Genomic DNA, 144,179 nt, shown 5'->3' with positions numbered 1-144,179 from the left:
AGGCCATGCTGAGGCCGCGTCCCACATACAGCAGCTAGAAGGATGTGCAGCTATGACATACAGCTATCTACTGGAGCTTTGGGGGAAAAATAAATAAATAAACAAAATTACTCCTGCTTCTCCTGAGATGGCTGATTGGATTCAAGAAAGACAGGACTAATCTGTTTCGCTTTAGATTGTCCAGCCACACTCTTGGCCTTGTTTCCAGAGTACACTCTCTGGAAAGACTGATAATTTCTCAAATCACCAAATGCTGGTTGCTTCATGCTTAATAGTTCCTTCCTCCATTTATCTCTTTTCTCTCACATTTTGCTATAAGCATCAAGGAGAAACCAGGCTGCACCTTCCACACTTTGCTTGAAATGTCCTCAGCTGAATATCCAAATGCAGTGCTTGCAAGTTCCACTTTACACACAACAAAACACAATCCAGCCAAGACTTTTCTCACTTTATAACAAGAATCACCTTCCCTCCAGTGTCCAAAAGCCTGGTATACAATTGCTGCTTCTTATTTGCTTTAATTTCATTTTTCCACCAACATTCTGTTCATGATAATATATGCATTCTCTAATACAATAGAAGCTTTCTCGACCATCTTCTTCACTTCCTTCTGAGTCATCAACAGAATTACCTTTAACACTCATATTTCTCTTCAAAGCAATATAGGCTTTTTCTATGATGTGAAACAAATTTATCCGAGCCTCTACTCATTACTCAATTCCAAAGACACATGCATAAGGTCAACTGATCGTACATGTTAATTACATCTACAAAATACCTGCACAGCAACACCTAGATTAGTGTTTGATTAAATAACTGGGTACTATATATAGTCTAGCCAAGTCAACACATAAAATTAACCACCACATTGACTGTGCCAAAAAATAAAATACATATTCTGCTATTGTGAAATCTTATCACCTAGGTAATAAAGGAATTTTTTCTAGGAAAAGAATGACATTAAATATGACTCTGCCTCCATCAATCTACTTTCATGCCTTCAACAAAAGTATCCCTCCCATCCCATCTCTACTCTACATAATGTATCCTTTGGGTTGCCAGTGTACCTCCAAAGTAACCATGATTTTGACCAGAACTGACATTTGCTATTAGCTACCTATTTATGTGAACAATAAATTAATAAATGGTGGCCACTATTTGGAACCAATTTTAATCACAAAATTAGCAATTACAAGAAATGCTTCTAACTTCAAACTAATAGAGAATAATATTCTTGAAAATACTTAAGAGAATATGTGACTTTCTTTGATAAGGTGTTTTGATAGAATATATTAAGTAGAGAGGTTAGAAAATAAAGACAAAAGGTAAATAAAGTCTATATAATCAATAAATTTAAAAGCAAAAGAAGAGAAACTAGGTAGAAGTTGAAATTCACAGTAAGTTCCAATGAGACTACTAGGGAAGTGATGTACTGGGGAGATGAGATTATTTAAGAGTAGAACCAATTGAGAGAAAAGTACCATAAACACTAGACAGTAAAGGAGCAGTTATCTAAAAGAGTAAAAGAGTGAATTAAGCATAGAGGTAGAAGGTAATTAGATAGGGTAACTGCTAAATTTGGGGGAGAGTGAATTGGCTGGGGAGGAACAATAGGAAGGTAATGGAAACTTGCAGGAGAGAAATACAAAATAAGTGAGCTGAAAGAATCAGATGAGGAAAGACCCCTCAAGTCACTATATTATTTACCTAGGAATCAACAAAAAGTGTTTTGAGCTGCAGCCCCCAAGGAGGTTCATAACAATAAACTGGCCATTTCTGTGGCCTGCCCTGTCAAAACCAGCCAGTTATAAACTTAGAGTATGAAAAATTGTTAAGTCTGCTCCCGAAAGTTTGTCTGACAGAGATTTGCTATTGGTTCAGAGCCCACAATGGTACATTAATCCATAAGCATAATTTTATATCAAAATGAAAATAAAGTGTACCTGCAATCATTCAGTTCATCATTGCAGTTGACAATTATTGAATTAAATGCCCTACGATCAACAACAAGACTTCCTAGTAATACTCAATTATTATATTCAGCCCAACCCAGTCTGTTCCTATAGTTAGAGCCTGCTTTGGATACATCCCAAACTCATAATAAATCATCATATTTATCACTCAGGAACAGTAAGGCACAACAGTAGCCTTAGTTAAGTAACTTTTTCCATCTCTGGAATTCCATATTTAAAAGAAATTGGCATTAGCATGTGTATTAGTCAGCTTGGGCTCTCGTAACAGAATACCACAGACTAGGCGGCTTAAACAACAGAAATTTCATTTCTCACAGTTCTGCAGGCTAGATATCCAAGATCAAGCTGCCAACAGGGTTGGTTTCTGGTGAGACCTCTCTTCCTGGCTTGCAGACAACCACCTTCTTGCTGTGTCCTCACATGGCCTTTCCTCTGTGCCCATACACTCACAGTGTCTCTTCCGCTTCTTATAAGGCCACCAGGCCTATTGGATTAGGGCCCCACCCTTATGACCTTATTTAACCTTAATTGCCTGCTTAAAGGCCTTATTTTCAAACATAGTCTTGTTGGGTATTAGGGCTTTAACATATTAATTTGGAGGGGGATACATTCCATATTGTTATGTCCATAACAACATGAATAGCATAAAATAAAAGACAGTGAATTTTTTATGTTAATGGCATGTCTGTTTAGTTGTGATAAAAAGCACTTAACATTAGTAGCGAAATTAGTCTCTTGCTGGCAGTTAGTATCAACAACAGATTTTTCCCCCAGCACATGGATCTTTTCTTCTAAAGTCTTCCTGTAAGTCTGTGGATTGTTAAGCAAACCTCCCTCTGATATAAGCATTAGGCAAAAAAAAATGTCATACTAAACGAAATTACACTCTAGCTGCAAGAAGTGCCATCACCAAAATTATCTGAGAAATCTAAGCATAATTTCAGCACACAAGACAATTTCAATAGGATAACATTTCTTTCTTATATTTAAGCTGATAATTCTGTTGTTTAACTTTTTGCAAAGATGTCCACCTAATTACAAAAAGGAATTATACGTCTAATATGTTGGCATAATAATTCATGAAAACAAAAATAGCAGGGTGAACTTCTTGTAATATTAGGAGTCCTTTCTCTGGCCTTAATTCTTCCTTCTATTTGTGGAATTGGGAGAAGTTTTGGCTGTGAGACATAACTATGCAAACGACATTGCATGGCTTCAGAGGGGCTTTCGAATGTTTTCCCAAGTGGAACTTGGGCCTCAGGCATCCGTTGCCTCTGAGGTACCATCCGATTTGAACGTGGATTCCTGGCAGGCAGACGTCAGGCCGTCCGGCAGGGTTCGTGGTATAATGGTTTGTGAAGCAGCAGGAGACAGAGCTGCTGAACTGCCTGAAGGCTCAATGAAGGCTGTAAGCATTTTCATTTCCAGAAGGCTGTCCTGAAACTAAAGCTATCATCAGAGTATTAAAATGATCACATTTTCCTACTTTTCTTTCCCACGTTCTTAACCTGCACCAGAGAAGCAATAATAAATAATTCTTAAAGCCATTGAGTTTATGGGGAAATCTGTTGGGAGCTTATTTTTAGAGTATCTAAGCATTGTTTTCCTTAGCATAAAATATGCAAAAATCATTCTGCCGGGCAAGCTATTAAGGATTCATATACATTACCCTACTAATGCTGGACTGTTCCCTATAATATCCTCCAAAATGTATCTATTGTGTCTAATTTAAATTCTGCAGCTTTCCTCTCAATTAGATCAGTATCACTGGATATTGAACCTGTGGATAGCGCCTGTTACAAATCATTTTTCCTTCAGACAAACTGGGATCTTGGTACATATATTTCAGGTCTCCAGTTCTCCTGAACACACCTACGTACACATCTTTCACAAAACACTTGGAGTGTCTTCTCGCACAAGGAAACAATATTTATGTTACTATTCTAAGAAGGGGAGACTCCAATTTGAGGTCCCTAAGGATGTTGTATAGAGAAAAAGTCTTTTATGACTAGCAAAAGGACACTGGGGCTAAATCTCCATTTGTATTGCAATTTTGACACCAGAACATAAGAAGTTCTGATATCAGGGTTTAGTAACCTATTCCCTTACACCATGAATTTCAGTTTTATCCCTACAGCCTTACTGTCCTGAATGAAACTTAAAGATGTCTGAGTAATTGGGAGTCCCATTACTGGGCATGTTCAGTTTAAAGAAGTTTGGGTCTTTATATGCCTTAGACACTAGTTTACAACGTGGAATCAGGGCTTTGAAGCCACCAGAAGTAGAAATATTTTATGGAAGAAATATTTAGTGACAAAATCAGGTGACAAATTCTAGTTCATTGATTGATTCATATATTTATTTATTCACAATAATTATTTAGTATCTTTACATGACAGGCAGTATTCTAGATACTAGAGATGCAGAATAAATTAAAGTCCGGCCCTCATGGAGATTAGAGTCTCATAAGAGAAGGCATACTAAATAGATACATTACATGCATTGGGGAAATATAATTAAAAAAAATCTTCTCTTAACCCCGAAAACTTCTCACAAAGGTGGAAGAGAAAGAAAACAATTTTGTTACTGAATAAATATTAAAACAGAATGGGTCGTGCATTACAAGTAATCTGGGAAAACATTGCAAATACAGACAGAAATTTCACCCATTGACAAGATAAGCAGATACAACCCATTACACACATGTTCTCAAGATAAACAATAACTAGACTTCAGATAAGAGGATCTGACAGCACTTTTCATCACTCATACATAGTTCATTCTAAATTCACTTGGTAATTGGAGTGGTGGTCATCCAAGTCTGCTCATTGGATAAACTTCTCATACCTTTACAACACGAGGTAGTTTTGCAACTTGGAGGGATGTGCTTGCCTAAGTTTGGCTCCTACCCTTCCACAAAAAATGAGAAATAGGGTCATCTTCCTTGATGACTACATACCAGGTTTCCCTCCCAAGTCCTTGAGAAAGACATTGGTCTTAAAGCTGGCAATAAGCTATTTTTCTTTTTAACAAATTTATACATATTTTAAAAAGATAAAAAGAACTTAAAATTACAAGTTTTCTAAAGGAAATGCTCTAAGAAAAGTGAGTGGAGAAAGTCTCTTATTTTCAACAGGGAGAATTAAGCTTCTTATTTTTAATTTGTATTTGCCCTTATAATCTCTTCCCTGTATTACTATAAAATAGCGGCATTACGGTTTTCTAGTTATCTCCATTGCTATTTTTACCTTTCTCTGGGAAAGGTGCAGACATCTAAATATCCAGCAAATCCAAAGAAATTAAACACTTTCTTTGAAGTTTATGATAAAACAAATCTTTTGTTATCTATTTTATTCTTTAGCTTTTTTTTTTTCCTGGAGTAAACAAGAGATTTATAACTTTCTGCTCCCCTCCTAGAGAAGACTGTGAGGTTAAGAAAAAAAGTTCTGCTCCAAAAGAAATTTTATTAATGTTTTCTATGTTGCAACGGTGCCTTAGAATTGAAAGAAAAATAGAGCCTCTTCAGATATTGAAACTCTTTCGATCTCGCTCTTTCTTTCTATGGAGAGAAAAGTGTTGGACTTCTGTTTCTCAATGGAATTTCCAGTTGTCATTTCCACTCATGCAATTAATTGGAAATACCACCTAAACAAGGTTTTGGTAAGATACGGACCTCAGCCCATCTGGTAAAACAATTTTCAATCTTAGACTTCATTTAGAGAACCAAAGTCTTCTATTATTTACCAAATGATCCATGATCCAAATGTCTGTGGTTATAAGGAAGTACATTTAGGGGAAGGAAAAGGGAAATAATCATGAGATAAAATGTGTGGTAAAAAATAGCTATCTTTCTAATCTTAATTATTTGAAAGATTATTAGCCAAATTAATCAAAACACTTTGCTACACTGGCTCAGTGTAGCACTATTGTACTACACAAATAGTACAGTTGTACTATCTGGGGTACTCTGGAAAGTCTATGGACTATTCCTTAATTTTCAGCACAACTCACCTGCTACCTCTTAGCTCATGTCTTACCACACACGCTCCATGCCTTTACTCCTCCTGCCCCAGCCACACCAACCTCCCCCCCATTCCTGTGATTCAGTAGTTATTCTCCTGACTCAGAGTTTTGTACTGCTTTTCTCTTTGCCTGGAAGATTCAACCTTCTCCCCAGCCCCAGAAATCCATTCATAGATCTCACTCTTCTAAATCCATTAGGTTTCCTCCCGTAAGTAATTTTATCATGGAGGTTTTACCTGACTACCCTATATAAGTAGCACCTTCTCTTTCATAACTAGAACTTCTCCCATCCCATTTACCCTGCGTTGTACGTCCCCTTAGCATTTGGACAACACTGACATTGTAAGGGCAAAATTGTGAAGTGCACACTGAGTCACCCCCACCTCTGTAACCTCTACTGAACCCTCTTCTACTCAGTAGTGTTATACAATTCTCTCAGTAGATCTGGACCTAAAGCCGTCTTCCCTTTTTTCTCACATTATTACGTATTTTCATTTCCTAGACTATTGCGTCCATATTTATCCCATAGCATTTGCTACCTTCGCTCTTTTACTGTAGTGAGCTATGTGCACAAGTCTCTACTACAAGAATTAAAGGCCTTTGAAGGCAAAGACTGTGTTTTGTCACTCTTTAAACCCTAAAAGTTCAGTTGCTTACAAATTGCCTGGTACATAAAATGTATCAAATAATTAGTTGATAAATATTAATATTTGTTCAAATATCATATATAAATATTATAATCAATTTTATATGAAGTTGAATTATTTAGTAATAAAGCAAATTTTTAAAAATAAATATTGCAGAATGAATTAATTAACTTTCCCAGGAGACTACTGGAATTTGGATAATGGAATTTATTGTCTTATCCCAAAAATAAGTTGGGCTTGCAAACCTATTCTTAAAGTTATTTGAGAGTGTGGAGGTGTTCAGACTCTTCTTAGGTAACACTTTATAGAGAGCCTACTCCTCTGTTTTCTAATGATAATGGACCTATTATTGTGCTTCTAAATAAGGGGCCCTTTTGAAGCAGAGCCAATTTTCTATACATTGTCCTTTCTTGTTTGAGATTATTCTGTAAACCTGCAGGATTTGTTACTGATGATACTGTTTCCTTTTCCTTTTTCTGCCTTTGGACATTGTTATAGTAACTTGGACCAACACTTTTCACTCCATGGAAAGAGAGAGATCGAAAGAGATTCAATATCTAAAGAGGCAATATCTTTCTTTAAATTTCAAGACACTGTTACAACAGAGATAACAATGATAAAATTGTTTTGGGGTATAACTTTTTTCTTAACCCCAAAGTCTTCTCTGGGAGGAGAGAAAACTATAAATCACTGATCTACCCCAGAAAAAATAAGCTAAAATAATTAAATAACAAAAGATTCATTTTATGCCAAATTCTCTATGTGGTATCTCTGGAACAACTGAATAAAATAAAAACCTGAATCATTATTTTCAATCCACTCAATATTAAGAGATTCCCCCCAAAATTGGATCCCTTTATGTAAAAAATATATTCATAAAATATTTTAAAAACTTAAAACTTCTATATCATATTTATTACATGATACCTGGACAGTTTAGTATTTTATATGGTAACACTGAAGGAAATTTTCTTTTTGTCAGCTAAAGAGGATAAATTGGGTCTCATCATATGTTCATATGATGTCAAGCATTGTGTGTAAATTTATGTATACTTAGTGATTTCAGATATTCAAATATTTTGAAAATATGTTGTGCATTGAAAACAGTTTTAGGTCTAGCAGAGGGGTCCTGTTACCTGATTATCAAACATAAATGTGGGGGCCCGCCCAGTGGCATAGTGGTTAAGTTCGCGAGCTCTGCTTTGGCAGCCCAGGGTTCACAGGTTCGGATCCTGGGCATAGACCTACACACCACTTATCAAGCCATGCTGTGGCAGGCATCCCACATATAAAATAGAGGAAGATGGGCACAGATGTTAGCTCAGGGCCAATCTTCCTCAGCAAAAAGAGGAGGACTGCAGCAGATGTTTGCTCAGGGCTAATCTTCCTCATTCACACACAAAAAATGGATCTGGTTTCTTTCACCAATGTCTTATGGGATTATATCCACTCCTGCATACAATGGAAATAGGACAGCATGGCAGAAGAGCTCCACTGTGGAAGTCCATGACTTCTATAGGGGAGGAAGAAATATTCCTCTACCCTCTAGGTTCTTCTAGTTGGTCTAAGAATTAAATTGACATAAGGCAGAATAATAGGAGAAAATCAAAATTAATAACATATATACATATGAGAAACCCAGGAAAAAGGAGTAACTCAGCAAAATGACCAAAGCCACCACCTTAAATACCATCTTCAGCTAAAGACAAAGGAGGATGTTGGGGGTAGTGGTTTGGGACTTCAAAGGGGTGGAAGGCAATTCACATGGAGACAGAAAAACACATGTTTGGTAAACAAATGTTTGCCATGCCTTGCAGAGACAATGGCACACACTGAGAACTTTGATCAAATGGGCCTTGCTAGGTTCCTCCCTGTCTACCACATCTAGTTCATATTATACTATAGTTATCTATGGTGATAGCTCCTTCCTGGAACAGGCTTTCTATCTTAAATTCTTTTAGGCAGTTAGGCAGAAGGTCAAGGTTTCTTTCTGAGTCTTTTGTTCTTAAAAATAATCAAGCCAAAGAGACACATTTTGGGGTGGCAAATTCTGATCCGCCACACTTCCCTCTGGTCAGGGTCCTAGCCAGTCACTGATAATTGATCTGTAGCCAAACAGTCATTCTTTCTGAGATTCAGAGTGTTTTTTATCAGGAATTAAACACTGTGTCAAATAAATACAGAAAGCCATGTAATGGTAAAGCACAATTAAATATAACCGTTTGTTTTCAGTCTTTCCTTAGTGACTGGTTACCCAAATCTATATACTAATGTAGAAGCTGGACAGAATTAAAATCACTCTCCAAAACCTCTTAGACTCGGTCCTTAAACCTAGTTTTACTCCAAAGCAAAAAATGATTTATCCTCAGATTCAAAAGCAATTCCTTCTCCTTAAGAGTAAAAGAGACCTGGCAGACAATCTGTTATTTAGGTTTTTTAGTAGAGAGAGAATTCCACTTTATTAGATTCTATCATGTAGAATTCATTTCTATTAGAGGTGGAATTCAGCATGTCCTCAGTACCCTAGCACATTCTACTTGACACATGTTGTTAAAATCATAGGATGCATTTCCATAAATGGGTTGTCTTTGTCTGACTGGGCTGTTATAACAAAATATCACAGACTGGGTAGCTTAGAAACAACAAAAACTTATTGCTTAGAGTTCTGAAGGCTGAAAATCTGAGATTAGAGTGCCAGCATGGTTGGGTGAGGGCCCTCTTCTGAGTGGCAGAAATCTCATTGAATCCTCATGTGATGCAAGGAACTAGGGATCTCTCTGGAGCCTCTCTGATAAGGCACTAACCCCATTCATGAGAGTTCCACACTCATGACTTAGCACCTCCCAAAAGCCCCACATCCTAATATCACTACCTTTGAGAGTTAGGATTTTAACACATGAACTTGGGGCAGACACAAACCTTCAGACCATAGGGTGAGTATAAAGCAAGACCAACAAAAGTCATAAAAGACATTCAATCAGATAGTGGCAAATGTAGGAGGAGTTCATATTCTGGTCTCTTACCTTATCACTTAAACTGCTAGTGAAATATATTCTGTTGGCAGCAGTTTTAGGAGTCTATGTATAATTCTGTCACAGAGATAACTGAATTCTTTTACTTCATTGTGAGAATGGAGAAACGCACACACACACAGGCTCACAACTTGATATGGGAACTACTTAAAAATAAAAAAAGATTCATGCATGGTACTATAATATAAGGTAACATCTGTGGCATTGAAATTAGAATGAGATAATGAAATAACATGAACAGACTAATTTGAATTAGATCGTAGGGTGTTAGATGTGAGCAAGTCTCACATTGAGCATGGCCTGTCTCATTTCTTTTCCCATAAAGCCCTACTGAAGGATTCTTTTGAACTCGTAAAAGTGAGATCAATACCAAAATCATCCCTCCACCTATCCCATTAGAAACAAAATGCTGGCTTTTTTTTTCTGATACGTACTCCAAATTTGACGTGTAATGTGATAATTTGGATTTTTCTTAAATGAGTGCTGATGTGTGAGTGCTAGGCTTACGATGCAAAACATCAGGGTTAATAAAGTCAGAATGATTCACTTCTTTAAAAGCAATGTGCTTTGTTGTTCAGCTGTAGAAAATGGAGATTGGCAGTTTCATTACTTACCTTAGGAATTCTCTTCCTCTTAAAAACCAATTAATTTTTATCGTTCTTTGGTCTAAATTATATTTACTTTTCTCCTAAAAAAGGTTAAGTGAGACCTCTTTTTAGACAGATAATTACTACAGTCCCTGGGCAAAGACTGATCTACCTTTTTGTTTTCTCTTAGAAGACACTACATTTATTTGTTTTATTTATTCTGGCCTCTGGTTGACGTTAAATAGGTAGCATAAATGTTAAATGTTAAAGACATATTTACAAAGATTTATATCCATATGATATTCTTCTCCAAAACTTTGGCAAATCTCTTAGTGAAGGTCACTTACTAATCAAGAATTGGAGGATTTTATAAATATTCCTGAAACATAGGCCACAGGCAGAGTATCAAATAGGTTTTGTATAGAAAATAAATCTGTGGGCTGTGCTACTTCATGCTCAGCCAGAATGGCACAGTTAATTACTTATTGAATCAAAAATTAAACATTTACATCCTTTACTTCAGCAAGTAATCTACTCTACTTCATTTGTTCCCAATTGAACTCTCTCCCCAACCAGGCAAAGAGCTGAGGAAGGGTCTCTTGCCCTTCCTCTTGGGGTTCTTCCTCTGTTCAGTATCGCAAATTTGAAATGAGACCAAAGTTGAGCGTTCAAAAGCACAAGATTTATTCAATGGCCAAAGAATAGAGAAGTGGGAACAAAGTTCACAAATCAACTTCTCAGCTCTTGGGGTGATCCAGCAGCTGTTATAAGGCATCAAGGCAATGAAGAGGAGGAATATTCATAGCAATACAGGGAACTGGGCAGGCTTTTCTGGGAAATGGGGTTGCTGCCCACCTTTGGTCCTTATGTGGTTTGTTTCCATCATCGTCAGCGCAGTTGTAAACTGTCATGGTGCCAGTGGATGTGTTCTGTAGTATGATAATGTATTACAGTGAGCATATAATGAGCTGTGAGGTCTATGTCAGGTCAAGTCAGACTGCCACATTTCCTTCAACTGGTTTTAACTGGTATCAACTATATATAAGTCTCAGCCATTTCTTCCTTCCTCTCTTTGTGGTTTCCTGTGAGCTAAAGAGAATGTGTTAGGCTCGTTCTGAGCAGGGTTGCGGTTAATATCTTATGGGCTCCGTGGGCCAGGTAACAGATTTACTTTACCTGACTAATGAAAGAATTCTGTTTAGATATTTATAATGCATATGTAAGTTGAAAAAATATGGTAGATTCCGGATCTCATAACTTCCCAGATAAATGGACACTTTGCACCATAAATTTAAATCACCATCAACACAAATTTTTCCTAAAATTAAGGCAACCGTTAAGTAATCATAACAAGTAAGAAAAAGAATGTAGCTGAGGAATACGGAGTAATAATGGAATTTGTAAGAGAATTCTTGATAAAATAAGTCTAAACTTTTTGTAAGCCATAAGTCATTGTAATCCAAGCGTTCTTCAATAACAAAAAATAGAATTAAGGAAAGATCTTCATGATGTTCTAATTTTTGAGACCAATAATGCATGTTTTAAAATATTTTTATTTATTTATAACTGGCACTGTTTTGGAACTGGAATATATACACAATTTGGGGGTAGTTTAAGTCATTATTTTAAAAACAATATTAAAACCCCTTCAACATTTTGAAAAGATTTACATATTCTGTTTTTTAATTGGTTGATGTATTTGTGAGAATACATAGACTATATACATGTATATACATGTAAGTTTAAATATATATATATATATACACACACACATAGCTACATAATTTTACCATAGATCTAAAATATGCTTATTTATATTGATAGTGGTAATAGATATATTGTTAAACTATTTGAGATCATTGCCTGTGGAATATGTATTATTTATTTATTTATTTTAAACATATATATCTATATCTACTTTTTGGTGAGGAAAATTGTCCCTGAGCTAATATCTGTGCCAATCTTCCTCCATTTTGTATAGGAGACGCTGCCACAGCATGGCTTAATGAGCAGTATGTAGGTCCACGCCTGGGATCTGAACCCTCAAACCCTGGGCCGCCAAAGCAGAGCATGTAAATCCAACCACTACGCCACCAGGCCGGTCCCATGGAACATGTGGAATACGTATTTCTAAGCCCCACAATGGCTATGCATTAAGTTTTGGTTCAAAGAAAATTTATTACAGTGAAATCAACTGAAACATTGATTTTGCATACAATATGTCTTTCAAAGAGTAATGCAAATAGATATTTAAATATAATGGATATTTTAGTTTAATATTAAAGGATACAAATTACTATTCTTAAGATATCTTAAACATTTTCTTACTTCTAAATAGAAAATAAAACCATAGGCAATAGAATACAGAATGACCTCACTGAAACATAATTGTTATATTTTCAAGAGTTATGTTTGCTCCCTAGTGAGAAACGTGCATGGAATAGAAAAAAATGAATGGAAACTTTACTGCAGAAACACAGTATGGAGAATATGTACTGCATAAAGAAAAAGTCAAATGGATAGATGAATAGATATGTTGCATTGTATTATATAACATCTGCTAAAAATATTAGAAAACTGAAATAAAGAAAGATTGAATGAAACACACAGGAGAAAAAATGTGATGGTACGGATTTTCCAGGGAATATGTCTAACTGGGTAGTTTCTGAGAATGTAGCTATAATTGATCAGATAAAGAAATAATACTTTAAATTCAAAAAATTCTAAAAAAATTCTGTAATGGTTTTTTATTTTATATGAAAAACCTATAGCAGAATTTAGTACATTTTCCAATTAAAATGATGCAAAAATAAAGAATCAAGGCCGCCTGAATTTAGCCTTGATCAATGATATTTTTTGATCATCTGATTTTTTTTTTGAGATTTAAAAAAAGTGAGACTCTCAATAATAAATAATCATATATAGAGTGCTATTTTACTCATTCCTATCTACATCAGAAAGATATCATACACTGTTGAGAAGTCCATTTCATAGATTCCTTATATAATTTTGTAATAGGGACGTTATTTCCTTTGGATTAGATACAGTGTGTATAAAGACACCTTATCTGTTTCCTAGAATATAGGTATCCGAGGTCCTCTACCCCATATTACATGTCCAGAGGTCCTCAAATTTAAGCGTTATTTGGGAGTTGGTGGGCTGTAGAACAAGAGGTCAGCCTTCCCTGGAAGGTCATTGTTGACCTTCAGTACAGGAATAAGCCTTCATGTCTATGCAAAATAGTTCTTCCCCTAAGTAGCAGCTTCAATGCTTCTGGGGCCACAAACATGAGAATGCAAAACCAAGTGGCCTGGAGCTGTCAGTTGATCTAAAGTATTTAAATCCCTAACTTCAAGTAACTTTTTTTTCTTCTCAATTTCTCCTTTCTGAATGATAACCCTTTCCTTTATTCCTTTCATTAATAAAGCAAAGCTTATTTTGTTTGTTTATATAAAAAAGAAATGTTTGACCAGCCAGGAAAGAGCTGTTCATATTAGAGTTTATCTAATTCACTAGTGAAGTGCTAAGAAGTCCTTGAAATTAAAAACATAAAGCCAATGTATTTTCTGGAACGCAAGGAGCAAAATATTATCAGTTCCCTCATGCTTTGAGCCAACTTTCCTCTCCTGAAATAATGGGAAGAGGGAATTTCTGGTCATGTGTAAAAACAAAAAATATTAAACATCCAAAAATTGAGTTCTGACCAAATCATCACAGTAGTTGATTTTTTTTGGTCAAGATATCCAGTTATAATTGTATATTTAAATTGATCAGTCAACTCAAAGCAAAGATAGCTGAGAAACAAGGGGTCAAGTATTTAAGGGAGTTGATAAAAGTTGAGTACCAATCCTGGGTTACTAAATCAGTCAATACATATTAAGCATTCAATAAGTTATCTGGATTTTTCCTAAATAAAAATGCATGTGGAAAAACTGGTTGTTATAAAAACATAACATAGTTTAAAATAAATCCAGAAGAAAGATATTGGATCAGCTTGAACTAAAGTCATTTGCTATGATGAAGCAAAAGAAACTAGGTTTTCTAAAAGAAAGTGCCATGGGGCAACAGAAGTTCTGATAATTGAAAAGGGAAGATAGTACATTCAGTTTAATCAGTATTGAAAGTAAAGGAGGTTATGAATTGGGCTTTTAACTCACACAGAAGTAATTTTAGTAGCTAAAGCATCTTGAAAGATAAAGAAAAATGATCTATGTGGAAGTCTAAGAGAGAACAAATATGAGAGTTATTTAAGTAGTGTCTAGTGAAAACAGGCAAACCGTGATATGGGAACCTGTAAACTAGATTTTGGTAATAGAGAAACTGCCGCAACATTCATCATGGGACTTAGAATACAACCAAAAGGGAAACCATTTCACTAAAGGTAATTCTTTCTCTATCCCTCAGTCTCATCTGGTTTCCAACTGTTTGTAAATCTCACGTGAACACAAAACTCTCTTCTCTTAATTTTCATTCTTCTCTGTTCCTGCTTTGCTTTTTAAAAATGTTTTTAGCTCAGCTTCACAACAAAAAAATATTTGATTCCATAAAGGCTTTGGGGATTGTTTTTTATACAAAAAGTTGCATTAAAGTGAATAGTCAGTAGGCTTTTATTTAAGACAATTCAAAGTCAATTAAATTCGATTAGGTAATCAAAAACAAAGAAATTAACTTTTGAATTCCACTCAGGATGTAGAAAACTGGAAAGAACATTACTTCTAGGCTTACAATAACACCAAAAATGTGGACAAACTGCAAGTTTACGACTCCTCTTGAACTCGTGCGAGAGCTGAGGTCAACAGCAACCAACTACCCAGAAATCTAATGAGGGACAAACTCCTGCAAGAAAAGAAGGGACACAAGCCCTTGCTTACCTGAGGCAGACTGAATTAGCTAAAATAGTTAACGAGTAGTGGAGTGTGGACTGGCAAGAGTCTGGAGCCCCTGGGTGGGGGTGGTCACAGAAATAGAGAGACTTTATGCTCTCTTGTAGGCTCTCCTCTACTATCCCCACTACATAAACACAAAAAGGACGAAGGAAACTAGGAAGCAGAAGAAGGGAGAGGAAGAGAGGGAGGAGGAAAGGGAGGAGAGGAAGGAAGAGGACGGGGAGAAGGGGAAGGGGGAGCAGGAGGAAAAGAAGAAGACAAAGAAGAAGAGGACTGGTGAGAGCTCTGACCAAGTCTCTCTCATGATGCCTGCCTGACGGATGGGAATAAGGATCTGTACAGAAGAGACAGGAAACTCTACTTGAACTCTTTTCCTTATCACCACTACAGAACTAAAGCCTTAATCTGTGGGAGGAAGGGCAACAAACACCTCCACCCTGAGGACACTGGGGAAAATTCATTGCAGATGGGGTAACAGAAAAGAAAAATACCCTCAGGAGAGACAGGAATATATTTTGGGTGCAGAACCAAAGGTGAAAGGGTACAGGATCACCAAGAAGATCATATCTCTGAGACATAGAGAGGCAGTGTCCGCCTAAGACTGAGGCTTCATAGGAACAATGGACAATGCTCCCCTAGTTTGCCACCACCACACTAAGCATCTTGTAACAAGTTAACAGTGGAAAAATGAGGGGAGAGTTGCAAGAGTGTGGAGACAGACTCTATCTGAGGCAAAGCACAAAGGGAAGGCCTAAGCTGAGAGTGGAGCAGACACAGATAAAACCCCCCTGTCAAACCAGTCCAGACCACAAAAATAAAGTACTATGGAAGGAATTTGAAGTCTGTGCTGCACTTAGGGTAACCATAGCAACAACAAACCCAAGCCCAGGCCAACTTCTAAGGAAATTCTTTTAAACCCCACACTAAAAGCCTAGCAGAAGAAAAGATGGGTCTATTTCTAGGCATAAACTCTATTTATTCCATTCTACAACATTCTACATAAGGTGTATGACTTACAACAACAACAACAAAAAACTATGAGGTGTATATAAAACAAGTAAAACAACACACTGCCAAAATTCAAAAGAAAAATTAACATAACCAGACTCAGATATGACATAGAGGTTCAATCTAACTCACAGGGAACTGAAAATAACTATGATTAGTATGCAAAAGGCTCTACTAGAAAAGGTACAAAACATGCAAGATCAGATGACTGATTTCAGTAGAAATATAAAAACTATGAAAAATAATCAAATGCTAGAAATGAAAAACAAAATAATAGGGATGAATGCATTTGAAAGGCTCGCCAGCAAATTTGATGCGTCAGAGGGTACAGTCAGCAAGTTTCATAGAGGTTAATATAAAATATCCAACCTGAAACATAGAGAGACAAAGAGTTAATAAAAAAGAACAGAGCATCTGGAATAATATCAGATAGTCTAACATACGTGTAATTGAAATCCCAAAGAAGAGACAAAGAATATGGTGGAAGAAATAGTTTAAGAAATAGTGTCTTGGAATCTTTTAAATTAATAGCAGACACCAAACACAGATCCAAAAAGTTCAGAGAACACAAAGAATAAATACAAATAAAATAACATTTGGGACTTGTGGTTTCAGCTCTGACATCTGGAGAGCTTAGAAGTTGTCACTTCCATTCTAACAGCAAGAAAATGCTCAAAGAACTAAAAATCAACAACTTTCCTTGGATACATCAGAGAACGAAAGATGCAAGGCAAATCGTCACCCTAACATCTAGAAAAATAGGCAAATCCAGAGAGTCACAATTGAGATTTACTTACCTGGAGAAGAAATCACTACAGCCATAAACTGGCAAAAATATTTAAATGGTAACTTTGACAAACTGTGGGAGGCTGAGTGTGTACTATTGTGTGACAGTGAGAAACTCCTGGGAGCTATATTCTTAGAAGTAACCTTAGGTAAAACTTTCATGAGTTTTACTCTGGAATCCCCATTAGGTTCTGAAGGTGAGAATTCAAGAACGATCCCCACGTGGCTCTGGCAGTGGAGGAGAAGAATGACGTTATGAACAAAGGACTACTTGCAGGGAAAAATATTTCATCAGAGTCTTATCTAACTGGAAGGACATTCACCCCACTTCAGCTCCCTCTAACATTCCTGTCTCACCTAAAGTGTGTGTGCAAATGGGAAGCTATACCATTGGGAAATATTTGTGAAGGTCACAGCTCCCTGTCACTTGCCTACTAAAAAGTTGAAATTTAATCATAACATATTATAGAATGCTTCCCTTCTGTTACGAGAGGTTTGGGGATTTGATCAGAGACGCAAAAGAAACTTTTCACTCCAAACAAATGTATTGAAGATATATTTTATTATATAGAGGAGAGTAAAGGTGATAGCTCACAAACAGATCTGAATAGGTCAAATATTAAGAGGGAAAAACATCAGCTTGACTGGAAAGGGAAAACATCCACATCAACTGAAGGGAAATGACACAAATCAACCGGAAAGAGAAAGACCAGGTTGACTGAAAAGAGAACACATAAGAACGGTTACTCACAACATCCACGCCCCACTGCCAGGGAGAGTCCCTTCAATTGACACGGCTGGGCAGGAATCTAATCATCAGAGGTCTTGGGCAGGGCATCCCCTCCACAGGTGAGACTCTCACCAGGCCTTGGTTTCCAGCAGTTTATATAGCATCGGTAGTTTCCAGAGTAAACAGTTACAGAGTTTACAGAGCAAGCATTTGATGTTTCCATGCACAAACGGTTATCAGTGGCCTACGTGCACTGAGCCTCCTGGCTATCATCCCAGCACGTGCATTGTTTTCCCTGGTTATCGTCCTAGGCCGGCACAGATGGCCAGTCTGCCCCAGGCTGCAACGCCCAAAGGACCTTGAAATTTTTACAAATTGCAACTATCTCCGTGGGAGAAGGGCCAGTTCCCACCACACAGAAAGCAGCTTTATATTTCTTTGTGTGCTGATGGCTGTAGGTTAATGGAATAGCCAAACATGGCTGTACTCATGTCAAGACACCCTCCCCCACACCTTCTTAGGGAGGCCCAAACTTAAGAGGAGACAAAAATAGAGACACTAGAGGAATTTGAAGCCTGTGATACCTATGCCTAGAGCAAAGAGTAAACACAGCCAACTTCTAGCCAGATTAACACTATCCCACACTACATATCTGGCTTTCAATTAAAAGTTACAAGGTATGCAAAAAAGAGAGTAAAAATATAGTCTAAAGATGCAAAGCAAGCATTAAAATCAGACTCAGACATAACACAGATGTTGGGAATTTAAAGTAACTTGATTAATATGTTATGGGCTACAATGGGAAAAATTAAACAATATATAAGAACAGATTGGCAAAATAAGCAGAGAGATAGAAACTCTAAAAAAGGATCAAAATAAAATGCTAGAAATAAACAACACTGAGACAAATGAAGAAAGCCTTTGATGAGTTTATCAGTAGACTAGATATGGCTAAGCAAAGAATCTATGAGCTTGAAGAAGAGTCAAGAGAAAGTCCTCAAACTGAAATGCAAAGAGAAAAACAAATTAAACACACACACACACACACACACACACACACACACCCTAGAACAGAACATCCAAGAAATATGGGACAATTTCAAAGGGTATAACATAAATGAAATTGGAATACTGGAAAAAAATAAAAGAATGGAGCAGAAGAAATTCATGAGGTAATAGTGGCCAAGATTTTCCAAAATTAATGACAGAGACATCAAACCACAGATTTGGAAAGCTCAGAGAATACTAAGAAGGATAAAAGAAAAAATCTACATTCAGGCATAACGTATCTAAACTGCAGAAAACCAAAGACAAACAGAAAATCATGAAAGAAGCCAGAGGAGGAAACAAAACAAAACATCTTACCTATAGAGGAAAAAGGATGAGATTCACAACAACAGACTTCTCATCACAATCCATACAAGCAAGAAGAGAGTGAAGTAAAATATTTAAAGTACTGAAAAAAATAACCACTAACTTAGAATTCTATGTCCAGTGAAGTTATCCTTTAAAAATGAAGGTGATATAAAGACTTTCCCAGATAAACAAAAACAGAACAAATTGATGACCAGAAGACCCGACCTGTAAAAAATGATAGAAGAAGTCCTTCAGGCAGAAGAAAAATGATGTAGATTAGAAATTCAGATCATCAGTCTACCCAAGAAGAGCCTGACATGGAGACATGACAAGTAAGTGTAACATGATTTGCTGGATGGCATCCTCTAAGAGAAAAACTAAGGAAATCTAAATAAAGTATGAACCTTAGTTAATGATAAGGTATTAACATTTGTTTACTAATTGCAACATTACCATCCTAACGTAATTTATTGATAATAGGGAAAAATAGGTGTGAGATATATCGAAACTCTATATTATCCTTATGATTTTTCTATAAACCTAAAAATGTTCTAACATAAAAGTTTTCTTTTAAACCAACAAACAATAACATCTTGGCATACAACATTCAAATTGTTGAAAACAAAATATAAAAAAGATCTTGAAAGCAGCCAGAGAAAATGACACCTTACATAGACAGGAACAAAGATATGAACTACAGATTTCTCATCAGAAACCACATGAGTCTGAAGACATAGGGCGATAACTTATAATGTTAAAACTCTAAAATACACACACACCTGTGCACACACACTTGCACACGTGTGCACATGGATGCACAACTGTCAACCTAAAATGCTATACCTAGCAAAATAACTTTTAAAATTGAAGGACAGTTTTCATGTCTAGCTAAAATGAAACAATCACTCTACTCTAGCTATAAATCTTCCACTAACTACAACTAAAAATCTTGGAAAGACATAAATAGCTGACTGTTTAGAGTGTGAAATACACATACAGGCAAGTGGACTGGAAGGGAAATCAAACCCCAAATAATGGCTGACACAGTGATGATATCTTTGTTGTTGTTGTTTCATACATTCAGGTTTAGACTCTATGATGGCTGCTATTCCAGAACTGTGCAGCAAGCACAGATGGAAAGTCTTCAAGAGAAATCTTATCTCTCTTTCTTGACAGAGGTCCAGGAAGGGAGACTGGGAGTAATTCTCTTTTTTATTTTTGTTTTTTTAACCTGCTGGTCCTAGGCAAGTTACAGTAATGAGCTTCACTCTAAGATCAGCAGAAGCCAAAAAGGTATCTAAAATTATGAGAGATATCCTCTTATGTGGCCAGAGAAACTGGGAAGTCTCTATCGTCTGACGTTGTTGGGAGAATTCCTGTTATCTTTCTCTCCTGGCTTGGCTCCAAAGCAGACCCATTTAAAGGAAATGTGTCACAACATAGGGAGGTTAAAACACCATACTCTCAGCAAGAGAATCAGGAAAAAGGAGTCCTAGGAGCCATAGAAGGTGAGGAAACCTAAGGAGAGAAGGGAAATGGAAAAAGAGAGCTCCTAAATTTGTGTACAAAGTCTTGGGCTCGCCCCTGGACTGCACGTATGTGGAACTGGTTAGTTATTGTGGTCTCACCCTAAACAGGCTGATTGCTTGCTAAAAGAAAGTAAAATAAACAAACAAGAATTAAATAATCTCCACGGGGTTTTAACAGAACCCAAATGCATGTAACATAACAGCAAAAATGTTTAGAATGCAATGTGAAATCATTTGACACAATAAGAACCAGGAAAATTTCAACAAGTACCAAGAAAAAGAAAATCAGCAGGCTTTAACACGCAGCCATCCTGAATGAGGGTGCCACTTGCCAATTCTAGAACAATTTAATCGTCAAAATAAATAACTATAATAATGGATTATAATCCATAGATTAAAATAAAAATCCTTATTTATACTGATATAAATGAGTGAATAAATAAGTAAATGGGGAGAAGGGAAACTTTCCTTATAGTTGAATGTCAACTATTAAACACGTAGAGAAATGAGGTTAACAAATGATCAATGGCTGCTAAAACAAAGGGATAAAGGTTTGATGAGGAACAGAATATTTACCTGTGTTTACATAGTCTCAAAACATAACCCCAGAAATTACTTATTCCAAAGAGAATTGTAGTAGTTTACGGTAAAGAAAATGATAGACATTATTTTATCTGATCAAAGTTAATATTATCACTTCTTGACTCGATGCTTCAGTTACTTCAGTTTAAAACTTAGTTCAATACAATTTAAAAACTCAATTTCAAATTAAAATCTCAAGCCTAGACTTGCTTGCTACAACCAGCAGCCACTTGTGATGGAGAGCCGTGCAACCGGAAGTTTAATCTGTCTACCCGCACCGCTCCTTCTCCACCTGTGCCTGCTCTGCTGATGGTGACGAGCAGTGAGGGCATGTTTGCTCACAGACTGCCTGAGCAAATGTGGCAGTGAGTTTATAATTTCATTTCTTATCGTTCTTCACTGTATATTTGTCTGCAAGTGTCCTTTAATAGTCTGGTTTCAGATTTTAACAGTTAATTAGCAGCCAGCCTTAACGTGTTTGCACATTGGGCAGGTTTCAAATTCAAAGTTGATACCATCATTTTAACCTTTCTGAAGGTGGGGGAAGGGGTTCTCCATGTGCTCCAAATACTAGTCCGTTACAACCCAGGGCAGCTATGAGTGTCTCTGTCCTTGGCCAGATGCCTTGTCAAGGAAGGAAGGAAGGAAGGAAGGGAGAGAGGGAGGAAAGGAAGATTGTCTTTCTTCGTTTCTTCTTGCCTGCCTACCTTCCTCCAGTAAGTATTTAGTAGGTACATACAATGCAAAATATTTCAAATAATCTTTTAATAATAATATTTGAATAAAAGTATTAATGATCTGTCTCAATAGTATCACTCTTACTGAATCATGCATCAATAATATTCAATAACTGAGTACCATCATTACAATCATAGTCATAAATTCCAGAAATGTACACAAAATGTGGGCCTATGATACCAATTGACTATTTCAAGATGTATTCAGGTCCATAACAAAACGTCTTCGATACATTTCTCTGCAATGCTAATAAGCTTGTCGTTGTTCCAGAAGAGCAAATTTCATCAAGCTCTCCAAGCTGAACCATGAAATCAGGTATCAATGAGAAGATGTAGCAGCATCCAACTGTGATTTCATTAAGTTCCTCATAGACCTGAGAAAGGTCCCTCGGTTTCAGTAATATAAAGATTACCAGGATTCCACAGAGAACAAAGAAAGCTTGATGATCATCCACTACAGATGATATCTGTATAACTTTAGAAGTGTCTGAGAAGGGACTAGTAGAAGAAGATTCTGCCCACAAAGCAGACCAATGTCCTCAAATCTAGTATCGTCTCAATCTGAAGTGAAGAAACCAACAATTCAGCCCACTGAACCACAGAAACCCCTTCCCATGTTCCAGAATCAAGTTGCTAGCACAGTTTACCTCCATAAATTGGGAATCTAAGAATAAAATCCTTCATTATCTACTTTTCTATAAAAATACCAAGAAAATATTTTGCCATGAATCACTTAGAAGAAATATTATAAAGAGGTTTAAAAATTGTTCAGGATCTTGGATTTACAGTTCATATATCAATTCTAGGGAAAAATATAAATATAGATATATTAGATCATGGTACAAAAGCAAAAAAAAAAAGAAATCTTGACACACAGAATTCAACAAGTGGTATTAATTGCTATATTGAGGAAAGAATTAGGAACATACCATGTTTGGGGAACAGTGAGAAGAATGCAAACAGTCATTGATGGTGTCTGGACTTCTTAGTTTAGTATCTCACAGGTACCTCATGTTCAATATATACAAAATTGAATTCAATATCTTTAACATCTGGTCTTCCTTTCCAAACATACACACACGCAAATAATTAAAAGGAAAATACATTGGGCTTTTTGTTCTTTTATTTTTTGTTTGTTTGTTTTCTAATCATGGCATGACTACCATCATCCATTTGCCCAGGCCAGAAGCCTGGGGATTCTCTTAAAGTCTTCTTGCCCCTCTGTCAATGTCCAATCTTCATCAAGATACATCAGCTCTTTCTTCTCAGTAAACATCGCCATCTCTCCTTTTACACTCACTCTTTATTTCAGATTCTCATTATGCCTTGCTCTAGGTTACCATTATAATATTGCAACTGATCTCCTTCGCCCCCTCCCTCTCTCCATTGTAGTCCCATCAATAAACTGTCACACTTCTGCCAGAATAATTTTTTTCAAATATCAAATGGATGATGTCATTCCCTCTTTAATAGTTCTTTATTGCTGTTAGGATAAAATGCAAACTCCTTATCATAACATACAATACTCCCCAAAATGTTCCCTTTCTTTGCCTCAACACCAAATGCACCTCACATTTCAAAATGCTAAATTTATTAAAGTTTCTCAAATTTATCATATTCTTGAACACCTCCATAACTTACCTCTACTTGGAATCATTTTATTCCCTTTTTTACCTGGTTGGCTTCTTGAATAGGAGGAAAAATATGGTCCATGATACTGTCTCATGACTGGAATAAGTATTCCTGCGGCACCATGTAAATTTTTTTAGTCAAACGTTATAAATGCCCCTTTAATTTCCAATGCACCTATTATATACAGAATACAAGGATTAGTAAGATACAGTTTCCAATTTCAAGGAGCCTGTATTCATTTGAGGGAATGTTAAGATATATGAACAAACAGTATATATAAGGACATATAGCACATTTTATTGCTGGTGCTTTCTGTACCAATTTTTATAAAACCTAATTTCTAAATCTCTTAAAAGCAACCTTTCCTTCAACAAGTCTGTGTCAATATCCTCTCAAGTGACCACCAAAACTTAATCTCATATCCCTCTAATGCATTATCAATACTGCTGGCAGACTGATGTTTCTAAAAGATAGATCGGATACTATAACTTGCCAGCTTAAAAGCTTTCAATGGCACCATGTCGTCTATGGGATAAAATTCAAACGTGGTGACATTGCCTTCATGGCCTATTAAAATCTGAGTCTAAATTACCTTTCATGCTTTATCTCTTAGAAATCTCACTGTGGTTCTAGTAACAATAAACCATATCGTTCTTTGAACATACCCTGACTTCTAACGCCTCTTGCCTCTGCATGTTATTAATTTTTCTTGAATACCATTTCCACTGGGAGAATCAATACTAACAAAATTACATCTTCCTCTCAAGTTTTCCTTGACTTACCTCTCCCTAATATCATTAGTTACTCATTACTCTATAACCACAAATACCTACTAAACACTCATGCAATAGGACTGTTATGTTGTATTTTAATTTTAGAACAAATACGTATCTATTAGACTGGAGAGTCCTCGAATGCACAGATTATGTTTATTCACCTTTGCACTTTCAAGGGCTGAACGCAGACTAGCTTATAAGTGATTAATATATATTTGTAAAATGAATGAATGAAAAAAATGAATGAATGAATGTACACATATACATACATATACACTTTTATCTTTCTTGATTATTTTTATATTTAAATGTAGTTTATCTATATTATGCATACAAATGAGTGTATGACATATGCACAATTAAAATAATAAGAACACTCATGTATTCACCATCAGAAAATGGCTACATTGGTTTAAAGAAATGTTATTTGGCTTGCCATGGTGGAATTTGATATTATATAAGCCCTTGGATGGTGGTATTACTGGCAAAGGCATTGGGGCAGAAAACATAAAGCCATATCCGGAATAGACACCAATTCAAATGAGGATGGACTACTGTCCCCAAACAGTCTGGACAAGATTGATGTAATCAATCTAGGACCAAGTGGTTGACTGGTCCTATAAGTTGACTTTGCTCTATTGAATGCTCCAGGTTCATCTCTGATATTGGCAGGTTGAGCATTCAGCAGTGGCAGTAGCTAGATCTGATGTAGAGAAAGGGAATCCTTGTTATTGGACTATTCTCTTCATGGGCTCATTGCTCAAGCACTGGGGTGGCTAAGAACAAATTCTGGCTAATATCCTTAATAGGAGTCCTCTTCTCTCTCCTGTTGTTAACAGGGCCTCCTCTAGGTTGGATGCTCTTAGATAGGTAATAATGCGAGACACAGATTGACATGCTTTTTGCCACACCTGTGATCCATCCATGTGCCTCTTCTGTACAGTTCTTATTGTTTATTCACTGCATCCCAAAAATCCCCTTGATTTTTGTAGGGCCCAGATCAACCAACCCAGCCATTTGTGACTGTTCAAGTGTCTGTGTATATAAAAGCAGATCACATCTACCTACATGTTGCTCAGTTAGTCACCCTGCGAGAATTTTTTCTTGCCACTGCCTTCAGAGCCATCTTTGAGTTAAGGTGTGATAAGGTAGAAGTTCAGTTTCATCTGCAGCAGTAGATCAAGTCAGTTTCCTCATTTAAGGAAACCCCCATGAAGCCATAGGTATGGCCTAATGGAGAAGCATTGCTTCCAGGGAGTAAATGAAACAATTTACACTTCTTCATGTAAATTACTGTTCTTTCTGGACCTGCTAAGGCTCAAATCCAAATGCACCATTTCAAATATACACTAAATTATATTGTACATGTTTGACCTCATTGGTGCAGACCTGCTCTTGTAGCATAGTCAACAGATGTTCCACAGGTAGACATTCAATTTCTACTGGGATCTGCACCAAATAAGGGTCTAGTTTTCAGAGAGCACATAGTCATCTGCTTCAGCTGACATGACCTTGGGATACAAGCAACAACTGTATCTAGCTTGGAAACTTCTGACACCACTGAACTTAAGAGTCTTGTGGCCTAAGCAGCAGGTCAGTTTGCACTGCACTGGAACAGTGGTTCCAAGTGGGAAAGACCCGCTAAGTCCTGTCATTCTATTGTAGTGGTAGGATATGTGAAGAACAATAAATTGTCCTGTATTTCAGAAAGTAAATCCTCATCGATGTGGCAGACTTGTAACCTTCTAGGAGTTTATTTACTCCTTCTGGGATGCATGTAACTTAGAAGGGTATCTAAAATACTTGTTGAACATCAGGTCCAATTAGCATAATGTAATCAGCATTAGCAGAATAATTAGCATAATCATCATCAATATGGTGAACCACTGTAATGCCCCATAAAATTATAAGAGATGCCCAAGGCCTCAGAAGACTATAAGGCAGTAAGAGCAAGAGAGTTACCACAGCCTTGGTACAAAACTGTGAATGAATATTGGTTCCCTTCCCTTAATAAAATGTATTACTTTGATACTTTATTGATGGAGATCGAGGAGAGTGCATCTTCCACATTAATAGTAACATCCAGGTACTAGAATTTATATTCTTCTGTTCTAGAAACACATCTAACAAAACAGTTTCAAATGTGGTGCCACTATTTAGATTTAGAGTAATCCACTATTACCTGCCATAGTTTATCTGTGTTTTGAAAGGGCCATGCAGGTGGGCTGAGTGGAGATATCATGGAAACAATCACCTCTGACTCCTCAAAGACTTTGAGGGGTCACTAACTTTGGCAGTTCTTCCTGGGATGTGGTATTCTTTCTCTCCTTTTCTTTTTTTTAAAACTTAGGATTGATATCAGGACCAGCTCCAAGAATGCTCCCCTCCCCTCACTATCAACTAGACAGTAGCTACAGGGTCACATTTCCCTGAAGAGGCTGATGAAGTTAGCCCAGCCCACTCCCAACTCTACCTGGGGACTGTTGCCCTTCATGGTTCGTGTGGGGACTTCACTTTTTTTGTGTCTGTGTGTGTGAGGAAGATTAGACCTGAGTTAACATCTGTTGCCAATCCGTCTCTTTTTGCTGAGGAAGACTGGCCCTGGGCTAACATCCGTGCCCATCTTCCTCCACTTTATATGGGACGCCGCCAGAGCATGGCTTGACAAGCAGTGCGTTGGTGCGCGCCCGGGATCAGGGCCCGCGAAGCCCAGGCCTCTGAAGCGCAGTGCACTAACTTAACCACTACGCCACCGGGCCAGCCCAGTGGTCTTCTTTCTGATTTATTATCTTGGACTTGAGGGTCAATGAGAGGATCCTGGGACATTGCTTTGGTCTTTCCTTCTGTAACGGCTTTCCCTCAACAGCTGAGGAACTAACCAGATTTTAAATATATCCATCCTAGTGTTCTATTTTTTGAAGAGTATTTTAAAATATTGATAAAATATATTTTATTATTTCTTTTAGTTTTCACATGATTCTTTTTCAAACCATTTATTTATTTCATTTTTAAACAGCTGAATTGAAGTATAATTTATGTACCATAAAATTTACCCACTTTAAATGTACAATTTAATGATTTTTTTTTAACTTACAGATATTTCTATTTAATCAGTCTTCTCATCTCCAGGCCTAGCCAAACACTAATCTACTTTCTGTCTCTCTAGATTTTCCTTTTCTGGATAATTAATAGAATTATTGATATAATTTTATCCCAGGGATTTCTTATTTTAGTGAAGATTTTCTAAATCTAGACTTACTATTTTAAACATTTATATAAGTCCCTGTAACTTTGTCTATCAAGTGTAGAACTGAGCATCAAGACTCCATAGAAACTTCAAGGATGCAGAAGTACTCTAATGGGTCTCATAAATGAATTAAACCCAGTAAGAGTTCTCACAGTGCAGTTCACGGCTTGACACCTCGGGACTGTGCTTTAAAGAGTTTACCATCTGTTTGTTTTTGTCACCAGTTATATACTATGTTGCCTTGATAATGAGTGCTAAACTCAGAAGTACTCAACTGTTATTTTCTTCATCGATTTTTTAATCTCAAGGTGACCCAGTCTAACGTATACCTATACCCATTATACAAAGTTCCCAATATATCCTAGTAGGCGATACTAAAGGTAATAAAAGTTGCAAGTCATCTATCTAGAACTACTTGGATAATGAAAGCTCATTTCAAGGAGCTGAATAGAAAAGATATTGATTCTGGTGAAAGACAATGTATGCTCAACTCATGGTCTGGTAATAGAAGGAATGGAATTAGAGAGGCTGGCTGTCACCACAAATAACTTGAATCTCCTCATGAACTAGGATGGTTTCTAAATGTGTAAGGCTTTCTACTTGGAGGAACTTAAAAAATATAACACTGCCAAGTAAAGCAGAATGAATGTAGACGAGGATTTCTTGATTTAATTACAATCCAGATACTTGATGTAGCTCTTCAATTAAGATTAGCCCAAGTTACTATTCTGCATCACATATTAACCTGACAAAACTTTTCCTTCTCCATTATTTTGTTAAAGAGAAGTTGATTTTTTGTTTTGTTTTGTTTGTCTTATTTTTAGTGCCTTATGTCCCCAGGCATTAAGTGTTAGAGACCCAGCATTGAATAATGAATGAAGTAGAAAAAGCACTTGAGCTTACAGAACTTATATTCAAATGGAAGAGACAGAAAAATAAAATAAAAAGCTAAATGTACAATATTATTTTCAGTAGTAAAAAATGCTACAGAGGAAAACTAACTGTAAGGAGAGAGTTTTAGGAAAGTAGGGATACTTTTTTGGATAGGGTTGTCAGGGAACGCCTGTATGAAGGAGATATTCGAGCAGAGAATTAAGTGAAATGAGAGAATAGCCATATGAATATCTGAGCACGAGTTTTCTAACCTGAGAGGAAAACAGGTGTAAACCTTCAAAAGAAAACATGATACGCATTTTTTTGGGAAAAAAAAGTCTAGGATATTTGAACAAGAATATGAAAAGTCAGACATGAGGTCTCAGAGTTATCCAGGGACCAGGTCAATCAGGGTCTTATGGGGACCTTGCTAAGTACTATGGCTGTTGTTCTAAATATGGTCGGAAAGTTTGCAGAGATTTTGAGTAGAAGAATGACAGGAATTTTTAAAAGAAATAAATAGTCTGGCTGTTGAGAGGAGTGGCACAGAGAGGAATCATAGAGACTAGTTGATAGAGTTTTGAACTAGTTCAAACTAGAGATGAAAATAGCTTGGATTAGAATTTTAGTGATTACAGTTGAGACAATATGTCAAATTTAGTGAATAATTCAAAGATAAAGTATAAAGAATTTCCTTATGTATTAGATATAGCATTTGAGAGAAGAGTCAAAAATGACTACCACATTTTGAGTCTGAGAAACTCATAGATTGGTAGTCTCATCTACTTTGACAGAAAAGACTGGGAGATGAAAAAACTTCATGGAGATAATGTGGGAATCAAGAGTTTGAACTTGGGTATGTTAAGCTTGAAACGCATACTAGATATCCAGAAAAAAGTACATATGCCAGGCAATTGAACAGTCAGAAGATAGTGAGAGAAAGGATGAGTTTCTAAATAAATATTTATGTGTCATCAGTACAGAGAGAATTTTTAAAGCCATGGGTCTGGATAAAATCACTAAATGGAAAAAAACAAAAACTACCTGGAACCTTGGGACATTATGGCATTTCAAAGGCAGAAAGAGGATGAGAGGAAGCAAAGGAAACTTTGATCCCTAGCAGTGATCCCTACCAGAATCCATGAAACAAATCTGTTTTAACAATGAGGGTGTGATCAACAATGTCAATTGCTCTGAAAGTTCAATTAAATCAGGACTGAATTTTAACAGATTAACTGCTATAACATACAACCCCAAATATCAGTGGGATAACACAAACATTTATTTCTCATCCACATAGAAATTAAATGTGCATTAGCAGAGGGCAGAAACAGTCGGGGCTTGCTCCACGAAGTCACTTACATGCTAGCCTTCTTCTGGCTCCAGAAGGAATAATTGTAGTTGTAGGAGCAGGTCACCTTTTGGTAGAGCGACATAGCCAATCTTTGGCAATCTGGCAAGAAAGGAGCTAGAAATAGATATCTCTACCTCACCCTCTTCCCTCCCTCTCATCTCTTGCTGAGCATTCCATTGATTAAATTCACCTGGAAGATATGAGTGAAGGAAGGCACTGACGCAGTTGATAAATTTAAGAAACTGGAGGGAGGTTGAGAGTAGATTTGGTGGGGCAAACGAGATATCAATACACCATTGTTTGAATTGCTAGAATTATGTAATAAATATTGATATGTGGCTATTTGTTTTCCTTTTGACAAGCGTCTTACACGTAACATACACTATATGAATATAGAGTCAGCTTTTCAATTTGCACACACAAAAAATTCTGGTATCATTATAATTTAAATTTCTTTGTATTTGTAAATTCATGAATAATTGATATTTTTATGATACTGAGACCTCACATCCATGAACTTTGTTTATTTCATTATTTATTTAGGTGATTTTTTATGGCATTCAACAATATTTTGTAATTTCCTACCCAGAAATATTGCACATTATTTCTTAGATTTCTATGCATCTTATAGATTTGCTATGCTTTCAAGTGGAATATTGTTCAGACTATATCGTCCAATTGGTTATGTTTATGTACTAGATCACTATAGTTTTCATATATTTCTCATGTCTGACAGAACGGTATTATCATTAAGTTCTATTTAGGTATTTCATGCCTTTTTCCAAAATATTTTTTCCAAAATAATATATCTTCCATTTGTAAATGTTTTATAGTTTCTGCTATCATTTAATTTGAACAAGTTTTCTTTGTCCCACTCTCATCTCACATGACTTTGTCCTCTGATTCAGAGCCATAAATTTAGTTTAGATACCCTTTATGAGGTTAAGCAAGTTCTAATTTCTTATTTACTAAGTGCTTCTTTTGCTTGTTTTAAGGAATGAGTGTTGAATCTTAAAGTGAGGATTTCATTTTTTTTAAGATTTTTTTTTGTTAATAGTTTGATGTGGTAAATCTTTCCATGTGAGATTGATTTATTTAATTAATTAACATTCTATGTTTTGCTTAGTTGTCAGTTACATTACTCTCATGAAATGACATGCAATTTTTCCTACTTACAAAAGATACATTTTGAAGTTCTGCAGCGCCATCGGCTCTTTGAATTCTTAATGAAATCACCTGCATGAATGTCTAAGCTTCTTATATATTCATTTTTGTGAGGAAATGCAGAATTGGTGAAATATTTAAATTTTCAATTCCATTAGCGGACATTGTTTTATTCAGGTATGTATCTAATCTTCACTAAAAATGAAAAATAAGTAAAATTGGATATTTTTAAAAATGTATTTGTTTCTCAAGTTTCCTCATTCCCCTGAACTGGTAAAGTTTTACGCATCCTACTCTCTCACCACACTTTTTTCCCTATTCATTTTTTAAACTATAGCTTTTATTTATGTTCCCTTAGTGGCGACTCTTAAATATGTAATCCACAGATTATTATTTTGACAGTTATTGACATTAGTTAGACACTTTTTAAATTAGTAATTTTTATTTTGTAAGTCACACTTAATGCTGTTAAACCAAAGTTTATTTAGCTTATATCTTCAAGAGATCTTAGTATAAAATTTTTAATAATTAAAATGAGTTAGACCTCTGAACACAGAATAGTAATTTACACTGTTAAACCGATGTGTGTAAAAGAAAAAGATAACATATAATTATTTCCAGGCATGTATACCCTCCTTCTCTATGCCCTCCTTCAAACAGAAATCAGCCACTTGACGGCTGAGATTTTTATTAACCTAATTCAAATTGATGGTTTGAAAAAAATACAAAGTCCTACACCAATGATAACTGGATTGGAGTGGGAGAAAGCATTTTTCAAATAGAAAAGGAAGATGATATACAATATAGAATGGGAGGGGGGCAGGAAATGTGAGTCAAGGACTCAGAGGATTTCAGGAAGACTTTTAAATTGGAAATTTAGAGTTGAGCTGAGGATAGTTTCAGGAAGCTTTCTCTGTAAGGAATTATGAAAGGGGTAAAATGCAAATAATTGATTCTAAGAAGTGTTTTATTAACCACTACCCTACCCACGAACCCTCACACACATTCTCTTGGGGGTTTCTGAAAAGCCTGAGTAAAATTTTGAAATGTTTACTTCTGACATATTGTTATTTCTTTAATTAGACGGTGGGTTTTATTCAAGTATAGCACCTATATCTCTCACTAAATATCAGTTTGTAGTAGAATATAAACCACGACTTTAAATTAATGAATTTGTTGAGGTATTCCAAATTTATGGTTATGTTTAGTTATCAAATATATACAAGGTTCAGAGTTAGGGAATCAGAGGAGCCTTATCGAGGAAGTGGGGAAAGTGCTATCATAAAGGCGTATTCTGATTTTGCTTTTTGCTCTTTCTAACTAGTACTTGGAAAAGCCAAGAGCTTTAACTTCACTAAGATTTACGTAGTCATGGAGAAAGAATGTATAGTACATGCAAGTTTCCAGAACAGTACAATGCGGGTATGTAACAGCCATGCTAACTAATTCTGTCATGCTTACTTCCTCTTTCTTGCTACCTCTTTTATCATTGATTCCTTGACTCCCTTCGGTCTAATTTTAACGATGGTCCCTCAGATTTCTGGAAATGTGAGTCCTGTTTTAATTAATATAGCCTCAGGCTCACCATGGAGCCTCTCTCACCACTCAGTGTAAGTTACACTGTGCTTAGAAGATGGCCTTCAGCAAGATGGTCATACGTCGGACATTCTGTGAAATAAATTTTTCACATTTATTATAAATCACTAAAAATCATTTTTCATTCGCCATAATGCTTTGATACCCCTTATTTCTTTTTGCAAGTGAGGTGCTGAAAGTTTGAATGACTTTCATGCCTAAATGTCATGTTACAAAAATATTAATAGAAGTCAATAGTGAAATGGGGGGGGAGCGGGGAGTTGGGATAAAATATTGTAGAAAAGCCCTAAGGAAGTTGATAAGAAAGCTAAGTTAAAGGACACCCTGAGAGAGCCTAATGTCATAAGCTGACAGTACCTGGACTGTATTTGTGAGTGAGTAACCAAAGAAGGCCACTTATGTAAAATTATTGCACAGATATGTCTCGCCAATCATCACCGTAAAAGAACTCCCTCACTACTTGTCCAAGTTTCTTAAAATTTCACACCACTGACTCTCAAATATTTTTTTTCTTCCAGAATTATTGGTTAAATGGAGGGTAATAACATAAGCTTTTAGAAGTATGTGGTTTAATGTGACTGAGAGTAAGAATATTAATAAAATATTTTAATTAATTCCTAATATGCACACAATAAAATATGATTATGATGTGGACACTAGCTTCAGAGAATTTAACTTGCGTTAACAGAGTAAAAAGAAATATATATTTAGAAGGATATAATCAATCCATTTAAAAAGCGTAAATACAAATTGGTTAAAGTGTTAATAAGATACTAGGGAAGGATTCAAGGAGAAAAATGCATTTAAAGTCAGCCTTTAAGGATGAAGACGAGCTCTATTACAGGATAAACTGAATTGATGGCTTCTATTACAATTGAGAGAGAGAGAGAGAGACTTGATTTTAGAAAGAAACTATTAGAAAGATGTGATGTGCCCTTCTGCTTGAGAAGATTTAGCAGAGGTGCCAATCATTAATGTGCAATTCCTTTGTAATGATAAGAAAAATGCATATGTAGCTTTAACAAAATAAGCCCAAAACTAATATATGTCAAGGGTCAAATTCATGTAAGGCAGTTAGGAATAAAACCAGCTACAGCTTTGCTGGTTTCAAGATAAATTTTCAGCTTCTATAATCTAACAAGAATGGTTGGGAAATCCAACTAGTTTGTGAAACTCGGATATTTTAGTTTTGTTTCCACTCTAAGGTCAAAATTTCAGGCTATCCAGGACATGTGGGCTGGACACAGGTCACACTTTGTCCAGAAACTCTATCTCAAAAAGCAGAATGCTTCTAAATCCAAATGGACTCAGTGGTTGGAACAAGCAGTGTATAGATACTTTAACTGATCTTTTTTTTTTTTTCATTTGTATGTAGCTCCACTTAGTGTGTTAAAAGTCCATCTGACCTATATATGACTTCTCCTAGTCTATTCCAAAACTGGAAACGTGAAATCCAGCAAAACTGGTTTACTGAATTAAATAATTCATCCAGGAAATATTTGTGCAAAACTTCTGAATATAAATTGCTATAGGAGCTGTTAAGAAATAACCCAAATAACTCACTTACATAAAACAGTAGAAAAATGAGACAGTCTGTGATTTCATGTATTTGATACTTTCTGTTGCCAAGAATTTGAAGGCATTTTATGAATAAATATGCCAAATATCTGACTTGCTTTTGCATCTGAACTGCAACATGAATAAACAAACCCTTTTAGGTCTACAGATGAAAAATATACATTCAGAAAAGAGAGATTAAAGATGAAAATACTAGAAACAGATGACCTTTAAATAATTTGATTATTTATAATTTTCATAAGATTTTGAGGAAATTAAATTTTAGAGCATTTTAGATTCTATAGGCTTCTTACAATCTTAAAGCAAAATCTTAATGCTATTGATTTTACTCTGAAATTGATATATGTCTGCATTGCCATATTAACATGTAAGAAAATCTGAACTTTTAAAATATTCTCACTGTATTTTTAAATATTTAAAATTATTTGCTATAGAATTTCAATATGTGGTTTAAAAGATACTAAGGAATTATTTTAAAATATCTATTGAAGCACCACATTTAAAAATGAGTTACGCTTATTAAAGTCTTTATTTCTTAGTAAATTTAAAGTAAAATGGAAAAGGCATTAGTCACCTTATAAGGAATATTAAAAAAGCAATTGGATTATTATGATAATATTTAAATAAATTTTGGTATTTTACACTGTTTCTGTAGTGTAGCAAACCCCTCCTAAAGTACAAAGGAAGGAATCATATTTATTATTATTCTATGACTAGAGATATTTATAGCTCAGAGAAAGTATATGTCTTTCAATTTTATAGAGACTAAAAAATATATCAACTTTTTAGTTTGGATCGATGTAATTATTTTCATCTATAATGTAATAAAACATATTTTACTTGAATTCTTAACGTAGTAGATTGATGTATGAATATTATATTTACTAAATTCAGAATATATATTGGGCAACTTTTCCTCACTGATATGATACTGAACTTGTCTGATTATGACTGCGGCATTGGGTAGAAAATAATGCAAGAAGTCTAGATTATAGTTTTGACCAATGAAAATAGTTTACCTTTAAATAGAAGACATAATCCCTTCCTTTACTGTAAAATAAACCTCTAACCTCCATCCATTTTATAACAAAAATTATTTATACCACAGAGTTGGATACAAGAATATGGATAGAAAAACAACTCAAAAATCCATGTTTGACAAGGGTGTATCTTAATGAATTTAACCTCATACATAGTAAAATGATTGTTTTACTTACTATAAAAGATTATTTTAATGTAAGGAACCAATTATATAAAAGTCTAGTATTGTGTGTCTTTTAGTCATTGAAATCATCTTTACAAGTTTAGTTTTTATCTAAAGTTAAATAGGGGGTCCAGCTCGGTGGCATAGTGGGTAAGTTTGCGCCCTCCCCTTGGGCAGCCCACGGTTCACAGGTCCAGATTCTGGGCACAGACCTATGTACCGCTCATTAAACCATGCTGCGGCAGCCTCCCACATATAAAGTAGAGGAAGATGGGCACGGATGTTAGCCCAGCGCTAACAGAGGAGGATTGGCAACAGATGTTAGCTCAGGGCTAATCTTCCTCACACACACATGAAAAAGTTAAAATAGATATATTATAAATGGATATATAAGACCTACTTTTCATATATAAGTAACATACAAAACAGGTTGCATTGTAGTGTTCATGTAGACTATCATTCCTTTACATAATCTAGGGTTTATTGAAAAATTATATGTAGCCATCAAAAATGTGTATGCTTGAACGTCATTATTTTTGCTTTCATTTAATTATGCTTTGATTTTACATTCTCTGCACAAGAAATAGACATTGGGGTAAAAACTCATTACAGTGCTTATTGTAAAGCCATTGTGAATAAATGCATTTGACTCTTTACTTTGTATGTTTTAAAGTTTAAGCTAAATATTTCACCATATTTAATAACTGTGTACTATTGGATCTAAATTTCACTTTTATCCTGTTATACAGTAAATGCTGTTGGAAGTTACCTACAGATTTTTTTTTTTTTTTTTTGGAATTATGTGGTGTGTAAGCAAACGTGGATATATACAGCTATTATTTAGTATATCAAAAGCTCAAATTTATCTGGACCTCTTCACATGGAATTAGTATCAAATCAAAGGTTAGAAAACATCCCCCTACCACCTTTACTGGTCTACTATTTTGACACTTCTGTTCCTCTTATACACTGAATATCACACAGCTCTCCTGAGCATAGGAGTGACGCTTCGTTTGATCCTATTTTTCAACAACACAGACATTAGTGTTTACCATGGTGTCTGCTGTGATAAAACATTGCTGACAACAGGACCAATAAGGAAAAGCAATAGGCAAGCAAGCTTCAGTGTTGTGAAACACAATAAATAGAAATGAATAAGAATAAGGAAGAAATAAAGTAACAAATGCACAATGAAGAATTACATATGTTTCTGATAAACAGAATGCTCTGCTGAGGTAGTAGTATAATGCCATGAACATAGAAATCAAATTTTACTCTTTTTCAATCTGAAAAGAAAAGAAACAACTCTGCAAAACTGAACAGCTTGGGGCCAGCCCAGTGGCATAGTGGTTAAGTTCGCATGCTCTGCTTTGGCGGCCCGGGGTTCGCGGATTCAAATCCTGGGTACGGATCCACGCACTGCTTGCCAAGCCATGCTGTGGCAGCATCCCATATACAAAAAAATAGAGGAAGATAGACACAGATGTTAGCTCAGGGCCAATCTCCATCACCAAAAAAAAAAAAAAAAAAAAAAAAAAAACTGAACAGCTGCCCAAGAACTTCTATTTCCTCCTTCAAATTATTTTATCAAAAGCCATGTCAACTACATTATTTAGCTATTTCTCTCTCTTCTTAGAAAATTCTGGACCCAATCCCATCATACCTTTCTTTCAGTCTCAGTTCATTCACTATCAGAAGCACAATCACCCCAGACAACTCAAATTTCCAGGGATGGTTATCCCGATATTGTTCAATATATCTTTTTATCTGATCCCAGCTCCCACCCCTCCCACTTTCCAAACTCCTTCAACCAGCACTCTGGAATTCCAAGTCTGTCCTCATCAAACGTCTACTCTATATCCTCAAAAATCTCTACACTTTGTTTTCCCTTTATCTTCTTAGCCCAAGGAGCACCTGGCTGTACACTGAGCACATAACGCTCCCATGCAGTCCACTCAAATGCGGGCTGAAGGAAACCACTTTTTTTCCTCTCCAACTACCCCAAGATCTAGAGTTTTATATGTTACTTGACATTCTTGCTCCCTTGTTTTTTCTACTTTAAGACTTTTTTTTTTTTACCTCCTTCCTCCTTTAAAAAGCTCAGGTCTTTGAAAACATGTCACCGTCTTTAACCAACATATCTTCTCTTTGACCGTCACTTTTGTCATCTTTTTTGGTTACATTAATACCCATGTAAACGATAAATTCAAAACACTGGTCTTTCAGTTTCTTGGTTTCCTTAGCTCAAACAAATTTTCCTCAATCTAATTTCAATCCCCCACTCACCTCTTTTTTATGTTGAGTTTATCTTCATCAATAGCAGCACTATTGCTCAAATTGCACTTTCTGACATCCCATTTTCTGATCACCATCTCTTATCCTTCCAGTTCACTTACTCCAGTATGCCCATGCCAACAGTTGTCCAACCTCTCTCAGACTGCCATTCCATCACCACATGGTAACCACATCCTTGCAAATATCCCTAACTTCCTTGTCTCTCTTCTACTATTGTGTTAGCTGGCAACCTGTTTGATCCAAACTATAGGCTTACCTCATGTTTGTAACCAAGCAACTGAGCATTTCCGGAGAAAATCAAACAACCATACTGACTGGCTTGCTTCAAATTAGTAGCCACCAATCTCAAATAGGCACTAAACACTGACAGACAACTGCACTGTGTTACACATAAATTGATTTTCCATTTTCTGATATAGCAATTTCCCATCTTTTCTCCTGAAAAGTCTGGTCTACAACTCAGTCATACTTCATGGACAAAACATTGTCATTAGATGAAAGTGATTTTCTTGTTTCTACCACTAAATCTGTATCTACCTGTATTGCCTTCCTTTCAGTTCTGTGAACATGGAAGTGTTTCTGCTCCTATTATGGGTCATGGCTTTATTTATACGCAGGATCCCATCCTTTCTATCTAAAGAAAATCTTTCCCATAATCCTCCTCATTTTTACTGTACCAGTAGTTTCCTTCTATTCTATTGCAGTATTTTGTGGGTATGCAAACATGCTCTGATATCATCCAAATTTAAAAAACAAAAATTCTTGATCACTTGTCACTCCCCATTTGTCAGTTAAGTCTCTTAAAAAGTTGCCCATATTGCTGCCTCCCCTTTCTCATCTCCCATTCTCCTCCAAACCACTACATTCATGTTCTTATTTCTACAACACACTGAAATTGGTCTTAAAAATTACACAGGTTACCAACATCTTCGTTAATCTAACAGAGAGCTTTCAGTTTTCATCTTAACACAACTCTCAGCAGCATTTTACACTACTACTCCCTTCATCTCATTAAAAAATACACACACACACACACACGCATGCACATATATTCCTCTAGATGCCATGACATGGCATTTATCTGGCTTTCCTTCAGTATCCCTGAAGAGTCCTTCTCAGCCTTCTTTGCCGACCCTACTCTTCTATCCTGTCCTTAAACGTTGGAGCTCCTCCAAGGTTTCCTTCTCAACCCTCTCCTCTATCTACATGCTCTCCTTAGTTTTTCCATGGCTTTATTTTTTAACATTTTATGTATTTACTCTTGTTTGTTTATATATAAATATGTTTATCATGGGAATTTTCAAACATAGATAGAAGATTCATAAACCTAATTTTTTTATAACTCAGCTGCAAAGTAACCAACATGTGATGAATCTTGGTTCATTTATAATGCGTATTAGGCACCCACCCCAGGCTGGACCATTATGAACCAGGAGTGTATCATTTCTCCTTTACATAATCCAGAGGATTTTTTTAAAAGCATAGCCATAGAACAAGTATTTAATTATTTTTCTTATATCCAATCAGTGTTAAAATCTCCTCGATGGTCCCATTTCAATAATTGCCTTTTTACGTTTTCTTTGTTTAAATCAACGTCCTAATAAATTCCACAGATAGATTTTTTTTACATGGTTTTTAAATTTCTTTTAATCTAGAACAGATCTCTCTCCCTATTTTCCCCAAGTCACTTCTTGAAGGTATTAGTCCTTAGTCTTGCAGAATTTCCAACATCCTCTATTTGGCTAATTGCATCTCCGTGATGCCAGCATGCTCTTAACCTCAATGCTTTCTGTAAACTTAATTAGACCTAAAGATATGATGCGATTCATGTTAAATTTTTAGACAGGAATATTTCATAGGTGGTGCCATTTATTTTCAGTTGCTGTGCATTTCGAATCAAGAGATACATCATGTCTATCTCTTTAAGCAGTGAAAATTGATCAGTACGTTCGGACATTATCCATCCATTGTAACGTTTCTCTATCAACCTTTCACTAAACGATTTTAAGAGCCATTGAAGATCATTTCTTATCATTTATTCCCATTTTCTACATGTGCTTAAATGTCATCTATATGCTGGTGATTGATTTCATGTTTATAGTTCTAGCCTTCTTCATTTATATCCAACTATGTATAAACCATCTCTGCTTGGAGGTCTAATACATGCATCTAAGTTAACTTTGCCAAAAAGAAATATTAGTCCCTGCCCTTAACCCATAACCAAGTCTTCTTACCTCAGTAAATGGATGTATCAGGTGGTGAGTCTCTCTTCCTAGGAATATTCCTTGACTCTTCTCTTTCAGTCTGTATAATCTATCTATTATTATATCTTATTGGCTCTACTTTCCAAATGTGTCCTGATTAGAACCAAATCATGTTGTGTGTCCTGCTACAACATAAACTCATTTTGCTATAATCGCACTCCTAATCTAATGCAAGTCTTCTAATCACCTTCCCTGCTACCATTCTTTTCTCCTACATATCAGCCAAATGATCCTTTTAAAAATAGAACCCATCTTTTCCCTATAAAAACTCTCCAAAACTTTTTTATTTCAATCAGCATACAATCCAAATTCATTACTATGGCTAATCATATCTACCTAACCAGTGCCTAATCTCTCAAAACTCCCCTTCTGTACATCCACCTACACTGCCCTTAACCTGCTCATCAAACACAACGACTGTGCTCTCATCCAACACTTTTGTACTTGCTAGTCTCTATATTTAGAATGCTCGTCTCAATATCCTCAGATCACTCCCTCTCATTATTTTGGTGTTAAGCTCAACAGATCTTTCCTGACCTCCCCCAACTAAAGCAGCAATCCCACCCATCCCTAATCAATTTCTATCATATTACCATAGTACTATTTCATAGTAATTATCATTATTTCAGTTCGTCTTATACATTAATTAATTCATGTATTTCTTATTTGTTTTCCCCCACTACAATATATGTTCCACATCGTTAAAGGACTCTATGTTTTTCACCTATAAACCCAGAACAGCGCCATACACACAGTTTGTAGTAAGAGCTCAATAGCTAATTGTTGAGTGACTGATTTGCAATAAAAAAATCCATTAAAATAATCTCCATAGAAAAGGTTATAATGATTCAAAAGTAGAGGACATCATAAATTTGATTAAAATTAAACTGAGAACTACTCAAATTAAACCCAAAGGTGTTAAACAAAGGGTGTTTCAGCATTAGATATGATAAAGTTTAAAAAAGAAAACATCTCAAAAATGATGATAATGGTATAAGTGCTTCAAAACAGAATTACTTAAAAATCATAGGATTAAGGAAGGACTTTGAGAAAACTGAAAACTTTCCCAAGTATATGTTTTCAAATAGGTTCTCTTTATGGTCTTATTTTGCAACTGAAATGTAACATTAAGTTTATCTTAATATGAAATATTTTTTCATAACGATTATCCCCAAAATTAAATATACAAATAAAACCTATTTTATTACATATATTTTATGATACATAAATAAATTTTAATAAATATAAGGTAAAAGTTACACTTATAACCTATACTTTAAGTGTTATTTTAAATTTTTCAATCTTTAACATAAAGTCCCAGTTCAAGCTTAATATTGCTAATTACTATGTCATTTCGTTCCTTTTTTTATTTTGCCCCTTTCTAGTACCAATTATCTGAAAATAGTAAAAACCACCAGCACATATTTTACATTTTGAATTTACTTAAAATTAAATCTACCTTAAAAGCTTTTTTTTCAAATTAAAATAGATAGATAAAAACATCAGGAACCATGCCAGGCATATAGAATGTGTTTGGTAAATGTGTTTCCTTCATTCTTGAATAAATACACCTAAATTGTATTTATTGGGCAAGGAGGAAGCAGATTGAATTTATCTCAGTGACACTGTTTTAATTAGGCTTCATCCAATACGCTGGGTTTAATTGTGTGTCACATAACACAGCTTCTGTGTCTTTTCCTCAAGCAGATAAGCCCCTTTTATATGCACTTCTACCATTGGCTTCACAGAATAAGCCTTAGAAATGGTACATATATTGACTTTACTACTTGCAAGTTGTTGAACATTGTTGCACTTTGTGGTAAATGTCTTCAATTATTTTAATATATTTTATTACTCATAAAATGAAGATCATCATCATCATATCTCACAACTATTTGACAAGGTTGTTAGGAAGCTGATAAGAAATCACAGACATAATATTTGAGTGATTGTATCACTGTTCAAATTGCTGTTATTGATTAGTAATTAACTAGAAGGTAATGGCTAGTTTTCCTGCACCTTGTTCTAAGTTGAATCTTGAGGAAATTTGTAATACTGAGGGGCTATAATAATCCGTGGCCATAAGGCCTAATTTTTCCTTAATTTACCTAAATTCTGTTTACTCATAATGATGATAATGAAGGGTTTCTTTTACCACTGAATTATCTAGCTCATCTGGGTTCTGAATTACATTATGCTCCCAGCATATCAATACTAGGTTAGACAAGGTATATTATGAAATAGTAATTTTTTAAAAATCATTTTAAATGAGTGACTAAATATTAGGGCAGTTAGTTCTATGATTGTTGAATATACTGTACCATCAGACTGGAGAATGTATTTCTAAAAAATTAATTGCTTCCAGGCCCGGTTGTCAGTTTCCATAGTAACCAGATCATATATTGAGAAGTAAAATATTTAATTTTTTATGGTTATGTTTTTCATAGTTTCTATTCCACAATGGTTCTTGATTTGATCATGTAGCCATCAAGAAACCACGGCTGGAATAAACATTTATCTACTAGCTCACAGCTTGATTGGCATACCCAAGGCATCCTTGTGACATAAAACATATTTCTTTTCAGATTAATTGAGACTGGTAACCAAGCTATTGATCAGACTGCCTCATGGCAGATTCATGTGGTTTGTCATACTTAAATAGCTATTGTTAACTAATATGACAGCCAAAAACAAAAATAGTAGATTAAATTAACGTGAATGATGTTTATTTATTTATTTATTTGGCTAAAGTTCCACATGTTGCAGCTTGTTTAGTATTAGATATTAGATAATTGACTCTGAGTGTCTTGGTAATATTTCTAGAAACTTTTCATTTAGTTAGAATTAATTGGATCTAGAACAATATTCCAAGTCAAGTACAGGTTTCTTTTACTGCCATACATATATCCAAAGGTAAAGAAATCTTGACATCTAAAAACATAATGGCCTCCATTTGCAATAGAGCTATAATTCATTTAAAAATATGTAACCATCCTCTTTCTTATGAGCTTTGCACAAAAATAGCTTGCATTATATTCAAAACAACACACTTTTTTTCCACGAGCATGCAATATTCAGTCACGGTGTGATGCTATCAAATTAAAATAATTTTAGATGTTCTTTATATGGAAAGAGAAGACCCCTAGGTCTTTTTTTTCCCCTAGGCCCCTTTACTTAATTGGGAAAAGGCATTGTTAGAAACATTCAGAAGTCCCTGTATCTCGTGTCAGTAGCCAGAACAGAGCAGGCACGGAGCAACCATTCAATCCATGCTCACAGGGATCTCAGGCTCAGGTGCCTGCAAACCTTACAGTTCTCTAAAGCAGGATTCCACCGAAATCAAACAAAAGCTCATAATGCCTGTTCACAAAAGTCTCAGATATCTCCATTTACCTCAAGCTCCAATTAAACAAATTTAATTTTAATCCACTGTAACATTCAAAAGACCCTCATGCGTCAAACAGCACTGGTAGGATGCAAGGCCTGTACGATGATCAAAAATCTTGATGCCAAAATTTGAGAAAAGCCATGCTCATTGGAAAACAATTTTCTTCATAGCTTAATGCAGGGCCAGAGAGATCTGGGATAGGGGTTAACCCAAATGGGCACAGGAGAGGTAGGTGCCTAGAGTCAGTTGGCACAGGGTTGTACTCATGGTCTAATCTCAGCCTGGACACTTACCTTCCTCCTCTCCATTTCCAGCTGCAGGGCCCGTGTCAATGTGGCCCTCAAGGCCTGCTTACCGTCACTCCTCCAGAACCCAAGAGTGGAGGGGAGTGGGATTGGGTCCATCTGATGAAGGCCCAAACCTGGCCTCCCCTCCGAAGCTGCACCGCATGAAGGAGATCCAGCGGCTGATCTTCTGAAAGCGCAGCTCAGATGGCAGTCACGTGACAGATGCTGGGCGGGGACACGCAGGTTGTTTTGATTGCCTTGTTGAAGTATAAGCGTGTGGTCTCTGTTGTGACTCTTTTTACCTTCCCCAGACCTTAGCTTTCTTTCAATGCAGCCTTTCCTTGGCTTCTTTCCGCTTCTCCTCCATTTCTAATGAGGTCCCTCCTTTCCACCATGGCACTTTTCTCCACCCAACAGTATTGGAGGTTTAGGGGATGGTTTGCTTTTTGTGGGGCTCGGGGCAGTGGCATGTTGCTCTGTGGTCGCTTACTCTGCAGCTGCTCTCACCAGCCTTGGATGCCAAGAGAGCTCACACTTCTCTTCCACCTCTCTTGCCCTTCTGGCAGCAACAAGACTCCATCTGGTTTTCATGGTGTATGTAAAAAACAAACAAGAAATGATTTTCATGCAGCAATGCTCTGGGTCCCTACTAGGCCTCAATCTTATCCAACATCCCCGTATAATTTCTGAAGTTATAAACCCAACAAAAATAAGAATAAACCTAATATGGAAGCAACCATTAGCTTATGGAATGGAGGTCGCTGAGTTGTTTGTTAGGTACATGATATAAACTTGGGCACTTCCTCCAGCAACCCCAGATTCCTTGCCCAGCCTCCTCTAATACAGCCTCTCTAGGAGTTTCCTTTTCCCCACCTAATTTTACAGACAAGGAAATAAAGACTCCATTGTTACATGATTTACCCAAATTCACACTTTATTAAAAAATTAATTCCTAAGTTTGGTTTATGGAAAATAATATCCAAGTAGAGAACAAAGCAATAACACAAAACCAAAATGGAATGGAATAGATTGGAATCTCTAAATCAGCCTGCTGTGTGTGTGTGTGTGTGTGTGTGTGTGTGTGTGTGTGTGTGTCCTCCTTCCATCATTTGCTGAGAAACATTTCGTAAGGCTTATCAATGATGTTTGGGTTTTGGTGAGATTTCAGAGCTCATGTACCTTAATATCTGTTTTCTATGAGTTACCACTATGCAAGGAAGCTAGATCATTCCTTTGACAATGAAACTTGACAAGGGGTTTTTCAAAGTCTGGATCCATTGACTTAGACTGATTTTCTTGTCTCCAATTTGAAGTAAAATGTGTATGTATGGTGTATGTGTGTGTTTGTGTGTGTGTGTTACTCTATGAGCTAACTAGCCTTATAGAAGCTGGGGAGATAGGAAAGTTAAAAGAAGGTTGAACTCTAACTCACTGTATCCAAAGCAAAATAAAACAAAACAATATCTCCCAAAATGTTGTCTATAATTTTCCCCTGGGATTATTGCTGCTTACTCACAAGACTTTTATCTGAAAATCTGATTTTCAACATTAAAGGGTTAAAAGTAGGATTTGGTATAAATTGAGGCAGGACATGTGTGGGGAGGATAACAAAAGCTCAAAGCAATGATAGATTTTTGCAGTGAGACAGGAGAATAAAAAGTATCCAAGTACCTGGCAATAGGAAGGCTTTGGATGGCAGGTGAATCATAATCTCCAGATTCTGGCATCATGTAATAGGCAGAAAGATGTGCCCAGATTTGATATTAAAGGAAAGTTACTGATAATTAAGAGGTTCCAGCAGTTTGATGACTTATGACTTCTGACTGTTTATAGTTGGAGGGAATGTAAGCAGACGTTCAGATTGGGCTAGACTGCAGAAATCCAGTCAAGGGAGATAAATTCAGCAACAGGTCACCAATTTCCTACCATGTGGAGGAGGATTTAGAACTTGACAATCTGTGTCCAGAGATACAGAACAAGTGGAGAAAGCATCTCGAACAAAGGTAGAAGGTAGAGCCCTTGAGGCACACGGCAAGGAAAAGGGCCCACTTTTGGAATCTAGTGCAGAGTGGCTCAGCAGTTAGGCTGACTTGATCATGAGCCACTTTACTCATTTAGGTTTCGTCAAGCATTTAGTTAGTGTTAAGCGTGTAACAGTACTGAGGGTACAATAATGAATAAAAAGAAATTCTTAAAATACACCTGCATATTCTCTTTTGGAACTGATGGGTGATAAAAGTCAGAAAGACACCTGTAACCTTCTGAAGGTGGAAAATCAGAGCGTGGCAGGAAGCAAAAGGAGGAATGACCAGTGTTTGGGACAGGTCTATAGAATGATAAGCCCCTATTTTTTTTTTTTGTGAGGAAGATCAGCCCTGAGCTAACATCCATGCTAATCCTCCTCTTTTTGCTGAGGAAGACTGGCCCTGAGCTAACATCTATTGCCAATCCTCCTCCTTTTTTTCCCCAAGACCCCAGTAGATAGTTGTAGGTCATAGCTGCACATCCTTCTAGTTGCTGTATGCGGGACGCCGCCTCAGCATGGCCGGACAAGCGGTGCGACGGTGCGCGCCCAGGATCCGAACCCGGGCCGCCAGTAGCAGAGCACGTGCACTTAACCGCTAAGCCACTGGGCCAGCCCCGATAAACCCTTTTTTAAAGTCAACTGGAAGTAACCATTGTGATGGGGCTGGTCCATAAACTGTTATCAAATGTGAAGTTGTGGGTCATTTGCATGAGAGGCAGTATCTTGCAATGAAACAGAAACCAATTGCTGGCAGATCAAGTCATCAATATAAATGGAATGAGCAGAGAGAGAGAATCCAACTGGGATAATAAACTAGGGTGTATATAAGAATGAAAGAGTTCAATGCGTATGTGAAGTAATGGACCCTGGAGAAATTCTCTGAGTCTGTAGATACGTGGTCAAAGCCTCCTTCTATCCTTGTTGCTCTGTAATGAGTGGATTCTGCTAGTTTTGCCTGTGTCCACACAAGCTCAGGAAATGGGAAGCAGCTGTTAAAGGTAAAGACCTAGTTAGCAATTGAAATGACTCTCTGTTGAGAAAAGGTATTTAAAAAATATCCCATAACTTGAGCTTGAGGGATAAGAATATATAATAAGAATAAGGATAAGAATGTATAACACAACTTTTACAGATTCTGCAGCTCGTCTAGGTTAGGACTTCACTTGTACTGTGGTGAACAAACAAACAGAATCAAACTCATATACCAAGATATTTCAAAGCTGGAGTGTGCCTTAGTTTGATTGCTCTCCACATTCAAGTAGTTTTAATCCCAGGAGAAGCTATAACTATGAGATAGCATGAAAGGAAAATGCAAGAGACGCCTGTGAAGAGAGAAACAAATGAGTCATTCTCGTGGAATTTTCCCCGTACCCCAGAAAATGTAGCTATGTAACAGCTGTGAAGATGAATGGGATACTTGGCAGAAAAGAAGGTGATTGGCAAAAATACTGGGAGCATACGGAAATATGCTAGGAGTGTACGGGGCCACATGGAAATGGAGAAAACGTACCTTTTATAAGATGTTTCAAGAAACTCATTTTTTTTAAGATAAAGGACTCTAGTTGGAGCCACATACATGGTAGGAGTTAAAATCAGAAAAGAATTACTTTGCTATTATTTTGTATCATTACTTTAGCCCCAGGCTGAGTGATTTATGAAATTACATGCTATTAGACATAATATCTAACCTCCAAAAGTTAATATAGAAGGAAATATTGATATATAAATGTTATTAAAATATATTGTGATAATTGTTAATGGATACAAATAGAAATATCCAGAATAATAGAGTTGGTATAAGGGAGGAAGCATTTGGCTCTGTTTAGGGGATAAGAGTTAAGAAAAGGATTTAGAATGGAGACATAGTCAAGCATAGCTATGTGATTATTCCCCAGATGAATAAAAATCACCATATCTGAAACTGAACTCCTTTTACTTCTAAACACCATTTCTGAAACTGAACTCCTTTTACTTCTAAATATCTATTTATTTATTCCAGAATTCTGGGCATCATTCTAAACTCATCTCTTTCCCTAACCCCAGTCATCCATTTAGTAGTTCACCATCACTTTGTAATTTCTTCCTTTTATTTTTCAAATACTTCTTCTTTCTCTATCCCATTGGCCCTACCTCATTTCAAGTCTTCCTTATCTCTTAATCTGTTGATAGCCACCTAATTAAGTACCCTTTTTTCAGTCTTTCCTTTTTCCTATCTATTCCTCCATCTAACCGCCAAGGTGGTCTCTCTAAATATAAGCCCAATCTTGTATGTCCTCTGCTTAAAAACTTTTACAGGCTACTCAAGCCCTGACCTCTTTCAGTACTCAATTACTGCCCGTCCTCTTCCCACCTTGCCATTCTCCTCATTTAAATTGTATGAGATAGTATACTAAATTCTTTATGATTCTCTGAATACACCAGGCTAGTTGACTTGTGATTGCCTGCACATATGCCATTCTGTCAGCTAAGGATGCAGAGAAGCGACTTGGCATGATTGATTAGAACTTTTGCTAGAGGGACAGGTATATGGAGTGGGAAAGACCAAGTAACTTATTAACATTAGATATACCTTAAATCTCATATCTGTATTAACATTTAAACAGCGTATATTTTTCAATGTATCTTCTTTTTCTTCATTTAAACTGGCTCTCATTCTTAGGGGAAACAGGTAATAAAGACTTCTTAGTAATCTTTATAGACAAATGAAGGTCAGGGATGATCCAGTTTGGAAAAAGTAACTAATTAAATTAGAATAAAATTATTTTCTGGTATGTTCTTCACACTATAGTTGAAGAACATAGAAAAAACATGCTGGGCACTAATTGATAAGACTTTATGCAAAATCTAAAACCAAAAATTTATTTCATAAACAGAATTATACTGTAAGTTGGGTATGTTTAATATTATTTAATTATTGTTGATTAGAACATAATAATCTTCATACTCATTTGTATTGGTAAGGATGAAGAGTCTAGTTAATTAGTATATATTGTTACCTAGAATGCTACCAGCTCTTTTAAGAAAATTCAAAGAAGATAAAAATAAAAGATATAATCTCACCCTGCTTACAATATACGAGAATTTATTTTCAAAATACTAAGTCTAGAAGAATTATGTCATCAAAATGGCAGAGTAAGCAACTCCTTCCAACTACCATCCATCGACAGAAATATGGAAAACTATGCAGAATGTCAGAATCAAGTTTTCCAGAACTCTGGAAAGCAGTCAGAGCTTTACATTATCCAAGCTAATGTTGAATTAAGAAAATACAACTTAAATAACTGAAGGAACATTTTGTGGTGTTTTTACTTGTCCTTACACCACCCCATGCCTGGGTCAGCAGTGGTCTTGAAGACAATGGCTTGTATTCTTAGCGTACCTGGTCCTTGGTTCTGGAAGGAGCAGAAAAGATGTTATTCACAAATTATTCTGTTTGTCTGTTCTAACCTATTGGCAGGGATATCTGAAGGACTGATGTAAGACGCTCATCTCCGTTCCACCTAACTTGGAATTTACACAGGGCATAAAAGCAGCCAACATTGCTTGAAAAAATTTTAAGATGAATGAAAAACTCACATCTTCCTGGGGCAAAAGACTATGGCCTAGGAGGAAAATCTGGGTAGAGAGGTTTTTTTTGGAAAATTAGGTCATTCAAAATCACCCATGGATACTGAAGCATTTAGAAAGACATGTGCATGCCCAGGAAAAGACACATACTTAGAAAAGACCTGAGAAGAGCCTAAGCTTTCACCTCTGGCTAATCTGTAGTTTCAGTGCAAGTAGGAAGTGAAGGCTAAGCAGAGTTATAAACATCCTGCCTAAGTGTTAAAGGCCTGCCCCAACACAAAGCCATTTGGCAAAGACTGGGAGAGATGTTTTTGTTTGTTTGTTTATATCTCCTGACACTCAAGAAGATCTCTGTAAAAACATTGGCTGACACAGCTGAAAAAACAGAAACTTCAGTGACCACACCTGATAAGGAATACAGTCTTTGCAAAAACTATTTTGGAATAGTTACCAAATACACAGATGACTTCAGCCTTAAACACCAAAAAACCAAGTCCTGGGAAAAGGGTAGAATCTTATTTCCAGAGTTACTATATTATATTTAAATATCCAGGGGCTGGCCCCGTGGCGTAGTGGTGAAGTTTGGCGCACTCTGCTTCAGCGGCAGTGACCCACATACAAAATGGAGAAAGATTGGCCAGATGTTAGGTTAGGGCTAATCTTCCTCAAGCAAAAATAAAAAGAGAAAGATTGGCAACAGATGTTAGCTGAGAGCAAATCTTCCTCACAATAAATAAAAAAATAAATAAATATCCAGTTTTCAATAACAACAAAAAAATCATAGTGCATACAAACAAATAGGAAAGTATGACCCATTCATAGGAAAAAACAAATTGAGAGAAACAATCCCTGAGGAAGCTCAAACATTGGAATTACTAGAAAAAAACTTTAAGTCAACTGTTTTAAATATACTCAAAAAGATAAAGGATACCATGTATAAAGAACAAAAGGTAACCAGGAAAAATGATGTGAGAATATCATAAAAAGAATATGAAAATATCATGAAGAGATAAAAATTATAAAAGAAGACCTAAATAGAAATTCTGGAGATGAAAAGACAACTGAAAAGAAAAAATCACTAGAGAGATTCAACAGCAGATTTGAGCAGACAGAAGAAAGAATCAGTAATTTTTAAAATAGGACGATTGAAATTATTGAATCTGGGGAGCAGAAAGAAAAAAAGAATGAAGAGAAATGGACAAAGCCTAAGGGAACTGTGGGACACTAATAAACCAATCAACATATGCATTATAGAATCCCAGAAGGAGAAGAGAGAAAGTGACAGAAAGAATATTTGAAGAATTAATGGCTGAAAATTTTCCAGATTTGATGAAACACATGAATCTACACAGTCGAGAAGCTCAATAAACTCTGAATAGAATAAATTCAAAGAGATTTATACCAAAACACATTAAAATCAAACTATAGAAAGCCAAGAAAAGAATCTTGAAAGTAGCAAGAGAGAAGTAATTCATCATGCAGAAAGGATCTTCAGTGAGGTTAACAGAATTCTTGTTAGAAACCATGGAGAACAAAAGGCAGTGGGGATGACGTATTTAAAGTGCTGAAAGAAAAAATAACTGTCAACTAAGAATTCTATGTCTGGACAGAACGTCCTTCAAAAATGAAGGATAAATAAAGACATTTCAAGATAAACAAAATCTGGCTGAGTTTATTACCAGCAGTCCAGCCCTACATGAAATGCTAAAGCGAGTACTTTAGGTTGAAATGCAAGGGTACTTGACAGTGACTGGAAACCAAATGAAGATATAAAAATCCTAGTAAAGGTAATTGCATGGGCATATATAATACCCAGAATTATTGTATTTTTGGTTAACTCCACTTTATATTTCCTACATGATTTAAAAAATAAATGTATAAAAACAATGATAAATGTATATTATTGGTCATACAATATATACTAATGTAATTTGCGACAACAGCAGCATAAGGAGAGTACAGAAATGCATAGAAGCAGAGTAGCTTTTCCCCTAACATCAGGAAAAAGACAAGGGTGCACACTTTCACCACTCTCATTCACTATTATACTGGAAATTCTATCCAGGGTGATTAGACAATAAAAGTCATCCAAATTGGAAAAGAATCAATAAAACTATCTCTATCCACAGATGACATGATATTAAATATAGAAAATCCCAAGGAATCTACAAAGAAAGCTACTAGAGCTAAAAAACAAATTTAGTAAAGCTGCAGCGTACAAGATCAATAAGCAAAAATCAGTTGTGTTTCTATATACCAGCAATGAATAATCCAAAAGAAAATTAAGAAAACAATTTAATTTACAATACATCCAAAGAATAAAATAAATAGGAATAAACTTCCCAAGAAGGTGAAAGACTTGTACACTGAAAACCACAAAATATTACTGAAAGAAATCAAAGAAGTCCTAAATAAATGGAAAGCCATTCTCTGTTCATGGCTTGCAAGACTTAACATCGTTAAGATGTCAATACTACCCAAAGCAACCCACAGATTCAAAGCAATCTCTATCAAAATTACAACAGCCTTTTTTTGAGAAACAGAAAAGCCAATTCTCAAATTCTTTTGAATTTCTACAGGCCCTAAGTAGATAAAACTTATGTGAGAAAGAAAAACAAATGTGTCACACTTTCCGATTTCAAAACTCACTACAATTTTATGATAATCAAAACAGTGTGGTACTGGCATAAGTATAGACATGTAGAACAATGGAATAGAATTGAGATTGTAGGTATAAACCCATACATCTATGGTCAATCAATTGATTTTTTTGACAAGAATGTGAAGATTATTTGATGCAGAAAGAATAGGCTTTTCAGTAAATGCTTCTGGGACAACTGGATTCACAGGCAAAAGAGAGAAGTTGGACCCCTACTTCATACCATGTACAAAAATTAATTCAAAATTGATCAAAGACCTAAATATAAGAGCTAAATCCATAAAACTCTTAGAAGAAAATATAGGGGTAAATCTTCATCATCTTGGATTTGCCGATGGATTTTTAGATATGACACAACAGGCATGAGAAACAAAAGACAAAATAGATACATTATACTTCACCAAAGTTAAAAAACCTTTGTGTATCAAATGACATTATCAAGAAAGTGAAAAGATAATTACAGAATAGGAGAAAATATTGTCACTCCATATGTCTGTTAAGGGACAAGTATTCCAAATATATAAAGAACTCTTAGAACTCAACAACAAAAAGACAAACTACCCATGTAAAAAATGGACAAAGTACTTGCATAGTCATTTTTCAAAAGATGATATACAAATGACAAACAACCATGAAAATTGCTCAACATCTTTAGTCACTAGCGAAATGCAAATCAAAACCACAATGAGGAATCACTTCACACTCACTAGGATGCAGTAATTGTAAAAATGGAAACAAACAACTGTGATGAGCATGTGGAGAAACTTGTATGTGTATGTTGCTGGAGTTGATGTAAAATGGTTCAGCTGCTTTGAAAAACAGTTTTATGGTTCCTCCAAAAGTTAAACATAGAACTACCACTTGACCCTGCAATTCCACTCCTAGCTATATACCCAAAATAACTGAATACAGGTACTCAAATAAGTAAATGTGCATGCATGTTCATAGCAGTACTAGTCACAATAGCCAAAAGGTGCAAACGGCCCAAGTGTTCATCAATGGATGAATAGATAAACAATATATGACATATACATATAATTGAACATTATTCAGCCATTAAAAAGACTGGAAATTTAATGCAATCTACACTGTGGATGAACCTTGAAAACATTTGCAAAGTGAAAGAAGCCAGAAACAAAATGTCACATATTGCGTGGTTCTATTTTTATGAACTATCCAGAATAGAAAAATCAATAGAGATAGAACACAGACTGGTGGTTGGCAGGGCTGGGGAGAAGGGAGAATTGGGAGAAATTACTTAATGAGTAAGGGGTTTTACTTCAGAGTGATGGAGATGTTTTGGAACTAGAGAGAGGTGGTGGTTGCCCAATATTGTGAATATACTAACTGCTACTGAATTGTTCACTTTAAAGTGAGTAGTTTTGTGTTATATGAATTTCAATTCAACAAATTATTTTAAAAAATAAACTATAAGAGGGATTAAAGCAGTGTCAGGACTGGTATAATATTTTAATTTGGGAGTGGGAAAACTACAGTGCTTGTGCCAAATCAAGCTCATCATCTGTTTCTGTACAGCCTTTGAGCTAAGAAAGCCTTTTACATTTTTAAATGGTTGAAAAAATAAATATAAAATTCCATTAAAAATACTAGTCTGATATCAACTTTATTGAACTCAGAGAACCTCTTCTACTGTCTGTTCTTTGGGTACTAAAAAAAGATGAAAACAATCTTCCCTTTCTATACAAATCTTTTACTACTGTCTTCTGAAGAAAATGATGCATTAATTGGATCCAATTAAGGTAAGCCGGTCTAGCAGCAAGTATTGAAGAAAGGCATTTGGAGACCCGGCTTCTAATTACAGCTCTGACATATATTAGGAGTGTGATATTTGACAATTTAACCTATTTAATTCTCATTTTTTCATCTGCAAAACAAAATACTAGCAATATTTCAAGGTTTGTGTGAGAGCTAAGGATAAGGTATGTAGAATTCATGTCACATAGGAGACATACAATAAATGATAATTTTCAGTCATGAATGGGACAGATCATTTTTTCCCTCTAGATTAAAAAAACAATTTTTAAAGTGGCTTCTCACATTGATAGATATATTGTCGTACTAATTCATTTTTTTGAAAAAATATACTGTATTTTTAGAGCAGTTTTAGGTTCACAGCAAAATTGAACAGAAAGTACAGAGAGTTCCAATATATTCCCTGCCCCTACACACATTAATTCCTTTTTAAATCACATAATAGAAAAATATTTTAATGATTACAGAACAATTAATTTTAGCTTTCTTTTATGATATAGGTCCCTGTTCTTTCTCTAATACCCTACATCTCAATATCACTTTTCCGCTTGTGATTCTAGAATGAGGGTGAGAATCCTTAGCCTGCAGGTGAGACATTTAGCACTCAATACTGCTTCCTCTGGCTCTAAAGACCATTGCCCTATGGGAGGGCATTGACTCATTTGATGGCTCCTTAATCTGCAACAAGGTAAACCAGTTGTGTTTTAATGCCTTTATGCGCAAGTTTGCAGAGGTTGCAGTGGAAAGATAAAGGAAACTTGCATTTTATTCCATTTTACCTTGAGTCTTTTGCCCATGAAATCTGTAGAGGTCTCTATAATCTCCGAGGTCTTAGTCCTTTGGTACGTGACTAATAACCTTTCTTAGAAGACTCCTGGACTTCTTGCAATCTTGATATCACATTGATCTTGTCATAACCATCTATTTCTCTAGACTAATCCACTCTCTGTTTCTTTCTTTTTTTTTTTTTTTGTGAGGAAGATCAGCCCTGAGCTAACATCCATGCTAATCTTCCTCTTTTTGCTGAGGAAGACCAGCTCTGAGCTAACATCTATTGCCAATCCTCCTCCTTTGTCTCCCCAAAGCCCCAGTAGATAGTTGTATGTCATAGTTGCACATCCTTCTGGTTGCTGTATGTGGGATGCCGCCTCAGCATGGCCGGACAAGCAGTGCATCAGTGCCTGCCTGGGATCCAAACCTGGGCCTCCAGTAGCAGAGCGCACGCACTTAACCACTAAGCCACGGGGCCAGTCCCACTCTCTGTTTCTTTTATCATGCTTTTCTGGCTAGATTTGACTCATTCTTCCTCCTGGCCATCCCTACCCACATAAGTGTCAACATAGGTAGTCATCATCAACATCATTGTCTAAACTTATAATGTCTAATATTTAATGAGTACAAAGAGTAAGATGGGCATTATAATAAGGGCCTTTTTTACATTATATAATTTAATCCTCAAAACCCTATGAAGTACATAATATTATTAGCACCATTTTACAGATGAGTAAATTGAGAATTTGACACAAAAAATAACTATTAGTGAATAGCACATACAAAATTGAGTCTAGTTCTACTTGCTGCTCATGCTATTAATGTTTATAGTCATAGTGAAAATAACTGGCTCTTGGTAGAAAGATTCATGTAAATATTTGGATAAGTAATAGTGACTTAATAATAGTAAACTCATACAAGAACCAAACTAGGAGATCTCTACTCTTTCTGTATGGAGTGTCAATGACTCTCATATTGCTTACTCAATTGGTTAGTCTTTAATTTATTTTTTTTTAGTCTCCATTTCTCCACATATATCTCTCCACACACAATTCAATTTACTTTCTCTCATTTGTCCTCCCACCAACATTTAATCATTGATCTCCCATGACAAAACATATTTTGAAACCACGCTAAAAAATAATTGATGGGGAGGGAGGGATGGGAGTATTTTTTAAATCCAGTTTGATTTAAAACTGTACAAGTGACCTAAATAATTTATATCAATCTAAGAGAATTTTTTTTTTTTAATAATAGTAGCTGTTTTGCCTTGTTGGAGCCCTTGATTTGTTTTATGATGTTGCTTACGGTGAGGAGGAAGTTCAACTGTTTTGTTTTGGTGAGGAAGATTCACCCTAAGCTAACACCTGTTGTGAATCTTCCTCTTTTTTTGCTGGAGGAAGATTGGTTCTGAGCTGACATCTGTGCCACTCCTCCTCCATTTTGTATGTGGGTTGCTGCCACAGCATGGCTGACGAGTGGTGTAGGTCCATGCCTGGGATCTGAACCTGCAAATCCACAGCCAACAAAGCGGAGTGCACGGAACTCAACCACTATGCCATGGATAGCCCCAAAGTTCAACTGTTTTCTGTAGACTGTTTGTTTTGTTTTGCCTTGATCTAGTGGTTTAGGCTTTCTCAACCTTGGCACTATTGATATTTTGAGCTGTACAGTTCTTTGCTTTTTGTGGAGAAGGGGCTGTCCTGTGCATTGTAGGATGTTTAGCAGCATCCCTGGCCTCTACCCATTAGATTCCATTAGCACTCACTCTCAGTTGTGACACCCAAAACTATCTCAAGACATAGCTAAATGTCCCTGGGGGTTTAAATGGCCCTCAGTTGAGAACACTGGTATAATCTATTGTTCTGTATGCCTGGTTGATTTCCAGTCATCACCTATGAGTTTTAAATTTATGGCTGAATCTGGTAAGTTGCATCTTTTATAAAGTTTAGAAATAATTTGTGGCATAGCCATGTTCTGAAATTACACAATTTGTTTTTGCAAATTTTGTTTTTTTTAGTTTTGATTTCTACTCTCTGGTAGTTGTTTTCTGCTCCATCTTGAAAGTTGACTTATTTTAGATATATCAAATATGAGAAATGGTAGACTACTGAATTCTTCTGTTGCAAAAATAACTCATTCTACCAATAAGGATATAGAAATCCAAAACGATTAGTCAATTTGTTTGAGGATTGATAGCTAACTTGAGTCTGACATTGAAACCTCTCCATTCAGACATTATGAATACATTTTATTCAAAATTAAGACTCTGGATTCCTGTTACCTTAAGTTAATATTTAAAATCATTCATCATGTCACATATTATTTATAAAATTCTTTTACTTGATAACTTTACTTTGCAAAATCAGTACCCAGTTCAAATACTTCCGATGTCTCTCTAAAGCAAATTAAATATTTTTCTGGAAATGAGATAAACATTGTATGACTACATAGCCTATTTTTTTCTTGTGTAAATGACATAATGCAATTTCAAATTAAATGTTGTATAAAACTCTATTTTTATATTTTCTTCATTTGGGAAGAGACTCTAATAATTAAAACTAAATCACAAGTAATTGAATGATGATGAATTGTTAATGACCTCATCATATGCCACTAATTGTTTTGTGTGTAAAATACAAACTGCTAATCATTAAATTATGCATGGAAGCTTTAACTTTCTTTTTAAGTTTTATTTTCATGGAGTCACATCAAAACAGGTATAAATAATAGCACTGCATATTTATATATATATATATTTGAATTTCATGCTTCCCTCAAAAATGAGTAACTTAAAATACAAGCCAAGCCACTGGCAAAGAGATAGAAAGAAGTCTTTGATAAATGAAACAAAAAGATGTGCCTTGAAAAATAGTATAATCTTCTGATCTCTATTCCATAGTAATCCTGTGAAGATTGTAATCATTGGCAATTATTGCATTTTTACTCTTGGAGAAATGAGACTGAAAACATTTAATTTGGGGCTTAAAGTGGACTGAATACCAAACAAGTCATGTCTTCTCTTTGGGCTTAACCTGGTTTGGGAGGATACAGGATTTTTTTTTTTTTAGTTTTTAATTTTCCTATGATATTTCTTTTCAATGGCAGAGATATGTTTTCCCATATTTGTCTTCATGGAAGATGATAACTGTATTAATCAAAGTAAGTATTGATTAATATTAGCATTTTTTGAGGGCCTACAGTGTATCAAAACTGTATGAGTCACTTTTTAATACTTTACCTTAGTTATTCCTTTGAACTGTGCAGTGCCTGTAAATACTTCCATTTTGCAGCAGAAAACACCGAAGCTCAGGGATGGTAAATGACTCATAAAAGCTCACAAAGACCGGTAAGTAGCAGAGTTGGGATTCAAGTTTTTACTTCATCTTTCTAACATGCTACACTGAAACAATTCCTTTTATATGCCAATAATAAAATAGAATTAAAAACGTTCATAACATGGAATATTTGAGAAGATACTTAAAAGATCAGTATGTTTTTTCTCAGACTAAATTGGTTTAAGATTATTTGGGGAAGGAGTAACAAAGAGAAAGATAACTTGGAGGTGTAATTGATTAAGGCGTGTTTAAGGAATGACGAATTGCCAAACAGTTCAAGCAGGGATGGGTGCAAAGCACATACATTTTCAAATAAACGTTAGGAAAGGAAAGTTTAGGGAAGATTGGGATGAGCCTTATATACCATGGTAAGAAATTGGATATAAACCTTTGGAAAGTGAGGAAAAAGAAAATATTCCTTGCTCCCCAAAAAAGATAATTTTGTTTGAAGTGCTTATGTTAGATTGTTTCAAGATAGGAGGCAGGGAAATAACTCTTTTAAGCAGCGGCATAAGCAATTTGCACAATTCAGATTTGAGGAGTTGTTCACTCGAAAAGCAGCACAGCACCTGCAGAGCAACGACAGTAGGTAGACGCATCCATTATTAGCAGGGAAGTGACTGAATTCCCAAAGGGACTTGCAGGCTACGTTGCTAAATGAGACATGTGTCTAATTTAAATTAGAAACATTTACGCACCCTCAGTTTGGGACAGATTTATTTTGACATGAAGTCTGAAGAAGAAGAGATTTGAGGTGATGGTTTCAAAAATTAGAGGGAGATAATGGAAGAAGTCTAATAAAGTTTCCCACAAGTCATGAACACGTAGAACAAATTAATAGTATCTAGTGACGTTATAGAAAGTATTGTAAGTTATAAATTAACATTTGAAAATGGGAAGAGAGTTTTTCAACTGATGGTTTCATGTAAAATTTTGGTTCAGAAACAAGTACAGTTGGAGCAGAGTTGGAAAATAAATGAGAAAATAGTAACAATAATAAGAAAATGGGAAACGGGGAACTCAAGAGCAAAGAAGACTTGAGGAGGATGCCACCAGTTACTCCTTTCTGACAAATAGGAAAAGAAAAATCAATAGTGGATGCTTGGTTTTAGAGTAGTTTGAACTATCTGATTTAAAGTCTTGAAAATAATCCACAGAGGTCAGGACTGTCAAAGCATTCAAGAAAAAAAATCTAGAACCTTCCTATGGTAACGCTTTCTATTTACTAATTTCTTTCTCCTGACCAGAGATGATGAAGGGGGGGCAGGGCCGGGAGAGGGGAGAATTGTCAAAAGAAGTAGGGATTGCAAGTTTCATAAAAGTCAAAATTCACCTTCCTTAAACTTGTTTATTTACCAAATAGCTATATATAATTATGGCTTCTCATCTGAAAAATCACCTGTCTTTGGCCAATAGTTCATTTAGATCTATTTCTATTTTTCTGTTATTATTATTTTTATTATTTCAACTCAACTAGTATTTTTGACTCCTTTTCATATAACTTTTATGTGTCTTAATATTGAATAAAAGCACCTAATCAAAAATATTTAAGAAGCAAAGAAATTTAACTTCTAGCACCTGGACGTTAAAAACAAATGGGAGGATAAATAACGACAGGTATTTTAAAATCAAGTGTTAAAATTTGTGAGGTTATTTGAACAATTAAATGCAATCTTCCTTTAGGTGCATAGTTTCCATGACTGCACATGACCACGATTACATTGGAAATAAAACGTTAGAGCTACCACCCTAAGAATTGTAAATATGTCAAGAATTGCATTTTCTATTTCTTTCTTTTATTTCTCGCAGAAAAATGACTCCGTTTTGGAATTTTTTTTTTTCTAGCTACTTTTGTGGAGTTCCTTCAAGGCAACCTTTTTCTTAATATTATATCAAACATGTTTTCATTTAAATAGCACCATATAGCATGAAGTTATAGAGTGATTAGACCACTGTCCTGGTTCTCTGTAAATGATTTACTGTGTTCTCCAATCACTGTAGAAGGAAACACAGGGCTCTGTGAACCAAATATTAGAAACTGATATGGATACAGCTGAAATGTGCCTCAGGCAACATGTTATGAATGATAGGAAAGTTTTTGTTCATATATTTCTTTTCATTTTTTTGCAAATATAGTTTTTAAACACAAGAAAACCAGACTTTAATAGGAACTGAAGTAATTGAAGCTATCACAGTACAGGATCCCTCTCATGATTTATTTTGAAATATGTTTAGAATAATATACAGTGCTCTTGGGAAAAAGATTTTAGCCACAATATCAGTGCAAGAGCATAAGATAAAATAAATTTTTACATCTTTGCTATCTTGAATTTATAATAACTATACCACAAAGTCAATTGCATGTATATATATATATTTGTGTGTGTGTGTGTGTGTGCGTGTGTGTGTGTGTGTCTGAGGAAGATTAGCCCTGAGCTAACATCTGATGCCAATTCTCCTCTTTTTTGTTGAGGAAGATTGGTCCTGGGCTAACATCTGTGCCCATCTTCCTCTACTTTATATGGGATCCTGCCACAGATTAGCTTGACAAGGGATGCGTTGGTGCACACCCAGGATCCGAAACTGCAAATCCCGGGAATGCCATAGTGGAGCATGCGCACTTAACCGCAACGCCACCCGGCTGGCCCCTATATATTTTTATATTCTTAAGATGCAACATCACTAATGAAAAAGTAGTCAACATTTGCTAAATGTATGTACTATTTATGGTTATTTGATTACTGTTAGAGTAATTGTAATTCTAGACATTTTTGCAACTTTTAAAGTGTAATTTAATTTGTCGTTGCTACTCTACATACGTACATACATACATACAAACTTCCCTAGCTCAATCCACTTGAGAGCTTGGAAACAGCATCACCGCAAAAGCAATAAGAACACCTAATACCAGATATTTTATTATCATCTCACTTAAAGGAGCCAGGGCTCCTCCATCCTGGGTTGGCACAGGAAAAGCACAATGAGCCTGGAACTCTACTTATTCCAGAAAGCAAGGAAGAATAAATCAGCGAGAGGGACTTGTCCAAAATGTGCCAGGAGAAGACCTCCCTTTCTGGTCAAGGTATAAAAATGAGGAGTGGATTTACTCCCCCACCTGAAATAACTAATAGATAAACAATAAAATATGTGAGGCAATGGTTTTCAAGACACTAGGCATCAGACAACAAAGGACAGTGATCCCTGAAACACAGGAAACAAACAGGTGAACCCTATGATTGTCCCTACTTAGAGCTTGGGCAGAGTTGCAAGGTCATGGTGCAGAAAGGGGGAACGCAGGCAGAGCCCAGTGGAATCCTTCAGGTGAGGAGATGGAACTCTGAGGCTTGGGAGATCCAAGTGTGTGTAGTTCACAGGACACAGTACCAAAAGCAAGAGAGCTGTGCAGAGAGAGAAATATGGACATCTACAGAATGTCCTGCCAATTATTTAGCTGAGTACTGAGTGAGAAGAATACCTGGGTCTAGGATAGAACCACACATCAGGATTTATAATGGAAAAAAAGAGAAGAAAAAAATAAAAGAGCATCAGTGAGCTGTGGGACAACTTGAAGCAGCCTATGCATAAGTAATTGGAATCCCTGAAGGAGGACGTGGGGCAGAGAAATATTTGAAGAAAGAATGGCTGAAATTTTTCCTAATTTGATGAAAACAATAAACTTACAGATCCTAGAAGCTTATCAAAACTCAAGGACAATAAACATAAAGAAAACACACCATGGCGTAGTATAATTGCTCAAAACCAGTGATAAAGATAAAATCTTAAGGGCAGCTAGAGAAAAAGACACATTGTCAGGGAGAGACAGAGATAAAGATCATAGCAGGCTTCTCAATGGAAATAATGTAGGTAAGAAAATAATTGAACAATATATTTAAAGTAGATTCAGAAAAATCTGTCAACCCAGAATTCTATACCAAGTGAAAAAAAATCTCTCAAAAATGAAGGCAAGATAAAAACTTGTTCAAAACTACAAAATCTGAAAGAATTAATCCCCACAGATTCACATTCTAGAAATGTCAAAAGAAGTCCTTTCGTCAGAAGGTAAATAATTAATACCAGATGGAAATCTGGATAGGCACAAAGGATAAAGACACTGGAAATGGTCATTCAATAGGATTTTTTTTCTTATTATTTAACTATCTTTAAAAGACAATTAATTACTGTTTCAGAGGTCCCCAGGAAACACCCTCAGGCTTGATAATTTGTTACAAGGACTCACAGGACTCCAAAAAGCTGTTATACTTACGGCTGCAGATACTTAATAGCAAAATGATACGGTTTAAAATCAGCAAAGGGGAAAAGATGGGTGGGTCCAATCCAAGAGAAACCAGGTGCAAGTTTCCAGGTGTCTTCTCCCAGGAGAGTTGTTTGGATGTGCTTAATTTTCCCAGCAGTAATGTGTGTCAGCACATGTAACATATTGTCTATCAAGGAAGGTCACCAGAGCCTCGATGTCCAGGGTTTTAAGTGGTATCAGTCACATAGGAAATGATTGAGCCACTACTTCTTGCAATTCAGACACAGCCTGCTGTTTTCAGGCCTTCATACAAATATGAACATCTTTCTGGCATGTTTATGGATAGGAGCTAGTAATAGTTCAATATGTGAAATATACATCTTCCAAAATCCAAACAACCTAACCAAGTGCTTTGTCTCTTGCTTTGTTCCAGGAGTAGGTGACAAGAGCAGCTTACTTTTAGTTGCCTTTGGAATGTTATAGGTGGCTCCTGCCCAGGTTATTTCTACTAATCTCACCATTTGGGCAGACCCTGGTATCTTTGCTGGATTTTTCAACCAGCCTCTGGTAGGCACGTGTGTCACCACTGCATTTAAGTCAGTCCTAGCTTCTCATTCAGTTTCTGATACTATCATGCTATCACCAATGTGGTGTATTTTCACACTTGGAACATACGTCAAGTCCAAAACCCTTCTACTCAAATAATGACAGTAAGCTGGTGAATTCAAATAACCCTGAGAACACAGTAAATGTAAACTGGGATCTTTCACACATGAAGGTAAAAACTGTTGTTGCCTCTTTTCATAGATTGAGATGGAGAAAAAAGCATTTGCAAATTCAATCGTTGAATACTATTCTCCTTTAGCTTGTTGTATTTTCTGCACTGTTGAAACCATATCAAGGGTTGCTGAGGCTGTCGGTGGTACTATGTTACAAAAGCCTTGGTAATCAACTGTTAGTCTCCATGAACCATTTTTGTCACGGACCACTCAGGACTATTGTACATACATTGATATGGGCACTCCATCTTCTAACATGCCATGAATGAAAGTGGTGTTTTGGTTTCCTAGAGATGTTGTAAAAACAGTACTATAAACTGGGTAGCTTAAAACAACAGGAATTTTTTTGTCTCACTGTTCTGCAGGCAAGAGGTCCAAAATTAAGGTGTCGAATCTGAGTTTGCTCAAAGCTTTAGATCCAGCTGCCAATTTGCAGGACAGACAGAGGACAGAGGAACATACTGAACTGTACCACGAGTGTGCAATAAGCAACATTCAGATTGTAGGAAACTCTACAGGTTAATGGCTTGGGTTAATTAACAGATAAAATGTAAAAACAAAGTTGGATGAAGAGAGTTATACATCAGTTTTTTTAAAAGATGTATCATTTTATAATTTAAAAAAAGATTAAAAGTGTCACTGATGAATACAGAAGCTTTGGCATACTCTGATTTTTCTTAATGTTTAAAATGTAGATAGTAAATTAAAAAGTAAAATAGAGAGGAGACTGCAAAATTGTGCAGTCTAGTAGAATTAAGGGCTATACATCACTACTCGGAGTAATCTTGAATATTCTGGAGAATTAGTGCCAATTAAGTTCTAAAACGGCATACAAAAAACACGTTTTCTAAGTGGATTATACTGATAAATACATTTTAGAGATAAAGAATTCTATAAATTGAGAAAATATAGGAATCCTCTGTTTTTAAATATTGCCAACTTAAGCCTGAAGAAAGTTAACTATTTAATGCTAATGAATTATTTACTTGTCCGATATAATACAACAGGCAAATTTTGACCCCTGGACCATTCCATCTGTCTGCCACCCAGTTTTTATGATATGGAGTGGTTGCCTGATCCGGGTACCCTCTGCCCTCAGCCTTTCCTACAGCAGCAAAGCCACATGACTGTGGTTTGGAACTGATGTGAATCCCTGTTCCAACTTCAGGCTAAGAAACTTAATCTCAAAAACAGGTGAAATCATCATGTGTTATGTTCTTTCATTAGCTCATCAAGGGATTGAGTAAGCGAGAAAAGGATAACACTTTGGAAAGAAAAAGATGTACAATTTCTTAAAGCGAGAAATTAAAAAAGTCTTGCCAACTGATTTTAATATCACTGCAGTAACTCACGTGGTTGCTTTAGAATCAACTCGCTCTCAACACCCTGGAGCTCTCTTTAGAGAAATCGACCCCTGGATGTCAGCTACAGTTTGCATCTGGCTGTCCTCCCTAAATGCTCAGGTAAAATAAGCTCTCTTTATAATGTCCACGTTGAGTTGGCTGTAATTGAAATAATTGGTTTTTAGCGTGTTTTTCATCTTTGACCACTACTTCAGAAAAGTTAAATTTTTATTTTATACAGCTTGTGCCCTATTTTTTGGAATAAGAAATGTCAGGGTGAGCGTCACGAAATTTGATATTCTAAAGTTATCTGCCTGTTCCTCTTGACAATGATGAACAATGAAAAAAGAAAAACTTCATGTTCATAAATGACATTGAACCTAAGATTTGGAGAGTTACAGAGACATGTTTTGACTTAAAAATTGAGCAGAACATGTCAGATGAGAGAAAATGAGAATATACACATGCCAAAATGTCATTTTCATAAAATACCTGTTTGAAAGATATTTCATTTTAAGCAGAAGATTAAATAAGCCTATAAAGAAATAACTAGGGCCACTTTAAAACACTCAAGATTTTTCTTTGCATGGATTTACATCGTAGATTCCAAAACTCATTGTCACTCTTGTGCTCGAAAAGCTAGGTCTTTGTGACATAGAAAGACTGAAAATAGATCAATAAAATGCATCATCAAAAATTTTATCACCCTGCTTGTATGTAGATTCAAATCTAAGTTAGAAACACGCCCATTTCAGATGGCATATCTATCAAGGAATCGTCATTTAGACTGTACTCAAGTCTATATAGGCCTTTAGAACTTCCAAAAACAAAATAGGAGAAGAGGTCTGATAGAACAAATAAAAACTCTCTCCTAATTTAAGCTAAACCTAACAGAATACTGACCTTTAGGGCTCTGTGTCATTTCCAGTTAATGAGGTAAGTTCGGTAAAATGTTGCCTTTTGGCACGTGATTGTTAGAGCTGGCTAAAATTATAGGCAACTTAAAAGTTACATTACTATCAATTCTCTTTAAGATATATTGGCAAGTTTCGTATCATTTTTAATCACCTAATTCTCATAATTCTGTTTCAAATTGGTGTACTTCTCTATATCTACACTGTTACTAATCTAGCACAAACTACCTTTATGCTGCATTTATGTTAAAAAATTTATATAACTATCCTTTCCATCTGCAGTCTCGCCTTTTCTAATCCATATATTGTACTTAGGCCAAAATGATCCACTTAGTGGACAAATTTTATCTGACCAACTTCTGCCTAAAAGCATAAATTAGTTATTCCTCAGTTGCCTTTGGGAGAATATACAGTCTTAAAATTGCCATAAGCCCCTAATGATTTGGTTCCTTCTTACTTTGCCAACCTCATCTCTCACTACTCTCTAACTTTGCCTTTTGTATGACCCAGACGTGGTGAACTGATAGCAAACTGTCTCCCTTCTAGGCCTTTGCATAAGCTATTCATCTGGCCTACATATAAAAATCCACACCAAATCTTATCTACTCTCCTTCACTAATTCAACAGATATTTACCAATCTCTTCTAGGCCCAGTAGTCAAGACTGACTCCAGCCCATTCAGGGTTATATCACCCTCCTTTCACCTCTCCAAATCTCGGTTGGCCGAAAAGACCTACTTTGAGAGACATGTCTAAGTATGCAACTGTGGGCTTAAGGAACTGATTAGACAAGAACATCTAGAAATGAGAACAAGGGTATTGTCTGAAGGAAATTGAGACTCACTAAATTTAAGCAATCATCAAGCAAAAAGGAATGTTAGTCATATGGGAATCCTGGCAGCAGTTAACGGTGGAAATTTAGGCAGGCTCCTCTCCATGGGGAGCAGAATCCTGTATCCTTACTGACATGAGGAAGGTAAAAGTCTGGTTTAGGACAGAGTTCTTATTCTAGATGAGGTCTGGAAGTTTGGGGCAAAGGATGAGTTAGATCTACTGAGTGGACCCTCGGCAAAGGAAAAATAAAAAGGAAATTAGCATTTCTCAATAGTCTACTGTTTATACACCTTTCAAATGTATGTTTTCCTTTGATCTTTACAAAATCACAACGTGAGTAGTTGAGAAAATTGTCCAAGGCTACTTAGATAGCAAATTAGCAAAGCCATTTTTCATAGCAAGACTGATTCCAAAGGCCTTGTTTTTCCCACTACACAATATTATCTCTCAACAGGAGCCCCATTGGAAGAAGAAAGAATGTATTCAGACTTGGAAGCAATAAGGGAACCTGTAACTTGCCCCTAAAGTCACTAGTGTGAGAAGCAGCAAATCAATTTAAAGAACAATCCGATACCAGTAATTATGTCCAACAGATCACTGTTCTGGTTTTTAACTCTACTCACCATCAGAAAGTATAGTTGTTTCTTCTATACGCCTTTTGTATGTGCTTCTTTCCACAAGAAAAGTTCAGTTACTGGGGTAGGACGAAGCCTAAGGTGGTTAACATATGTGTTATCAGTCACAATGAAGAAGTGAAATCAGACCAAAAAAGCACTTGAATGAGTCTCCATCGGTTATCTTCTTTAGGGTCTGTGCATATGTGTTCACGCCTGTTATGTATATATACACATGTCTTTGCATGTGCGCTAAACAGGGTCTCAAAATGTCCTCTGTATTTATTTTATGTTCCTGTACTATACAGAAATAGCTGGCCCATCTAAACTAAAAATATTTTCTAAACTCATCTTGCTCTTCTTGGGTTATTTACCTCAGACAGCATTCACCGTTTACCTCTCCTTTTTCTCTCTATGTACTGTCTTACGTTTTTCTCCTTGTATCTTTTGTTTATTTTTCTTATTGTACCTATCTTCCTCCTTGTTTTTCCCTCCAAGTCTTCAATTTCTCTTCAGTTATCTGGCCTATAGAGACAGGTTTCAAACTATCTTGTCTTTTAAAGAACTACTCCTGCTCTCCTGATTTAGACCCAGGGATTTAAATTGTTATCACTTTCTATGTAATGTTGACTAGAAGCCTTATGAACCAGAATATCTCTCAGAGTTGAGTTATTGTGTTAGGCAGAATAATAACTCCTCAAAGATATCAGGTCTTAATTCCTGGAACATGTAAATGTTACCTTGTAAGTAAAAAGGGTCTTTGTGGTTGTGATTAAATTAAGGTTTCCGAGATGGGGAGATTATATTGGGTTATCCAGAGGCAAATGTCATGATAAAAGGGAGAGAGATATTTGACACATACACAGAGGAGAAGATGATGTGAAGATACTTTTAAAGATATTACGGTTTCATAGCTAATCTAAAAAAAAAAACCTTGATTTGCGTATCCCCTTTATTTTACACAAATTGTTTCATTTTTAAATCCTAAGTAATTTCATTTATGTAAAATCTTCATATTTATATATTAAGTGCTCTGAAACAAAGACAAATATGCGAACATTGAACAACAATCTTATGTGTGTTTTTTTTTTTTCCTTCTTGTTTTTGTTGTTGTTTTGGGGGGTGGGGAAGTCCATCTTCTGAGAGTTAACAATACAATGACACTGACACACTTCACTTCACACTTCACACTTCACTTTTTAAGTGAAAATCTCAGCTCTATAGTCTCAGGATGAAATACAAGGTCTTAAATTTATTTTATTATCCTTTGCATTTGAAAACATGGCAAGACAGTCCATATCTAAACTTGTAAAGCTGAGGGTTGGCTGATATCAATATGCATTAGAATTTCCATTTTCCCTCCTCTCTTTATATATATATTTAAATATAAAGCAAAACAGGCAAAGTACAATAAAATCAGCAAACACTTTGTTTACGTCCTATTGTCAAAGTAAAGAAGGAGATGCTTCTACAACTCAATCATTGTCTGGTGGTGTCACTGTGTAATAGCACAGAAGAGTCATTAATTCAAATACGATATAAGATAGCTATTCAAGGGTATCAATTACTAAGGAATAAAGTGTGGATTGTACAGAAGCTAAGAATTGTCTCTACTCCTATGTCCCAAGCCCCTGTGTGCTCTTTTCAATTCTTCCAGCATTGTAGAATTCTAATCAATAAATATGTGCCCTGTTATCCTTCCCTATTTTCATATTTCTCCCTCTGGGAGACTGAAACATTTTGTATGAGATTCAAAGGCCAATATGAATATTTTTAAGAATATCTGGAGGTTTATAAAAGTTATACTCAAAATTAAAATCAGACCTATAACATTCATTTTGTTTATTCCTGGTTATTACTCAGATTTTGGATACATTCTTACAGGTATTTCTGATTTCCCTTTGACATGCTTTTATTTGGAAAAAAATTTAAATAATCTGTCTAATCTCTACCCCTAATTTTAACTAGAATCCCTTTTTAAGGAAAGAGGAAAAATATATACAGTAGCTGCATAATCATCTCAGGTGTCTATTTCATTTTGCCATAGTAAAACTAATTAATGCTAATTTATAGGACATAATTTCTTAAAATGATAGTATTCTCAGGCTTTCAATGGAGGCTTAAGCAGCAGTTATGTTTATTACTCCATATAAATTCCCTGAATATTCAAAAGGAAGCATTTGATGCTGTATTTGATTTGCAGCCAAGCCATTCAGCACAATTCTGTTCCAACATCCTCCACGAACATGTAAGCAAAGTAAAGTAAATGACTTTTAAGCTTATTGTCAACAAAAGTGTCCTCATCCAATGCATTAGCAACAACAATAAAAGCAAAGTACTCTCAGACCAAAAGCACAAAGCTGAGCCGTGGGCCTCTAGAAGCTCTTTTCATAAATCAATTAATGATGTCTTTACTATGGAGTATCCAATTAACTGTAAATAAAACTTTGGCCATGCTTAAAAATTGTTTCTGCCCCCAAGAAATGACAGTTAGACATAGCTTCCTGATACCAATCATTACTGTCTTTTATCATTTAGTACAAAAGGGCTGACCATGGTTAAAAGGTTTAATTTTTATATTTCAATGGTCACAAAGTCAAAAAACATGGATTTATCTCCAATGTCAAAGATAGCTATAAATTCTATTACTGGTGACAGCAATTTTCCTTCAAACACCTTAGGCTGAATGTAACTTTATTGCTACTTCTAGGAGGGACTTACAGGCAATTTCCATTTTACAGTCACTGTGAGTTAGACTTACAATCGTAAGCAGCAGTCATTTCAGATCGGTGCATAATTTAAAGAAAGAAGTAGAACATGTGGATTGTATTATCTACCTGCACTTGCCTCTGTGTCCTGGCTGCTTAATTTTCTGCCAGCACCAGCCCGTCAATATGTCTGGCCTGTCAGCGTCCGATTGACAAGGTGCTCGCTGTGGCAATTTTTATGCTGCGTTCACTATTATGTTCACATCGTATTTTTACATTTCCCTGGTGGGGAGACTGTCAGCATCAAAATGCAGCTGAAGTCAATAGTTTGCGTGGAACCATTTTGTAAATGAGAAGTTCCAAATTGGAGACCCCTCTAGCATAGTTAGCGCACTGATGACATAATAGCCACTCTTTCCCAGCAAATATCAAGGTTTTAAAAAGAGTTTATAAGAATTGTTTTTAGACATCAGATTAATAGAAGAACTAGTATATTTTGGCAGTGTTTTAAAGAACAAAATATCATCTATGTAATAAAGGCTTATAAATTTATGTTTATAAATTCACTTATTAGAGTATTAATGTAGAGAACGGAACTATTATGCTTTCATTTCAAGCTGGATATGTGACAATGTCAGCAGAATAAACACCCTGACTGCAAGGCTCTCGGAATGTATGAACACAAGCAAATTTGTCATGACAATATTACTGTTACTAAGAAAATCTCATCCATATTCAGACTTTTCATCTTAACAAAGCATTTTCAGATATTTCAACGCATAGGATCATCTCAACATGAAAATATGGGTAATATCTTCCTATATTACACAAAATTGTGCCAAAGCTCAGAATATTCAACTTACTTATTTAGGATTACACTGCAATTGAGAGTTTAACCAGTAATGCCTGTATGCTGATAAATATCAGAACTGGGACCAGAACCCAGAAACAAGTGTCTGATGACGATTAGTGCTGAATAAAAAATCGTAGACTGAGCAAATGAAGATTATTTAAAATACATGGTTAAGTTGCAAAAAAAAACTCCAGTCACATGTAAGCCTAGTTAATTAGTTTCCTTTGGTTTTAGCCATCATTTACTTATGTCAGAAATGTTTTTAAAAACATAGACCCCTATAAAAAAAAAAGACAAGATAGTTGACTTGCCAGTTAACTTACTTGCCAGTTAACTTACATCTTTATTAACATTGCATACTAATCAAATATAAAAATGCAAGGCATATAATTAACTTAACAAGACATTCTTTCACTTCATTTTCCCTGACATTTGGTATAAATGACATTTATAAATGTATTATATGTGATCTACTTCTGTAATTTAATTCAATATTTGTGTTATGTTTAGTGTCAAAAGTAGATAACAAACAGATGTGCAAACACATGAACGATGGAAAAATATTGAGAAAAAAACATGTTCATAAAATTCAAAATTAAAAGCTTTAATTAAAAGTTCAACAGATGCCCCAATCTGTTCACACAGTTTGTTCTCTTTACTTCTCCCAGAAATCTTCAAAATATTAAATTAATTTTAATCTATGTGCGATTTTTACTTTTTGGCAGATGCAAATTTTCTAGGTAAGCATAATTTTACATAATGCGTTTGGATACTTCACTCACATTTTCAAATGCCTTCTCATTTTATTAGTTTTTAAAAGTCTCTAAATCGTGGTTCCAATTTGCCTTTCTAATTTGTATTTTATCACATCCTACATGTAGTACCCGGTAAATAGAATTGTGTGTCTCATCAAGTAGATACTCAATAAGTACCTCTGGAATCTGCTAAAATCTTTCCCCATACACCTGATGCTTTTGTGTCTCTGCACACTAATTTACTCCTTTACCCCACAGTCTAAAATGCTTTCTAAGAATTTTAGCATGCAGATGCTAGAGCCAGATTGCTCGGGTGCAGACCCCAGCTCCATCACAACATCGTGACACCTTAGGCAAGTCTTGAAATCCCCATTTGCCACAGCCTCTTCATCTGAAACACGAATCTGATGCTTGCAGCTTGCACTTATCACACACAATTGTAGAGACAATTAAGTGAGGTATCATATGCCACGTTTGAAATAATGCCTGACATTTAGTAAATGCTCCATCTTGATAGTTATTATTATTATCATCATTATCATGAATCTGGTATTTAACTTTCATAAACTTTATCAGTTTTAAAATGTAGGTTTTACCTCGTTTATTCAATTTCCTATCACCAAGTGAACTGAAAATCTGTTCTTCTTTTGAACATCTTTAGAATTTAATTTTCCATTTATTCATTTAACATTTATGTAATGCTTAGTGTGTACTAACTCTTTTGCCAGATGGTGGTATAGAAATTAATTTTTAAGTGGTATAGAAAATAATTTTTATGTTTCAAGAGGCTCACAATCTGAATGGATTAGGGAAGTAAAATTGTCAATTCTAGTTGAGTTTACTGGAGACTAAATTGAGGAGGAAACTGGATGTATGAAAATGCATAAGTTCAAACAGTTTAACAGGTGACTATGGGAATTTTAAAAAATGCAGATTTTTTTAAATCTAAGGACACCTTATTAGCCAACTGCCTGCCTGTTACCTATAAAGTCAAAGTATATACATTTGGCATTTAATATTTTATTCTTTTGTGTGTGTGTGTGTGTGAGGAAGATTAGCCCTGAGCTAACATCTGTTGCCAATCCTCCTCTTTTTGCTGAAGAAGATTAGCCCTGGGCTAACATCCATACCCATCTTCCTCTACTTTATATGTGGGATGCCTGCCGCAGCATGGCTTGATAAGCAGTGCATAGGTCCGCACCCAGGATCTGAACCTGCGAACACTGGACTGCCGAAGCGGAGCATGTGAACTTAACCACTACACCACCAGGCTGGCCCCTAGTATTTTATTCTTAATAACATATATTTCCCATTGTCAAAAATATGTATATCAAGAAAATCTTTATAGTTATGATTTTATAAGCATCAAAGACTACTTTCTTTAGACAAATTATAAGTGGTATTTCTAGTTACAAGGTTATATAAGATTCTCATATTTTTTTATAGCTATATAAAATACTTGGACAGAATTATTTTTAAAATGCAGGTTTTTAAACAATATTCATGATTATTTCTTTTTCTACTTGCATATCAATACTGAAAATTAATATTTAAAAACTGTTTTTCCCATATGCTAGATGAAAAAATGGTCTATTTTTATTATTTCTATTTGTATTTTAAAAGCATTGTTATTTTTGAATAGATAACATTTTCACAAGGTTCAAATTTTTAATGTTAAAAGAGTATTGTATCAGCTAACTATTGCTGTGTAACAAAGCACTCCATTCACACAGCAGCCATTTATGGGTTTTTCATAATTTACGTGACATCTGGGCAGTATGATCGTTGATTTTGGCCAGACTTGGATAATCACGGCTGGACTCACTCAAGCATCTATCCTCATTTTGTGGCATCAGCTAACAGCTGGCTTATTGAGGATAACCTTGGCCATGATGAATCCAATTGCCTCTGTTTGTCCTTCAGGTCCATACAGACTTACTTGTGAATTGAATTTTTTAATTCATTGATCTCAGATTTTATCCTTATTAACTTTTTTTGTTTCTCTTAACTTTATTGATTTATTCTTTAAATACTTTTGAGTTGGTGCTTTTATTAATTTAATGTATTTATTTGTATTCTTCCATATATATTTATAGATTCATATAGACACACATATATATTTATCTCATTGCTTTAGCTGGATCTCATATGTATGTTATATATTTATTTCATTGCTTTAGCTGGATCTCATATGTGTGTTTTGTTGTATATTTTCATTATTATCACTTCATAGATATTCTGCAGTTAAAATTTGGATCTCATCTTTGCCTCAAATGGTTTTAAGAGAGTTATTTTCTTCTTCCCATAAATTTCCAGATGAGAGAAGCTGTTTATTTTCTGATTTTATAATCAAGTTACACTTTTAGTGCTTTGACATTTTCATTGTCATCCAATAGTTGATTTTAGTAAATGTTCCATGGCTTTTTAAAAAAAAGTTGTATGTGTTTTATGTATAATCTGTTTTATTAATTATGTATTTGAGTTATAAAACCTCATCCCTTAATCTATCATGAAAAGAGAGGAGAGAAATAAATTCTCCAATCATCAATATACTTCTATATTTCCTTTAGAAGTCTTTATATTTTCTATAGTTTTTTATGGGAATATTGATACTAAGTTAAGTCTCTAATCTTCACTATGAATTATACCACTTATTTCATATTTACTCAAGTTTCCTGAACTTAGCACTTTTCTAGTACACAATATTCCATTCTATTATTTTCCATGCTTTCTAAGTTATTCTGTTTTACTGATCTCTCTCTTTTAGAGCACTGAGTTGGTTTTGGTTTATGGTCTAATCTGAAAACTAGCATTTTGTTCAATGGGTGAATTCAACTCATTTATATATTAAATTGAAAGATAATTGATATTAGTTTTGTTTCATTATGTTAAGATTTGAAATAACACTATGTACATATTTTTAGTCAATATTTGTTTTCCTGTCTCTTCTTACTTAATATAATGCCTTAAAACTCTAATTCTTATGATAGTTTCTATTAATTCCCTCCTATGAACAATGATGCAATTAGCATACTTCTTCTTGCCCCCTATTCCATGACTTCAGTTTGAATTTATTACATTAAATTGTGTTTACCTCAGTGCTATTCAATAAACTTCTAATTTTGTGACTTAATTTGCCTTCATTTGAACTCTAGGCATTTAAGTAAATAGGCATAATTCCCTTACCTTTAACTTGAACTCCTTTTTGCTGCAATATTCATGCATATATAATTTTGATTTCATCAGGGCTTATATTATAAACGTGACATTCTTTCATAAGAATTTTATTATTTCTTTCAGGTTTTTCCCCACCAGAAAAAAATCATCTTTAATACTTATTGCTAGTCTTTTTGAATTTTTTTCCCCAACATTTCTTAGATTTGCTGAAGCCTATCCTCTAGACAGATATCCTTCCAGAAGAATTCCTGGGAACATTTTCTAAGTTTTTGCATATTCAAAATTGTTTACCTACTACTTTTATATTTCAAAAAATGCTTTGACTGAGTATAAAACTTTTCATGCATCCTTTGGTTTCTTATAAACTTCGTAGACATTTCAGTGATTGTGTCTTCAGGAAATCTGATGTCAGCCTAATATTTCCAACATTATACCTTTATAATTGACATGATTTTTTGATGTAACTCCTAAAAGTACTTTTTGTTTATCATTTATATGCTGTAATTTTAAATGGGCATGTATCTCTGCTTTCATCATTCTTGGTCAAATTCACCTAAGAAACAGAGGTAATGTCAATATGAAGATTCAAATCTTTGTTTAAATTAGGGAAATTTTGTCAAATTATAATTTTAAATATTTCTTTTCCCCATGGTATTGGTTTTGGTTTTCTTAACCAAGGACATTGCTGATGTGTATGGTAGATTTCCTTTCCTGTCTTCAACAGTTTAAAATGTTCTTTTCTTAAAAAATAGTCGTGACTATTTTCTTTTACTCACTGCTCTCATTTCTCTTCTCCAGGTCATTTGCTGTGTGTTCAACTGGGTCTGATCTCCCGTGTCCATCTCAGTTTCATCTCCTGTTTTCTGATGATTTTAATTATTATTTTCTTGAGCTCTGCCCACTTGTGTTTTACCTCCTTTTATTGCAATCTTTTCTATCTGCTCAAGCATTTCTATTTTTTTGCTCTTACTCTATAAAGACATTTTCTTCATCTATCCCCAGGTAAAATTTTTTTGTGTGTGTGAGGAAGATCAGCCCTGAGCTAACATCCGTGCTAATCCTCCTCTTTTTGCTGAGGAAGACCGGCTCTGAGCCAACATCTATTGCCCATCCTCCTCCTTTTTTTCCCTTTTTCTCCCCAAAGCCCCAGTAGATAGTTATATGTCATAGTTGCACATCCTTCTAGTTGCTGTATGTGGGACGCGGCCTCAGCATGGCCGGAGAAGCGATGCGTCAGTGCGCGCCTGGGATCCGAACCCAGGCCGCCAGTAGCAGAGCGCGCGTACTTAACCGCTAAGCCATGGGGCCGGCCCCCCCAGGTAAAAATTTTGAGGTAAATATTTTTCATCTGCTATTTGCCATTTCTGTTCCCTTTTTCTTTGCATTTTATAGCCTGTACCTTGTAATCTTGATGTTGTTAATAACCTTGGAGGCTGTTGCATGTTCTTGGATAAACAAATGGCCAGAGACATTTGTTGGGAAAGTGTACCAGTCATTGTTCAGGGGGGCTAGAATTTCACTATGCTGAGTTTTGTGTGTTTTGTATTTAATCCTCTCCATCCAAAGAGGAGAGACTACTGTGGATTTTTTGGAAATGAAGTCTCTTTGGTCCTCTCTCACTGCTTCCTGAAAATTTCAAGAAGCAGTTTCTATGTGATTTCTTGTTCAGTTCTGTCTCATTTGCTTCCAGGAATAAATTAGCCAGGTGAGTTTCTCTCACCAGATCATGTTCTCCCTCTGCACTATTAAAAAGGAATTGAGGTTTTATCCGTAATGATGCCTCTCACCTCCAAGGCTGTTCATTGTAGCTTCTTTCTGAAACATGCAATGTGGACATCCTCTCTGTGTTACCATCCTTCCGCCACTAGTTTTTAAATAAACATAGTGTTATGGGCTAAATTGCGCCCCATCCCCACAATTCTTATGTTGAAGGCTTAAACTCCAGTGCTTGAAATATGAATGTATTTGGAGATAGGGTCATTAAGGAGGTAATTAAGTTAAAATGAGGCTGATAGAGTGGACTGTAATCCAGTCTGACAGGTGTCCTTACAAGCAGAGGAAATTCAGATGCAAAAAAGAACACCAGGATGTGCACACACTAAGGGAAGACCACGTGAGGACACAGCAAGGAGGCCATGTGCAAGCAAAGGAGAGAGGCTTCAAAGGAAAGCACTAACATTGACACATTGACTGCAGCCATCTAGCTTCCAGAACTGCGACAAAATAAAATCTCTGTTGTTTAAGGCACCCAGTATGTGGTATTTTGTTATGGTAGCCCTGGCAAACTAGTACATATAGCTATGTTTTCAAGTTAATAATTTTTAAAAATTAATAAATAAAATAGAATGTCTGAAAATCAAAGTGTATTCAAACTATTGGCTATATGTTAGCTATAAACAGAGTAATCTTCTTTGGTCTATATGCTTTAAAAGCAAAAATGTCAATTCATTTTTAAAAAGGGAAGCATTATATAAATATAAAAAATAGTTAATATTTAACAGCTGTTGATAGTTTAGCTATTGAAATAACTAAGCTACTAGGTATGACTAAGTGGAAACTTCCTGATTCTAAAAAAATACTTTTTTCCCTTTCGCCTCTTTCTGAGGGTTTTGTATTCTTATTTTTAAAGTGAACTCATGAGGGGTTTGCTAAAATGCTTCCATAAAGAAAATTTAATTATTTTTCACTGTCCTATGAACAATGCGGCGGAACTGAGGTTAGTGAAGTTACTTTGTTAAACCTGCACCCTGAGCCTCCTGCCAATGTTAGGAAACATAAAGCATAATGGGACCGTAAATGGAGCATTCTGGATCTGGCTTCCAGAAGAATCCATTTTGGGTCTCTGCAATCTTACTGTTGACTCCCTTGAGAGATGAAGGAAATGGACATCACCTCTCCTATCCTTCCTACTCAATGTGAACTACACTTGTGGAGTCATCAGCAGTGCCAGGACTGTTTATAACAACGGTGAGCCCTGCAGTTTATCAACAACTGTGCCCAGGAATAGGTATCACTTCAGTCAACGAAAATTCTCATAAAGAATATCAGCGGTTGTGGAGATAAGTCAAACAGCTAAAAGGATGCAAAAGGATGGTGGTGAGCTACAAGTAGCTTAGCACGTGCTTATTCAGCAGAGAAAGGAACAGAGCTTAGACTCGGCAGGTTCTTTCTGTAGACAACCTCACGACTCTTCCGTTCAGCTATTCCCAAAATGTGAGAGCGAAGAGCAGGGGTTCTGAAAACAGTGGCTAAACTTTAAACTTGCACACTTCATTTTTTTTTTTTTTTAGATGACAATGGTTTATAACATTACATGAATTTTAAGTGTGCATCATTATATTTTGACTTCTTTGTAGACTACATTGGGTTCACCACCAAAAATCTAGTTGCTGTCACCTTACACATGTGTCCCTTTAACTTTTTCACCCTCCTCCCACCGCCTTCCTCTCTGGTAACCACCAATCTGTTCTCTGTATCTATGTGTTTATTTGTTGGTTTATCTTCCACACAGGAGAGAAATCATACGGTATTTGTCTTTTTCCATCTGACTTATTTTGCTCAGCGTAATACCCTCAAGGTCCATCCATGTTGTTGCAAATGGCAAGATTTCTTTTTTATGGCTGAGTAACATTCCATTGTGTAGATATAGATATAGATATAGATATAGATATAGATATAGATATACCACATCTTCTTTATCCATTTATCCATTGATGGGCACTTAGGTTTTTTCCAAGTCTTGGCTATTACGAATAATGCTTCAATGAAAGTAGGGGTGCATATAACTTTTATTTTGTGTGTGTGTGTGTGTGTGTGTGTGTGAGGAAGATCAGCCGTGAGCTAACATCTAATGCCAATCCTCCTCTTTCTTTGCTGAGGAAGACTGGTCCTGGGATAACATCCATGCCCATCTTCCTCTACTTATACGGGATGCTGCCACAGCATGGCCCAACAAGCAGTGCCTTGGTGCACGCCTGGGATCCGATCCTGCAAACCCCGGGCCACCAAAGCGGAGCACGTGCACTTAACCACTGTACCAGTGGGCCGGCCCCCCGTGTATAACTTTTTGAATTAGTGTTTTCGTGTTCTTTGGATAAATACTCAGAAGTGAAATAGCTGGATCACATGGTAGTTTTATTTTTAATTTTTTGAGGAATCTCCATACTGTTTTCCATAGTGGCTGTACCAATTTACATTCTCACCAGCAGTGTGTGAGGGTTCCCTTTACTCCACATCCTCACCAACACTTGTTATTTCTTGTCTTTTTAATAACAGCCATTCTAACAGGCATGAGGTGATATTCTCACTTTTCTAAATATAAATCTTCACGTCTAATTCATAACGAACTTTTAGTTAATTGGGATAAATATGGAGAAAGAAAATTATCCTTTTCTGGTGTTGACAATGTGGATTACTTCCTTGAAGAATTGCTGTTGTAAGGAATTATATGGAATAACTCATCTGCCAACAAAAATTCACAGCACAAACAATACTAATACTGAGAATATCTGGTATAATCCCTTACATCTGTAGAAAACATAAGTGATGTGTCAATTGTGAGGTTCATTGATTTTTCTACATCAATAATCAGATCATCTCTCATTTATTTAAGAATTCCGTCATATCTGATAATTTTTTTTCTTAAGGAGTGTATTACCCTGCTGTCTTGTCAGGAGAACCCAGAATGGAGAAAATAAATAAATAAGGTTTATGTTTTTGTGTTTCTACATCTTCCAAAATTGGTTCTTAGAAGCTTAACTAAATAAATAAAGGTGTCCTCAATATCTGTCTTCCTTACTTGCCTATCCATACCTATAACACACACACGTGCACACCCATGTACACATCCCACAGATCCGTATCCTATATGCGTACACACTATCAGATCTTTCCACACTCTTACTTCAGTAAATGTGCAGCTAATAATGAATTGACCTAATCTGCCTAACCCAAATTGGAAAATATCTTTAAAAATCCATGTGAAAAAATCTATTTTAAAGTGCCATAGAAATGTCAAAACAGAGAAAAGAGTAAACAAAATAGTAATACTCTGATCAATTTACTATTGTTATAAATCAGAATATCTGTAGACAATAACTTAATAACTAGATATAGCCCAACAAACACTCATTCTGGCAAAATCTACAACTAACAACACACTCTTCCTCAAAGATCAAGATCAAACACAAGGAGATATCCTCTCACCAGTTTTATATGACATTTGACTTCGTGGCCTAGCCAGTGAAATAAAGCAGTAAAATACAAGAAAATATTATGGGAAAGGAAGTAGTAAAACTACCTATTCACAAATGACACGTTTAGTGTGGTGATGGGTTGTAATTAGTATTTGGGTGGTGAACATGATGTAATCTACGCAGAAATAGAAGTATAATGATGTACACCTGAAATTTATACAATGTTATAAACCAATGTTACTGCAATAAATAAAAAATTAAAAAAAAAATCTTAAGGAACATACAAAAAACTTCTAGATTTAATAAGTGAAATTGGCAAGGCACACATTTTAAGGGCAAAAATCAATCACATGCTTTATAGCATTAAGCAGTTGGAAAAATGAAAAAAGAATCATTAAAATAAAATACTTAGAAATGATCTTAATAAAAGATATGCAAAATGCCTGCATATACAAAATGAACTCAAATCAGTGAAATAGAAAAAGTATTCCTGAGAAAAATTAGTTCTAAATAAATGAAAATATATATTATATTTATCATCAAAATACTCAGCATTATCAAAATGTCCATTCTTCACAATGTGATCTATAGATTCAAGGTAATCCAAATCACAACCCCAGGATGTTTTTCAATAGAAATGGACAAAGTGACTCTAAAATATGTATAGAAATGCAAAGTACCTAAAATATTCTTAAAAAAGAGGAACAAAGCTTGACCTCAAGTATACGTTAAAGTTATAGTAATCAAAATAGAGTAATATGCAAGAAAGTAAACAGAGATATAACAGAAATAGACACACATATAGGGTCAGTCTACTTTTTTAAAAAGTGTCAGAGCAATTTCATGGGGAAATGAAAGTTTCTTACCAAATGTTGCCAGAAAACTTGGATATCCATTTGGGAAAAAAAAAAAAAGAAACAAATCACATTCTCTACCTCATATCATACATAAAAGTTAGTTTGAGATGGACCATTGGCTAAATGTAAAAGCTAGATGTATAAAGCTTCTAGAAGAGACTATATGAGAATAAAGTTATGAACTAGAAGCAGGCAAAGATTTATTTGAGATAACCATGAATGACACAATCGATAAGTTAAACTTTATAAATATTAAATACTTCCTGTCATCAAAATACATTATTAAAAAAATAATGAGGCAAGGCATGAAGTGAGAGAAAAAATTGTAAAAAGTATATATCTGATGAAGAACTTTTGTCATATGTACGATCAAATCCTCTCAATTCAATAATTAAATGTCAAAAAAGTCCACTAAGAAAATAATCAAAAGACTTGAACATATGCTTCCTCAAGTAAGATAAAAAACGACCAATAATCACATAAACATGAATTAAATCAGGAAAATGTAAATTAAAATAATAATGAGGTACCACTACACAAATACTAGAAGGGCAAGAAGGAAAAAGACTAACATCAAAAGTTGGTGAGGATGGAGCCGGCTCCGTGGCCTAGCGGTTAAGTGCACACGCTCCGCTGCTGGCAGCCTGGATTCGGATCCCAGGCACGCACCGATGCACCGCTTCTCTGGCCATGCTGGGGCCGCATCCCACATACAGCAACTAGAAGGATGTACAGCTATGACATACAACTATCTACTGGGGCTTTGGGGAAAAAAATAAATAAATAAAATTAAAAAAAAAAAGTTGGTGAGGATATAACACAGCTATAACTCTTTTATATTGCTGGGGAGCACTTTCTCATAAAGGAAACACACAACTGAAATATTACCCAGGAGGTACTCGCCTAAATATTCACCCAAAAGAAATAAAGATAGATGTCCATAAAAAGACCTATGCATGAAATTTCATAACAACTTTATCTACAATGTTATAATATTCCTAAACTTAATGTTACTCTACTTAATGTTATACAAATGTCCATGAACGGGAGAATGGATAGCTAATTGTGCCATATTCAATGGACTATTACTCAATAACAAAAATTAGCAAACTACTGGTACATACAACAAAATGGATGATTCTAAAAGACTTTATGATGTGCAAAATTGCTGGGAAGAAAAGAGAACATAATATGTATTTTCCTTCAGGTGAATTTCTAGAATAGATAAAATTAATCTGTGGTGAAGAAAATTTTTTTAAATGGTCACTTCTAAGATGTTTGACAGGGACAGGAAACAAAGGAATTTTCTTGAGTGATCAAATATTTTATATCTGGATAGGAGTTATACAGCTCTATTTGTGAAAAATATGAAATTATACACTGGAGATATTAGTATTTTAATGTACTCAAATTTTACGTCAAAGAAAATCTGTAAGCAAACACTGATCTCTAATTAGTAGGCCTGTTTTTCACTGTTCTATTTGTTATGAATTCTGAAACACTTTCTGTCTATTACAAGGTTGAGTAAATGTAAAAATATATTGTGGATAATAGATGCCAGATATATCGCTGCTCTCAAAGAGAGTTATACGCAGAGAAAACCAGAAGACTAGATATTACCATGTGTTCCATGTGCCGTGGATTAGAATTGGTGGTGTTTATGATAGGTTCAAAAGGACAGGTATGGAAACGACTATATATGTGTGTGCTACTAATTTTATGTTTATTTTTTTAAAATTCCTAGTTTAGACTGCTGGATTTTCCCAGAAACAGTGACCCAGCAGAAAAAATGACCACATCTGCACCAAGATCTTAGTTTCTAAATGTTATCCTTTATTATAAGAATAGGCTCCTTGGATAAATCGCTGTTTTCAGGACTGGGACCAGGAACACAAGGTATGCCTAGAACATCTTGTCAAGATATGCCAGAAAAATAAGGAAGTGTTCCAAGAGTGAGGAGTACATGACAAAAGAACATAAGGATCAGCTTAGTGAGACTCCCATTGGCCAAGACTAGGACATTTTGAGCATTAAAATAAATAATCATAGTAATGAATTTTAACTCATTGCATAAAATAAGAACCTATGAGTTCATGGTTTCATGAATAAATGAGTGAATAAATAAATGAAAGAGATAGGAAAACTCAGAAGATGCTAATTAAAATACATAGTTGGAATAAGGAAGTTATAACATTGATTAAAAGAAGCTAAAAACTCTTGGGTAAAAATTTAATGAAGACAGGATATTTAACGTGGTCTCAAAGAATCTCTCTAAAAATTATTATTAATTTACAAAGGGGGAAAATAGACTTTATTATAAAGAAAATTGGTGGCTGCCATCATAACAATCCAAAGTTAATATAGTGCAATATTCAGACAAACCTACATCATACGCCTCCTGATATGATGTACTGAGAATGACATAACATCAGAGAAAGTTATGTGCTTTCCCTGCCAAAAATGCATAGCTTGAATCGAATTATAAAAAACGCACGAGCATAACTGATGAAGGAAATGGAGCAACATGTTAGCAACTGGCTAATTTAGATCAAGATTATACAAGAGCTCATTGTTGTGTTGCAAGTTTTTTGAGTATGAAATCTTACAAGAATAAGTTGCAAAATATATGTTAGCTTTTGTTTTTATGGAACTTAAGTTCTGTAGGGGTAAGACAGAAAAAAGAAAAACAGATGAATAAGCTATACAACTTTAGATGAGGATAATTGCTGTGAGAGGGAGGAAAATGAGAGTGATGTCCTAAAAGAAGAGTATTGTTCTAACTGGGTTGGTGTATTTTGTTTTAGGGATAATTTGGTCTTTATAGCTTAATGCCAAATATGTTATGCGTAGTTGTTATTTGATAAAACTTAATTGTCTGAAATGACAAAAGCTAGTGTGCCCTAATATTCTAGGAAATCATTAACAGAGCTTCGATTGTACCAGGAAAGCAAGTCAGGGCACCGTTCTAAAAGAAAAGAAAAATTCTGCATCCAGAATGGGTGCATAGGTATCATAGGAAACCACTTTTTCCTACCTAATTAACTTCCTTGTATATTGACCTAGGCAAAGTAACTCAAGTTTTACAGAAATCATACATTTCATATAATAGTGACAAATTATGCAGAAACTTTAAAAAAGAAGACTATTTGTTCCCAGGCCACCCTACTTAAATCAGATCTTGTTGTTGAGTTTCACTTATTTTCTCTAACTGAACAGTTAAAATGACTACATAAGAGTCTGGTAGTGGAAAAGATATGACCATCCAGTTTAACTTGCCGGCTGCTGACTAGAATATAATAAAGGGAAATGGGAGCTGAGGCATAGAAAAAATAGCATATAACTTTGTGTAAAAATAGATGTTTAGGTATAGTTATAGAATAAATATAGAAATAAATATGTATAAAATTTGGTCTTTGTGTGTGTGTGTGAGGAAGATTGGCCCTACCTTCTGTCCATCCTCCTCTTTTTGCTGAGGAAGATTAGCCCTGAGCTAACATCTACACCCATCTTCCTCTATTTTGTATATGGGATGCCGCCACAGTAGGGCTTGATGAGTGGAGCGTTGGGCTGTGCTCGGGATCCAAACCTGCGAAGCCTGGGCCGCTGCCGAAGTGGAGCCCAGAAACTTCACCACCAAGCCACCGGGCCGGCCCCATCTGGGTCTTTTTATGTGCACATATATTAGATTAATTTTATCTTTCAAATTTCCTACCGACTAAAAATATCAATAACCACATTGAAGAACTAAAAAGACTAACATGAAAAGTAGAAACTCTGAAATCAAATCCTATCTCTTGTAAGTGACATTGCTACCATTCCACTAATGAAACACTATTACCAATAATTTCTTCCCACTTACTTAGTTCTCCTCCAAGGGAAAAAAACATGTGAAAATTGCAGTGAGTGAGAGATGGTGTTCTTAATAAAGGTATTAAACTTTATTTTAATAAGTTAAATGACATAGAGTTTAAATTGAGGCCCAGGTGCTTTACGTGATGAATAAATTATCAATTGAAAGGTGAAAATGTAGGGTATTATATTTATCAAAACTAGTAACCAAGATGCTTTATTTACTTTATTTTCTACCTATTCAACATTATAAAATGGAAAGCTATGCCAATTTAACATTTTTTATTGATTTTAAATTCTGTTGTCTTTCCCTCCATTATTTTTGGGTGTTGGAGGATGCAAATATATATATACTTTCTGTTGCATATAAAAAGGGTAAAAACTATGAAAAGAAAAGTCATTTAGTGTTTTAGTTTTAGGTCATTTATTTCTCCATGCATGAAAAGAAGTTGAACAACACTATCTGAAGAGGATATTATACTGCAATAAAGCAATCACATTACAAAAGAAATCAAAGTGTAAATAAATTATAACTAAACAACAGCTATACTCATATCCACTTTTTGGAATTCTTTTTAAAGTATGTGCTGTTGGAATTATTACAAAGGATCATAGACTTTCATCTACAGTATTTAGGATTTGGAAATTTTATTCAACATACAACAGCAAATGCAGATTCAGAATATAATTCAAGAACTATAGTTCTTCTATAAAAATAATGAAATCTTTTGCATTGTTAACTTTGAGCACTTCATTTTTACCTAAAGAAAAAGAAATTCCTTTTGTACTAAAATATACTGGAAGAAAGGATAGATCTTTAATCCAGTTAGAATACAAAAGAATAAATAGCAATATGTTATCAGCATTTCTCAACTTCTCCTGGAGGCTGTTTTCTACAGCCCATTGTTTAAATTTTTGTTTAATTATGAAATTTTTTTTAATTGCAAATGTTTTTACATGGTTTGACATACAAACTAAGTTTAATTTGGAAAAGAAAAATCCTTCTATTTCTTGCATATTAAATTTATTGTCATTATAGTAAATGTGGTTTTGATATCTATATTGCCAATTAGAGAAAACATTTTGTTAGGTTGGGGAAGAGAAGTGAAGTGAGAACTTACTCTGGCGAAGATAAATTCAAAGTTTTCTTGGACACAAATAGTTTGCCCAGGTGACCATGTCTTAATAAGTAAAGTGGATTAGATTTGCCATGCCTGCTAGTTCCATCTTTGCTTTCCCTCAAAGAGCTGTGACAGACAGTACATGGCCTGTGGGGGATTGTTCGTACCCTCCCGTTGGTGATATCTGTCAATGTATCTTGTTCCTGTTCTCTGGCTTGACAGGAATTCTGCGTCAGGGTTGAGAATGGTTGGGAACCTAGCCCATTTATGCCTGTCAGCCTTGTTGACAGGCAGACACTGGAGCTGCCCTCTTCAGTGTCATCTAGCTCAGCTTCTAGGCACACCAGAATAGGGGGTTTTGTTTCCCAATGAACAAAGGGGATCCCATGACACAGAACTGTGACACTTCATTGCCACCTATTGTGGTTCTGTTGCTTGAATACACTGTCCTCCAACTGCTCCTGGCTTAGATGAGCACTTACCAAGTCCGCAGAGCTAAATTAATACTCCTGATTCAAGAATACTGAGCATTCCACCATAGTGTATAGTGTACACTACACACGGTTAAAAAAGTCCTTCCGAAAGCATCCCATTATTAAAATCGCATCTTAAATTCACCTCATGCTGCCATAACAAAATACCGTAACAAGAGACACTTATTTTTCAGCGTTCTGGAGGCTGGGACGTCCAAGATCAAGATGCCAGCTGATTCAGTTCCTGATGAGAGCTCTCTTCCTGGCTTGCAAGAAATCCTCATGACCTCATCTAAACCTAGTTATCTTCCAAAGGCCCCACCTCCTAACATCATCACATTGGGATTCAGGTTTCAACGTATGAATTTGGGGGGGACATAAACATTCAGTCCATAACACCCCGCAACTTACTTTAAACTATTCATCTCTTAAATACTGACACTAATGTTTAACATATCCGATTTATTTTGTGTAAAGATGGTAATTATTGGATCATGGTAATTCAGTTCAGTTCCTATAAAATCAGCTATTTGATTATTATTTGTGTTCAATAGCATAAGCAGCACTCTTTAAAAATATGCAATTATAAATATTGTGGCAGAGTTGATTATTCTCTAGTTTTCATCACCTTTGCAATGTGTATATTACAATATAGCCTTTGTTATAAAAAATTTGCATGTCATCTACATGTCAATTTCCCTATTACACTGGGAGCTACTTGAAGGCAAAAAAAAACACTTAACTTAATCTTTGACCACCTCATTTACAGCAATTTATGGAACATAGTAAACACCCAGTAAATGTTTGTAGAGTGTTGAATGAATGTAAAACATATCAAATATATAATGTGTGAAAAAGCAAAAACGGAAATTATAATAATAAGTGTATCATTATAATTATATAAACTATAATTACAGTTTTGTATAATTTATATTAACATTCAGACAAAGACTAAAACAACAGCAGTGAAAATGAGAACAGTGTGATGTGTTGGAGATGATAAAAATGAGTTTTCTTATGTTTTTGATTTCTATTCTTGTGATTATCATTTTATTTTGGCAACAAGCAATACATAAGAGAAATGCTAGCTGAGAAATGCTAGCTAAATGAGATATAATGAGCGCCATCTCTATATTATGTAGCTGTTTCTATTTCCCCAAGAGCAGTCGGGTGTGATTTCCTCAAGATCATTCTAGCCGATGAAATCGTAACTACCTAACAGACATATGAATACTGTTTAAAATAAATATTTACAGTGACAGGCAATTGATCTTAAAACATTCATGCTTTCCTGATTATGTACCAAACTTTTAAATTAAATTTAGAAGTTCTACCATATTTATCTATAAAGATAGATATATATATAGTATAATTTGCAATGTGAAGCTTAAAGATAAACATCTTTATCTTTAAATGTATATGCATTGCATGCTTTCACCTTAATGAAACATATGAAAGTATTTATTTAAAAAACACTATGTAGGGGCTGGCCCGGTGGTGCAGGCGGTTAAGTGCGCGTGCTCGGCTGCGGCAGCCCCGGGTTCACTGGTTCAGATCCCAGGTGCTCACTGACGCACTGCTTGTTAAGCCATGCTGTGGCGATGCCCCATATAAAGTAGAAGAAGATGGGCACGGATGTTAGCCCAGCGCCGGTCTTCCTCAGCAAAAAGAGGAGGATTGGCAGATGTTAGCTCAGAGCTGATCTCCCTCACAAATAAAACAAAACAAACCACTATGCATTTCTTAGAATTATTTTACATAATCATAATATGTAACACTACAATATATTAGGAATAATAATTCAATAAATCAAATAACTACAAGAAATGGTATCATGATAGAAAGGTTTTACTTGGCCTACTAGTAGTTATTGTGATAGGTACTGTATTTTGAGAGCACCAGAGGAGGAGGAGGGTAAGACATAGGGAAAAATCAGAGAACAAGTACAAAATTATAATTCAGCAATGACATGCATACCCATGGGTCCTAAAATTAAATCACATTGTGTGGTAAGCAAGTATATGCTTTTCCTTCAAGGATTCTATTTTTTAACTTAATTAGTACTGTATTAAAGAAGAGTGAAACTGTTAATTTGCTTGTAGAGAAGCATATGATTAATAATATATGCTAATGTTTTACTAAATATTAGGATCTAGTATAATGAAATATGTTATTCTAGTTCCTTCCCTTTTCTATAGGTAAGCACAATCCTATATTTGTTTTCGAGGTAAATATTATTTGAACAGAATCCCTCCAAATAATAACTCTATGAGTATAAGAAAAATGAAGAATTAAATAAACTTTTAAACCTAAATATTCATATTTTATGGTGATATCTTTCTTCTTCACACATCATATAATGACCTTTTATTTACTATGGCAGAATACATATTTTTAGCATTAAAATTTTAAAAAATATATGGGGGCTGGCCCAGTGGCATACTAGTTGGGTTTTTGTGCTCCACTTCAGTGGCCTGGGGTTTGCAGGTTCGGATCTCAGGCGTGTCTCCCTGCACTGCTCGTCACGCCACGTTGTGGCGGTGTCCCATGTACAAAGTGGAAGAAGATGGGCATGGATGTTAGCTCAGGGCTAATCTTCCTCAGCAAAAAGAGGAAGATTGGCAATGGATGTTGGCTCAGAGCCAGTCTTCCCCACCACTCCTCCCCAAAATTTTATATATATTACTTAACTATATAATTTATAATATGTATATACAATACCTATATTTATATAATATATATATAAAAACATATATTTTAGCTTGAAAGTTAAATATTTTAGCATTCAAAATTATAGCTAATTGATGTCCATTAATATATTTGTAGTGCTTTAATGAATCAACTTGTTAAATGATCAACTGTGGCAAAAAAAGGATATATTGTCTTCTTTACTCTTTTTCAACCACCCTGATAATTTCAAAATCCCAATTGACTCACTCTCAAGTCACCATTATTTTAATATTCAGAAGAGCAGTTACAGTTTAAGGATGATTTTGATCAATTGCCTGGTAAATTAATAGAGGATTACAATAAATGTGTGTGCATGTTGATAAATTCTCCCCAGCTCCCACTTTGCAGAGATCGTGAAGGCATCAACACAACACCACGGGATGGGCTTGGAGCAATTTCATGGCTCTGTCCCAATAGCAGCTATCATACTGCACAGGGTTTGCCACTCCACTGAGAGTCATAACAAAGACTTAGAGTGATCGGCGTGCTCAGCCCAGAAAATAAAGTGAATGAATGCTTGTGATTACTCACTGGAATTCAGAAACAACATATTGTGGAAAACTAAACTTCTTTATGTAAGAAATATATATGTGAGACAAAAAAGTACAAAACATATAGAAATATTCTAAAACAAAAAGAAATGTCAGCTTAATTTCCATTTTCTTCTATGATCTTAGCATTGTTTAAATTTCATGTTAATTTCTTAAAATACACATTTATCTTTAATCAATGACTAAGTAGATATTCAGTATTAGTTCATTCAATTATAGTTTATTGCATAATAAGCATTGTTCTAGCTAATGAACATTGACTTAGCTAATGAACAATGACTTTGCAATGAAAAATCAAGGAACAGACAATTCTTGCCCTTATGGACTTTACAGTAAGCCATAAGTAAATAGAAATAAAAATAATCCTATAGAGGCCGGCCCAGGAGGTAGCGTAGGGATTACATTCCTGCGTTCAGCTTCAGCGGTCCAGGGTTCACTGGTTCGGATCCTAGGCGTGGACCTACTCACCACTCTTCAAGCCATGCTGAGGCAGCATTCCATATAGAAGAGCTACAACTCTACAACAATGGTACACAACTTTGTACTGGGGCTTTGGGGAGAAAAAGGAAAAAAAGAGGAAGATTGGCAACAGATGTTAGCACAGGGCCAATGTTCTTCAAGAAAAAATTTAAAAAGGAAAAAAGAGTACTATAATATGTCAGAGTTTGATTAGTTCTATGAAGGCAATGAAACAGGATAAGGTCATAAACAGTGACCAGATGTGGGTGTGCTATTTTATAAAAGATCATCAGGAAAGATCTCTTTGATAAGGTAATATAGAACAGAAACCCAAAGAACATGACATTAGCCAAATGGATATCCAGGGGAAGAAAAATAACAATAAAGCCAGCATGACTTAGCAGTACGAGTGGGAATGGGGTAGGAGGGATAGTCAGGGGCCCAATGACTTAGGGCTTTGTAGGTTAGGATAAGAACATTGAATTTCACTTTAAATGAGAGGATGAATCATTGGAGGTTTTAAATTCAAAAACTGACCTTCATTTTAAAAAGATTGTTCTGGCATTGGTGCGGAGAAATTACAAGAAGGGGTAAAGTTGCTACATGGAAACAAGTCAATATAGTTCAAGCAAGATATGATAATGGCTTAAACAAGATTGGTATAGTGTTTCATATGCTCATTAGACATTTTGTGTTTTAAATGCCTATTAGATAGCCCAATGGAGAGGCTGAATAGGCAATTAGCTTTGTTACTGAAAATTCTAGAGTTTTTAATAGAGGTCCATGCTGGAGATGAAAATTTGGAAGATTTTAGAGTAGAGATAATGTCTTAATTTGAGTTGGGACAAAAGCAGATTTTCTGCAGTAATTTGCTTATGAGGGGACCTCTGGAAATAGAGGTATAGCAGTAAGGCAGGCATAGTGAGACAGAGAAGGAGAAAACTCCAAAATAAATGTGCGTTATTGAAGTTGATGTTGTAAGTATTGGGTGTTTGATGCCACAAGAACCTCTGGAGAAGTGTACAGATGTCTCCTGGAATTTTCTACCTGAATGATGGAAGGCTGGAGAATTGATCTTTTAGCTCCTGTTCTCATCATTATTTGCGAGTTGCTCCCAGGAGCTTTAAGTCACCCTGGACATCACAGCTACTCTTTCCCCGGGTCAAATATACTTCTGAAAATCTGGGGAAGAACATAGAAATATGCTCGGAGCAGGACTGAGGTGGAACACAGTCACTGTAAGATAATTCTGAACTTGCATGGAACTATCCAAATATGGAAGTCTGAAATCAGAGGTGGCCTGAAGGAGCATGGCACAGGACACCAGAGACATCTGCTACAGTTGTTATATAAATCTAGCGTATAAGAGGGGATAAGATTCTCTCTAAGGACTAAATAGATTAGAGAAGTACTTGCTGCCCTGAAGCATGTGGATATTCCCAACATTTGGAGGCTGGGAAAGTATGGAAGAACCAGTAAAAAAGACCCGAAAAGGAACCACCAGTTAAATAAAGAGAACCAAGAATGGGTAGCATCTTGAAGGCCAAGTAAAGAAAACAAAGGAAGAAAGGGTTAGTTTTAAAAAGAATCAAATACTATTGATAGATAAATTAAACTAAGGGTTGAAAATTCATTATTGGATTTGTCAATAGTAACACTGAAAATATGGTATACAATCCTGATTGGAATCAAGTTAACGAGAATAGAAGAATAGTATATGAAAAAAGAAAGGAAAGAAAAAAGTCTTTTAAGGAGTTTTATAATAAAAGGGGATGAAGAAATGGTGGTAGCCTGAGAAAAATGTGGAGTCAATGACCAATAATATTTTATTAGTGCCTTTCTAAGTTAACGTAATGTAGCTAATGAGTTATGCTTGGTTTTGTAGCTGAAAACTAAAACTTGTGACTAGAGGACTACAGCTCTGGTTGAAATGTATTGCTTGTACACTGCTTGGTATGTAAAATAGAATATACTTCAGAATAAATATTCAAGGTGGTATTCCTTCCATTCATCACTAACTGTTTTTTTTTTCCCACTTCCTTTTAAAGGAAAACGTTTTTTTCTTTCACCTCTTACCTAACATCTCTCACAATCTCAAGCCAAAATGGCAATTGTGTGATAAAAGATGTGTTGTAGCATGTTTTTTATCTCCATATTTTAAGGCAGGCCTATGTGTAAACAACCTAGAATTTTTGGGTTGTAGCCAATCACAAAGCTGTGTAAGCAAAAAACAAACAAATTCAATAAAACCAGCATAATTTCCAGTCAATGCCATGTGGTGAAGAGTGTGGAATGAGACCAAAGAAAAATATTCTCTCAGCCGATGACATAACAACATTTATGAAGTGAATTGCCTGTGTTGTTCCAGAGATGTGGTCAAATGATACATGGGTTAAGGAAAGCAATCAAACAATATGCTTTGCAAAAAAAGTTTGAACATTTTATTTTTTTTGTGAGGAAGATCAGCACTGAGCTAACATCCGATACCAATCCTTTTTTTTTTTTTTTTTTGCTGAGGAAGATTGGCCCTGGGCTAACATCTGTGCCCATCTTCCTCTACTTTATATGGGACTCTGCCACAGCATGGCTTGAGAAGCTGTGTGTCGGTGCATGCCTGGGATCTGAACCTGTGAACCCTGGGCCACCAAAGCAGGGCACATGCACTTAACCACTGCACCACCGGGCCGGCCCCTGTTTGAACATTTTAAGTGTATCACGTGGGACAGTTACATCTCTATGAATATTATTTAGACATTTCTGTTAATGACAGCAATAAGCTGGTTGGTATTGTTATTTCAACTTAAAAGGTAAAGTGCTCAAATCAGTAATATTTTACTAATGAACTAAGATTGCATCACATGTTTACATATTATGCATATTGCATTATTTACTAATACTTAAAATCCATTGGTATGAAGTATTATGCAGTGGTTATTAATCCAGGCATTGGGGTGTTCTAGCCTTAGTTAGAATATTTTTCTTTATCAGGAAAATAAATACTGTTATTTTCCTTTTTTTTTTTTTATTGTGGTAACATTGCTTTATAACATTATATAAATTTCAGGAGTACATCATTATGTTTCAATTTCTGTATAGATTACATCATGTTCACCACCCAAAGTTTAATTGCAATTTATCACCACACACACGTGCCTATAATCACCCCTTTTGCCCTCCTCCCTCCCCCCTTCCCCTTTGGTAACCACCAACCAATCTCTGTCTCCATGTGATTGTTTGTTGTTGTTTTTATCTTCTACTTATGGGTGAGATCATACAGTGTTTGACTTTCTCCCTCTGACTTATTTCACTTAGCATAATGCCCTCAAGGTCCATCCCTGTTGTCACAAATGGCTGGATTTCATCGTTTCCTATGGCTGAGTAGTATTCCATTGTGTATATATACCACATCTTCTTTACCCATTCATCCCTTGATGGACAACCAGGTTGCTTCCAAGTCTTGGCTATTGTGAATAATGCTGCAATGAACATAGTGGTGCATGTGTCTTTACACATTCATGTTTTCATGTTCTTTGGCTAAATACCCAGCAGTGGAATAGCAGGATCATATGGTAGTGCTATTCTTAATTTTTTGAGGAATCTCTATATTGTTTTCCATAGTGACTGTACCAGTTTGCACTCCCACCAGCAGTGTATGAGAGTTCCCTTTTCTCCACATCCTCTCCAACACTTGTTGTTTCCTGTCTTGTTAATTATAGCCATTCTGACGGGCGTGAGGTGATATCTCATTGTAGTCTTAATTTGATAGTTAATGATGTTGAACATCTTTTCATGTGCCTGTTGGCCATCTGAATATCTTCTTTGGATAAATGTCTGTTCAGATCTTTTACCCATTTTTTAATTGGGTTGTTAGTTTTTTTGTTGTTGAGATGCATGAGTTCTTCATAAATTTTGGAGATTAACTATTTGTCAGATATATGGTTTGCAAATGTCTTCTCCCAATTGTTAGGTTGTCTTTTTGTTTTGTTGATGGTTTCCTTTGCTGTGCAGAAGCATTTCAGTTTGATGTAGTCCCGTTTGTTTATTTTTTCTTTTGTTTCCCTTGCCCGGTCAGACATGGTACTTGAAAATACGTTGCTAAGACCGATGTCGAAGAGCGTACTGCCTATGTTTCTTTTAGAAGTTTCATGGTTTCTTGTTTCATGTCTTAAATTCAAGTCTTTAACCCATTTTGAGTTGATTTTTGTGTATGGTGTAAGATAACGGTCTACTTTCATTCTTTCGCATGTGGCTGTCCAGTTTTCCCAACACCATTTATTGAAAAGACTTTCCCTTTCTCAATTGTATATTCTTGGCTCCCTTGTCGAAAATTAGCTGTCCACAGATGTGTGGGTTTATTTCTGGGCTCTCAATTCTATTCCATTGATCTGTGTGTTTGTTTTTTTGCCATTACCATGCTGTTTTGGTTATTATAGCTTTGTAGTATATTTTGAAATCAGGGAGTGTGATACCTCCAGCTTTGTTCATTTTTCTCAGGATTCCTTTGGCTATCTGGGGTCTTTTATTGTTCCTTATAAATTTTAGGATTCTTTGTTTTATTTCTGTGAAAAATGTTGTTGGAACTTGGATAGGGATTGCATTGAATCTATAGATTGCTTTAGGAAGTATGAACATTTTAGCTATGTTAATTCTTCCAATCTAAGAGCATGGAATATCTTTCCATTTCTTTGTGTCTTCTTCAATTTCTTTCAACAACGTTTTATAGTTTTCAGTGTACAGATCTTTTACCACTTTGGTTAAATTTATTGCTAGGTATTTTATTCTTTTTGTTGTAGTTGTAAATGGGATTGTATTCTTAATTTCTCTTTCTGCTACTTTGTTGTTAGTGTATAGAAATGCAAGTGATTTTTGTATGTTGATGTTGTATCCTGCAACTTTACCAGATTCATTTATTATTTCTAAAGTTTTTTGGTGGATTCTTTAGGGTTTTCTATATATAAAACCATGTCATCTGCAAATAGTGACAGTTTCACTTCTGCCTTTCCAATTTGGATCCCTTTCATTTCTTTTTCTTGCCTGATTGCTCTGGCTAGGACTTCCAATACTATGTTAAACAGGAGTGGTGAAAGTGGTCATCCTTGTCTGGTTCCTGTTCTTAGAGGGATAGCTTTCAGTTTTTCACCATTGAGAATGATATTAGCTATGGCTTTGTCATATATGGCCTTTCTTATGTTGAAGTACTTTCTTTTTATACCCATTTTATTCAGAGTTTTTATCATAAATGGATGCTGTATCTTGTCAAATGCTTTCTCTGCATCTATTGAGATGATCATGTGATTTTTATTATTTATTTTGTTAAGGTGGCATATCACGTTGATTGATTTGCAGATGTTAAACCATCCCTGCATCCCTGGAATAAATCCCACTTGATCATGGTATATGATCTTTTTAATGTATTGTTGTATTCAATTTGCTAGTATTTTGTTGAGGACTTTTGCATTGATGTTCATCAGTGATATTGGCCTGTAATTTTCTTTTTTTGTGTTGTCCTTGTCTGGTTTTGGTATCAGGGTAATGTTGGCTTCATAGAATGAGTTAGGAAGCTTCCTCTCCTCTTCAAATTTTTGGAAGAGTTTGAGGATAGGCAGTAAGTCTTTTTTGAATGTTTGGTAGAATTCACCAGGGAAGCTGTCTGGTCCTGGATTTTTATTTTTGGGGAAGTTTTTGATTACTATTTTGATCTCCTTACTGGTGATTGGTCTATTTAAATTCACTGTTTTCTTCTTGATTCAGTTTTGGAAGGTTGTGTGATTCTAAGAATTTATCTATTTCTTCTAGAGAAAAGAATATAGTATCGATAATATAGTTAGTCTTATCTCTGTTTTCAGTCATTGCAACTCTAACTACTTTTGTTGAAAGGATGTCAGTAAAAACGTATACTATTTGTTGCCTCAGCCTTTATGATGTTTGCAAGATAGGAAATAGAAACACACTATTTGCCTGAAGATTAAAACTTGAAAATCATTAAACCATTAAAATATACAAAGCTAGATGTTTCATTGCTCTTTGTATAAGTTAAGAAATGATTCCCTGTTCACTAGAGTTTATGTTAAACCATGGCTATGTCTATATTCATATTTTTAGTAAATCGAATATGTCTTAATTATTGAAATGGAGCTATGAAAGTAGCGTTATTTGGATGAAATTTAAAACTACATTAATTAAAAACTAGTATTAATCATAAATAAGCATTTAAATATAAGAGAAGAAACATTGTAAGAAATTTAACAAAATTTTTTTTGCTTGAATTTTGTAAACTACATTTTTTCTTTATCAATCAATTTGTTTACTTTGTGTTATTTAAGCTTAAATTCAAGCTGAAAGAAAAGTACATACAATAATGTGGATGTTCACAGTTATTCCTAGAGTTTACTTCCAATGCAATCTTCTAGTCTCAGATGATGTCGGAATGTCATTCTACTTTCTTCTTTATATTCCCAAGGTTATTAACCTACAATTATATTCATAATTAACCTAGACTGTATCAATAATTATTAGAGCTGTGCTATTGAATAGGTAGCCACTACTCAATTGTAGCTATTGAGTATTTGAATATGGATAGTCAGAATTGAGATGTGCTGTGACTAAAATACACACTGGATTTCTAACATTTTGAATGAAAAAAGAATATAAATTATCTCATTAATAATTTTATATTTATTATATGTTGAAATGATTATATTTTAGATATATTTGGTTAAATAAAATATATATTATTAAATTTAAGTTTACTTGTCTCTTTTTAGTTGTTAATGTGGCTGTTAGAAAATCTAAATGTTAAAAATACATGTAATCTGGCAGGCTGAATTCTAAGATAGCTCCCAAGAACCCAGCCTCTGGTATACATACACCTTCTCCCAGCTATCCAATTAAGCAACAATCTAGATGTTTCTGTGAAGGGATTTTGCAGGTGTAATTAAGGCCTCAAATCTGTTGACCTTAAGATAGGCAGATGATCAAAGTGGGCTTGACCTAATTACATGAGCCCTTTATTTCCTCCACCTGGTCACAGAAGAGGAAGTCTGAGATGTTCTCGGGCGAGCCGGGAAGAGAAAGCCAACACCCATGTTGTGAAATGACTATGGGAGTGTCGTAGCTCGGCCTGCCGTAACAAAATATCATAGATTGTGGGGCATAAACAATGGAAATTTATTTTCTCACAGTTCTAGAAGCTCAAAGTCTGAGATCAAGGTGGCAGCATGGTCAGGTTCTGATGAGAGCTCTCCTCCTAGCTTGCCCATAGCCATCTTCTTGCTGTCTTCTACTCAGTCTATAAGTCCACCAATCCTATCAGATTAGGATCCCATCCTTAATTACCTCCTTAAAGCTATATCTCCATAAAGAGTCACATTGGAGGTTCGGCTTCAACATATGAACTTTGGAGGGACAGAATTCAGTCTGGTACATGGCAAGAAACTGTGTGTAGCAGCTGAGAGCAGTCCCTGGCTGATAGCCAGCAGAAAAGTAACAACCTCAGTCCTACAACCCAAGCAAATAAACCAGTGAGTTTGGAAGAGAATCCTGAGCCCCAGATGAGGTCTACAACCACAGCCAACTCCTTGATTTTAGTCTGGTAAGACCCTGAGTATCTAGACTCATTATGTCCGGATTTCTTACCTACAGAAATTATGAAATAATAAATGGACGTTGTTTTAAGCAGCTGAGTTTGTGGTAATTTGTTATGCCATAATAGAAAATAATACATGCAGCTCATATTTTGGCTTGAATTATATTTTATTAAACAGTAGTAACCCAACAGCTCTGGCTGTTGACCTGGCTAGAAAACCTATAAAATTTTTCAGTGATTTCCTGAACTTGAAGATGACTCTGAAAATAGAGTGGCCTCTATCCTACCATAGAGTCTCTGTCCCAAATCTTCATTCATTTATTCATTCATCATTTATTGAATGCATAATATCTGCCAGGATGTGGGATAGTTATTGGGTACTACAAGGTAAAAAAGTCATCATCCTGTACTCTTGGAAATCGATGTATAAAATCCATATTTGAATGGCATAAAATAAAATGAATGTTTGTTTATAATTTATATTTTAAAATGTGTTTGATTGTATTAGCTAACTTTCATTCCAAAACTCAGAATCAGTCCGATTTAAAAAATTAATTGCATTTAGCCAACCACAGCATATTAAAAAAGGCAAAACAAGAATCAGATTAATCCGAGAACCTGAAGGACAGCAGCCAATAATTTCTACAATAATCTGAGATCAAAAGTCTGTTAGACAATCAAAGAACTTGCAGGGGTTTAGGTGCATGAAAACTAGCCTTGAAGAAGCTATCTTTTCCCAAACTTCCTTAGCAATAAAATTCTTACAATTATTCTAAGAGCTATGGGAAATATCTCTAAAAGTATCTGCTTGTGCCAAAAGTCATGGGAAGAAAGAAATCAGCACTAGCAGTTTTCTCTGGTTTTTTTTTTGGTTTTTTGGGGGGTTTTTTTGGTTTTAACAGTCTTAATTTATTTTGATATTCTTTCCATATTGTTTTATTACATATCTGAGGAAAAAAAGGTTATTTTGTCTCTCAAGTTTTCAGTATTTTTATTTCCAAAACAAATTAAGTGGTTTTTTTAGGCTCAGAGTTGGTCATGATTTGTGTCTTCTAAGCATGTTCATCAGCCAATCTTGCCTCTAGAATGTTCCTTCTGTAACCCATGTGTGCACAAAGTTATGTGCATATGGGCATATAATGAATTGAGAAGGTTACCATAAATCATTGCCTATATCCATATATTCTCCTCTATTTACCTGCTATAACGCCTGAAGTTCTCACCATTAGATTTGATTCTTTGAGTTAAAGTATATTTCTATAAGGTTTGTGTAAAATATCCAGTACATAAAATATATTGGGAGCAGTAAATACTATATTGATTATAGAAGTTTTAAATCTGATCATGAAGAAAAATTTCTCCAATCTGTTAAGTATTGGCAAGATGCCAAACAGAATATAACCAGTTATAAATTTCATATTTCTATTGAAAAAATTAATGGGAATACATGTGTTTGAGGGTTGTCATTATAGTCACTTTCCTGGCTGACAGACACAAGCTTGGCTTAGATTAGCTTACAATTTCTCCAGTGCACTAAATTCAAATCTTTGAATAATCAGTTCCTGTGTTGCTAGGGCAAAGCACTGAAGTAACACTACTTAAAAGATCTAAGCAAAATGGTATTTTATTTTATTTTTTTATTTATTTTTTTAATTTTTTGTTTATTGCAGTAACATTGGTTTATAACATTGTAAAAATTTCAGGTGTACATCATTATACTTCTATTTCTGCATAGATTACATCATGTTCACCACCAAAATACCAATCACAACCCATCACCACACACATGTACTGAATTATCTCTTTCACCCTCCTCCCTCCCCCCTTCCCCTCTGGTAACCACCAATCCAATCTCTGTCCCTATATGTTTGTTTATTGTTGTTTTTATCTATTACTTAATGAAGGAAATCATACGGTATTTGACCTTCTCCCTCTGACTTATTTCACTTTGCATTATACCCTCAATGTCCATCCATGTTGTCACAAATGGCTGGATTTCATCGTTTCTTATGGCTGAGTAGTATTCCATTGTGTATATATACCACAGTTTCTTTACCCATTCGTCCCTTGATGGGCACTTAGGTTGCTTCCAAGTCTTGGCTATTGTGAATAATGCTGCAATGAACACAGGGGTGCATGTACCTTTACAAATTGGTGTTTTCAAGTTCTATGGATAAATACCCAACAGTGGAATTGCAGGATCATACGGTAGTTCTATCCTTGATTTTTTGAGGAATCTCCATACTGTTTTCCATAGTGGCTGCACCAGTTTGCACTCCCACCAGCAGTGTGTGAGAGTTCCCTTCTCTCCACATCCTCTCCAATACATGTTGTTTCCTGTCTTGTTAATTATAGCCATTCTGATGGGCGTGAGGTGATATCTCATTGTAGTTTTGATTTGCATTTCCCTGATAGTTAGTGATTTTGAACATCTTTTCATGTGTCTGTTGCCCATCTGTATATCTTCTTTGGAGAAATGTCTGTTCATGTCTTTTGCCCATTTTTTAATTGGGTTGGTAATTTTTTTGTTGTTGAGATGCATGAGTTCTTTATATATTTTGGAGATTAAGCCCTTATCAGATGTATGGTTTGCAAATATCTTCTCCCAATTGTTAGGTTGTCTTTTCGTTTTGTTGATGGTTTCCTTTGCTGTACAGAAGATTTTTAGTTTGATGTAGTCCCATTTGTTTATTTTTTCTATTGTTTCACTTGCCCGGTAGGACATGGTGTTTGAAAAGATGTTGCTAAGACCGATGTCGAAGAGCGTACTGCCTATGTTTTCTTCTAGAAGTTTCACAGTTTCAGGTCTTACATTCAAGTCTTTAATCCATTTGGAGTTAATTTTTGTGTATGGTGTCAGGTAAGGGTCTACTTTCATTTTTTTGCATGTGGCTATCCAGTTTTCCCAACATCATTTGTTGAAGAGACTTTATTTTCCCCATTGTATGTTCTTGGCTCCTTTGTCAAATATTAGCTGTCCATAGACGTGTGGGTTTATTTCTGGGCTTTCGATTCTATTCCATTGATCTGTGTGTCTGTTTTTGTGCCAATACCATGCTGTTTTGGTTATTATAGCTTTGTAGTATATTTTGAAATCAGGGAGTGTGATACCTCCAGCTTTGTTCTTTTTTCTCAGGATTCCTTTAGCTATTCGGGGTCTTTTGTTGTTCCATATAAATTTTAGGATTCTTTGTTCTATTTCTGTGAAAACTGTTGTTGGAACTTTGATAGGGATTGCATTGAATCTATAGATGGCTTTAGGAAGTATGGCCATCTTAACTATGTTAATTCTTCCAATCCGAGAGCACGGAATATCTTTCCACTTCTTTGTGTCTTCTTCAATTTCTTTCAGAAATGTTTTATAGTTTTTGGTGTACAGATCTTTCACCTCTCTGGTTAAGTTTATTCCTAGGTATTTTATTCTTTTTGTTGCAATTGTAAATGGGATGGTATTCTTAATTTCTCTTTCTGCTACTTCGTTGTTAGTGTACAGAAACGCAACTGGTTTTTGTATGTTGATTTTGTATCATGCAACTTTACCATATTCGTTTATTACTTCTAAAAGTTTTCTGGTGGATTCTTGAGGGTTTTCTATATATAAAATCATGTCATCTGCAAATAGTGACAGTTTGACTTCTTCCTTTCCAATTTGGATTCCTTTTATTTCTTTCTCTTGCTTGATTGCTCTGGCTAGGACTTCCAGTACTATGTTAAATAGGAGTGGTGACAGTGGGCATCCTTGTCTGGTTCCTGTTCTTAGAGGGATAGCTTTCAGTTTTTCACCATTGAGGATGATATTAGCTGTGGGTTTCTCATATATGGTCTTTATTATGTTGAGGTACTTTCCTTCTATACCCATTTTATTCAGAGTTTTTATCATAAATGGATGCTGTATCTTGTCAAATGCTTTCTCTGCATCTATTGAGATGGTCATGTGAATTTTATTCTTCATTTTATTAATGTGGTGTATTACGTTGATTGATTTGCGAATGTTAAACCATCCCTGCATCTCTGGAATAAATCCCACTTGATCATGGTGTATAATCTTTTTAACGTATTGTTGTAGGCGATTTGCTAGTATTTTGTTGAGGATTTTTGCATTGATGTTCATCAGTGATATTGGCCTGTAATTTTCTTTTTTTGTGTTGTCCTTGTCTGGTTTTGGTATCAAGGTAATGTCAGCTTCGTAGAATGAGTTAGGGAGCTTCCCCCCCTCCTCAATTTTTTGGAAGAGTTTGAGAAGGATAGGTATTAAGTCTTCTTTGAATGTTTGGTAGAATTCACCAGGGAAGCCGTCTGGTCCTGGACTTTTATTTTTGGGGAGGTTTGTGATTACTGTTTCAATCTCCTTACTGGTGATTGGTCTATTCAAATTCTCTACTTCTTCTTGATCCAGTTGTGGAAGGTTGTATGATTCTAAGAATTTATCCATTTCTTCCAGATTGTCGAATTGGTTGGCATATAGCTTTTCATAGTATTCTCTTATAATCTTTTGTATTTCTGAGGTGTCTGTTGTAACCTCTCCTCTGTCATTTCTGATTTTATTTATTTGTGCCTTCTGTCTTTTTTTCTTGGTGAGTCTAGCTAAAGGTTTGTCAATTTTGTTTATCTTTTCAAAGAACCAGCTCTTGGTTTTATTAATTTTTTCTATTGCTTTTTTGGTCTCTATTTCATTAATTTCTGCTCTGATTTTTATTATTTCCCTTCTTCTACTGATTTTGGGCTTTGTTTGTTCTTCTTTTTCCAGTTCCTTTAGGTGCATTGTTAGATTGTTTGAGATTTTTCTTGTTTGTTGAGATAGGCCTGAATCGCTATAAACTTCCCTCTTAGAACCGCTTTTGCTGTATCCCATAAATTCTGGCATGTTGTATTTTCATTTTCATTTGTCTCCAGGTATTTTTTGATTTCTTCTTTGATTTCTTTGTTAACCCAGTCGTTGTTCAGTAGCATTTTGTTTAATCTCCACGTATTTGTGGCTTTTCTGATTTTCTTCCTATAGTTGATTTCTAGTTTCATACTGTTGTGGTCAGAAAAGATGCTTGGTATTATTTCAATCTTCTTAAATTTATGGAGACTTGTTTTGTGGCCTAATGTGTGATCAATCCTGGAGAATGTTCCATGTGCATTTGAAAAGAACGTGTATTCTTCGGTTTTTGCATGGAATGCTCTGTATATATCTACTAGGTCCATCTGTTCTAGTGTGTCGTTTAAGACCAATGTTTCCTTATTGATCTTCTGTTTGGATGATCTATCTGTTGGTGTAAGTGGAGTCCTAAAGTCCTCTACTATTATTGTGTTACTGTCTATTTCTGTTTTTATGTCTGTTAATAATTGCTTTATATATTTAGGTGCACCTACATTGGGTGCGTAGATGTTTACAAGTGTTATATCCTCTTGTTGGATTGTTCCCTTGATCATTATGTAATGCCCTTCTTTGTCTCTTTTTACAGTTTTTGTTTTAAAGTCTATTTTGTCTGATAAGAGTACTGCTACCCCAGCTTTCTTTTCATTGCCATTTGCGTGGAGTATCTTTTTCCATCCCTTCACTTTCAGTTTGTGAGTGTCTTTAGGTCTGAAGTGTGCCTCTTGTATGCAGCATATATATGGGTCTTGTTTTTTTATCCAGTCAGCCACCCTACGCCTTTTAATTGGAGCATTTAGTCCATTGACGTTTAAAGTAGCTATTGATAAGTATGTACTTACTGCCATTTTTTAACTTTTTTTTTCTCAGTGTTTTAGTAGTCCTTCTCTGTTCCTTTCTTCTTCTATACAGAACTGATGGTCACTTTAGTTTGACCTCTGTCTGCAAGCTGTACTCTTTAACTCCCCTCCTCCCTCCTTTTATGTTTTTGATATCATATCTAACCTCTTTTTTGTGCATTTGTATCCATTACGCTCTTATCGTGGAAATAGATAATTTTTCCTATTTGTGGTCTTCTCTTTCCCCCTTAAATCAGTCCCTTTAACATTTCTTGTAGCACTGGTTTCTTGGTGACAAACTCCTTTAATTTTTGCTTGTCTGGGAAAATTTTGATCTCTCCTTCCATTTTGAATGATAACCTTGCTGGGTAGAGTATTCTTGGCTGAAAGTTTTTTCCTTTTAGCACGTTAAATATATCGTGCCATTCTCTTCTAGCCTGTAAGGTTTCTGCTGAGAAGTCAGCTGATAGCCTTATGGGGTTTCCTCTTTATGTAACTTGCCATTCTCTTGCAGCTTTTAGGATTCTCTCTTTATCTTTAATTCTGGACGTTTTGATTATGATATGACTTGGTATGGGCCTCTTTGGGTTCATCTTGTTTGGGGCTCTCTGTGCTTCCTGTACCTGGATGTCTGTTTCCTTCCTTAGGTTAGGGAAGTTTTCATCTATTATTTCTTGAAATAGATTCTCTGCCCCCTTGTCTCGCTCTACTCCTTCCGGGACACCTATAACACGGATGTTAGTGCTCTTGATGTTGTCCCAGAGGTCCCTTAGACTGTCCTCACTCTTTTTAATTCTTTTCTCTTTTACCTGTTCACCTTGGGTAATTTATTCTAGTCTTTTGTCCAGCTCACAGATCCGTTCTTCTGTATCCTCTACTCTGCATTTGAGTCCCTCTAATGAATTTTTCATTTCCAGTATTGTATTCTTCATTTCTGATTGGTTCTTTTTTATATCTTCCATTTCTTTGTTGACATTCTCACTGAGTTCATCTATTCTTCTCCCCAGATCAGTGAGCATCCTTAACACTCTTTGTTTGAACTCTCTGTCGGGTAGGTTGCTCATTTCTGTTTCACTTAGTTCCTTTTCTGGGGTTTTGTCCTGTTCCCTTACTTGGAATGTATTCTTTTGCCTCCTCATTTTGCCTCTTTCCCTGTGCTTGTGTCTACGTATTAGGTAGGTCAGCTACGTCTCCTGCTCCTGGATAGGTGACCTTATGTAAGTGATGCCTTAGGAGGCTTCCAGTGTGCTTCCCTCAGTTCTCAATGTTCCAGGGGTGACCCCTATGTGGGCTACGTGTGTCCTTCTGTTGTGGCCTGTTTGCTCTCCCTGTGTGTGCCCAGGGAGGCCGATTTATGCTCCAGGCCAGCTGTTGTAATGCTCAGCTGCTTGTAGTTGTTCTGGGCCCTTCAGTCTCTTTATCAGGTGTGGGGAGCCCCAGCACAGTTGGCTGCAAGTTCTAATACCACATTTGTGTTGCAGTATTTCTTTTAAGTGAGTAGACCCCCAGCGTGGCAGGTTGTTAGGGCCTTACAATTGCTGTAAGCCTCCAGCCTTTATGTCTCTTGTCAGCTCTCTGAGGATTGCAGCTGGGTGGTGCTGGCCTCAGGCACAGGAGCACCCAATTGTTTCAGGCTTTGGAAGGTGGGGCAAACCCCCTATGAGGGTCTTTGAGAAGCACAAGTCTTCTGCAGCTGACAAGCCCTGCCGCCCCCAGGTCCACACCCACAGTCAGCATAGTTCTGACCCGTGTGCACTCCCTGACCTCCCCAAGCGGACGCAGTCTCTCCACGGCGGGAGCCCCACACACTCCGCCACCACGCCACACTCTCCACCCGCTCCTTGTGCACGCCCTGCACCGCTAAAGTCGGCTCAGTTGCCAGGCTGCAGAGAATCCAGTCACCAATCTCTGCAGGCCCACAAGTTGCCTGAGGGCTTGTTGTTGGGTGGGGCCAGTCTCTAGGGTGGGCTGCCTGCCCTGGCTGAGCTGGATTAAATCGGTGCTCTAGCTGGTGGGGCAGACCCTGGGCTAGTAGGCCTCAGGGAGAACTCTAATGGCGTCTGTGTCAGCACGCCCACACCAGGCCACAACAATGGCCGCCACCAATGTCCCAGTCCCTGGAGAGGTCTCACCCCTCACAGAGATGCACTCAGGGCCTGTCAGGTGAGTCTCTTTTCACCACAGCACTGTGCACCTTTCTTTCTGGTGATTTTAGGATGCTTTCTGAAACGCGTGAGTTTGTGCGTGGGCCCTTTAAGAGCTGGTTTTAGTTTCTTTGTGAACTGGGTTTTCTGGGGGTGCTCCCCAATGTTTTAGTAGCAGGCAAAGTCAGATATTATGCCGCTGGTCTCGATTGTGCTGGGTCCACAAAATGCCCACAGCGGGGGTGCTCCCCGGCTCAGGGCCCAGCTCCTCCAGGGAGGCTGCGGACCTGTGAGCTGCTCCCGGTGGCCGTGAAGCTGGCGGCTTGTGAAGGTGGCATTTTTCCTCTCCAGAAGGGAGTCTATGCCTCTTCTGCCTCAGTTAGGATTGTCCTTTGTTGCAGGAGTTCCTCTTATCCAGTTTTCAGTTCTGTCTCAGGGGTAATTTTTCCACGAGTCGTTGTAAATTGGCTGTGTCCACGGGAGGAGGTGAGTTCCGAGTCTGCTTACGCCACCATCTTGGCTCAAGATCCCAGTAGTTTTCTCTGTTAATCTGTCAAATGAATGCTGAGATGTCAGAATCAAATGATAAACACCTAAGGACACACACTTCAATTCATTTCTTTGAAGAGAGGAAGTAGCTTGATGAAGAGAGGTTAACAGCCTGAAATCAGTCCACTTTTTCCTGGAATTAAAATGAGATGCTAAAATAAAAACAATGAAAAACAGTAAAATTTCCTTAAGATGTTCCTATTTATAGGTCCCCACTCCCTTCATTAGCTTTTTATATTCTAATTTTCATATTTTAGAAAATGTTTCTCATAAAAAATATTTTTTTTTTGCTGAGGAAGATTGGCCCTGAGCTAACATCTGTTGTCAATCTTCCTCTCTTTGCCTGAGGAAGATTAGCCTGAGCTAACATCTGTGCCAATCTTCTTCTATTTTTCATGTGGGTTGCCACCATAGCATGGCTGACAAATGGTGTAGGTCTGCGCCTGGGGTCCGAACCAGCGAACCCGGGCCACCAAAGCAGAGTGTGCCAAACTTAACCACTAGGCCACGGGGCCAGCCCCATAAAAAATATTTTTGAGGAACTCATCCTTTGGTTAAGTTACTATAAGGAGTATTTAAACCCAGAAGCATCCCCAAGCTGGTTTATGTTATGTGTGTCTAAGGCCACAAATCCAGTGACTTCATGTAAAACTCTCTCACAAAAGTTACTTCATTCCACCCTGTTAAGACGGGAAATTATTCGTTTAGTCGACTGCCTTTCCTAACCTTCATCATGGTTGTAGAAATAAAAGGGAGTCTTGAATTAAAAATGTGGAGATGATAATAAGGTGTGATAATAATAATAATAATAGAAAAATGAGGCATCACTAATGAAAGAACAATCAATTCTACAAAATCCTATTTGCAGAATTCATATTAAAAGACAAACTGTTCACAAAATGAATAAAAACAGGACTAGGGATGGTAGGATGACATGCTTGCATGTGAATGGAAATCAGTTGTCTACTCTTTGATATAAACATAGAAAACAAAGCAGAGCTCTAAAAGAAAGTGTTTGCCAGGTGTTTCGAGAAGGAAACCCAAAGAGTAAGAATTTGGCTTGTCTACCAAACAGTGTACAGAGTAGATCCTGTCACCAGTTGGTGATTCACAGGAGCATTGTTCAGCTTCAACGTTTTTGGATATTTCTCAGGGATATTTGCCTCCATTTTTCCTGAGACCAGGCACAAGTAGTTGTATATTTTTACTTATTTTACATTTTGTTCTGATAGAAAAAAGGGAATATCATCAGGGATACAAGTAAGTATTTTGCTTACTAGAAAAAACTAACTTGCTAAATTAATTAATTAGTCTTATAATCTATACTTCATTTCCTTGTAAATTAGACTTTCGCAAGGCAATTTTTCTTTGAACATGTTGCGGCAGACATAATGCTATGTGTTCAAGATATTTTCCTGGACACTAAGAAACTATATATTTCTCGATACCTTTGCAGTTAGGTGAATATAAGTGACTGCTTTTCCAGTGAAGCTTGATTAAAAATGTCATTTGTCACTTCCAGGTGAGGCAGTGAGTGTCCTCTGACCCATGTTCAGGCTCACCACCCCCACCCCGTGTGGTACAGGAAGGTCTTGTGTCGAGGAGGCAGAGCCACATGCTCCACGCAGGAGGACGACAGCAGCTCTGGAGTGTGGCTGAGACCTACTGTGGACTTGGTGTGAGATTCAAAGACCTTACTGCCAAAAGTTGTGTGAAAAAGAGAAAAAAATGCACTACTGAAGAACTGCCCATGGTAAAATGATAAACAGAAATAATAGGGCCAACAATTTTGCAATAGCATAAACAATGGATAAAAAAACATTATTATGAATAATTCAGTTCAGCTAGATTGTAATAAAAGCTATGATGAGTTTGTAGATGAATATTTATCCTTTGAATGCTTTTTCAAACCACTTCATTACTTTAATGAGTGACGTTAACTAGATCCTGTATGAAGCATTTCCTTTAAATGATCTGGTAGCAATCATACACACATTCTAAGAGAAACATTTTACTTTCATACCATAATAGGAATGAAGTTTTGCTTTGTTTTTCAAATAGGCAATTTTATTTTCACCAGATACAAATAAAGTTCATTAAAATGTATAAAGGATAAAATTTCTAAATGATATACTTCTATCAATTATATTCAATGTCTTTGAGAATAGACTCTGGGGATATAAATTGCTAAAGTAAAGAGAACACTCCCGCCTAGGAAGGTCAAGTATTTTATTTTCTTCAAAAGCTGTTTTGTAAAGAGCAAAAGACTTTCCTATATGATAGGGATCCGTGTAAATATGTCTAACATCGAGCATTAACTTTTAGTACTTCATAAACACTCTTCTTTCCCTTTATCAACATCTGCCTCCCCCTATAATGACCTATGACTTGACATTTGTGTTGTTTCTGGACAATTTTAGTTAATTATATAGTTATGTTAATATTTGACCCAATTGAACTTTGCAAACTGAAAATACGATATATTTTGTGCAACCACTCCTTATATCAATACCATAATAGTGTACTTTGGTCATAAATATTATTTTTTAAAAGTCTATATTTATTAACTTTTTAAAGGCACCAGATACACCCCTATTCTGCCATCTTGATTATGTCCTAGTGGAAATTATGTCTATTACCATATATACTCCTTCATTGTGTAAATTCCTTGTTTTTAGAAATGGCTGGCATACGTGAAAGATGCTGCTACTCAGGGAAAAGAAAAAAAATGGAATTTCCATTATCTCAACCTCAGGACTTAATTTTCTGGCAAATTATTTAAAATTTAGGTATATATGCTAATACCAATTGTACTATATATCTGTAGACTATAAAAATCTCTTATATTAGAAGGCATCAATAGGAGAATGAAAAGATAAGCTATAACTGGAATACTTGCAACACATATGTCCAGAAAAATATCTGTATCTAAAATATATGAAAAGCATCTACAAATTAATAAGAAAAAATAATGCAATGAAATAATGAGCAAAAAAGGTAAGCACAGATATTTTACAAAAGAGGAAATACAAATCATAAATGAATATTAACTATATTAAAAATTGAATAAATGTAAATTAAAACCACAGTGAGATAGCCTTTTATATCCATAAGCTTGTCAAAAATACAAAAGTCTGAAAATATCATGTGTAAATGAAGATGTAAATCAACTGTGATTTTTGCTAAATAATTATTAAATAACTTAAACTAAATAATTTAAGTATAAAAATATTTAAAATAATTAAAAATAAACTATAATCAGAGTGTTCTCAGATTTCTCATCAGCGACAATGAATGTAGAACACTGTAATCCTTTAATATTTTGAAGAAAATGATATAAAACTAAGACAAATTGTTATTGATATGTAATGACATAGTAAAAATAACACATTTTTAAACAGTTCATATGCTCTTTTTAGGAATTATTTGAGGAGGAACTTTAAAAAATTCATCAGTAAACAAAGGAAGAGGAAGGGCAGAATTCAGTACATACTGGATTCAACTCAGGAAAGCAGTGATAAAATATCCCAGACTGACCATTCTGCAGGTTTAGAGAGCAACCAGTCCGGATAATAGAAAATGGAGGACATTGGTAGGATGGGGGAAATACAAGTAATGGAAATAAAAAGTACTTTCACTCATAGACACCATGACTTCAGGATAAGAAGGCAATCGGAAACTTGGGGATGAGGGGGGACTTTACAAAGAACCACAGGCCAAAGAAGAATCAAATTAAAATGTGTCCTGTCTTAGTAAGGGACGGAATGTCAAGACAAGTGAATCTATTTGAAATTAATTCTACACTAATTCCACTTAGAGCAGTCCTTGGTTAGAGGCACTGACCACAGAGAAGAATGTGCACTACTAGCACATAATTTTTGGTCATAATAATGTAAATGCTATTTGTTGCTTTAAAAATATTTTTGACTTAGCCTAAGGACAGAACATCCTTATCTTGGTGTGAGATTTTCAGATTAGAAGGTAAATGACACCAACTTTTAAAATGTAAAGTTACAGGTAATATATTATAAGGATTGAAAGTGGAGTGTAATGTAGAACTGCTTTTACTCTTCTTTTAGAAGGAAATCAAGAGAACAATAATATAAAGAAAAAACATACGAGTATTAGTATGTGTTCTAAAAGTTTAAAGGTAACAATAAAAGAATTCAGGATAATATTAAACTACATACAAGTGTTATTTATTCATAGGACTGGAAAGTGGAAGTGGAAAATATTCAAAAGAATTATTCAAGTTCTTGTCTTTTGTTTTAGAGAATGAATAGACCTCATATAAAGTTATGAGTAAAAATTAGAGATGTGCAAAACAAACCGTTGGTTCCAAAATACCTAATTTAGAATCTATAAATAGGGACCTTTTGGTAGCCAAAAGGCTACCAAATGGCTCCAAGATGGCCCCCAAAGATCTTCACTTCCTGGTTTTCATGTTGCTATGTAGTTTCCTTCCACATTGAATAGAGTTGACATGTTCAATAAAATATTGTGGAAACAACAAATTTTGACTTCCAAATCTACATCATAAAAGACATTGCAGCTTACACCTTGTTCTCTTGGATCACTCACCTGGGGACGCTCAAAAAGCGCTGTGGAGAGATCCATGGGGTGAGTATCTGAGACCTCCTGCTAACAGCCAACGTCAACTTGCCGTTTGTTATGTCATTAGTTAGGCAAACAGAATGACTCCAAATGGTCCAAACTTGTTAGTTATAGGCCTAGCTAATAATAAAACGTTATTTTGCTACTCTTTCTATTAACGTTTACATTCTTTGTCTGTGGAGAAGAGTAGAGATGATTAGGACAAATAAGAATCTAGGTACACATGAATCCCTAAAAAATTATCCCCCTCACTTTCACATTTATTTTTCATATGTTTCAGTATTAAAACAACATTTGGAATTCTTGATAGTCTATAAATGAATGAACTAAACATCTGTCAGTACCCTCAAATTATTATTTATAATTTTGTGATATTATTTTATGTGGTACTTTAAAATATATTTATGTGTGAAGTGAGTATAAGCAATTCTTTTCATTATGAAAACTCTAAAATAGTTGTTTTCAGGTATCTTCAGCATAAGCTTGATTTTTTAGAATTTTATTACATATGAAAGTGAACATTTTACTTTTAAATTCTGAAATAGTTTTTGTTTGTCCTATTTTAGACGTATACATCAGTATTATAAAAAGATGTAATATAAAATTATAAAAATTGTAAATTATAAAAAGAGTTGTTGGGGGCCGGCGCCTTGCGTAACGGTTAAGTGCACGTGCTCTGCTGCTGGTGGCCGGGGTTCGGATCCTGGGCGCGCACCGACACACCGCTTGTCAGGCCATGCTGTGGCAGCATCCCACATAAAGTGGAGGAAGATCGGCATGGATGTTAGCTCAGGGCCAGTCTTATTCAGCAAAAAGAGGAGGATTGGCACGGATATTAGCTCAGGGCTGATCTTCCTCACACACACACACACACAAAAAGAGTTGTTATAAGACAACTGCTATATAAACGAAAATGAAATAAATCTAGGTGAATTCCTTCAGGGCCACTAAATAATGAGAACTGAACTCCTCTCTTCACAGCACTAAACAAAAACAAAGTATCTACATTAGCATCCATAGTAGATAAATGGTTGATCAGATTGTATATTTTGATTTATAAACAAACAATACCAATTTCTCTTCCAGAAATATAATCTAAGGTTCTTATGCTGAAAATCGAAAGATAAGTGAAAAACTTTAACAGTACCACTGAACACAAAAGCTGGACCAACAAGCTTTTAATGTAACTTGAGAAGCAGGAAAAAGATTCTAAAACTTTCCCCTATTTATTTATTTATTTATTTATTTTTTTGTGAGGAACATCGGCCCTGAGCTAACAACTGTCAATTCTCCTCTTTTTGCTGAGGAAGACTGGCCCTGGGCTAACATCCATGCCCACCTTCCTCCACTTTATATGGGACGCCGCCACAGCATGGCTTGACAAGCGGTGCGTCGGTGCGCGCCCGGGATTGGAACAGGGGACCCTGGGCCGCTGCAGCGGAGCACGAGCACTTAACCGCTTGTGCCACCAGGTGGGCCCCTAAAACTTTCCCCTTTTGTTTCATTAACATTTCTTCTTACTAATCATATGTAAATACTGTAAATGATAATTCTAAGAAGTTTCCAATCTTATATATGACTCAAATATTAATTTGAGGGTAATTTAGGGAAAAGAAAAAGTATAGTTGAAAAAATAAAAAAGTATTCACCTAGAAAATTAAACCCAGTAAATATGGAGTCTATGGAAGTAACTAAAAAGCGTGCATCACCCAAATTTGTATGAACGTTGTTTTGGATGAAAGAATAAAGTATAACAGAATCTCAATATACTTCAATTTAAAATATCCTGAAACCCAATAAATACGATATATTTAACAACCTTTATGAAAATTTTCTTATTGGAGGTTATGAAAAGTCTTTGTTGTAATACCACACTACTTTCTTCTCATAGTGTTGGAGGGAGAGCTGCTCAAGAGGACAGGCATTGAAATCACATAATCTTTGAATATTAGTCCATCTAATTTCTTTGTTCGTGATCATGGGCAAGTTTCTCATCCTTTCTCTTATAAATTTAAATTTCCTTATTCTATAATGGGGATAGTGATAACAATGACCATGAACTAAGGTAATATATATAAGCAATTATCATACTGCGTGACACAGAGTCTTAATGGCAACAGAAAATTATTTTAGGTAGATACCTGAATAAATATTGTAAGAGAGTGCCCATGTGTGTATATACATGAATAATTATGCACAGATATAAACGCAGATATTGTTACTAAAAAATACAAAAACAAATTGCTTAACGTAAGCATCAAATAACCTAAAGAGAGCTGTATGATTATTAAGTTATTTTTGTGATACGCATAGACTATAACAAGCAAAAAGAAAAGAAATAGATCTTTAGGGATAGCAAACATCCAAAGTGCTAAAGAAAATTTCTGGATGAAACAATTGAATTTTATGAGCAGAGAAAATATGAGAATAAAATGCAGCTACTGCTGTTCTGGTGTGGGTATTTAGTGGTCAGAAACTTAGAGGAGATGAAGTAAAAGAAATAGATGAAAAGGGAATTACAGCAGTCTCCTATCTCTCAAGTTTGTAGCTAGATAAATCATGTCTCAATTCATCAAATGTTAATTGAGCATCCGTTTTGTGTTACAAACTGATGAGTAATACTTGGTGGGTGAGATTTTCCAGAGATTTGCCACAGAAAAGAGGTGAAGTAAGGTACATTCTAACAACATCTGTTAGTTATTTCAATGAGAAGTGAATTGACGGACTTCGTAAGAACAGATTCAGCCTCGCTGCAGAGTAAGAAGGTTGACTGGTAAGAGTTAAGAAATGAACTGGATAAATGTACGTGGTAGAAACATATATTAAATACGTTCTAAAAAGCTTGCGTCAGCAGGAAGGAGAAAGACAAAGTAGTGTTACTCTTGGACAAAGGTTTTTGTTTTCTTTTTGTTTTTGTTTGAACATAGGGTAAACCAGAACAGTTACAAAAGAAAAGATCTGGGACAGCAGTAAGTTGTAAATGCGTAAATCATTAAAATCCTGGAAGAAATCCAAAGAACCAAATGAGCAATAGGTACTAAAGTATGAATGTTTCATTCTTGGAGACAGAAATAATCATGTGGATGTAGTTGTAGGGAATGGTAGCAGCAAGTGGAAGGAATTTTTTTGAGACTCTCCATTACTCAATAAACGTTTTTTTTTTTTTTTGAGGAAGATTGGCCATGAGCTAATATCTGTTGCCAATCTTCCTCCTTTTCTTTTTTCTCCCCAAAGCCCCAGTGCATAGTTGTATATCCTAGTTGTAGGTCCTGCTAGTTCTTCTATGTGGGATGCCTGCCACAGCATGGCTTGATGAGCGGTGTGTCCATCCGAGCCGTGGGTCTGAACTGGCAAACCCTGGGCCACCGAAGCAGAACACGTGAACTTAACTGCCGCTCCACCTGGCCGGCCCCATCAATAAATGTATTTTTAAATATGGTTATTAAGGACTAAATATAGAACTTAAGCTATTTACGACACTAAGAAGTCTAGACATTTCCGCCTGGAAGTGCAACAGAGACCTAAACAATAAATATTCCTAAACTAAACTACCTACCTCTAAAGTTTATCTTCTTTATCTTTATCTTCTGCATTATCTTACATTGAATAATGAGAGTGAAGAATCACTGAATTGCCTCTGCTAGATATCTGGAACATATCATTTTCCTCACTTCCAAATTCCAATTAACTTTCAAAACAATCCAATTTTATCTATTAGAAGTGTCACTCAGTTCAGATTCAGCATCATCTCTTTCTGGATTTAGATTCCAACCAAATCTTTCTACCTCTAGAAATACTCACTGCAGAATACAACCCAAATTAGCCCCTGAAAGTATAAATGTGATTATACCATCCCCCGATGAAAACACTGTAATGATTGTTTATTTTCCTAATGACTATTTCCCTTTGGCTAAATTCCTTAATATTGTAACAAGTTCCCACATGGCTTAGCCTCTCACTGTCTTTCACCACTTAAAATTTACTTTCAGTTACCCAAACATGCAATGCTGCATCTAATCTCAGAGAGATTACTCATTTTGCTCTCTCTCTCTCTCTCTCTTCAATGTCTTTGAATCAATCCACCCCTTCAGATCTATTCAGATCTAGCTAACTTCTCCTCTTCTGTAAGATTGCGTGTGTGTGTGTGTGTGTGTGTGTGTGTGTGTTTAAGAGAGAGAGAGAGAAATAGGTGATATTTGTATTGCATGATATTTGGTAAATTTTTGTGTTTGCAAAATATGAGTTAAGTAGATTGAGTCAATCTCCTTGTCCTGTCTATTTAGTTTTCAAAATTAAATTTTTACAATGCAATGCTTCATATTTGTGACTTTCCCTCATATTGTTCCATCTCTGTATATTGCACTATAGCCAGGCTCTTTTTTATTTAATCACATTTCAAGGCAGTTATTTTGAGAGAACTAAACCAATAGCCAAATTAAGTTAAATAAAATGTATTCTACAGACGCTGAGAAATCTGCCCCAGCTTTCTGGTTTTTACACTATTTTGCGAATGTATAGCAAGTCCATAATGGCCCAGAAATATATAATGACCGTGAGATCAAAATAATTATGTCTTAACCCACCAGCTGGGAGAAAATATTTGCAAATCATATATCCTGCAAGGGGTTAATCTCCATAATATATAAAAAACTCACACAACTGAACAATAAAAAAAACAAACAATCCGATCAAAAAATGGGCAGAGAATATGAACAGACATTTTTCCAAGGAAGATATACAGATGGCCAATAGGCACATGAGAAGATGTTCAACATCACTAACCATCAGGGAAATGCAAATCAAAACTACACTAAGATAGCACCTTACACCCATTAGAATGGCTATCATCACCAAGATAAAAAATAACAAATGTTGGAGAGGATGTGGAGAAAAGGGAACCCTCATTCACTGCTTGTGGGAAAGCAAACTGGTGCAGCTTCTATGGAAAACAGTAGGTAGATTCCTCAAAAAATTAAAAATAGAAATATCTTATGACCTGGATATCCCACTAATGGGTATTTATCCAAGAACTTGAAATCAACAATCCAAAGAGGCTTATGCACCCCTATGCTCATTGCAGCATTATTCACTATAGCCAAGACGTGGAAGCAACCCAAGTGTCCATCAACTGGTGATTGGATAAAGATGTAGTATATATATACAATGGAATACTACTTAGCCATAAAAACGACAAAATTGTCCCTTTTGCAACTACATGGATGGATCTGGAAGACATTATGTTAAGCAAAATAAGCCAGACAGACAAAGACAAACGCCATATTATTTCACTTATATGTGGAAGATAAACTAACACACGGACAGAGAGAACTGTTTGGTGGTTACCAGGGGTAAGGGGGCTGGAGGATGAGCACAAGTGGTGAACGGGTGCATTTATATGGTGACTGACAAATAACAATGTACAACTGAAATTTCACAATGTTATAAACTATTATGACATCAGAAAAAGATAAAAGGGAAAATGAAAAAATAAATAAATAAAATAATTATGTCATATTCAAATAGAGATCTGATTAAAATAATGCAAATTGATCACACATTAACTTTGTGATATGTGGCCTTCTGTAGCAAAGGAAGAGAAACTCTACAATATATGATACTCGTTGCGTTGGACCAAGTATCTTTAAGATGTAAGAATAACTTTTTGCAACCTTCTCTCAATGTCAAACGAAAAGATTGAGATAGAAAATATCACTTATTTCATTGTCATTAGCAACTATCATAAAAAATTTTTCAGTAAATTTCATCTTAAATTCATGTCCTGCCCCATCTATTATCCCATGGTCATAAATTTAACAACTTTAATCATTACTTGAAATTAGCTCCAACCTCGGTCATACCTGCTCAGTTAATCTCTAAACAGAGATAACTTCACGAAAATGCTGTCTCTGGTCCTGAATGCTGCCTTAAATGCAGACCTTCAAAATCTCTTGCCTGAGAATTCAAATAGCCTCCTAAGGAATTAACATTTTCTATCCATTCTCAGTACTCCAGCAAAGTTAGCATTTCTTTCTTTCTTTTTTTTTTTTGTGAGGAAGATCGGCCCTGAGCTAACATCTGCCAATCCTCCTCTTTTTGCTGAGGAAGACTGGCCCTGGGCTAACATCCACGCCCATCTTCCTCCACTTTATATGGGACGCCGCCACAGCATGGCCTGCCAAGCGGTGCGTCGGTGCGTGCCTGGGGTCCGAACCGGCTAACCCCGGGCCGCCACAGCGGAGTGTGCACACTTAACCGCTTGCGCCACTGTGCCAGCCCCCAAAATTAGCATTTCTAACTGCTATAATAATCCCCCATATGCCCTTTAAAACTCTTCAGAAATTCTCCTTTGCCTTTTTGTATAAAGTCCAAACTTTTTACCAAGGTGTACAAGAATCCCTTCACTATTTGTCCCTAAGCAACTTATCCAGAATATCCTCCCCCTCCTGTCACCCTCCTCACACTCAATACTCAGTTACACAGGACTAATTCACGTTTACCAAAAGCTTTTTCACTTTTGCCCTTCACCTCTCCTCTCCTCTCCTCCACCAGAAAACTCCACTTAAACAAGCACTTCAACCTTCTTTAGCATCCTGGATGCTTCTCCACCAGACCCCAGCCCAGCTGAGTCCTCCCTTCCTTTCTCTGTGTTCCTATTGCATTTTGTGCAAGTCTCTACCTTCCACCAAGCTATTCTTTTTGCGATTTTCCCACATTAGACTTCACAGATAGGAATCATGCCTATTCATTCAACCAAAATTTGCTGAACTGCCCTGTGTCATGTCCTAGAGATTCCAAGATGTAAAACACCACCCCATCCCAAAGAAAAAGGGTGGGACACCACCTATCTAACCAAAAAGATAGAGAATTATAGTAAATCTTAATTTGTATGGTCATGAGATACACGGAGGTTTAGAGGAGCATGATTGAGACATGAAAAAACACTTTCTAGAACAGATGACACGAGCTGAAATTTAGTCATTCTTGTCTTCATCATCAACCACAATGTCTCAATTAATATTGAATTTTTAAAAACCTAGCGTGAATAAGCAGAGTTCATAGAATACTTTACCTTTAAATAGAATGTCTCTGAAAAGAAACATTATTTTATTAATTGTGATATGTCTGAATGGTGCCTATGACCTGGCAGTGCTTGGGCCCATATTCTCTCAAAAAAATATATATATGTTACCTATATTCACAAGCTCTCTTGGAGATTGATATTTCTCAGCTTGGAGTTACCTTAAACTAATCCTTTATAACTTAAGGTATTTACTTTTGTAAAGAGATGCTTCATTTTAACACTGTTAGCCTTATGACACTTCATAAAACGTAAAAAGAAAAACTTGTTTATTTTTCTAATACTAATTTGAGATTCTGTCCATAATGATTCTTTCCTTTCTTGTTGATTTTTTAAAGAGAATAAATTATTCTGCACACTCTCCCCCTGATTCTTCAGTTCTTCCCAGAGGGCAATACATCATGACTAGGAGCCACTAATTAATACTTCTACAACAGAGATCGATGAGCCGTTGCCACGTCTCTGAAAATATGCTAAGTCTCTGGATCTGAATTATCGTTAGTCATAAAAATACTGACATGATGATTCAGTTTGACTAGGTAATTCTATCCCAATTTAAGTTTCTGGCAACATGCAAAACTTAGAAACCATCCATTTATTTAGCTGCAATCATGAGCACAAAAACTATATTCAAAATTTTTATGCTATTAAAATTATTTCTAACACTCACCTGGTGAGTTCATCAGCTCATGACAAATGATTGCATCACTTATTTATGTGTTTGTCAAAGTAATACATCACCTTGCCCCTGAGGAGCTCACTGTACTTCCTAGTAAACCAAAATTATATTCTACTCTCTTATACACACAAAAATTGAAAAGGAGAGAGGGAAATACAGATGTATCAGTGGAGAAGGAAACAGTAAAAAGTCTGAATTAAGTTAACTAAATTAACTTCTGACCAGAAGATAGGTGACAAAAAATTTTGTCACAGTAATAATGTAGCTGATGTGTTTTCAGAGAAATAAAATATTTATCTAGAATGTTTCACACATGTACTGTGGCTTCGCTTGTGTAACCGCAGGTCCTCCAGGACCAGTTCAACTGAACCCATTTCATCAACAGAGTAATTAAGAAATTGTCTTTCAGAAAATTTGCAAGGCATGTAGCCAGAGCATGTGTAGAAGAAAAAATCTTGACCTGAAATGGCCGTGAAACCAAAGATTCTCCTCCTCATGGAACCAAAGGCCCAGGACATGACTGGAACTTAAAAGTTGGACTCTTATCAGAAGTGAAGGGTCTGTCATTCAGGAAGATCTGGTGTTAAAATTCCTACCCCACCTCATCATAAATGTTTAGAACCTCACCATAAATGCTTGACGCCCACCAATCACAGCCTGTCCCACCAGTGTTTCCCCGTGCCAGCCTGTTCTCCCTAACCTCTTAACTTTCGCCCCAAATCCTGAATCGGGGAGACAGACCTGAGGGCACACAGCCCATGTCTTCCTGCAGATTAATCTCACAGAGTAAAACTGAATTCTTTTCCCAAAAGCTAGTGCTGTAATTAATTGGCTTGTTTATGCATATTGAGTAGGAGAATGCCATTTTTGTGCAGTAAAAATTGAATATTTTGTTGTGGTTGTTTGCTTTCTACTCAGCATGTACTTTGCAGGACTGGCGGCATTTGGTGGTAATGACAATTTGAATGAAGACAGTAAACATTCTCTCACCCTCTGGAATATTTAGACAGGAGTTGCACCCTAGTCCTCTGAGGAGGGATTCCTTTTTTAACCCTAGGTTCGTTTGGGAAAAAAGTAGGTGAGTTGGTTTGCTAAATTATGAAACTTTTTATTGGCCAGGCCCTAGTGAAGTAACATTTGGTTCTTCAAGTAGAATTGTTTTCATTTTTTTAAGGTAATGAAGCTGTTAGAATGCTGAAAAAATGCCCCTGTGTTCATAACCACTATATTATAATCAATGCACACTACTAAATTCAAAAGCCTAAGCAGATTCTTAGGATAAAAACCAGAAGTAGAGACAGGGGTAAATAATGAAAGGATTACTGGACCATGATGGATTTGCACTAAGTTGATCATTTTGGGCATATTTTATTGAAGCAATAAGAGGGTCCATTATCTCCAGGATCTCTTAATCCCACTCTCTAGATTCTAAAGCAAGATGTGGGTAAGTACAGACTGGACCTGTGTTGTTCCTCTGTGGTTCTGTCCTGCTTAGCACAGTGCCTGGCACATCAAAGAACATATTTTTAGAAATGTCTTCCATAATAAAATATGAAACAAATTTCTTCATATCAATAATATGCTAAATTATATTTCTTTTATCTATCTGTTCCATTGTTTTTCTTAAAAGAAACTAGAGACAATACATATATAACATTTGGTTATTTCTTGAGTATCCCAAGCTAGTACTCCAAATGGAAGATTTAAATGTTTTAGCGCTACAATAATTCTTTTTTAATCATTTCAAAGGATTTGAAATTATAAAGACAGTGTGGTAAAATATGTGTTAATCATCAGTTCTAAAAATTAGATTTATGTGTTGACTTCATCACAAACCAGCTGAATAGCAATTATAGCTAGATTTTGAGAACAGATGTGGATGAATATTTTATTATTGTTTTGTTTAATGCAATTGTATAAATGTGGCAACCCATCATACTTGGATTTTTTTCTGATTATGCACTATTTCAGATGCTTGGGTCAGTTTGGTTCCACACATCACCAAGATTATTTTTTATAATGATTTAGTATGGTCTTGTCTTATTTAAATTTAAGCTATCTTTTAATTTTAAGATTCATTATTTTATATTTCACTCTGGTGAATCTTCTTTTGGTGGTATTTACCAAGAGAGTGGACTGAAAATAGAGGAGAATGCTTTTTAAAATGATAGAAAAGGGGGCCGGCCCGGTGGTGCAAGTGGTTAAGTGCACGCGCTCCACTGCGGTGGCCTGGGGTTGGCTGGTTCGGATCCCAGGCGCGCACCGGCACACCACTTGTTAAGCCATGCTGTGGCAGCGTCCCATATAAAGTAGAGGAAGATGGGCACGGATGTTAGCCCAGGGCCAATCTTCCTCAGCCAAAAAGAGGAGGATTGGCATCAGATGTTAGCTCAAGGCTGGTCTTCCTCTCACGCACACACAAAAAAATGTTAGAAAAGAATCTAGCAGTTTAATTTTTGTCTCCTATATATACAATATCTTGTGAACATCTGTAAAAGTACATAATATCAACTGAAGTGTATAAAATATTAGGTGAGCTTCAAAGTAAAGAATTGTGGCTTATTCTTTAATAATTTGAAATGCTCAACAATGCTGGTAACAGTTGATAAAAAACCTATGATAAAAATGTCAGACTAACTTTTCTTCAGTAAGTTAATAATTGGTGTACAGGACTATCTGTTTACATATGTACATATTTTCCCCTCATTCTCTATCTCTTAGGTTGTTACCCTAATCTCTTTTTCTGTAACAACGTTCACTTTTTAAATATCTTTATATGCTACTGGAAAAGCAATATGCATACAAACACATACAACAAAGTAAGAACTTATTACCCAATTCATTATGAGTCACATGTAAAGCTTACGCTGAGTCATATACTTGTATGCATCTACCTGTGATTTGTAGCTTGTAAAATATCTTTGTAATTTGCAGAATAAATTTTATATTTTATGTATACTTTCAAAGCATGGAACGTGCAACCGAAAACTGCTTAGTGATTATTTGAGCCTTCATGTGATTATATTGGTCTTAATTTAGAAAGCAACTCATTAAACTTGTGTAGCATATTAATTAATGAGAACTCTTACTTTGATTATTTACATAAACATTGTAGCATATTTGTAATGCCCATTAATGACATTTTTAGCAGCTCCCAGTAAAGCAGTCCGATTAAATTTGGCTTCTAGGAACCGAAGTAAGAATTAATTCGTTTTATTGCTGACTAGGCTGTAAAATCGAATATTATAAAGAAACATTTAGTAACTAAAATTAAAATTTGAAATTTTGTGCAATGGTTGAACACAGAATTTAATTAACTGTATTTTGATACTAATCTCATAGAATTATAGACTACTTCTCAAAACTATAGATTACTTGTTCTCGATATAGATTACTTATTCTACTTGATCTTAACTCAATTTAAAACAAATTTTCACAGTGTACTTTCTTCAACATCACCAAAGAAGTTAAAGAATCAACACATAAGTAAGTAATTTAAGAGGGAAAATAAATGGAAGAAACACAGAAAATTATAACAAGCCTATTTGTAGTTTCTGAGTGTTTGACTACAAAATGGTCAAAATATCTTCGGTCTCAATTGTTGCCTGAGATAATTAATTTGGTTAAAGACAAAGCATGAACCATATAAAAGACTTAAAGTTTTCTACCATTTTATTATCTTAATTATTAGTACATTAAAATCTCTGTGTTTTTATTGGTATTTTAAGTGCATTATAAAAGATGATCTATGTTCTAATCACCTCCTGTTCACCCCCGAGGGAAGGATCCCTCACCCTAAATAGTAGAAGATAGCTGAACACAGGATACCCAATATCATGTAACCTGCAGATCCACTTAAATATTATTTTGGTGATGATTTAAATCAAGAATACAACTTCTTAATTCTTACCATCATTTGTTGAATAACTCATCCTTTCATTATAATACTGCATTCATTATTTTAAGATGTTTTCTTGAATCAGTTCTATTTAATCTCTCTGTATGTTTTATGATAAGCTCATTATTTTGATTATCCTAGATTTGCAATATATTGCAATCACTTTTACATGTTCTTCATTATTCTCCAATAAAAAATGATCTTGAGTTTATGTATTTCCAGATGAATTCAGCATCACTTTTACAAATTTTCCCCTAAAAAGTTTTATCGTCAAGATTTCATGAGGTTAGGGAGGAAGTCAAGATGGCGGCGTGGGCAGACTCTGAACTCATCCCCTCCCGTGGACACAGCCAATTTACAAGACTGGTGGAAAAATTACCCCTGAGACAGAACTGAAAACTGCATAAGAGGAACTCCTGCAACAAAGGACAATCCTAACTGAGGTGGAACAGGCAGAAACTCCCTTCTGGAGAGGAAAAACGCCACCTTCACAAGCCGCCAGCTTCACGGCCCCCGGGAGCAGCTCACAGGTACGCAGCCTCCCTGGAGGCGCGGGGCCCTGAGCCGGGGAGTGCCCCCGCTGTGGGCATTTTGTGGACCCAGCATAATCGACACCAGCGGCATAATATCTGACTTTGCCTGCCACTAAAACATTGGGGAGCACCCCCAGAAAACCCGGTTCACAAAGAGATTAAAACCGGCTCTTAAAGGGCCCATGTGCAAACTCACCTGTTTCAGAAAGCAACCTAAAATCACCAGAAAGAAAGGTGCACAGTGCTGTGGCAAAAAGAGACTCACCTAATAGGCCCTGAGTGCATCTCGATGAGGGGTGGGACCTCTCCAGGGACTGGGACATTGGCGGCAGCCATTGTTGTGGCCTGGTGTGGGCGTGCTGACACAGACGCCATTGGAGTTCTCCCTGAGGCCTGCTAGCCCAGGTCTGCCCCACCCACTAGAGCACCGATTTAATCCAGCTCAGCCAGAGCAGGCAGCCCACCCTAGAGACTGGCCCCACCCAACAACAAGCCCTCAGGCAACTTGTGGGCCTGCAGAGATTGGTGACTGGATTCTCTGCAGCCTGGCAACTGAGCCGACTTCAGTGGGGCAGGGTGTGCACAAGGAGCGAGTGGAGAGTGTGGGGCTCCCGCCATGGAGAGAGTGGGTCCGCTTGGGGAGGTCAGGGCACACACACGGGGCAGGACTGTGTTGACTGTGTGTGTGGACCTGTGGGCGGCAGGGCTTGTCAGCTGCAGAAGACTTGTGCTTTTCAAAGACCCACATAGGGGGTTTGCCCCACCTTCCAAAGCTTGAAACGATTGGGTGCCCCTGTGCCTGAGGCCAGCCCCACCCAGCTGCAATCCTCAGAGAGCTGACAAGAGACCTAAAGGCTGGAGGCTTATAGCAATTGTAAGCCCCTGAGCCTAACAACCAGCCACGCTGGGGGCCTACTCACTTAAAAGAAATACTGCAACACAAACGTGGTATTAGAACTTACAGCCAACTGTGCTGGGGCTCCCCACACCTGATAAAGAGACTGAAGGGCCCACAACAACTACAAGCAGCTGAGCATTACAACAGCTGACCAGGAGTATAACTCTGCCTCCCTGAGCACCTACAGGGAGAGCAAACAGGCCACAACAGAAGGACACACGTAGCCCATATAGGGGTCACCCCTGGAACATTGAGAACTGAGGGAAGCACACTGGAAGCCTCCTAAGGCATCACTTACATAAGGTCACCTATCCAAGAGCAGGAGATGTAGCCGACCTACCTAATACGTAGACACAAGCACAGGGAAGAGGCAAAATGAGGAGGCAAAGGAATACATTCCAAGTAAGGGAACGGGACAAAACCCCAGAAAAGTAACTAAGTGAAACAGAAATGAGCAACCTACCTGACAGAGAGTTCAAACAAAGAGTGTTAAGGATGCTCACTGATCTGGGGAGAGGAATAGATGAACTCAGTGAGAATGTCAACAAAGAAATGGAAGATATGAAAAAGAACCGATCAGAAATGAAGAATACAATACTGGAAATGAAAAATTCATTAGAGGGACTCAAAAGCACAGTAGAGGATACAGAAGAACTGATCTGTGAGCTGGATGAAAGACTAGAAGAAATTACCCAAGCTGAACAGGTAAGCAATAATAACATTAAACAGTTTTCATTAAAAAAAAAAAAAAAATTTGTGTAACCTGATTATTTATTTTCCAAAAAAATTAGCATGTTAATTAAATTCAGTATCCCCATCAAGAAATGTGGTGCCTCTCTCCATTATTAATGTCTTTGTTTTTTCTTGGTAGTTTTCTTTTAAGTTTTCTCCTAATAATCTTTAAGCTGACCACTAAGAATCTCTATCATCTGCCACAGTCCTATTTTATGTTTGTTGTTGAAACTCTGGTGAACCAAAAACACATCTTAAAATGTTTTCATATCAACTACCTCAGTGATTATATAGCCTTTTAATCACAGAATTTCTTGACATCATCACAAAGTCTATGGCTCGTCTGCTCAGAAACATGTGCTTATGCAAAATACTTGGGATTTACAGAGAGATTGTCTCATGGCCCTCCGGGTATGCAATTTATTCTCACCAATTATTTCTAACTTATTAATGTGCTTAGTTTTATATTATACCTGACATAAGTGAACTTTTAAATCAATACTAATAAAATTTTTAGATTCAAATGATTCATTTACAAATTTGGTAGTTGTTATCTCCTGCTTTCCCATAATTACACCTCATATGTAGCACTGGTCAGAATTTTCAAAATAATGTTATATTGTGAAATCTTTTGGAAAATAGAAACTTGTACATGACTATTTCTATTTTTACCAGTCCAAACTCTTTTGATGTGATAAATTAACTATACTATTATTTTAAAAGTCTATATACGAAGTTTGGTTGTGGAGGTGGAGAGGGAAAGAGAGAGAAATGTCTGAAGAGAAATTTCAGAGCGTGTATGGGTTTGTGCGTGTGTATACATACACGTATATATAAACACACAGTATACCATTGAGAGAGACTTAAATATGTTCAAATTGACTTTAATGATCTAGTTGATATTAGAGAGAAAAGGCAATTGATGAGAATAACTTGTACTAATTAACAGTGGGGTGCGCATAATGACTTTCTTCCAAGGGGAATAGCCTGGAATGTGAGGGAAAAAATAATGCATCTTCACAGTGTTTTAAACTAAGGATGATAGCCACATGTCAAAAACACTTTGAATAATATTTACTCTAGTGCAGATGAATTTGATTGAGGAAGAGCTGACTGAACACATAGCCACCTAAAATCGAAGTTATGATTTACTTGGAAAATATAGAAGAGACCTTATCAAAACTTGAATAATATTTCTAAACATAGAAAAATGAGGTTCTGGCTGGTCTTGGAGACCAGAGCAAGGAGACTTGATGACTATTTTAATAGTAACCAAGATAACACAAATCTAAGGATTGAGGTACATGTGGCTAACAAATTGTCAAAAATAAAATAAAAACATACAACTCAGTGCTGATGAGTGTATAGCAAAGTAAACATAATATTCCTTGAAATTAGGAGTATAAATTGTTGATATGTATGGATGGTAATTTGTTATGTTATATTAAAAGCAATTCTTTCTCATCCAGGTTCCACCATTTGAATATTACTCTTGCCAAACACTAATTCTTATCTCATCCATCTGGCAGACCCAAAACCTATATGAGCCCCAACAGATGGCAAGACTTGCTTGAGAGCTTTGCATAGTTAGATAATTTCATACAACAAGGCACCCTGGTTTCATGATCAGTAGCTTCAAATTATCCCACAATAGCCTGACTATTCTTGTTCTTTGTTAAATTTGCCATCTTACATTGCATAAGCATTATTTTCCTCAAATTTGACTTTATTCTATATTTTCTCCTCCATTCTCATTTTTAGCAGTTGATATAATTTTTTATCTCACAAGGAAAAAGTTACATTCCAATTGGGAATTATGTCAATATCTCTTTAATTTACCCACAAGCCTACATATATCTATCTCTCTCTATATATATACAGCTCCTTGCGTGTTACTTCAAATTATAGTTCATTCAAATTTCCTTAGTTTTTACCTAATGTGCTTTTTCTGTTTCAGGATCCCAACCAAGACGCCACATTACGTTCAGTCATCATGTCTCCTAGGCTCCTCTTGGTTGTGACAGTTTCTCAGACTTTCCTTCTTTTTGATGACCTTGACAGTTTTGAGGAGTACAGGTCAAGTGCATTGTAGAATGTCCCTCACTTGAGATTTGGCTCACGTTTCTTCTCATGATTAGACAGGGGTTATAGGTTTTGGGGGGGAAGATCACAAAGTCAAAATGTCATTTTCGTCACATCATGTAAAGGGTGACTTATGTGACTTAAGTCTGACTTCAACCTGTTGATGCTAACTTTGAACACCAGGCTGATATAGCATCTATCAGTTTCATCACTATGAAGTTACTCTGTTTTTTTCCTCCCATCCCAGGCTATTCCCCTTGGAAGAGAGTCACTAGGCACACATCACTCTTAACGAGTGGAAGTTATTCTCACCAATTGCCTTTTCTCTCTAATATCAACTAGATTATTAAAGTCAAATTGAACATATTTAAGTCTCAATGGTATATTGTGTGTTTATGTATATGTGTGTGTATACACACACACAAACACACACACACACACATTGAAATCTCTCTTCAGCCATTTCTCTCTCTTTTCCTCTCCTCTTCCACAATCAAATTTTGTGAAAAATTTGCTCCCTCTTTTGAACATGTGCAGAGGCAGTCATTCTTAACAAAAGAAGAAGGAAGTGTGAAACAAACTTTTAGATATTTCTGTTAGCTATAATAAATAAACCATACCTCAAACAGAAAATTTTTGAAGATGCTGGTCATCTCTAATCAGCAAACTAACACAATCTCCTCATCAAAAATACTGACCTCAAATAATTTCTCCCTTGCAAAAGAGGCTTCTGCAAATGATGAGTCTGTAACATGTAGTATAGACATAGGGAAAGAGAATTATATCAGAAGTTTCCTGAAAGAATATCAGTATATACTACTCAAGCATTTCCAGTACTTATGCATACATTTGAGTTGAATAATTATAATCCTACAAAGGCTGGTTAATAGCCAGATAAATTACCATATGTGGGTGCACTACTAATAACGTAAGAGGATGGGAGAATTTGTACCTTCTTTAACATTTTTCTCAACCTTTACATGCACAACTTCTTTATGGCTAAACTAGATTTGTAATGTTATTTTATACATTTGCTGAAATCATTTAAAATTGTTTCCAAAGCCTCACTTTATATTATTTTTTCTTACAATACATTTGGACACTTTCCTTCCTGTTGCTGATCACAACCATTGGAGACCCAACTGCTACAGAATATCATTTTTGATAGTACTAAGATATTATATAGAAAATGAGGGTTAAAGCAATATTTCTCACAATGGACTGTGACTATCTGTGGATTGTCTGTTTGAGAACATGAGATAGATTTCCTAAGCTTTTTCTATTACAGTACATAAGACCCAGACTTTCATCTTAGATATCTGAAGTAAAGAATTGATACAGATCACATTACTAAGAAGGAAAAAAAATATTTTCCTCATTGAGGCCAAAATATTATTAAAGTCACCTATGTGAGTACCTGTGATTGCTTTCCTACTTGGTCCCAAGAGATGAGGCAGGATAAACACTTTCTTAATGCCAGTGAGTTGTATATCCAGATCTCAAGTTTTTTTGTTTGTTTTGGTTTATAATGAGATAAGGTAGATTTGTATCAAATCACATATATGAAGAGTGCTTCTATTAAAGCCACAACTCAAATTTTTATTGTAAAATAAAGATATAGCTCTATGAATATAATTTTTGCTCAGAGATAGTAAATACATTGGCAAAGTGGCAAATTTTATTTTTATAAAACCATTGCAAATTTATTTGCAGTATAAAATTTTAGAGTAAATGTCTTAATTGGAAATACAATTTCAAGGATTTAGTGATGCATTTGCATTTATAAGAGCATAAATAAATGAATACTTATTTGGAAATACTATCATCTTATATAAAATTATGTCTTTAATCAAATTACTCTGATCAGAATTTAAATCATATATTGAGTTTCCCAACACACTTAAAATATATGTGTATATAGGCTAATTATAAATTGCTGTATGCTAATATTAAAATTAAATACAAAATGGAAACCAAATTTGAGAATTCCCTGAGCAGACAAAACCATTTAAGCAATGTAAGCAAAACTAAGTTTAGCATATTTCATGAAGTTAAGTGAAAGTTAACATAGGTTATTTCTTGTAAATGCCTCTGACAATCATAAAAGAAACTTAAATCATCTTCCTATAAGTGGCGTGAAATAATGACTTTTAACCAATCCCCTGCCATCTGCAAACCCCCACTGTAATAACCAATCATTTTAAAGGTTAACAACTTCCTCATTTACACTTTATAAACCATCTTGTAACTTCATGTCCCTGAGCTTCATATCAGTCTTTGAATTTGGAAGCTCCCAGTTCTTGAACTGTTCTTACATGTACAGTAAACTCTTATAAATACTATTTATTGATTTGGTGGTTTTAATTGTGCTATTTCTGGATTTTTGATACTAATTATACCTACGTATTAGTAATTATGATACAATTTAACTGAGGCTATGGAGAAAAATAGAAATAATATGATATAAAAACATGTCCTTGCGTGTGACTCTTTATGTGTACATACCTTTTAAATTTAACTTCACAAAATTACTGAAATTCACTACATTTGTTCAATTTTAAAGATATGAGATATTTTAAATATTATATACCATATATTTCCCCAATATATATTTAAATTCATCAAGCAGCAACATTGTATTTATTTTGTTTACAAAGCTTGCCATTAGATAGAGATAAAATAAGAAAGTTCCACTCAACAGATTTAGGATCTTCTGAGTGAGACCGAATACATGATTTAAGGGACTAAAACCTGGTTAAAGAACAGCATATAAACAAGATATATCAGTTTCTTTCAAATTAAGTACCTTAATAGTGATTCAATTCCATGATAGTGAGTTTCCTTATTATGGTTTAGTTAATCAGGTAAATTTATTTTTAAATTTTGTAATATAATTTATAGCTGCTTATGAGGATAAATTGTTCATTTTCTACTTAAAACAGACTGTTTTTAAGGGCCTGTCTTAGTCACCTGTCGTCCCAGTTACTGTATATACCAAACCACTCCAAATCTTGGTAACTTATGTTACTGCCTGTAAAGGGGATTCTCTCCTCGATGCACAGAAAAAGCCAATTATGCCACTGGTTTTTGAGAAAAGAAAAGGCTTTATTACAAGGTCGACCAGGAAGGACACAGAAGGCAAGGCTTTCAAATCTGTCTCCTCAGTTCAGGGCTTGGGGCAAAATTAGGAAGTTAGGAGGAACAGGCCGGTATGAGGAAGCAATGGCAGGGCAGGTTTTGATTGGAGGGCTTTAAACATTTGTGGTAAAGTGTACAAGGGGCTTTAACATTGAATCTTCCTAGACAATGGACCACTCACTTCTGATAAGAGTCCAACTTTCAAGTTCTGGTCGTGTCCCCCATCCTTTGGTTCTGTAGGGAGGAGAATCTTTGGTTCTGGGTCATTTCAGGTCAAGATTTTCTCCTCTGCTCATACTCTAGCTACATGACTTGCTATTTTTTTTTTTTTTCCCTCATTGCCCCTGAAAAACAAATCTTAATCACTCTGTTGATAAGATGGGGTCAGTTTGAACTGGTCCTAAAGGGCCCATGGTTACACTTACAACAACAAACGAGTGGCTTCCAAGACTGCATATGGTCTGAGTGTCTCTGATTTAGGCTATATTTCATCTTGGATGCAGGCTTCTATTTGGGTTCACATGTTTCAACATTCCCTTTGGAGCAGCAGATAATTCAAGTAGATTCTTCTCTTTACAGATCACAGTAGTATGAGCAGATAAGCAAAAGTATGCAAAAACTCTTAATGCCTTGGCCAAATTGACAGTGTTACTTCTGTTCATATCCCACAGACAAAATGGGATATGACAAAGTAGAGAACTGCTGTGCCCAGCAGATTAGGGAGGCAACACACACAGATGTATATATCCTGGCAGTAGTTTTGTTTCTGAACTTTTCAGACACATTGCCTGGCTTCTCAGACATATTTTAACAGACTTTTCTGAGGGTAAAGTTCCTACATCAGATCAAGAGTCATGGTAATTAGGGTCACAGAAGTAATTAATTGATTGGGAAGGGCCATTTTATATTTACAGAATTCTACAATTAAGGAAAAAGTTCATGGTATACTTATAGAATTTCACAGTTATGTTTTTTAACACTCTTTTCATTCTGGAACTTTACTTAGAGTTGAACACTCACATATTGTATATGCCCAGTTCCAAGAAATGTGAAGGCAGTCATAGAACCAATTGTCAGAGGTTGGGAATTGTGATGGTTAATTTTATGTGTCAATTTGACTGGCCATGGAGTGCCCACATTAAACAGAATTCGTGGGTATGTCTGTGAGGGTATTTCTGGATGATATTAGCATTTGAATTTGTGGACTCAGTAAAGTAAATTGCCCTGCTCAATATAGGTGACATCATCCAATCCGTTGAAAGCCTATATAGAAGAAAAGGTGGAGGAAGGAGGAATTCTCCCCCTTCTTTCCTGCTACACTGCTGAACTGAGATAGCTCATCTCATCTTCTCCTGCCCTCAGACTTGGATTTATACATTCTCCCCTAGTTCTCAGGCCTTCAGACTTGGACTGAATTATACCGCCAGCTTTCCTGGGTCTCCAGCTTGCAGATGGCAGATCTTGGGACTTCTCAGCCTCCATAATCCTGTATGTCAATTCCCAATAATATAACTCCTTTTATATATATATGTCTCCTAATGGTTCTGTTTCTCTAGAGTACCCTGATTAATACCAGAATCATTAAAAATGTCTTCCCTGTGACTATGTTGCAAATAATCTGATATTTCTCTATTGAAAGAGATCTAAGACAAATTCCAGTACTCCTCCTGATAGAATTTTAAATGTTTTTTTTTTTGTCTAATTGTAGCTGAACACACACCAACATACACATACATGCACAAATATAAAAGTCTTTAATTCTGATAGAAGTTCCAGAGTCAGAGGAAATATTTTGCTAAGAAATGAGGGAAGACTTCTGCTAGATTAAGCCAAATTAATATAATTAAAGGCCAGTAATAAAATTGCCAAGTGATGTGTCTAGGATTTAATAATCTTTACATTTTTCAGTATATTTTAAGAATTTAAATATAACTACTAGCAAATGTCTTTTTTAACTTTTAAAAAAAGCTATAATGTTTTAGTTCTTGATAAATAGCACAATGACTCTTTTCAATTAACCATGTCAGTAAGAAATGGATTATTCAGGTTGTAAGCATAGTCTAAGAGAAAACAGCTTCTGGAGAATTACACTTCACAAAATCAAATCTTTTGAAGTGCCAACCAATGACCTTGATTGTTTACTATTTGTTTCTCTAAAAGTGGCTATTTGTTCAATATTAACATGCATATCATCTACAGATAAGTAAAAGGATGGAGGAAATGAAAAATAAAAACCAAAGAGCAAAATTGTTACATGAACTCTCCAGGGAACAATCGAAAAATGTTTTGCATTATTTAGCATTATCCACAAACATCTGATTTTGTACGTGCACTTTATCTGTAAGAAGAAATTTCTTTCCTTTACACTCAGGTGGAATGGTCTGATAAATGGCAAACTCATTGTAATAGAAACTTCAGAAAGATTTAATCTGCTTGAAAATATCTGACTAACATGTATAATACACCGAAAGGTCCAATGGAAAATGAACTGGCAGTTCAACATTTGGGACTTGAGAAAGCCTCAGGGATATTGCCATCCAGTAGGACTATGAAGTTTCTTGTTTTGTGGAAAGCTCCCCTTAGTGAGTTAACTGATATAGAAAACAAGTTACAAGAGGGAAAGAATAAGTATGCATACCGATCACCTACGTTAATGCTATATTGATGCTGATCTATATGCAATCTGAATTAGCATGCATGACAGGTCAGAAACATAATCTTTCTGATGCTCTAATTTCAAAAGAAAAAAGGAGAAGTATGAAGTATACTATTTGGTTTATGGCCAATTGCAGGCTTCACATATGTGGAAGTGGTTTAAAAAAAGTGAAAAACTCTGCTCCCTTCCATCAATTTTTATCTTTTTCTTCCAGGATCGTTAGTCAATACACTGCCAAGGGTGAATTCTGACATTTGAAGATGCATTATAGGACCCTCACCTTTGTGAAAATCATTCTAGCTGTAGATCACAGACAATCAGCTCATGCAACTGAGGCTGCACAGAAAGTTCTACTTGTGGATGCAATTTACATGTTGGAGAGAAGATGTATTTCAATTGAAGTTGCAACTCTGAATGTTTTCAAAAGCAGAATTGCAAATGGCAGCCCAAGTAATAGATGTGTCATTTTGACCATTGGCTGGTAATGCCAAATTTTCTCATGAAAGGGGAAAAAAAATCACTCCTCTATAAAATAAAAAAAGAATGTGCTTAAGATGAACAAGCATTGGAAGATTAGGGTGCAGGTATAATAACTTGAAGTCATTCTTTCAATCCTATATTTGTTTCACGTCTACTTCATGTCTTAAACTTTGTTCCATGCAAAAGACTTAAAGAGCATCCTAGTCCATAATACTTGTGCATAGGTTAAGTGCAAAGCATATATAATTTATTTGAAATTATATTTTTAATGAATTTGAGGTAGTTTCTAATATCTGGCTACCCTGCCTCAAATATTGGTGATTTGATTAACTAATGACATTTAATAAATTGTATATTGTCTCTTTAGTCTGCTTATTTTTCCTTATAAACCATTTGCTCAGTTTTTAAAGCTCTCTCTAAACTTAATTAGCATTTTACCAATTAATGAGTACAATCTAAGGGTAAAATAAGTTAATACTAGCTATGCACATTTAAAAAATAGTTTGGAGAAAGGGAGAAAATTATTTGCTGAAAACAACATGGACAATTTCTCTTATTAGGAAAATCTCATCAAGTGAATTTTAATGTTTCAGTTGGATTCTGCATTTCAACTGTCTAATATTAAAGAGAAAATTCCCAATGTTCAAATATTACTAAGTTTTTATTTACTAATTTGTAAATAGAACATATTCTGATGTTTCATAGTCGGCAGTTGATCTTTGTTATATTTAGAAGTGCATTGTCATTGGCATAAATGTATATCACTTTGATACGTAAATAAAAACATTTATTTTTTATTTATTCAATTATTAGAAAGCAAAGGAAATCTCTTTCCTCACTCCACAAAGGACATTTTCCTTTTTATAATGCTAAATCAGGATTTCACAAACTGAGTGCTATTGACGTTTGGGATTAGATAATTATTTAAGTGGGCTGTCCTATATATTCTAGGATGTTTAGTAGCATGCTGGCTTTCATCTTTTAGATGCCAGTAACACCCCCACAAACCGCATAGTCATTACAATCAGAGACATCTCCAGACAGAACGGAATATTACATGGGGAGATAAAATTGCCCCAAGTTGAGAAACACCTTGCTAAATTATATTTCATTTAGGAGGCATTCAATAAGGATATATTAGTAAGCCTTTTACTAACTAAGTAAATTTAATTGAATATTAAATGGCTATTAAGATAGAGTTTATATTTAGTAACTAAATGAGAAACATTTATTAACTCTACGTATGCGATACGTTTGAACCCTATGTCTGACCTACAAATTTGGAGAAAAATATCCATTTAACAGAATTAGCTTCAGATTGACTACTAAGTATTTTTTTTTCTTTTTTTGTGAGGAAGATTAGCCCTGAGTTTACATCCGTTGCAATCCTCCTCTTTTTGCTGACAGGAGAATTGGCTCTGGGCTAACATCCATGCCCATCTTCCTCTACTTTATAGGGGACGCTGCCACAGCATGGCTTGACAAGCGGTGCCTTGGGCCACACCTGGGATCTGAACCTGTGAACCCCAGGCCCCTGAAGCAGAGCGTGCAAACTTAACTGCTACGCCACCTGGCCAACCTCTACTGCTAAGTATTTTTAAAGGGTTAAAATGGCATGTGTGTGGGCAGGTAAATACTTTAGATCTGTGTCATATACATTTGGTGTACCTTATGTTTTAGCAATACTACTTCTTCAGGACAAGGATAAGATTATGTTTTCATATTTGAAAAATTATAAACATTTACATGCAATTTATAAATAAATACAAATGATAATATTTCCTATTGAAGTTTAGGCATAAGTCATTTGCAAATAAAGTAATTCCAAATGCATTTTCCATAGAGTGGTGAGAAGTAATGTTAACAAATATACAAACGCCTAATGTTGTTTATAAGTTTCAAGATAAAAGCTGAAACTTTTGTTTTATGTCCTTTCTCAAAGTCCTTCCTGCATTCCTCAAGGCGAGATAACCTGGATGTTTGGATATTTGGAGAATGACTTTCATTTCTCTATTTAATTGATAGCTCTAAATTGACCTTGTGCCCATCACCGATCTCACAGGACCTAGTCACCAGATAAGTAAAATTTTGGCCAAGTCTTCTTCAAAGACGAAGGAATGCAAGGTTTGAATATCAAAACCTAAGACAAAGCCACTAAACAAAATAGTACCAGTTATATGTCTTTCAGTTCAATATGATGATTGGAGGAGAGTAAAATAAAGAGGAGGACTGTGAGAGCAGGATCATGAGTTTTTTCCTCCAAGCATCTCCTCATAAGTTGGACTTTGATTCTGATATTACTAGCTGTCTTATTGTCCATATATTCTTCTAAAATTTGCCCTACGATCATTTTCATATTTAATTTCCCGTGGAATTAGTAAGTATTGAAAAAAGGATGCCTGGTAGCCATTAAATATAATGCCTTGGAAAGGGATATTATGTCATCATTGAGAGAGAACTCCAAAATTTATATGTATCTATATAAATGTGTATATATGTATGCATTATTTTAAGAAATAGTGAGCTCATTACTAAGCAAAACATGAAACATAATGGATAGTAAGAAACTCTTTATCTATATGGCTATAAATAGAGAATAAAATACAGGAAATTATATGATAATTAAACTTCCTTCTATTTTACTTATGAAAAAATAAGTTAACTTGTTTTGGTTTTCTGCTTTGGCTTCAATACTAAGATGATTGCTTAACTAGTCATTTCACTTTCACTAAATACAATAGATCAAAAATATTTAGCTGAGAGTTATTAAAAATCATGCAGTCTTACCCTCATTTTATATATAAGAACTCCTTGTCCACAGAAGCTGATTGACTTAAAAACTCTGGTTATCCAATATCTGGGATAGATGCCTAGTATCTATAGGTTCATTGTTCTCTAACAGCATGCTTTAGGAATCTGAAATAGCAGCCAGAGGACAAGTCAATGGGTAAAGATAAATTTATCCTCAAATGAGACATTGAGAATAATTTGTATGTATAAGAAATATAGGCAAGTGAATGTATTGACCACCAGTCCACGCTAGGCACTATAAAGAACAATAAAAGAAAAGTGACATAGTCTGTGTGTGGGCAAGGGATATATGGGAAATCTTTTTACCTTCCCCTCAATTTTTCTGTGTACCTAAAACCGCTCTAAAAATTGTCATAATAAAAAAGTGACATAGTCAATTCCCTAAAAAAAAAGTATGATAAATCAAGTAAAGTAAATGTAAATAGAATTAGAGGCAAATAAGTGGTAAGTAGTCTAATATTTATAGCTGGCCCCGGTGGTCTAGTGGTTAATATTCATTGCTTTCATTGCCTTGGCCTAGTTCATTTCCCCATCAGGGACCCACACCACTTGTCTGTCAGTTGTCGTACTGTGGCGGTAGCATGTTGCTATGATGCTGAAAGCTATGCCACTGGTATTTCAAATACTAGCAGGGCCATCCATGGTAGACAGGTTTCAGTGGAGCTTCCAGACTAAGACAGACTAGGAAGAAGGACCCAGCTACTCACTTATGAAAAAATTGGCCATGAAAATTCCATGAATAGCAGCGAAGAATTGTCTGATATAATGCGGGAAGGTGAGGGGATGGTGAAAAAACCAGGCAGGGTTCTGCTCTGCTGTACACAGGGTCGTTAGGAGTCAGAATCAGCCCTACGGCACTAACAATTCTAACAGAGCTACAAAATTATTATAGTTTAGAGAAAGAAAATAAACATGTCTTGCAGAGCAGAAAGAGACCAATGACCCAGCCTAAAATGTTAGGAAGGGTTTTCAAAAGTGGAATGGTAATTAAAATGGAACCTAAACCTAGTATTTTTAAAAATAACAATAGCTACAGTTTTATGAGAATCTACCATGGGGCAGACACTGATATGTAACAAAGCACTCACCAACAATAACAATCTATTATTTTTCATGGTTCTGTGGGTTGACTGGGTCTAGCTGGGTAGCTCTGCTCCCTGTGGTATCAGCTGTGACTGCAGTCATCCGGATGCTCAACCTAGCTCCAACATCCAACATGCCTTTCTTGCATGGCTGACAGTTGGTGTTGGCTGTTGGTTGGAAGCTCAGCTAGAGCTATGGAGCAGGGCACTTTTGTTCTCCTTCAAAGGGCCTATACTTGTGGCTCGGGCTTCTCATAGCACAGACTATGTACAAAGAAGAAACAACCCAAGCATGTAAAAGTGGAAGATCTTTTAAAGCCCAGGTTCAGAAGTAATACAGTATCACTTTTGCCACATTCTATGGGTCAAGGCAATTTCAGGACAGCTGCACAATCTAGAGGAGAGAAAATAGATTCCACCTTTTGATTTAAGGAGAGGCACAAGATTTGTAGCCATCTTTAATCCAACAATCTTACATTAATCCAATCAGCCTTCACAACTCTGTTACATACTTGAGAAACTTGAAGCACAGAGAGGTTAATAAATTTTCCAATTATCACAGCAAAGAATTGGCAGAACAAAGTATTTAAACAGAAATATTCTGGCACAGAAGATAACAAATGGCATTGATACTATGCTAAACACAAAGAATACAAATAAAAATTATTTCATTTCCTGATAAATGAAAAATCAATTTGGTATTTTCTGGTATATTGAATTACTTTCTCTATTTAATTTGTATTCTAGCCAATGGGAGTCCTAACACTCAGTAATATTCTTGTTTTAGATATTATGATCTTTATATGTTCCCAAACTTCATATTGCTGTAGTGGTAAGTGACTTTTCAATAACCAGTTTAGTACTTACCGTTATTTAAGTATTGAAATTCCATGACTTGAGTAAACAAAAAAGTATCTGTTGCAAATTCTGAAAAAAATGTTTTTAGTGTTTTGAAACATAGTCACTTTTTTATTATTCTAAATTGAAATATATCCATGATTTGTGAAGATTGCTACAACTTTCAAAAATTAAATCATGAATTTTAGGATATTCTGAAATCAGCGTCAATATGAAAAATTAAAACATAAATGTAATGCCATTGTTTACCATTAAATAAGATTATGTTTTTAGCATTAAAAGTTTATACATTCACCTTCTCACCTCTGCTTCAACCTATTTAATCCTACTGTTCCTCCAGTACTTTACCTATCATCTCTGTGCGAAGTTTTACCCAGTTTTCATAATTGTGTTAAGGTGCCCATCGCCTGTGCTTAATAAGATCCTGGACATAATCCTATTGAGCGCTGAGTGGGATTTCACTGTTTATTTGCCTGTTTATACCACTAAAATATAAGGTTCGTGTGAATAGGAACTGGATTTTCCTTATTGTTTTATCCCCAGAGAAGTTTTCTTCAGCTATAGAGTTGACAAGTCTTTTTCTCATATTACATCTTCAGCAGACATTCATTTTCTGTATGTTTATTCTCTGTTCTCTTTTCCCAGTACTCGCAATCTTTTATCTCATAATATCATCTCTTTTTATTTATTGCATAGTCTTAATGAACCTCTCAAGTTATCCTTTACATTATTGGTTCAGTTATCTGCTTTGTAGATTTTTAACTTGTCTCAATTGAAGTTTTCTTTTAATCCATAATTTATATTCTCATTATTTTTTACAAGTTTATTTTAGAATAAAAAGCTCCTTTCCTTATTTCTTAATTTTCTCAAAATGAGTCTATTTCTCTTCTGTTTTTCTTATGTCATCATGTACAAATTGCAGTGGTACCATTTGAAATTGTTAATTAGTATTGAAACTTTTAATTAATAAATTTGTAATTTTAATGAGTAAATAGAATCTTCCTAAAAATTTAATTGAATAACTAAAATTATTAAACTGCATTTTTCTGTACTGGAGATATATTTGCAAGGCTCATGTATATTTCCTTGGGTTTATTTATCCCCAAATGAAACGAGGTTCATATGGCATTGTTATTTTTTTGGTAATAATTGAGGAGAGGAGGTGTATTTTTCTTGGTCTTTCTTATATTCCAAATAATTGTTTTCTTATGAATTCTCCTTTATTTTACTGGTTATGTGTCTTCATTTTAAGGAAAGAGAGATATAATGCTTTTGAGTTCTTTCTAGAAATAGTACATTCATTCCAATTAATATTTATATATGTCTAGATTCAGCTTAATATTTTAAAAGAAACAGAGTAAACATATTCTTTTAAGTGAACATTTGTACTCTAGCTTTCTGTCTTTTTTTTTCTTGCCTCTCTCCCTCCCTACCATTTTTCTCTTCTTCTCTTCCTATCCTCTATTCTTTTCTTCCTTTCTTATAAAATAAAATAACACGACTACAAATGCAGATCTCCAGAATAAAGTGGCACATAAGTATATTGTAAGTATGCAGTATATCTTATAATCAGAAAATATTAGGAATATTCAATGTCTCTGATTAACATTGATTTGTTGAAAAGGAAGCTGGTATTTGAGTGACATTGAGAAAAATTACTTAAAGCAAAATAACGGTAAAGAAAGTATAATTTATATATATACGTATATATGATTGCATGTATACATGTATAGTCTATATATATATGCTCAAATACACACACTGAAATACAGAAAAATTTTCCCTATAATCCAAAAAAACTTAATAATATTTCAACTTTTTTACAACTTGTTGCCAGAAGCTGTATATGTAATATATTGTGATAACCTCCAAAATGAGAAATAATTTCTAATTTAACTTGGGTTCAATATCTCATTGGATTAATAGTCAAAAATTTATTCTTTGATTGCCTTGATACACAATCTATCTCAATCATTATTTAGCTCTGTGATTTGGGCAAAGTGCTTAAGATCCACATACTTCAGTTTTCCTCATATGCAAAACAGGGAAATCAGAAGTAACTACCTCACCGAGTTTTGATGAGGGTTCAGTGTGATAGTTCATACATTTGAATAATGTCTGGCACGTCAGTAACTGTTCAATAAGTGAATGATGATGATGGTTATTAGCTATGCTTAAATTCCAAGCAGTATAACTTCTATTTGTTCCTCATTGGTGCACATCATCTGTTTTTGTTCATTCTTACTAATAACCTAGCATATTTACTTGAGTTATGTATTAGTTTTCTAGGGCTGTTTTAACAAAGTACCATAGACTAGATGGCTTAAATAACAGAAATTTATTTTTCCACAATTCTGAAGGCTGGAATCTGAGATCAAGATGTCAGCAGGTGTGGTTTCTTCTGAGGCCTCTCTCCTTGCTGTGTAGATAGCTGTCTTCTGCTCTCTGTGTCTTCATGCATCTTTCCTCTGCATATATCTGTATCCTAATTCCCTCTTATTATATGGACACCAGTTAGATTAGATTAGAAACCATTCTAATGACCTCAGTTTAATTTAATTATCTCTTTAAAGACCCTATCTCCAAATACAATCACCGTCTGAGGTACTTGGGGTTAGAACTTTAACATTTAAATTTGGGGAGGAGGTGGACACAATTCAGCTTACTATCAGTTATATTTGAAATTGTTTTATATTTTTGAATAGTACTAAATTTTCAACCTCAAATTACCATGAATACTTACTGTCCTCTATTTGTTTATCCTTATTTTTAAGGAATAAATGAAAATTATAAATTCTGTTATTTCCTTAAAGAATGTGTTTGATTTTACCTCAAACACGACAAAGAGGGGAGAGAAAATCAATATGTATTCAAAGCTGAAGCGTATGAAAGGGAAGAGAAGGCTCAGAATGCGTATCTAAGAGTCTTAGAGTTCTCACTCTCTTCCCCCAAAATGTCCTGCTACTGACTTTGTCACAAACTAATACAGTGTCTTTTATGTGAGTAGTTCCATCAACAAGTAATTTGCATATCTACTTTACGTGCTTATGAAGGAATACAAAAATCTGTAGGAAAAAACAAATCTTTGAAAACTCAACAAATTACTAAAAATTAATGTAATATAGAATATTTAATTTTTAATAGTGTTAGTTTTTGTTATCCTTTGAAGATTATTAATAATTTCAGGAAAGTTACTGTTATTTTTTCTGAAGAATTCATGTTATGCTAACAACAAATACCTCCTTAAAAATCCTTTGCTACAGTCAAGTTAAATTCCATATTATATTGTGGAGAATGGGCTTCATTTTCAGAATAATTCAACTAAATTAAACTATAGCTGCCACTTTTCACTTATATATGATCCTTTAGAAGTTTTACGCCTTTCAAGAATCTTATAGAACTTGGAGATAGACAGGAAGTAAATATTCTTATCCATGCTATGAAGACAGGTCAACTATGATATTGAGCGTTGCATGAGTAGCCTAAAGTAACAGAAAGAATTTTTGAAATTTTCTATGTCTTTAGAATTGAAACTTTTTTTTTTTTTGCTCCTGCTCCTCCCTCATACTAGCAAGACTTCCTTTTCGTTACCAAATTGTTTCCAGGTGCACAACACTATGGAGCAATATCAAAGTAGCTCAATGCAACAGCTCTAGTTCCACAAGGAATTGAAAAATCACCATGGGTTGTGTTTGCACACTATCAGCTGAGGGTTTGAGATATGATTTTGCTATCTCCACATACTCCATGCCCACCATAATTTGCTGAATCACTTTCTATTTGAATAAGTACAATATCAACAAAGGTTAGTCTAAACGGCATGCAATCAATTTAATTTAGGATTAGGAAGGTATCAAATACACTGCTGTATTGAAGTCAACTTTAAATCCCCGAAATGGTTCAATGTACACATATATGCTTGAAAATAAGTTTCCATGAATCTAGTGCAAAGTAGTAAGCAAAATATTCGAGGAAGTGATTGATATGGCCATGTCTAACAAATTTATCCCTCTTTGGTATGAATATTAATGATGCACTAGCTGTCAGTTTCACCACAGTGAGTAATGGCTTTGTGAAGTAACATGATTGAGAAACTATTAAAATAATTGAACTACTGGGCAACGAAGCAATAGCTGGACATTACTAATTATTGGAGTTGACCCAGTATGACATTTGAGATAGATGTACGCCAAATTGTCTTTGTTAATTTTTGTCATATCTTTTATATCCCCTTCAGTAATTAAAATGGTAACCCTCATATAGGAATAAGATTATTCTCAATTTCTCTCAATAATAAGAGCCTAAAGATGGTGAATCTAATAGAATGAATGTGGGTATATTGGCACAATAACACATTCTATTCATTCTTGTCTTCAACTCCTTTGGTTCACATTGCCCTACAACGTTTACTGATGAATATATCACTTTTTTTTTTTACTTGCAAAGTAGCTACCTATTCGTATTCAATCAACCTTGATACAGTTTTATTCTTTTGCACTGACCTTTTATTAAATTAAGTTTGGGCAAAACAGGAACTGTAAAATCAAAGGGACAAACATAGAGTCAGTGGCAAAAATAAAACACCCGGGTAAAATATACAATGAAATGGAATAGGAGAAAGGTCCTCTTTATTTATAGGAAATAAAGATTAGAAAAGTAAAGTTTGTTAAAGAGTAGAATTAGTAAAGTTTATTTAAATATTCCTGGTTCCTTGTCAAGAAATATTTAAAAGTTTTATATACTAACCCCTAGGTTTGAAGGAATCATAAATATCAATTAATTCCTACCCCCACTCTCAGTCTTGTACTGTTGAGTTTAACCAAATTGTCTCATTTGGTTGTTATTATGACTGATAGATGTATGTCTACAGCAGATTTGCCTCATTAATAAATGCATACATAAATTCTAAAGCATGATTTGTATTTTAATCAAAACTATCTGATAGACGTCCATCTTCTGCTTAAAATATAGAAACCTGGAAAGAATGTCATGGACAAACTAATCACAATGAAAAATCAGATAATCTACACTACCAAAACTTCTCTTGAGCACCTCTGAGAGCTGAGGTCATACAGAAACTAACTACTCAAAATCTAAGAGAAGACAGGCGCCATCACGGAGAGTTGGGACAAAAGCACTGATTTATCTAGGGCAGAGCACAGGAGAAGACAGAGACAACTTACAAGGGAACGATATGAAATCAACTACAGTTTTTAACAAATTGCTAAAAGCTGAATGAAGGCTAACGTGAAAATGTAGAACCCATGGCATAGGCAGACCCAAGTGGTGTCTTTGGTATTATCACATCTCCACAACCAGGAGTGGCTGATAAACCCTAATAAAATTCAGGGGCTTTCTACGTGGATTCACATATCTCAATTCCTCTGTCAGTCAAAGAAAAACTGCTGTTTCTTAGGTCCTTTATCACCAAAAAAGAAACCCAGAGCCTATTGTACTCTCTGCCTATTGGAGACAGTACAAACTCTGTCAAATCTGACTGTTGATTTTGCCAATTAGAGCCTCCAGTGGAAGATAGCCTCACCCAGAGGCACCCTTTGGGGATTTGGAATGTGGTTACCCTGACATAACTACCAGTTACCCTCATTTTGAAAAGTAGCTATTAGTTTAATAGTTGTCAAAACTGCATGCCTGACCCAGGGAGGACTTGAGAAACTCTCGCCTTATATTCTCATTTTTGGGTGGACCAATTCAGATTCAATGACTAACAAGGCAGGAAGGGCCTCCAAAATTTTCCATTGTCACAGAGAAATGGTATGCAGTCACCTTGGTCCCAGAGACCCTGTTTTCCCTCTAGGGGGAACTTTATCTTCCACTCTGCTACCTAAGGCAAAGCAACTGGTTAGCAGGGCCCTCAATTCACCAAAGGCCCACTAAATAAGGGTCTGTAAAGCTTGTCTCAAACGCCAGACAGTAAATATTTTAGGTGTGTAGACTACGTGGTCTTTGCAGCAACTGCTCAACTCTGATGTTGCACAAAAGCAACCACAGACAATACATAAATGAATGGGTTTGTCTGTGTTCCAATAAAAGTTTATTTACAAAAACAGGCAGCCAGCCCATGATCCATAGTTCAATTCCTTCCCTAAACACCTCGTCTTGGTTCGCTGATGGTTTAGCAAAGCAGAGACAACTGTGTAGAGCCAAAAGCAAACAGGGGAAGCACTCATACTTTTAGGCTGTTGATAGTGGCTTAGCTTGTTTTGTTTGCTAATTGGAAAACTAGAAGATGGAAAATTGTGGAATTATTTGGCAGTAATTTAGACAATATGGAAGAGAAGATCAGTAAACCGAACAATCAGTCAACAGAATATTTATATTAACGCAAGGATAAGAAGAAGATAGGATTGCTTAAGAGCCATATGAAGCTTGCTGAAAATGTCTCACATCCATACAACTGGAATCCCAAAATATAGGAAAAAGAGAATTGGCATAATTGATATTTGAAAAAATATTGGCTGAGAATTTACAAAAATTGATGAAACACATCAAGCCCTTCAAGAAGCTCTGTGGATTCCAAACAGGATAATTAAAAGACAACCCCAACTAGGCAAAACATGAAAACTGCTAAAAACTAAAGACAAAGATAAAAGCCTTAAAAGAAACTTGAAAAAAAAGACACATTATTTTCAAAGCAAAAAATAAATCTATATAAGCTGACTTTTTAAAAGGAACAATAGAAACTAGAAGACAATTGAATGTCATCTTTAAATATTCTATAGTTTGTTGTTCTCCATGGCTCTTTGTTCCTCTTTCTGGGATATTATTCTTTTTCTATTGTCTCCTTGTTCACATATGAATAAGGAAATAGAAAACATTCTTTTAGGGGAGATTAGCAGCAAAGTTCTATATTTTTTTGTTGTTCATATATAGTTGCAGGCCCCAGGATCACTTCAAGTCTCCAAAAGCCAGTCTATTTCAATTGAAGATATTGACTCATTTAGCAGTGAATTTTTCTGAAAAACATAGTTGGTTCTACATCTATTTGATTACAGTTAGCTCCATGAGCAGATCGTTTCACACACAATTATTTTGAGAACTACCTCTCCCTCTAAAATTATTTGCATGTAACTTCAATTTATCTAGCTTCCTTGAGAAATACAAACCCTTGTTTTCTTTTCCTTGAGTAAATTTGCCCTACTGGAATAAGAAAATTTAATTCATTTAATCATTTTAACCAGGATTTTGAAAGCCAGGCCACCATAGGTTGTTTTTCGCATTGAGGCTAAATTATGCTGTTATGCTTTCTTTTACAAAAATCATTTATCAATTTATTTTTGAATGATAGAATACGAGAAATAGTTGAATCTTATAACTCTGAAAGTCCAAGGATGTCTGGTTTCTCTGTATTCCCTTTCATTCTCATTTGCAAACTGGCTAATTGGCTAATTCTTATTGAATCTCTCTCTCTCTCTCTCATTCCTTCTATCCTTCAGACAATCCAATCAAGACACACCATAGCAATGTGTTTCCTAACTGATTTATTAAAACTACAACTTCATAGGTACAG

At 35.6% G+C, this 144,179-nt stretch overlaps 1 long non-coding RNA gene across 1 annotated transcript; it reads right to left on the bottom strand.

Moving 5' to 3' along the window:
- Positions 1-43,032: 43,032 nt before the first annotated feature.
- On the bottom strand, positions 43,033-122,513 carry LOC131396838 (uncharacterized). The gene is made up of 3 exons (XR_009216691.1): positions 122,180-122,513; positions 66,416-66,503; positions 43,033-44,114 (listed from the first exon to the last, which is right to left on the bottom strand). It is a non-coding gene; the product is annotated as an uncharacterized LOC131396838 (long non-coding RNA).
- Between the last annotated feature and the right edge of the window lie 21,666 nt (positions 122,514-144,179).

Source organism: Diceros bicornis, chromosome 3 (assembly GCF_020826845.1).
Source record: "Diceros bicornis minor isolate mBicDic1 chromosome 3, mDicBic1.mat.cur, whole genome shotgun sequence".
NCBI lineage: Eukaryota > Metazoa > Chordata > Mammalia > Perissodactyla > Rhinocerotidae > Diceros > Diceros bicornis.
Note: the sequence above shows the minus strand (reverse complement) of the source record. Positions and strands in the feature narration are given on the sequence as shown.